General features: G+C 35.9%; 6 protein-coding genes and 1 non-coding gene across 14 annotated transcripts; 3 read left to right on the forward strand and 4 right to left on the reverse strand.

Annotated features, from left to right (window-relative positions):
• Window positions 1–23,577: 23,577 nt before the first annotated feature.
• sol (small optic lobes) lies at window positions 23,578–54,363 on the forward strand. 2 transcript variants are annotated; one of them, XM_053760265.2, is made up of 22 exons: window positions 23,578–23,978; window positions 25,876–26,007; window positions 28,070–28,128; window positions 29,049–30,333; window positions 31,649–31,780; window positions 32,135–32,277; window positions 33,019–33,136; window positions 34,149–34,258; window positions 35,622–35,718; window positions 36,159–36,301; window positions 38,110–38,222; window positions 38,951–39,128; window positions 41,158–41,357; window positions 42,647–42,743; window positions 43,802–43,986; window positions 44,760–45,010; window positions 45,701–45,865; window positions 46,523–46,634; window positions 47,560–47,832; window positions 49,491–49,633; window positions 50,546–50,736; window positions 51,178–54,363. In XM_053760265.2, the coding sequence occupies exons 1-21, from the start codon at window positions 23,737–23,739 to the stop codon at window positions 50,730–50,732; spliced, it is 4,365 nt and encodes a 1,454-aa protein (XP_053616240.1). In that variant the 5' UTR covers window positions 23,578–23,736; the 3' UTR covers window positions 50,733–50,736; window positions 51,178–54,363. The 2 variants fall into 2 exon arrangements, with proteins under 2 accessions (XP_053616240.1, XP_053616241.1); XM_053760266.2 differs by having other exon boundaries at window positions 35,625–35,718.
• On the reverse strand, window positions 42,980–43,053 carry TRNAI-AAU (transfer RNA isoleucine (anticodon AAU)). Its single transcript has one exon. It is a non-coding gene; the product is annotated as a tRNA-Ile (tRNA).
• Window positions 54,364–56,774: 2,411 nt separating the features above from the next.
• Window positions 56,775–62,838, reverse strand: LOC128678622 (prostatic acid phosphatase-like). The gene is made up of 7 exons (XM_053760267.1): window positions 62,449–62,838; window positions 62,008–62,118; window positions 60,988–61,221; window positions 59,661–59,846; window positions 59,142–59,262; window positions 58,165–58,367; window positions 56,775–57,684 (listed from the first exon to the last, which is right to left on the reverse strand). Exons 1-7 carry the CDS (start codon window positions 62,542–62,544, stop codon window positions 57,529–57,531), a joined length of 1,107 nt encoding a protein of 368 aa, XP_053616242.1. The 5' UTR covers window positions 62,545–62,838; the 3' UTR covers window positions 56,775–57,528.
• Window positions 62,839–70,112: 7,274 nt separating this feature from the next.
• LOC128678816 (prostatic acid phosphatase-like) lies at window positions 70,113–80,011 on the reverse strand. 2 transcript variants are annotated; one of them, XM_053760639.2, is made up of 8 exons: window positions 79,887–80,011; window positions 79,100–79,210; window positions 78,310–78,407; window positions 77,579–77,717; window positions 76,968–77,150; window positions 76,329–76,449; window positions 75,250–75,458; window positions 70,113–74,711 (listed from the first exon to the last, which is right to left on the reverse strand). In XM_053760639.2, exons 1-8 carry the CDS (start codon window positions 79,980–79,982, stop codon window positions 74,529–74,531), a joined length of 1,140 nt encoding a protein of 379 aa, XP_053616614.1. In that variant the 5' UTR covers window positions 79,983–80,011; the 3' UTR covers window positions 70,113–74,528. The 2 variants fall into 2 exon arrangements, with proteins under 2 accessions (XP_053616614.1, XP_053616615.1); XM_053760640.2 differs by having other exon boundaries at window positions 79,913–80,009.
• Window positions 80,012–82,041: 2,030 nt separating this feature from the next.
• Window positions 82,042–89,086, reverse strand: LOC128678627 (prostatic acid phosphatase-like). Its single transcript, XM_053760273.2, has 8 exons — window positions 88,971–89,086; window positions 87,510–87,620; window positions 86,789–86,886; window positions 85,977–86,115; window positions 84,808–84,990; window positions 84,425–84,545; window positions 83,287–83,495; window positions 82,042–82,524 (listed from the first exon to the last, which is right to left on the reverse strand). Exons 1-8 carry the CDS (start codon window positions 89,073–89,075, stop codon window positions 82,342–82,344), a joined length of 1,149 nt encoding a protein of 382 aa, XP_053616248.1. The 5' UTR covers window positions 89,076–89,086; the 3' UTR covers window positions 82,042–82,341.
• A 4,941-nt stretch (window positions 89,087–94,027) lies between these two features.
• LOC128678922 (uncharacterized) lies at window positions 94,028–96,002 on the forward strand. The gene is made up of 3 exons (XM_053760834.1): window positions 94,028–94,324; window positions 94,758–95,665; window positions 95,940–96,002. The coding sequence occupies exons 1-3, from the start codon at window positions 94,228–94,230 to the stop codon at window positions 96,000–96,002; spliced, it is 1,068 nt and encodes a 355-aa protein (XP_053616809.1). The 5' UTR covers window positions 94,028–94,227.
• A 2,203-nt stretch (window positions 96,003–98,205) lies between these two features.
• On the forward strand, window positions 98,206–114,931 carry LOC128678786 (prostatic acid phosphatase-like). Of its 6 annotated transcripts, XM_064436612.1 has the most exons (9): window positions 98,277–98,396; window positions 104,793–104,840; window positions 106,804–106,901; window positions 107,539–107,649; window positions 108,639–108,875; window positions 110,571–110,750; window positions 111,357–111,474; window positions 111,942–112,153; window positions 113,519–114,931. In XM_064436612.1, the coding sequence occupies exons 3-9, from the start codon at window positions 106,809–106,811 to the stop codon at window positions 113,690–113,692; spliced, it is 1,125 nt and encodes a 374-aa protein (XP_064292682.1). In that variant the 5' UTR covers window positions 98,277–98,396; window positions 104,793–104,840; window positions 106,804–106,808; the 3' UTR covers window positions 113,693–114,931. The 6 variants fall into 6 exon arrangements, with proteins under 6 accessions (XP_053616565.1, XP_053616564.1, XP_064292682.1 ...); XM_053760590.2 differs by lacking the exon at window positions 104,793–104,840 and having other exon boundaries at window positions 98,206–98,421; XM_053760589.2 differs by lacking the exon at window positions 104,793–104,840 and having other exon boundaries at window positions 98,230–98,396.
• Window positions 114,932–115,652: the final 721 nt, after the last annotated feature.

Raw genomic sequence — 115,652 nt, forward strand, 5'->3', positions numbered from 1 at the left:
ATTGAATTAGGTGCTTCCTAAAGACAGACAGTTATTTCAAACTTATTCTATTATATACACAAATCACACACGACTCAATCCCACTGAACTATTATAACTTTCACTGACAAATTGTTATGTGTGATGCACATACATCAACTCTTATTACTGACATATAAGTTACATTTTCCATTGAATAAGCTTTCAATGGTATTACAGGTATAAAGGCGATCCATCAAAGATTTTCGGTATAAAGTTGCCAGATGTACAAAATGGCTGATCCCGAATGGAATACGATTCTCTTGGACAATTTGTAATAGAAATTACCCCTTTTATGATCCACTGCATCATTTCTTGCCCTACTAATGTAACGTGATGTTTTTAATTTGGATGGATTTTTGTTACCAGCATTTTTCAACAGTTTCACGCATATTTTGTCATGTGTTGTTCACACAACTATCAATATATCCTGCTAATATTATAAATGCGAAAGCTTGTGAGGATGTATGTGTGTATGTATGTTTGTTACTCTTTCACGCGAAATCTACTGGACGGTTTGCTATGAAATTTGGTGCACGGGTAGAATATAACCTGGAATAACACGTAGGGAACTTTTTGTCCCGAAATTCCCGCCCCGGGGCGGAGCTAGTATTATAAATGCGAAAGTTTGTAAGGATGTCTCTTTCATGCAAAATCTACTGGACGGATTGTTATGAAATTTTCTACACGGGTAGAATACGGCCTGTGCGGGGCGCAGCTAGTAAACAAACGGATAAATACAGCACGTTCCTTCCTATATGCTAATTTAGTTTACGCAGCGACCGAATGTGTCGTCAATTGATACTATGTTATTGGAAATTTAGTGCCGATCAGATTAATGATGCGACGACATCTGACGGCGCCGTCAGAGCCTGGCGTCCCGTTACAATATGATAGATGACGACCCCAATTTTGAGAGAAACGCTGAAAATAAAAAAAAATTACAAAATATATTTCCCTTAGCGATGTTCCCTAATAGTTGCGACATTGGAGCTTTCAAGAAAAGAGTCTATCGCTTTCTCAAAAAGTCGGCAACGCACCAGTGACCCATATCGGGTTACCGGTGTCCATGGGCTGCGGTATTTGCTTACCAACAGGCAATGTTGTTGTTTGTCCACTACGCGATGAAAAAAGTTAAGAAAAGTTTTTTTTTTCCATAACGATTTTCGCTCGAGTGAAAAATCACTCGTGTTACAGGTTTTCGGTGAGTGTTTCCTTCTGAAAAAATTACACCCCTTGTAAATAGTATTTTCGTGTAGCTTGTCGAGACGGTAAATAAGTTTATTTATACTTTCTTACTTAACAAAAATATCTAATACATTGAAATATAATAATAGATAGGTACTAACGGCCCGTCCCGACTTCGCTCGGGTAAAACGTAATAAATTATACGCCTAAACCTTCACAAGTGAACAGACATACAGACGCGGCAAAGGACTTTGTTTTATTATATAAGGATTATTATGTCGACGATCTAATATATATTTCAGCTCTTACATATAGAAACATCGAGTTTCTTGGAAAAAGGTACAAACACACGCACAAACCTAATGTCGTGAGGTCCCGCCCCAAAATAGAACCGCTCCTCCTTCCGTGGTTGTCATATGCGGCAACTAAGGAACGCATTGTCATCTTAGCTAATAGTTATCAACAGCATTCCCAAAGAGAATTTACGTCAGGCAGATGTCCGGTTATAAAATCAATGGCGAATGTTCCAAATTTGATCTGTGCTTTCACAAGATAGTGATATCTTATTTGTGGACGTCGACTGTTCTTTGAAACCAAATTGCCGACTACAAAGGAATTAACGTAAGGCTAAATGTGCACATTGTGGATTTTTTTATGTCCGCACTGGCCTTCCTTATATACGGGTAAGGAGTTTGGGCCATGACCCATCCCATGGGCCCAATGCTGATTGGTCAAAATGGATTTTAAACAAGCTAAATTTTAATTATATATACCTTTGTAACAAGGTCCGAAATGTCTGGGAAATAAAAAACGTATGTGTGCGTTCAATACCTGTTGTTTAATGTATATATAATTATGCAACAAATTAATATATATTTAATAATTTTATGGATATAACGCGAAAGTTCGAAACTACATTTTTAAGAAATGAATTAAGGTAATTTGTAAATCTCTACTCTCATAGGATCTAGTCGTGTAAGCATTTCTTTCATCTATATGCGTGTAAGTATATATTTTTTTGTCATTTTACAAAAAAAGAACTTGTGCTTGTAAAGATTGGAAATAATACCTAGACTATAAACTGCGTCGAGATGTGTAAACAGCCTGAATCCCTCCGGCTGAGGGGCTGGAGTGACTAAGTCCTCTCTTTGAAGGCTTAAAGTATCGCCTCTGTGGATTGACCGACTTGAATTAAAGCAGTGTTCAATGTGAGAACACTCAATGTATAATACTCTATTATTATAAAAATGTGAGCGTTTGTATGTTTGAGGCGGGCAATATCTAAAACAATCGAACCGATTTCAAAAATTATTTCACCATTAGAAAGTTACAATATCTAAGATTGCTATAGGCTATATTCAAAATACCCAAGGGAGCGAAGCCCCGGGCAATATCTAGTCTCATGCAAAGTGGCAGATTGGGGTGGGGAGATTGGGTATGAGGTATGATTTGGGAGAGTGGCAGATTGAGTGATGAGGGACAAAAGAAGTCACCACTTGTTTTCATTTTCTCGTATTTAAGGAAGACCGCTGCACCAGCAGTAGGGATACGAATATGGCTATAAGTCATTGAATTTAGTTGATACTCGTACAGATTGGTACTGATACAAGTAGAGAAAATACGCGTAGAATTCAAACCTGAGATCTTTCAACTTACGTGCCCACCATAGGCGCCATTTGCAATTTTAAGGCCAAATATGGAGTTTGAATGCGCTAAATGCAAAAACAAAATAACGAACAAACAAAAATTGATGTGTTCCTGTTGTAAAAAAATCTTTCACATAGATTGTGCGAATGTTTCTTTTGGTCGATTCCGCATTATGACGCAAGAGAACAAATCTAATTGGAAGTGTACTGTATGCATTAACAAGTTGCGTAAAAGAGAATCCTCGACTTCAATTAAATCGCCCATTCCAACAACATCTTCAACACCTACAACATCCATAAATCGCAGCCTGATGAAAGAATATGTCACGGTACGAAATAATCAAAATTGCAGGATTAACCTGGAAACTACTAATTCCTTTGAGTCGTTATCAGATGAGGCCGAGGAAGATCTGGAAAGTCACATCCAAGAATCTTTACAAAACCTGAACAGAAGCTGTCCGGAAAAACTATTGACAGATGTAAACAGACTTGAACTACTAGAAAAGGAAAATAAATTGCTTCAAGAAAAATTAGATATTGCCGACAACGAAATATGTAACATAGTACAGGAAAATGCCTCTCTAAAAAACATAATAAAAAATTACGAGCTAAAAATAAAAAAGCTTACCCACATATGTAGTGACTCGCCGTGTTCAAAGAGGATAATTAATACTTCTTTTAGGGGGAAAAGACAGAGATTAAAACAAAACCAACTAGATTTCACTTTGGACCCACAAAATTTACTTCAGTCGCAAACTACATCTAAACTAGATCAGTCATCACAACTAGAAATCATAGATGGCGCCACCAGTACCAATCTTGAATTACCATTTTCGAACCAAAGACCTAAAATATACATCTTTGGCGGAGAACAAGCTTGTGGTTTAACAAAAAGAATTATGAAGACCAGGAACGGAAAGTGGAACGACATATATGATGTACACGGATTCATCAAACCCAACGCAACTTCGAAACAAATTTTAAGCAGCTGTAATAATTTATCCTCTATCTCTAACACGGACATTATTGTTTTATCTATAGGCACAATGGACAAAAATCCATACATATTGAAATCTGATCTATGTAATATCTTGTCTAGATTTAAGGACAACAAAATTATTTTAATGAGTACACCATATAATGAATATCTTAATATAAAAAAACTTAATTATGAATTAGAATTAATTGCAATGAACTATCCTAACTGTAAATTTTTACATATTGACTACAACTATAAAATCATCTCGCCTCCTAGAATTTATTGCTACTAAAATTAATGTCGAAATTGACTATCCACAATATGTTTGCAATTTTATCACAAATATATCAACGTTGTACAAAAATTATAAATATGGTGCAAATATCACAAACTCAGTAAATAAGGGTTATCATAAGTTCCAATTCCAAAAAAAAATCACTGATTATTTTACAGAAAAAAATGCTCTCTGTACAATAAAGAAAAAATTCAAACAAAAAAACATCCTTGACTATTTTAGTACAGTAAATGATAATGTCAACAAGTCATCAATAATTACACAATCCCAAAACAACACATTTCACACAGGAAAGTTTTTTCGAGAGCAGTAAATTTGATACATTATATAAAAAACAAGACTCGGCGCACTTCCAGTTAACTACTGTTTTTTATCAGAATGTGTGTGGCTTAAATTCAAAAAAAGATCAAATTGAACTTTATATAGAAAACTTAGTGGATAAGCCCAGTTTTGTGTGTATTTGTGAACACTTCTTAGACATTCACTCTGCTCCAATGCTAAGTTTCACAAATTATGACTTAGTAACACTTTTTGTAAGAACGAATAAGACTAGGGGAGGATCACTGATTTTAGCTAGTAAAGGGAGAAGTGTAGAGGAGGTAAACATATGTAAACAACTAAGCAAAACTGAACACTTCGAACTATGTGGTATTAGAGACAAGGATACTAATTTGTATATATTTTGTGTTTATAATAATAATACCAATTTCAATGAGTTTATTGTAAGATTTGAACTATTTTTACAGCGCTTCTTCAGTAAGAAATGTTTAATAACAGGAGATTTTAATGTAGACTTACTGGCAGATAGTGCTAACAGGACAGAATTTTTGAACTTGCTGACTTCTTATAATTTTAGGTATTTAGTTGACGAAATAACATTCACTAGAAATGGATCAGAATCTTGCATAGACAATATTTTGACTAATCTGCCTGAAGTTACTCCTATTTCGACTGAAGTTGACCATAATGGACTCTCAGATGGACATGCGTGTATAGTTGCTAATATAAGTGATAGTGGGAATACTGAGAAATGGCGCGAAAACGTAGCATTCGTTGAAAAAAGGTGTTTTAATAAGGTAAATGAGGCGTATTTCAGACAAGAACTATTGCGTGTAGACTGGACGAAATTAGGAATTAACACTTTCATTCAAACGCTAGTTAACACTTTTAAGAAATGTTTTAGAAAAAAGAAAAGGAAAATCAATCGACTCTAAGGGAGAGTTTTTGAATTCCATAAAAAATTCAAAAATGCATAAAGTGACTAGGGGAGTCCCACAGGGCTCAATTTTGGGACCAATATTGTTTATAATTTTTATCAATGATTTAATAAATTACATGACAACTTTACAATCTGACATTAAACTAGTAATTTTTGCCGATGACACAAATGCAGTAGTTTGGGGTAGTGATATTGACGCTCTTAATAGAAAGATAAATAATATTCTAACATTATTTCAAAATTGGTTTACAGCTAATAACCTAAAACTAAATGCATCCAAAACCAATGTAATGTTATTTAAAACGACGGCTAACAATAGAGATACCCTTGTTGTAAAGTTAGAAAATGTAGTTATTGAACCAGTGACAGCAGTGAAATTCCTCGGTATTCAAATTGACAATTTGTTGAACTGGAAGCCTGAGTTAAAGGCCGTGGAAAATAGCATCAACAGTGCTTGCTGTGCACTGAGAACCTTACGGGATGAACTCACGGTGGATCAACTGAAATCGCTATACTTTGCTCTAGTTGAATCTAGGCTGCGCTATAGTATAAAATATTGGGGTAGAAGCTACGATTACAACATTAATAAAGCTTTTGTAGCGCAAAAGAGAGCCATACGCACCATGGTCCGTATACCACCATGGGAGTCATGCGTGGAACATTTCAAAAGACTTCAAATATTAACCGTTCCCTCCTTATATATTTTTGTGATTTTAACAGACTTTATTAAAAACAGAGCTATTTTTGAGACGGAAGAAGAAATATTATTACGCGAAAGTACTAGGCGAAAGGACTTAACTCTAAAAGTTATACCTGCTCTGCAAATTGTAAAGCACTGTGCGCGTCATCAGACCATAGGTTTATTTAATAAGTTGCCAATTGAACTCAAGTCAGAGAGAAAGCTTTCTAGATTCAAAAATCAACTCAGAACATTGCTGCTAAACAAGTGCTGTTATAATGTAGATGACTTTTAGGTAATTTATTGTCTATCTATCTGTAACTGATATGTATTAAAAATTAAAAAAAAAAAAAAAAAAAAAAAAAAAAAAAAAAAAAAAAAAAAGAAATTGTTATTATAAATTGTATTTTGTAATTCTATTTGTTGGCATTTAAGTGTTAAATTGATTTTATTATACTAAATTATAATTACTAGTTTTAAGTTACAATATTCGAATGCAATGTAAATTGTTTTTATGAATAAATTGAATTGAATTGAATTTCAATACAAATCCCGGTTGTTTCCTTTGTTTTATTAATCTCGTTTCATGTTACTCATATTATAAAGACGAAAGTTTGTGTGTTTGTCACTTTTTCAATATATTTGTCTTGGTCTCCGTTGAAAACTGAAAAATTGACATCTTTGAAGAATATACTTCCTTTAAAGATGTATTGTAGGTAAATAATTAAAGAAATATCGCGACATCGCTCACAGGTGACAGATATTACGCACGTAACAGTCATTTGTTACAATTAAAAAAGCAATATAACCTCAAAAATCAAAATGGCCGCAGGTTTGGGATAAAACATGAATTATCGTTTATGGGACGGGATGATAACGGCTGCTTTATTGGTTTGGGTCACAGGTTATTCACTATATGACCACATGGAGCTTACCAACCTTGTGGTCAAATGGATAAACTTGAAAATAATATTTTTTGCATTCAACATCGAACCACTCAATGTTTTATAGTACAGAGTAAGGACTTTATACAATTGAGGTATTTAAAAAAATGTTTTTTTGAAATAAATAAGACAGAAAAATTATAAGATCTACATTTGTTAATTAATGTCTTTGGAGAAAAGGCCGCGGTGAAGTTTGTTACGCCGCTTCTTCTTCACCTGCGCTTTGGAAGCCGGCAGTAGACGTAGTTTAACTAATTTTTCGACGTCAATAAGTAATGTATATCATCCTATATTGAATAAAAATTTTTGAATGTGAAAATATGAATTTACGAATAAATAATGGTGTGTTCGAATGGCGAATATAAAAACATATTTTTCGATTTGACCACAGTTTTGTCTGGCCCCTTAACTGAATAAGTCTGTGTGAATGACCCATAACGACTGATTTATAGGTATAAGTAGGCACTTTAGACAATACTTCCAGTAGTATAGGTAACTAGTAAATGAATCAAACTATCAATAGTTAAATAAAATAAAATGTTCTAGAGATATATCCTCAGACAGACAAATTTAAATTCAAATCAAATTCAAATCATTTATTCAGATCTTTACAGGCACTTTTTCTCGTCAATTTTTATATTTATAGTTATTTCTCACAAGCTACAAACTACTGGCATTTCGGAATGACCACTGCTGAGAAGAAATGCCGAAAGAAACTCATTTGAACAGTGTTGGTCCCTATCATGCCAGATCGGCTTACCATTATTGTTTCTTACAATGTTTTTTTTTTCTAATAATATATAAAAGTACACAATGTAGGGTACATAGTCAAAAGGTATATATATATATATATATATATCGTGTATTATAATCAGCACTCGGATCGCAATCATAACCTGTTTTATATTATTAGAAAAAAAAACATATATATATATATATATATATATATATATATATATATATATATATATATATATATATATATATATATATATATATATATATATAATATATCGATGTGACACAATTAACTTACATGAAAATATAAGTTATGTTATGAAAATATAATAATATAAGTAATATATGAGAAACGAGATGACCAGTTCCCTCTGGCAGCACCCGTTCACGAGTTGACGCATGGGACAGCCATCGCGTAGCTCAACCATAATAGAGGGAACCTCACGACCCGGCCCACGACGCCACCACCAGATTGACCATTTGAGTGAGCATGACACACTCGATGCCCATGACCACACAATTACAAGTTATTCGTCGAAACAGAAGTAAACGTATTGAAATAATTCTGAAAATTACTCCGTTATTATTTTAAGTATACCATTTTTAAGTATACCCTGTTATTCATAAAGCTAGCATGTTTGTCTCATTCTGTCAATGCCAAATTTTGTAAAGTGCTACAGAGACAAAACATACTTTAACCTATAATATGCTTTATCTATTTTATGAATAACATGGTTAATTTCTAACCTAGAATGCCTAGGTTTAGAATAATAGCTTAGTCACTTTCAATCATAAGTGTATTTTTACATTATTATTTCTTAGAACACTTATATTTGCCTTATTATACAAAAGTCTGCGTTTGGCGCCATTTTCGCGCCATTGATAAACTCGCTCACGGTTTTCCCGCCGATTTAACAATGTCCCTGACGTTTTCTTTTGTCGTTTAATTTGTTTTTTGGCTTTTTTCTTGATCTAAAAAATGAAACGCAATTAGGTCAATCTTTTATTTGATTGGGATGAACGTTGATAGGCGTAAATTATAGCAACGGTTTTTATATACTATAAGTTTATAGTTTATTTTTTAACATATAAAACAGATGGCTGTCCCATGCGTCAACTCGTGAACGGGTGCTCCCAGAGGGAACTGGTCATCTCGTTTCTCATATATTTTTATGTAAGTTAATTGTGTTTCACACCGATATATATATATTATAATCAGCACTCGGATCACAATCATAACCTGTTTTGATATACCTTTTGACTATGTACATTACGTACTTTTATATATTCTCACAAGCTACAAACTACTGTCATTTGACAGTAGTTTGTAGCTTGTGAGAAATAACTCTAAATATAAAAATTGATGAGAAAATGTGCCTGCGACGGTCTAATTTCTGAATAAATGATTTGAATTTGAATTTGAATTTTGAACAATGAATAGAGTCTTCTTTTAAGTATACGTTGAAATTTAGTGATCGATAAAGTCCATTTGGAACCTCTTGATGCGTTCTTCTGGCGCGACTGAGTAACAAATTTACCTAAGTCTAAATTCTCGCATATAGGTAACTAGAATTAGTAGAATGCGTTGTTATGTGGCTTTTACAAATCCCCCCACCCCCCTGCCTACCTGTCAAAACAGTACTTAAATCATCATTAAGCTTAAATCTGTAAGCTCATAAAGCGTGCAATTATGATTAGGTATTGCCCACTATTTGCCTGTAAAGTGGCCGTTTGCAACAGACGTGCTAAGCTTCATTGAGTTTGAACGACAAGAAGTTACATATAAATAAAATAGAGTAACTGTAATTTGACTGAGTCGAGTCCAGTGCCAAGTCGAAGCGAGTATGAGAGGCAAACCCTAAAAGTGTGTCCTAAACGTCGCCAGTAATTATATGTGTGCCAACAGTCATACAAGTGACATTAAGTAGGGGGAGAAGTCCCTGGTAGGAAAGCGGCGCTAGCGCTCCAACACTACAGCTGGGGATGTAACAGGGAAAACTGCAACTGCAACTGCAACTGCAACTGCAACTGCAACTGCAACTGCAACTGTCTTCAGTGACAGTTGATATTATTCTATACTATTTTAAACCCCCGACGCAAAAAGAGTCTGTCGACAGACACACTTGACAGCTAAGTGTGTCTGTCTGTCTGTGTACGTGGCACCTTAGCTCATCAAAGGGTGAACCGATTTGGATGCGGTTTTTTTGCATTTGATAGCTAATTTTGATGCGGTGGTTCTTGGATGTGTTTGATCAAAATCAATTCAGCCGTTCAGAAGTTGTAGCGAAATGAATACTAAAAGCCGGCGGTTTTTTAATTTGTCTAACAAATAAACTTCTTTGTTTATACTAAGATGTTATCTCCAAATGATATCAGTTCTATGTATTTCTGTTTCTGCCCATCCTCCATATAAATTATGACGTGCAACTGTCAAAGACAAAGCCATATTGCGTCAATGTTGATGACATCTGAGACATGTATCACTTGATTGAATCTGTTAGATCGTAGCTCCTAGATTAAGATTATAAATACGAGATTGGATGAGTAATTTTTGGTACTCAATTGTGCAATCTCTGCTGGACGGATTACGGTGAAATTTTGTACACGGTTAGAATACAACCTGGAATAGCACGTAGCATATCGACGTCGTATTTTTTGCGTCCGTTTGCAAATCCAGAAAGCGGGACAAGTCTGTTCCTCGTGGGACAGTAAATTCTGGAGTCAAAAATCGAGACGTATGACGACCTCGGTGGCGCAGTGGTAAAGTGCTTGCCTCTGAACCGAGAGGTCCCGGGTTCGATCCCCGGTCGGGTCATGATGGAAAATGATCTTTTTCTAATTGGCCCGGGTCTTGGATGTTTATCTATATATGTATTTGTTATAAAATATAGTATCGTTGAGTTAGTATCCCATAACACAAGTCTCGAACTTACTTTGGGGCTAGCTCAGTCTGTGTGATTTGTCCCTGTATATTTATTTATTATACTTTACACTACATTACACACATTAGTACATTTACTTTTCAAAAGTACACATTATCCATTTTACAATCGTCTATGAAATAATGTGACGAAAAGTAAACCTCCTTTTTTGAACTCGGTGAAATATACAACGCAAATTGTAAACGTACGGATACGTACTGAAAAATGTTCGTAGGTGGATCAATTAATCTTGATCGTGGGCAGTCCGCTCCAGTTTTTCAATGGGACTAATCTATCTGGAGCTGTGTACGTGAATGCATTGTATGCGACGAGACTAATATTATAGCTATTTTTATGGATTTTACCTGTTATTTCAGCATTTTTGGGGTACTGTACTATGAAAGGTAAGGAACCAACTCTTATATAATCATTTGTGCATCTGTCTGTCCGTTTTCATAGCTAGTTTACATCTAAACTACTGATTGAATTGAAATTACTGAATTTGGGTTCCAGATTTACACATGTATAGTACTACCACATATACCTGGGACGTGGGGATATAGAAATTTGGCTAAAATGGCCAATCCCTATTCGTTGGGATTTATAACGCTAAAAAATATTAAAGAAAAACCCCTTTTCAAAATCCCGACCACAACAATAGATAAGAGTCTATCGCTAGCGCAATATGTCATATTTTAAAAGAGCAAATATAGGGGAATCCCCGCGTATAATGCCGTACCTTAGCCGTCAAAGGTGGCTGGACAGGAAGCCATTTATCATGAGAATTGGCATTTTGCGAAAAATCTTCGAAATATTCACCTAAAATATGCAAAGTTTTCGTATTGAATTCTTGATTTAAAACTCGTTGATATTGGTTATATTTATACTTAATGCACATAATATATGTCGACCTCGGCGGCGCAGTGGTAAAGTGCTCGCCTCTGAACCGAGAGGTCCCGGGTTCGATCCCCGGTCGGGTCATGATGGAAAATTATATTATTTTGATTGGCACGGTTCTTGGATGTTTATCTATATATGTATATGTTATAAAATATAGTATCGTTGAGTTAGTATCCCGTAACACGAGTCTAGAACTTACTTTGGGGCTAGCTCAATCTGTGTGATTTGTCCTAATATATTTGTATTTATTTAATTTAATTTAAAGGTCTATTACAATATTATTTCATGCTTTTTAGGAGCAGGGTTTTTTTTATCTTTAACTTTTATTCAATACCATCATATATGTAACTCTTTATCACAACCCTCCCTTTCCAGCGTCACAGTCGGGTAAACAGTCCACAACAATACAAAATGGCTCGAAGTACTTTCTGAATAGAAGTGGAATGTTGTGCATTAGAGAGATTCTTTAGGGCGGTAACCACAGAGTTATGTTAGGATAGACACCTCATCTTATATAGGTAAATTATTCTTTATTGATATTCTGTGCAAAATGAAAATAGAAGAGACAGCGTAAATTTAAAATGCTAAGTGATAAAAGCGTATTTGTTTGTTAGTCCTTCTTTACTGTCAAAACGGAGCATTGGATTGCAATGGATTGTGCGGGAGAGTGGCTACTTTTGTCAGCGGAGCCGCAGGCAATGGCACGAAATTTATATAATTAATATATAAATTTCATATTATAATTATTTTAGAAACGTGTCACAGACCTATTGTTATATTACCGTCACCGCAACCGTGCTGTATCTCTATCTATGCGTGTTCTCGATTGAATTTACGGCTGTGGCGTCCGATTCCCGGGTCCGCTAAGAAAAGAAACCTTTAATTTTGAAATATTGGCTCTGATTTTAAGACCGAACGTCTGCCTGACGTCAACCGTCTCTTTGGGAATGCGGTTGTTACTTATCAGCTGTCCAGGCTATGTGCCACTTAGTCGCCGTGTACGACATCCACGGGAGGTTACTGAGACGTCGTAGTCTTGGTCGGAATATAACATTATTTACGTGCAGTACCTAGCGTATTAATTGAACGAGCGAGGGAAGTGGGCGAGGTCTACAAATCAACTTGTGGCAAAAATATATTTTTTGTATGTATGTATGTATGTATGTTTATTTGTAACGCGATAACTTTCGAACCGTTGGTCTAATTTTGATTAAATTTTAAAGGTATGTGGGATCTATCAGGCACCAAAATCGGTTAAGTAGTTTTTAAAATATTCACAGTTTTATAAAAACTCATCAAAAATTTATTGTATTCGCGAGGTCTTTTCATTCATAATTTCTCATCTATATGAAATCATATATGTGAAAAATAAATATATGTGAAAAATCTCATAAATAAATATATGTCTCTCATATATGTGAAAAATAAAGATCGCGACGAACCATTAGTAAGTCTATGGATGTGAACGGATTCCCGAAAGTTGAATTTTATTGCCGGTGACAAATTAAAGGTAAATAAAATATTATTTTATTTGGCTCCCCATTCTGAATGTTCCGTACACACGGCTGCGCTGGAGTTACCCTGCGATCTTTGGCGTTCCTTCTTGTTCTTCTTCATTGTCGTATTCTTCATGACTGAGGGTCGTGGTCATTACGTGGAATGAAACAAACACAATGACTTTCTTGGCACTATTTATGGAGTGATTTGCCATTGCCTTCTCCATTTCACACACAAATTGATAATCAACCAGTGTGCAGGTTTCCTCACGATGTTTTCCTTCTGATGCAAACTATACTATACATGAGTCAGATTAGTTTATAAGAACTCATGTGGCACGAGTAGGATTCGAACATGGGACCTTTCGGTCCACAGGCGGGCTTAACGATTACATACCACCACCGCTTTGGCGTTCCTTACAGTAATGTAATAGTACATACGTAACTTTATATTTAAATCTTAGACGCTTGAGTTCCAGCGCAACATGTCTATTTATTTTCCCGTTTCTCGCGAACACAATATCTTCCACTCGAGAGAAACCGAGGACCATACATATGTCATACATGACGGATTTCTGCCGAGAAAATGAAAATATTCTTTCGAGAGATTATGAATGAAAAATAAATGTGAGAATATGGTAGATAATATGATATGATTAGAAAATTGTAAAAAATGCTCTTGATAGGTAAATCTAATGTAATCTAATCATTGTGTTAATTCATTGACTGTAATGCAATGCTGGTGGATCATTATACAAACATTAAAACTATTGGAAAATTCATTATATTTCTAATAATATAAAGGCCTCCGAATAGACATCAAAATAAAAATTTGTCATCTACCTCAATTCTCTCTCCTCATATGAAATATATTTTATCTATATTTTATCATATATAATAATATAATATATATATTATCCAAAAAGTGATGAAGTGTATCCAAAAATACAAACAACAAAAAAATATGTATTCTTGGCAATAGATATTCATTCGTTCTTTCTCCATAAAAATTATTATTATTAATGTGCTACACTCTCACCGGGGTCGCGTTGATCGATTTCCTGTAGAGCGATATCGCTGAAATGTTTTCGATGTAACGCAACTAGCTGATATAGCTATCGCACTCAAGAAAATATCTCATCTGTGTATAGGTAGGCCTAATATTGGCAAACCGCATCGCCAATTATTCCGTCCAACGTGTCAGTGAGAAGCCAGGCGCGATTAGTGTCATGGTAATGAAATTGGTTTACAGGTTACAGGCAATACAGGTGTCCCAGTGAGCTTACTGTGACAGCGGACGGCCGAGAATATGACTCACTGGCTGCGCCCCGGGGCTTCGCTCCCGTGGTAATTTCGGGATAAAAGGTATCCTATTTGTATATTCCAGGTTATTTTCTACCCGTGTACCAAATCTCATAACAATGCGTCCAGTTAGATAATGCGTGCAGAGGTAACAAACAAACGAACGTGCGTGAAGAGGTAATAAACAAACTCTTTCTCACGTTTTGTACATGATTTAGAGACGTTTGCATTTCATTGTTCCATTAAAATCAATTAAAATCGCGAAATGCCAATTTCCACATTTTTTCACAAAATCTCAAATATTAACTCAAATAAACGAGAATCTGCTCAGTAGTGTTACCTTTTGCTTGGAACGCCACAAATAAGCGCAATAAATATCTTTTAAATCGCCTTATCAAACCATGTTTCCATTTTATTTATCAAAAAGAACAAATATCTCTTTTTATACAAAAACAAAAAAAAGTTTCTTTATCATTTACCTTTTTTATATCTATAAACCTATAGTTTAAATGTACCTAGTAGTAAAAATCATACTTTATTCCATTAACAAATAAGTACAAAACGTTTCTTTTTACAAGCTTTTATTTAAATAATAAAAAAAAAAACTAAACAAAAACATTTAACAAATTTTTCATGTTAAAAAATCCTCTCAAATTATGCATTCTAATAAATTTTCATCTCACTAGACAACAGGACCGCCTGAGTTGGTCATAAACTGAATTGGTGATAAACCGAGGGGACACACAGGAGCAGTACTAGAGGCAACAGGGGAATGCAGGTACTGCAGTAATGCAGGACGAATTTATTGCGTCGTAAATGTCCTATTATGATTAGGGAAAGTGGGCGATAAATTTGCAAAGTGCGTTAAGTAAATTGAGAGTACTGTTTTAATTTTTAGGTCAGGTCACCATTTGTAAGTTGGTATATGGCCCCATAAAATGAAATGTCTGTAAATGTCTATGCAGTGTTATATTTTAGCCACTTTTCCGTATTGATGTGGGAAAATATTGAATGTGACAAAATGCCTAATGCGCATTTACTAGCGACTCGTCCCGGTTTTGCTCGGATAAAACACACAAACCTTCCTCCAACCAAGAATGACATTATTTATAAAAACAAACCCGCATCAAAATCCGTTGCGTAGTTTTAAAGATCTAAGCATACATAGGGACAGACAGCGGGAAGCTTTTGTTTTATAATGTGTAGTTAAGGTATTTTATATTGTGTAGTCAAATTTTTACTAATAGAGATATCATCATGCGCCTACCCTCATTCCACTTCATATGTGTGGGAATAAAATTGGTGAAATAGCTATAGCTTACATTTTTTAATTCCTAACATTACTTAAATAAAATAAAATTAAAAAGAAACAAAATGTATTTATCTCACTTTATAACAGCTGCATTTAAAAAGACAATGAAAGTACGACTTCTCTTCTGTCATATCTCCTTGTTTCCCACATCTGAACTACACCTTAATCCCCGGTAAAGGCAGGGGGAATGATAATTATCAGCGATTCGTACTCACTGCTCAGTATGGGTACGAATTTTTGCGATTGCTTCGCTGAAATGTCGTAATGCTAAACAACATTTGCAACTTTTTACGTAATTTTATTTAGTTTCATATCGTATCTGTCTAGCACAGAATACATACATATAATAAAACTGTAAGTAGATTATGTCTGTACATAGGAAATATTAAATAATGGTTAATACGGGGGTCTTTATGGGTCTAATATTAATAGAAGCAAATTTTGAAATTTATCTATGTACGCGTTTAATACCTGTTGTTTATTAAGCCAAAACAATTTCACTTAGATTTTTTATCCCTCTGTCTGCATGTTTATTGGCGGATCACGCAAAAACTACTGGATGAAATCTGATGCGCTTTGGCCCTGGCAGCACCCGTTCACGAGTTGACGCATGGGTCATGTGTGAAGAGGTAGCAAACAAAGTTACTTTCGCATTTATAATATTGATAATGATTATGGTATTTCCAACAGGCTGATAATCAGAATTACTCATGCATAATTTATCACGTTCCGTTTATACTAGTCATAATTAATCTATAAATAAATAAATAAATTTATTAGGACAAATCACACAGATTGAGCTAGCCCCAAAGTAAGTTCGAGACTTGTGTTATGGGATACTAACTCAACGATACTATATTTTATAACAAATACATATATAGATAAACATCCAAGACCCGGGCCAATCAGAAAAAGATCATTTTCCATCATGACCCGACCGGGGATCGAACCCGGGACCTCTCGGTTCAGTGGCAAGAACCTTACCACTGCGCCACCGAGGTCGTCAAAACATTCTTATTCATTCTTCGTCTATACATTTAGGGAATTTACGAAATTATTTGTGTATTCGAAGGAGATTATTCTGTTGTGAAACTGATAAATTAAATTAGGGTTAATGGAAGACATTATAACAGAACCCATACTTTCATATCCATAAATATAATAAAATCGTAAGTAGGCTATGTCGTTCTCTTTCTATCTGTTATGTTTGTTTGCGCATTACGGAAAAACTACTACATGGAATTTAATGCGGTTTCCACAGTTGCATATAGCAGAAGTATTGGAACTTAAAATCGTAAGTGACTAAGAACCAGAGGAATTGACAATAATAAGTTATGAGCGGCGAACGGGCGAAGCCGCGGTTAAAAGCTGGTATGAAAACATGTGTCGAACACACATACAGTTTAGTTTATAAGGGACTTCCTTATCTGACCGGCAAAAATAGATTTATTTACAAGGAAGCCACATAAAAGTGTCCGGGCCGTAAATGATAGCTTTAATGTGGCAAAGCAGCACTGGCATTGTGGATAAAAATGTATTTATGGAACAAGTACCGATGGCCATAGACTAACGGATCAGAAAGGTGAAATTTTTCAAAATAGGCAATCGGACTAGGTACCTTTTATTAACAATTTATTTTACATATTTTAGCATATAGGTATAAGGCATAATTAACTTTAGGTTAAGTTAGTTATGCTTAAAATAGATATGCGTTAACCTTTATGCGTAATAACGTTATGTTTAAAAATAATTATATATATCAGCTAGTAGTTTGTAGCTTTGATAAACATCATTTAATTTAGAATATGACGTGAAAAAATGCCTGTGAAGGCCTAATTTCTGAATAAATGATTTGATTTCTGAATAAATGATTTGATTTTGATGTTGCCCGAGGCTTCGCTCCCGTGGGAATTTTGAGATAAAATATAGCCTATAGCAATCTTGGATAATGTACCTTTCTAATGGTGAAAGAATTTTTGAAATCGGTTCAGTAGTTTCGGAGATTATCCGCGTCAAACATACAAACTCACAAACGCTTACCTCAGATTACATCTACATAGAGACCGGACAAAATCACTTTCTTATCCAAAGTATTTCCCAAGATATAACAAAAAAACCATTTACCATTTTTGGACGACATTTGGACTTGTCAAAATGTAACTTTTTATCATGGAATTAGTAGGTAGGTACTCCGTACAAAGTACTTATTAAATCCATGCTTTTTATAACGTTATCAGCAATCGAGTTGTAAAAAGTTTGTTCAACGACTCAAGCTGAATAATAGCAAAATGTGTTTTATTATAAGTACACTAGCTTGCTCGGGTAAAAACATTAAAAAATCATACATCTAAACCTTCCTCAGGAATCATACTATCTATTGGTGAAAACCGCATGAAAATCAACACGTTTAGCAATAGCAAACTCGATATGAATTAATAGGACAATTCCATATCCTCTTGTAGATGTTGTACGAGACGACTAATGGAACACATAGCCTCAGTAACTGATAGCATTTCAAAACAGAGTTGACGTTTCTGACGTTAGATTAGTAGTCCTATTCTAGGGCGGATCCACACGCCACAGGGCTGTATCTAGTATACCTATTTATTTATTTCATTTTCCTGACACATAACCTACAATTGTTGCAGGAAGCGAGAAGAAGCCAACACTAGACTCTGCTAGAAGCACCATGAAATCTCGACGTAAGGCGACTGAATGTTCGTAGTTCCGCTCAGATGGCTTTAGGGTTGGCAGTTCTCAGATTTCAATTAAATATGTTGATTATTTATAACTGTCGCGGCGTGTCAAACTCAAAACTAAACGCAGGCGGGGAAGGTGCGCGGCGTGCGGGACGAATCCGCCCAGCGACGCGGCCGCAACTAGTTCTCGCAAGAACAGAGCCCATCAAGTCGTCGGCGCATACGCGTCGCGTTTTTGATTAATCTATTTTACATTTCCAAAAGTAGTAAATTTTACTTGTATCAGCATATTACATGCGCTGCGGCGTAACCTAATTATTACACAAATGTCATTCATCGCGTGCACTCATTCAATTATCAGTGAAATTCAAATTCAAACCATTTATTCAGAAATTAGACCTTCACAGGTACATTTTCAGGTCAATTTTTATATTAAATAGTTATTTCTTACAAGTTACAAACTACTGGCATTTCGGAACGACCACTGCTGAGATGAAATCCCGAAAGAAACTCATTTGTACAGTGTTGGTCCCTATCATGCCAGAAGGGCTTACCATTATTGTTTCTTACAATGTTTTTTTCTAATAATATATAAAAGTACATAATGTACATAGTCAAAAAGTATATCAAAACAGGTTATGATTGTGAACAGAGTGCTGATTAAAAATAACATATCAATTAACATCGTAAAAGCATTTAGTTCGTATCAATCATATCAACTTATCATTCAAGGTAGTATGGTTTAGAAAGAGACCGTACAATTCAACTAAATTGTTCTGATAGCTAAATATTATCATTATTTTTTCATAATATTATAATATGTTTTGTAAATTCATGTTTTATAAATAAATATAACCGGTCAAGTGCGAGTTAATCTCGCTTGAAGTTCCGTACAATTCCTAATTCGTACCGTATTTTTTTTTATTTCCTGTTTTTTTTTTTAAATTCTAGGCTCAGTAACTTCAAAGATGGGGAATTGTCGTCTTATTTAATGAATGACGTCGTTACTATTTATTTTATAATAATAACTAAAACTATATTTGAGATCATCATAACGAGCCCTTTCATTTGATATGTGACACAATAAGTTTGCAAAACATTTATTTTTAATTTCCTAATTTATCCCCCCTTACATTAAATACTATTTTACCGAATCTCACTTACTTTTTGATTTGGTTAAGTAGAAGCGGAGGCTGTGACAGACGGACGGACAGGCAGACGGACACACGGGTGATTCTATAAATTACTTTGACGCATGAAAAATAAATTCATCAGAATAAATCAGTGCAAGTGACAACCCTAGGGAACTCCACTTAAGATAGGATTATTTACCACCAAAGTGTTAACTGCTAGTTGGACTGCATTCAAAGTAGTTCCAGCTTGTACAACTGTTTGTGTACAACTAACAGACTGAAGTTGAAGATTGACGTTTTGTTTTCGATTAAAACGAAACTTTGTTATTGCCTTGGTTGTTCAAACTTCGAACTTTGTTAAAAATACGCATTTTTTTAAAATTTTTATTCTATACCATCGGTCTGTCCCGGCTTCGCTAGTGTTAAAACATAATAAATTAAACCTTCCTCAGGAATTACTCTATCTATTGGTGAAATCAAATGAAAATCCGTGTTTTTTTTTTTAGTTTATCGCGAACAAATAGACGCGGTAGAGCACTTTGCTTTATAATATGTAAGCAATAAAGATATCTACACTAGAATGTTCAAAATTTAAAGTTTTTTTTTTTTACTTTAGAACGTCACACACAACTGAGCGTATTTTTGCCACAGTACCCTGCAGCTGCATCAACTTTTACGGAACGATTCAAATGTAGCGCAGTTCAATTTAGGAACCTAAAATTAATCGCATTCGTATTAAAAACTAACTCGATAGTACAAATTATAATAGCTATGCAGATCAGAGTGGATTAAGAGATGATGGTAAGCCCACTGTAATATATATATATAATTACACTGCCTCTCTCATTACAACTATATTTAACTCACAAATCAAAATGTTGCCTCTTGCACACCACACACACAGATAGGTAGTCTTATTCTTAATTCTCTTCTGTTTAATATAACCTTATTCTTTGGTGCAACTCGAGGTACAGCTTATCGCGGCACTTCTAGCGGTTCTTTCAAATAAAATTCCTTTGATCATCTTCAATTAAGTATAACATTTTAAAAATGATTTTAATGCTTTCGTTGTAATTAAAAGCTTCGTTTCCTTGTATTGTGCAAGTGTTTATTCTGGGAAATTGTGCGATTGTTAATTAGGAAAGTGTACTTTTTACTTGAATTAGTTGTTACATTCCGTGAAGTTTAGGGGCAAAAAATTCTTAAAACATATTCATTTCAATGTTTGAAGTGAATTATTTGTATCTTCGAATAATCTTCGAATAATCTTCGAACACTCTTCGAACAATCTTCGAACAATCTTCGAACAATCTTCGAACAATCTTCGAACAATCTTCGAACAATCTTCGAACAATCTTCGAACAATATTCGAACAATCTTCGAATAATCTTTAAATTACAATCAATCATAGTGTTGGTTGTCAATGAGTTGTATTTTCAACTAGCTTTCCCACGGGAACGGTATCTCTTCCCGGGGAAGGATAACCCTATGTCCTTTATCATATTACAAACTACATGTATGCACAATTTCAAGATGGTTTAGTAGATATAGCGTGAAGAGGTAACAAATTTACTTTCGCATTTATAATATTATAGATAGATAGATGCTAATCTTGGACTAGTATTCTAAATTCTGTGTTAACCTATCTTCTGACTTTATTCCCGTGAGTCTAATTAAAACAAATACTATGTTAAATAGCGCTTAAAAGTACCTGGGTTTTTTCATAAGCTTCAAGCTACTCTTTTCTACTTATTATCATCACAAATATACACTTCACAAATTTTCAACTATCATAAAAAAAAAATTGATGAAAATAAAAAAATTACTACTAACTATTACGGCTAAGCCTGGTGACGGCTGCGTCACAGTTAAATGGAAAAAAATTCGTGTCAACAACAAATTCAACAAAAAAAACTTTATGCTTCATTTTGGGGTTTGAAAACCAACCCATTTAACGTTCAACCCTCCCGTCCAAGTGGAGAAAATTGTATATTTTTCACTCAATTATTCCAGTCACAACGTCACAGCAAGACCATTAATTTTTTGGCGGGAAAAATTGTCAAATGCAAGCGGAGAGGCTTGTTCATTTATCGGGGAAAGTTATTTTTATAATGGATCATTAACACAAGCCAAAAAACGTGTGGTTACCACGTGTGAACCACTCCATTTCCTCTCGTAGATATCGTACGAGGCGACTAAGGGACAGCCTTTGCAGCCGATAGGCAATAATATACCCAAGGAGAGTTGAAGACAGCCAGCCGGCCAGTTGTAAAATCACAGTCGAATCTTCAATATTGTATGGTGTTTTAATGGATTTATGAAGTACTCGGAGTACCTACTAATCATGGGTGTTTTCTTTATTATGGTACTAAAATAGTACGTTAGATATCACGTACCTAATACCTACCATAATTACCATAATTTTTCAACCTTTTTTGATAGGCCTACCATATTTTTTTACAGAACGATTCCAATGCAAACCAGTTCAATTTAGGAACCTAAATTGAACTGGTTTGCATTGCACAACCTAAATGAATCGCATTCATACAAAACATCAACTCGATAGTACGAATTTGAGATGCATACCAGTTTAGGTCGCAATCATAATGGTTGCAATGTGAATCGCGTGAGATGATGTGTCTGTCCGCGTTATCATTCGCGTGGGTATTTGTCGGAGTTTGCCGATAGTGTAAAGCAGTCATAAAAAGGTACTATTACGCTGAAACCTGCACAAAATGTCCGACGGGAGCCAGGTGGCAGGGCAGCTTTTAATTTGCAGGTGACAAACGACCAGACCTTGGCATGATGCCAGAACTGCTTTTGTAATATTAATTGTTCGCTGCATTATGAGGTTATTAAGTGTTTTTTAATTATGTCATCTGTTCGTCTTTGTATTGTTGAAACCATAGATAGAAGAATTCATTATATCTATGGTTGACGATAGTTCGTAAGTTGCAAAAATGCATAATATTGCAAAATTGTAATTGATCTTACCAATTTGCTATTGATACTTATGATAATAGCGGAAAGGTGCCCCACATAGAACTTTATCTAGTTCTTCTGTGGTGGCAATGTCAACTGCCTTCAGTTGGTGTTGGAGATAAATTTATTTTTTGTGGGCGATAGTCATAAATTAATGTCGGCGACACATTGTAGGCGAACTTTGACAGATGGACGAATGAACTATCTAGTTTGTATATGTGTTATTTTTACTGCATAATCGAAATCTAAGTTTTACAACTGACGTAAATACAGAGCTTGTTTTGCAATGAAATGAGTTTGAAACTGAACTTATATTTTTATACAAAATTATACATTTTAATATTGACTGTCCAGAAGTCTTGACATAAATCTTAACACGAATTATCGATCGCGCAATCCAACAACTTTCGTAGTTATGTTATCCAGAAATAATATCTCCTTCAACAATCCGCAGTCAGTAATGTGTAGATCTTACAATAAAAAGCATTAGACAATTCCGAATTTCAATATACTAAATAAGTACTAACTATTAAGCTGTTCCCCTAGAATTTGCTTTACAATTGTTTTATTTTCTCCTTATAGGTACTCTGTACAAGCTGCTGTTGTGACATCTTCCTTTGATCAACTTACTTCATTTATTAGTTAATTTATGTGTATTTAACTGAGTACTAATACGTTCTGTTAATGGCTCATTTTAGATGATCATGCTGTGTACACTAAATTTGGGCACTTTACTTGTTCAGTAATGTATAGCGCTGAAGTATAAAAATGCAAAATTGTAATTTGTCTGTATGTGTATCTTAATAAGTAAATAAATAAATAAAATAAATAAATAGAACTTTTTATTTCAAATACATTCGAGATCACTCACGCCGATTGGCGGCGATTGCCGAACAATTTTTAAGTGCTGCCGCCATCTCTTGTATAGTTTTAACACTATTCAAACTAACGCAAGCAACACTAGATGTCAGTGTCAAACATTTGTTTATGCTTCGCACAATAGATGGCGTATGAATAGACATCTTTTAAATTTGTTTGTTTTTGATTTGTAAATTTAATTGTGTATATATTTATTCATAATTTAAAGTTTTTGCCTTTTCCCGTTTAATATAATTTTAAAAAATCATCAAGAGCTGTCATCAAAGCCGGAAACATTTTGATGCCTATACAAAAAAAGTTATACACAAACAACATGGTGGATCAGCTGTTTTCATTTTTCTTACATTGGATTTTGTTTTGATAAAACGGCGTATTGTTATGGTTTCATAGCCATGTGTGAATTAAAATGGGCTCCATCGCATCTGTGCTGCAATGGCATTGTCAGACATGCGGCCAAATCAACCCAACGGAGAGTGTGAAGTGTTTAAAATGCTCAACAAAACGTATATCGAACCATGACAGTGAGCATTCCAAAGGAATTTACAAAGGAGATTCTTCGCCGGAATACAATTCACGTACAGGAAAAAGCGAAGGAACTACTCCTGGTTCAGATCCCATTGTTATACCCACGGAAAATCATTTCAATAGGTAAGTTTTTGTGTTAGTTCCCACCATTCCATTGTTGCTAGTGTCAAGTCTAATATCGATTTTTTCAAAGTTCAATTTAGGTTATTTTTCTATTGTATATGATTGAAAGGTGGACGTAATGGAAGTTCATTAACTAAATTATCATCGGGTGCCCTTTATACTGTAGGTGTGTGTCAGTAATTGCCTGAAATATAGTTTTACCCACACATTGAATATGGGTATGTATGAATTACATAGCATTGTCTGGTATTCTAGTTGCATGTATTTTTCTACCTGGTTTAGTGGTGTGTTAATAAAAGTGTATCATATTGAGACTATTTTCTTAAAGCAAGTATCTTATGAAGTGATTCCACATACATGTTTATTCAGAAAAGTGTAAAAAATCAATACAAATTTGAAGTGAAAAGGGTGTTAAAACTTTTAAAATTTCATGTTTGAAATCAATCAATTAGCACTCACAGAGTTATATTGATGTAAAATTAAATATGAATCTAAAGAATTGATATATAATTTTATTCTATCATTTAACAATTTGATTGATTTGTGTCTAACCTGTCAATCCTGACTGGTATCCGGCTACTGTGTAATTATTGTTTTTGCATTGTATATTGATTCTTCACAATCTTTTTCTTAATTCATTAATTCTTCACAATTATGACTTAAGTCCCTTCCACATGACCCAATTTTACGCCCAATTTGATAAGATTGACAATCAAATTGGGTCATGTGGATGGAATATGAAATTTAAGGTCATTGGGTGATCCATATCGTCCGATTTGGGATTTCTCAGTCAAATAATGAAATTGGTGATATAGTTGTATACATGTGGACGGACGATCAGATTGTACCCAATTCAATCGGCAATCAAATTGGGCAATCAGGTAGTGTCGTGTGGAAGGGTGTGGAAGGCAATTGGTACTTTGTAGTGATTTGTGATTTTTTTTCTGTGTCACATATTTACAGGCTTCCACTTAGTGATATTTTATTCAATTAATAATCGAAATTCATCCAGTGAAATTTGTCGTTACTGACAATAATTTAGCATTCGATACTTAATGCAAAGCAAAGCCACAATGCAAATAAATATATAAGGGATTTTAGGTAATTTTGTATGGATCAGTGCCATTATTATATGTATATTATTGCAGCCTCTCACCAAACAATTTTAAAGAACCTATCTAGGAGAATAATCTACCCCCATTTCTATTCTGTGGATAGACATTTTTAAAAAGTAGCCTATGTATGTTCTTAAACTTTGACTGTATGGCATACCAAATTTCATCAAAATAAGTCCAACGATTTATACTGTGTACGATTTATAACATGACAAACAGACTTTCTTGGTTGACAGCACCGGGTGTTTATCATAATTCATAATTTTCATTTTTGTCAGACATACAAGAGGTCTTATATTAGAATACATACCGCGCCATATATATATAAATATATATAAAATTATCAACCAATCTCATCTATATAGCAGTCATCTATTATATCTAGCTATCATATATCTACTATTTGGTGTTGCAATGCCAAAAAAAGAAATTCTTTATATAAATATATTTTGTACTCTTTAATAAAGACTTCTTTATTAACAAATGTGTTATTGCTAACATAGGTGTTGAACGTAGCAAAATAATATAAAAAGAAGCCTTCCAGTCTCGCTTCTCGTCTCTCTCTCTCTCTCTCTAAGAACGCTCACAAACCACTGGACCTATACTTTCACTAATAGATAGTGTGATTTGTGAGTAACTTTTAGGTGTACAATTTATTTCGGTTGAACCCGAGCGAAGGACGGACATTGCGCTAGTGATTTATATACATAATATGATGTCATTTACACACTAGACACATACACTACACATAGTATGTATAATGTAGTATTGTCTGTTACCAGCGGATGGTCGTGCGTGGGGTCGGCGCCGGACGCGAGCCGCGCGTGGCGCTGCAGCTGCGGACTGCGCAACGTGTCCGCCGCCTGGCGCTGCGCCGCGTGTGACGCGCTAGCGCCGCACGCGCCCGTCTACAGGTACTGTACGTCTGCTGGTACTGTAAACGCAATCCAGCCCCACCACAGCGCTACGACTTACGGTGGTGCGGAGGGATTTAATGTAGACACATGCACTACAGGTACTACATATTATATTTGTTTCTTTTTACAAGCTACAGTTTATCTCCGAATTCGGACAGATACCGACGCGGATGTGGAAACATTACGTAGTTTTAACGAACATTTCCAGGCAGTCAATAAAAGCTGTCATAGAAACTAAACTACGTAATTTGCGTTCATTCGTGCTGGCTCTGTCTGAGTTCGCCAGAACCTGTCTTATACGAGGGCTGCTATTTATATATCCGGAACTGGCCAATAATTCTAGAATATTTAAAAAGTAATTACAACATTTGAAAATAGAACTCTTCGGCTAGAGAATAAATATTTTTCATGTCCCTGTCATTTGTTTTTTTCAATTGGCGCCAATTTTGAAAATAGCTTGTCTTCATTGCCATGGATTTAACTCGTGAACATTTTCGCGCGATGATTTATTATGATTTTCGGCGTGGATTAACTCAAAAACAGTGCATCGAACAACTGATTTTAACTTTTGGAGATGAAGCACCATCGAAAACCACTGTGTATTATTGGTTTAAGGAATTTCAACGTGGACGGTCTATGCTCACGGATGAAATTAAGGAGGGTCGTCCTAAATCGGTAGTGGTACAACAAAATATTGATGCTGTGCGACAATTAGTAATGCAAGATCGTCATGTTACATACCGCGAGATAGAGGCATCTCTGGGCATTAGTATGACGAGTATACACGCGATATTACACGAACATTTAATTGTTAAAAAAAATTGTTCGCGTTGGATTCCCCACAACTTGAGCGTAGATCAAAAACAGGCTCGTGTCGACTGGTGTAAGAAAATGATAAAAAAATACAACCGTGGCACGTCAAAAGCTGTTTATAATATCTACACAGGTGACGAAACCTGGATCTATGCTTATGACCCTGAAACTAAACAGCAGTCAACGGTGTGGGTCTTTCAAGATGAACCGAATCCAACAAAAGTTGTTCGTGCGAGAAGCACTTGAAAGCAAATGGTCGCTTGTTTTTTTGGTATCAATGGACATGTAGCTACAGTGCCACTAGAGAATAGTAGGACGGTTAATTCTGAATGGTACACCACCATTTGTTTGCCAGAAGTCTTTGAAAAAATACGAAAGAACAACCCACAACGCAGAATCATACTTCATCACGACAATGCTAGCTGCCACAAGTCGGCTGAAACAAATAATTTTTTGGAGGGTCAAAAGATTGAATTGACGGGTCATCCGCCGTACAGCCCCGACCTGGCACCCAATGATTTTTATTTATTTCCAAACATTAAAAATAAATTACGTGGTCAACGTTTTTCGAGCCGCGAAGAGGCCGTTGATGCGTTCAAAACACACGTTTTGGACATACCTCAATCAGAATGGAAAAAGTGCTTTGAAAATTGGTTTCATCGTATGCAGAAGTGCATAGATCATCGCGGAGAATACTTCGAGAAACAATAAAACCATATGTAATAATATATGTTTGTTTAATTTTGTTATTCCGGATACATAAATAGCAGCCCTCGTATACATAATTTTGTTGTGCAATCTGGACAGGCACTATCCGAATCAGAAATCGTGCTTTAGATATCAGGTTGGGACGGTGGTGGTACTCCCAATAGGCCATATGACGCGTTGGGAACTAAACGTAGGGCTGTCTCACTGATTTTATGACCGGCCACCTTATTCCACATCCCAACTGTAGAAGGTTTATTTTTTATATTAAATTTAAAACTCATGTGTAATTAAAATGCAAATTGATTGACTACATTTAAACGCTGGTGTCGTCTATATACTATTATATAAAGAGGTAAGCGTTTGTTAGTTTATATGTTTGAGGCGGGTAAACACCGAAACTACCGAACAGATTTCAAAAATTCTTTCACCATTAGAAAGGTACATTATCCAACATTGCTATAGGCTATATTTTATGTCAAAGTTCCCACAGGAGCGAAGCCCCGGGCAATATCTAGTAATATAATATTTCTATTTACAGATTGTCGGACGATGAGGACCAGGCCGCAGGAATGACGGACAAGGACAAGGCAGCTAAGGGTGAGGATCCCAGTCCATTTAATATAAATAAATAAATATAAATATATTAGGACAAATTACACAGATTGAGCTAGCCCCAAAGTAAGTTCTAGACTTGTGTTATGGGATACTAACTCAACGATACTATATTTTATATATAGTATCGTTGAGTTAGTATATATATATATATATATATATATATATATATATATATATATATATATATATATATAGCCCCAAAGTAAGTTCTAGACTTGTGTTATGGGATACTAACTCAACGATACTATATTTTATAACATATACATATATATATATATATATATATATATATATATATATATATATATATATATATATATATATATATATATATATAAGATAATTTTCCATCATGACCCGACCGGGGTTCGTCCCCGGTCGGGTCATGACCGGGACCTCTCGGTTCAGAGGCAAGCATTTTATCACTTAGCCACCGAGATTTCTCATAACAGCCTAAGCACAATGTTGATACATGACTTTTGTTTTGGTCACAAGAGTTAACTAAATAACTTAAACTGTTAATAATTTTGTATGAAAAAGTTATTTAATATGACTATAGATTGCATATCATGTAAATTATTAAAATACACTATTCTAAAATATTTTTATGCAAAGTATGAAAGTAATTATGCCGACGACAAAAGTTGTGCCGACATTATTATGCCAAAGTAAATTTGCAAAACTTAATTATGCAAAGAGAAGTGATCACTCAGGGTGAATGTAATGTTATTATATTTATTTTAGGTGATCTATTAAATCATGCTACACTAGATATACTGTTTTATTTCATTTATATTTATTTGCAATGATGTGTAATGTATTGCACTTTTGTTTTACTGCAATAAATTTTCATACCTATTAGTAAAACTACGCAGATCCTAAAATATTGCTATTCTTTACAGACAACACTATGATAAGATCTAATACATTGGCTGTTCCGTCTTACAAGCCCGCATCAAGTTTCACCGAAGGTCGACCATTAAATCTAGACCTGCAATCCTTAAGGTTATCCCCCACTCAACTCACAGCCAACGCGCACGGTGTGACCAGGTCTTTATCTCACGGGTCCGTTATCAACTCCCAAAACAAGTGGTGGAAAGTCGACGACACCCGATGCACCATAAACAGACCCACAAGTTTAATGGTCTCTGAAAGATACGGATATAACACTCAATACCACCCTAGGGAATCTTTCTTGAGGAGTCTTCACACTGTCACAAGAAAGCCGAAGAAATCTGATAGCAAATCCAATTGGGAGTTGAATTATGTGAAGGAGTATCAAAGGGAACAAAGTAAAGCTTTGCATTTGAAGAAGTGGGCGTGTAGTAAGTGTACTCTAGAGAATAGCGGAATAAGGACTCATTGTGAAGCGTGCTTGTCGCCAAGGATATCTCCGTTAGCGAGAATACCGAATTCAAGAGGGCTCAGTGTCACTACTTTGGGAAGACATGAGACTTTTAATCGAGACGGAGCTACATCTTTGCCCAGTTCTGGAGGTGTTATGATAACTGTACCAGATTGGCCACAAACTGGAAGTGCTATAGGATCGTTCAGAAGGTCGATAAGTGCACAGAACTCCCCGGAAATCAGACCGACATATAGAAGATCTTTCTCTGAACAGACTAACGAAAGAGCGGTAGGAAAAGTCATATCCAGTAGACGTAGTTTGAATGAGTATCAGAAATCTTTGGCTAACTATTGCAGTATATCAAGGTCCGATGAGAGGAAACTACCAATAGTCGACAAGAAGGTCGAGGAAAACCACGTGGAAATCGATAAGGAATGCAGTTGGGACACGAATGCTGAGGGGGTCATATATGCGCTGCCAAATAAGGGCAAATACAAAGATTTAAATTTGCAGCTGCAGGTGAATAATAACGGCACTAGGTATTCGTATGTTTCCGTTCAGGATACGAAAACCGTGATGAGTAACTCCCAAAACGAAGCTTTATATTCCAATGATATAAGTGACGGTGACTACGCCAGAATCGATGAGTTGTTAGGCGCGGAGAACTGTATTTCGCCAGTGACTGATAGTGGTGCGTGTAATATAAGGACTTCACATATAAGTGCTTCGGTGCCGAAGGATCCGAGCACCAAAGTGTTCAATATGTTGCCCTCTATTGGGAAAGTGGCGCACAATCCGCGCGAACCGTCAAAAGTGCCTTCATCACAGCAACAGCCTAAGTAAGTCCTTACATATTATAAAACAAAGTTTTCAGCCGCTCTGTAAGTAGCTGTATGTTCGCGATAAAAAACTACTGCACGGATTTTCATGAGGAAAAACGGTAGAAGGTGTGTCATTATGTTTTACCCGAGCGAACCCCGGGACGGGCCGCTAGTGTAATTATAAAAAAAAAACTTAAGAAACCTAACCAGCCATAGGGATAATAACACAGCCACAAACATCTACTTACTTGTTTCCTGCAGTTTTGACCGCCTCCAGTGCAGGATAACTGTGAGCGATGTGGGGATAGACCGCTCTCAATCAACGCTCCATATGATGGAGATGATGATATATTGGGAGCTAAACCTAGAACTATCTCATTCATTTTATAACCGGCCACTTGACTACAACCCTGTTTGGAAATGCAGTCGTGGCTTGTCGTGGTATATCTATTTTCCTTTCATCAGCACTTGATCACAATCACAATATGTTTCAATATACCTTTTGACCATGTACTTTATTGTGTACTTACATTTTTATATTACTGATAAAAAATTATACATAAATTTATATTTAAAAAATGGTAAGCCCTTCTGGCATAATAGGGACCAACACTGTTTGAATGAGTTTCTTTCGGCATTTCTTCTCAGCAGTGGTCGTTCTGAAATGCTAGTAGTTTGTAGCTTTGGTAAACATCATTTAATTTAGAATATGACATGAAAAAGTGCCTGTGAAGGCCTAATTTCTGAATAAATGATTTGATTTTGATTTTGCTTAATAGCTGTCAACGCTTTATAAAGTCTGCTCTCTGTCTCTAAAGTCAACATAGATGGTCACAGTATCATAAATGATTATATGCTATAGCATCCAGTCATATACTTCCAGTAGTACAGTCCAAAGAAAAGTAGAGACAACTAGTTTGTGTAGCCAAATGAGATACCAACATTTTGTTTAAATTAAATATTTGAGTGTGCTTGATCTAAATGTAGTCTGATAGGAAGCAAAATGAGGTCTAGGTACACACAATCTCATGCTTCTGTTCAGTTGTCAGGCATCCCAGCCGCAAAATCGCAGTAGAATCTACAAAAATTAAATATTTATTTTTTAAACAAACCCCGGGCTTAACAGCTGAGGATGCAATCGCTAATACAGGAGAGATTTTTCACGAATATATGTCGCAGGCATTTAGTATGAATCTGCCGTTTACATACGGCGTTGCCAGTTTAGAAATGCCCGTCGTTGGTAATGTAAAATGGCAAAATATATAATGTCGTGTCATAATGTATTACGCTTAAACATTTGATCGACAAATCAAACCATTATACCACCTTTCAGCCGTGAAAACCGCATGTGGCAATGCAACGAATGTTGGTTCGCATACAACGCGTGGTGGGCGCGCGCGTGCGACGTCTGCCGCAGCGGCAGAACGCCGCGCGCGAACGTCACTATTGCTTCCACCGAAAATAGGTATCACGTTATTATTATGCCTTCCAGCTTTATTCCGTGTCCTCTAGTTATAACTGGCAGAAGGGGCAAACCCAAGAAATGCTGGCTTAATGAGTAATATGCGTGCCAATGGTCTGACAACTAGTGATGTCGACGACCGTGCGAAGTGGACACGAAAGTGTAGGAAAGCGGACACTGGGCTCCGACGCTCTACGGCTGAGGATGGAAAGCATAGTCAAAAAGTTGATATTATTAGTTTGTATATACTTGCATTCCCCGTTTTAGCCACTTGAAGGATTTATTGATAAATGATTTTAATTTTAATAATTCGCGAAATTTCAATACAATGTTACCCTAATCTCCTTTTTATAATAGTTCTAGATCAACAATCATGTCGTGCGAGGCGAGTAGCAGTGATAAGGAGTCGAACCTGAGCCGTCATGAGACCAAGAAGTTGACCGTGCCTATAGCGTCGCTAGACCACGACTTGAACAGTGACGAATTGCTGTTTGCTGTTGGTAAGTCCCACTAATGTAAATGCGAAAGTTTGTGTGGATGTATGTATGTGTTTTGTTACTCTTTCACGCAAAATTTACTGAACGGATTGTTATGAAATTTGGTACACGGGTAGAATATAACCTGGAATGACACATAGGGTAGTTTTTACCTCGAAAATCCCACGGGAGCGAAGCGCCGGGGCGCAGCTAGTTGATATATTTTTTTATTTTTGTTACGAGAGTGTTGAAAAATCGACAATGTTAACAAATCTTAAGACTAGAGTCTAGCGATCCGATGAAATTTACGTCTCCGACTGTCGTCTCCCCTCGTACTGGCGTAAACCGTCTGTTTTCCACTAATTAAATCATGACAAATATTTCTGATTTTGGTGTTAAGCGTTTCAGCATACTCTTTCTCTCTCTCCCTCTCCCTCTCTCCTCTCTCTCTCTCTCTCTCTCTCTCTCTCTCTCTCTCTCTCTCTCTCTCTCTCTCTCTCTCTCCCTCTCTCTCCCTCCCTCTCTCTCTCTCCCTCTCTCTCTCTCTCTCTCACCTGAGCGTGTTCCCGGTTTTATCCTCAGCCGTTGAGCGTTGGGGCCAAGCGTTACGTCGTACTGTATCCTGATTTCTATTTATTATAACACAAATTGCAAAATAAAAACGTTTTCTACATTTTATAGACAAATTTCATATTAAATGTAATTTCGGTTGAATTGATTTTGAGCTTATTACAATGGCGTTGATGTAAATCCTTTGGTTCCCAGATTCGAGCCCCGCCCCGCCGCTGACGTGGTCATGCGTCCGGTGCACCCTGGTGAACGAGGCGGGTGCGGCGACGTGTGCCGCGTGCGCCGGATCCAAACCGTTAGCACACAGTTACTGGTAAATTTGTTTGTGACATCTTTATTGTATAAAGAACACATACTGAAAGTACATACGCAACAAAAATGTGGACTTATATAAGTGGATATGTAGTGTTATTATTGTAAAATACATAGTTTCGATGTTAATCATAAAGACGAAAATTGACCAACAAACCACCTCCCCCCCCACGGATTTCAGAAATTATTCATCTAAAAAAATGTTAAAAACATACTGAATATTATAGTTCATTGCTTGTAGATTACAGGAAAACCTATAAGAACTCTTATAACTTGAATTACTGTGTACTTTTCAACGTTCGTTGTCAACGTTCATTTTGCAATTATTGGTTGGAATTTTCTTCGATTCTGTAAAATAATGGGTATGTTTAAATCATATTGATCATGACGATGTGCAGTTTTTTATCTTCTTTGACACAAACATACATACTATGTATTGTATCCTGTAATAAACGTGTTTTATTTGAAACAAACGTACAGTTAACAGCACATGAAGTTACCTCGAATGAACCTCTATGGCGCGGTAATAGCGGCTACTTTGCAATGAATTTGGGTAGGTACATGTGCTGTTGACTGTACATACATATTCCTGTAACCTGAAATAAATGTTTTTTTTTATCTTGTTCGACACAAACGCACGTACATATAGGCCCTGTAATCTGAAATAAACGTATCTAATTTTACAGTTTTTATCATCTATGACACAAACGTAGGTCAAAAACACGTTTTTTATTTATTTAATTGACGACCTCGGTGGCGCAGTGGTAAAGTGCTTGCCTCTGAACCGAGAGATCCCGGGTTCGATCCCCGGCCGGGTCATGATGGAAAATGATATTTTTCTGATTGGCCCGGGTCTTGGATGTTTATCCATATATATGTATTTGTTATAAAATATAGTATCGTTGAGTTAGTATACCATACCACAAGTCTCGAACATACTATGGGGCTAGCTCAATCTGTGTGATTCGTCGTAATATATTTATTTATTGATGAAATGTTGGGCACAAACCCAGGACGTGCAGTTCGTGCACGCTACAGAACGCAGCGCGCGCGCCGCAGTGCGCCGCGTGCAGGACGCCGCGCGTGCCGCCGCACGCGGACGCTAGCCACGTGCCCGCCTCCCGTGAGTGAGCTAGAAGATCATTGTGTTTTTTTATAAGTTTGACCGCAAATTGCGTCTGTCCGTATGTACGTGTCACCGTAGCTCATCAACGGGTATACCGATTTGGATGCGGTTTTTTTATTTGATGGGTAATTCTTATGCGGTGGTTCTTAGATATGTTTGAGTTTCTTAGAGATGTTTCGAAATCGGTTCAGCCGTTCAAATGTTGTAGCGAAATGAATATTGAAAGTCGGGGGTTTTTTAATTTGTCTAACGAATAAACTTGTTAAACTTTCGCGCTTTGAAGACATAAATACATAAAACGTCGTTGTAACGTCAGCAACATTAAATAAAAAAGTGCGTTGCGTGCTAAATCCCGTTAATATAATTTACTAGCTTTTATCCGCGGCTTCGCCCGCGTGAATTTCACCGTTAATTTTTCCGGAATGAAATGTACGCTATATCCTTATCCACACTTCAAACTAAATGTATGAAAAATTTCATGAAGATTGGTCGAGTAGATAGAGCGTGAAGAGGTAACAAACGAACTTACTTTCGCATTTATAATATTAGTTAGGATGTAGTTATAGTCTAAACCAAACCTGCTTCTGGCCTATCATCAACTTTTACGCAACGATTCAAATGCAACTCAGTTCAATTTAAGAAATTTAAATGAATCGCATTGTTCATACTAAAAAATAAATCAATGGTACGAATTTGCGATGCAGATCAGTTTAGGTCCTGAACTGAATCGCATTATAAGATGATGGTAAGCCATTATGGCGATCACTGTGTGGTGAGCACACGATGTACAGAATAGATAATTATTTTTATTTCATAAACAATTCACACACATTCAAAATCAAATTTAAATATATTTTTTTCAGAAATTAGGCCTTCACAGCCACTTTTTCACGTCATATTCTAAATTAAATTATTACCAAAGCTACAAACTAATGGCGTTCCGGAACGACCACTGCTGAGATGAAACGCCGAAAGAAACTCATTCATACAGTATTGGTGCCAATCATTCCATGCCATTTTTTAATACACACAGTTAAAAAAAACATTTTACACGTGATATTGGAGAATATATTAAATTAGGAGTGTGCGTGAGATAGATAGATATAAATAGAATTTTAATAATAATTACGTAGGGAACAAATGTTTGGCTATGTCGCTCCCGCCTGGCCCTGGCAGAAGGGGAAAACCCAGGAAATGCTGGCTTGATGTCGTCAAGGATGGTCGACCACCGTGCGAAGTGGAGACGAAAGTGTAGAAAAGCGGACACTGGGCTCCGACGCTCAACAACTGAGGAAGAAACCGGGAATACGTTCAGATGAGAGAGACACAAATAATAAAGAATCAATTTGTCATAATATAGCAGGGGGCCGCAGTCCGTCGCCGCGGCGCCCCCCGCGGCCCACGCCCGCGTTGCCGCGGCGCGGATCCAGACACAAGACCCCGCCCCCCGAACATAAGTGAGTGTTTACAAAAAAATAATACTTTAAAATTAGCTAATGAATACATAATTAATTTGTAGGAACTTAGTTTTTTGTTAAAATGTTATAACTGCTTCAATTTTAAAATATATTAGTTATCACATATCAAATTTAACCTGTTAACAAGTTCTTTAATGCAAAAATATAATTTTTCACACAAGCTGTTTTGTCAGATAGATCTATTGCGTTCAATGTGTGACACAAACGTCTGGACTATCAATGACCTGACGGTGCACCCAGGCACGGCACCAGACGTGAGAACACAACGGGTTATTGCACGTACACATATATTTATTTCACACATCGAATACAATAAGATCTCTGTGGCAACAATTAAAGCTTGTGTCAAAAATGATTATTAAAAAAAAAAAAAAAACAACGTAAAAAAAAAAACTAAACTTAAGTTATTTTAATTTCAGACCAGAAACGACAGAATGGTCGTGTACAGAATGCACGTTCGCAAATACGGGTTCGTCGCAATCGTGTGAGATGTGTCAGTCTCCGCGAACTAGATTGCTGCCTGCAGCTCCCGACCAGCCTTCACTAGACGATGATGACTCGCGTATGTGTCCCTTTCTCTTTCTCTTTTCTCTTTCTCTTTCTCTCTCTTTCTCTTTATCTTTCTCTTTCTCTTTCTCTTTCTCTTTCTCTTTCTCTTTCTCTTTCTCTTTCTCTTTCTCTTTCTCTTTCTCTTTCTCTTTCTCTTTCCTCTTTCTCTTTCTCTTTCTCTTTCTCTTTCTCTTTCTCTTTCTCTTTCTCTTTCTCTTTCCTCTTTCTCTTTCTCTTTCCTCTTTCTCTTTCTCTTTCTCTTTCTCTCTTTCTCTTTCTCTTTCTTCTTTCTCTTTCTCTTTCTCTCTTTCTCTTTCTCTTTCTCTTTCTCTTTCTCCTTCTCCTTCTCCTTCTCTTCCTCTTCCTCTTCCTCTTCCTCTTCCTCTTCTCTTTCTCTTTCTCTTTCTCTTTCCTCTTTCTCTTTCTCTTTCTCTTTCTCTTTCTCTTTCTCTTTCTCTTTCTCTTTCTCTTTCTCTTTCTCTTTCTCTTTCTCTTTCTCTTTCTCTTTCTCTTTCTCTTTCTCTTTCTCTTTCTCTTTCTCTTTCTCTTTCTCTTTCTCTTTCTCTTTCTCTTTCTCTTTCTCTTTCTCTTTCTCTTTCTCTTTCTCACTCTCTAACTTTTGCATTATCCGTAGCCTTCGTGTCGATATTAAAAGAAGATGTGAACTTATATGTGAAGGTATATAGAGCAAACAACGCGGATTTTTATTATGATAATCATTTCACGAAACATGTGAAATTGAATCGAATAATTTATTCAGAAATTAGAAATTCACAGGCACTTTTTCACGTTTTTCAATCTTTTTATTAAATTGTAATATCTCACAAGTTACAAATTGTGTATATTCAAGTGTGTTAATAGATCCTTTAATTATTATTTTTATTTTGCAATAAGATTTCCCAAAGTTACAGATAATTCTACCTTGGGAATTCTAGATCATAAATCTTTCCTTTCCGTTAAAAAAAAGCAGCTTGTGTTTGAACGGGGAACGTACTACCAAACGTCATCAAAATCGGTCCAGCACAAAACAAAACAGACTTTCGCATTTATAATATTAGTATGGACTAGCGGGCTTTTCTGACTTCGCTCTGGGAAAACTATCTATATATATACATACATATATATACAGAGTATAAATTAGTGAAAACCATACAAAACTCCGTCCGTTAGTTTATTGCATTCATTTATATACAGGATTGCTGGTATCAAACGCAAAACCCCCTAAAAACTATTTGCGTACATCAAAACAATGCCTATAGTGTTAGGCAAAAGGAAGGACCTAGTATCTGAGACACAGGCTCGGCCTAGTTTAGACACTAGTGCGTTGGACTATGATAATGTACTGGATCTGTTTATATCGTACGTGAAGTTCACCTACTTATTGTAAAATTGTTCTTATTTGGCACGTGAAAACTAGATAGTAATATGAATTGCATGCAGGAATATTATAATAACAATAATTTAAAAAATATATATAACAAGCAACTTTTATTCTACGACTTTTCGTGATTTGTAGTTTTTCATATACAAAAAAAAAAAACCAATCTAATTTGCCATTCTACGCATCTTACTCTATGTAACAGCCAATCAACACGAGACAGTACAGTAGCGTTATGTAGCGGAATCGAACATAGAGTTAACATTTTATAGAAACGGCATTAAAACTAAAAATATATATTTTTGTATTTATTACGTTTAGACAAAAGTCGTAGAACAAAAGATGTTAGTCTCTATGTACCTTATGCGCCTTTGGAAGGTTATGCGTTAGATACCAGTAACCCAGTATAATGTAAGGGCTATTAATATATTAATGTTTAACAGCGGAAGGATCAGACGGGGAAAGACAGGAAAGTACACCAATGGAAATACTAAGGCTTCGGGAAGAGAGCCACGCGTGGACGCAGTGGCAGGAAGTGCTGGCGCAATGTGCCGCGGTAACTTTTATATTTTACTAGATGTTGCCCGGGGCTTCGCTCCCGTGGGAATTTTGAGATAAAATATAACCTATAGCAATCTTGTTTAATGTACCTTTCTAATGGTGATTTTGTTTTTGAAATCGGTTCCGTAATTTCTGAGATTACCCGCACTCGGTGGCGCAGTGGTAATGTTCTAGCCACTGAACCGAGTGGTCCCGGGTTCGATTCCCGGTCGGGTCATGATAGAAAATGATCTTTTTCTGATTGACCCGGGTCTTGGATGTTTATCTATATATGTATTTGTTATAAAATATAGTATCATTGAGTTAGTATCCCATAACACAAGTCTCAAACTTACTTTGGGGCTAGCTCAATCTGTGTGATTTGTCCTAATATATATATTTTTTTATTTATTTATACATTATAAAATTTTAAACACAATGTTGGTTCTAGTGGAAACTTACAACTGAATTTTGAAACAGATATCCTCAACTGATTAAACTTAAATTTTATATAAACGCTTATATTGAATGATAACTCATAATTATGATACTCAAGACCTTATGGTGCACCCAATATCGCCACCCGACGGGAACGCCTCAATGGTTTACTAAACGACATAATGTTTTTACACGCGTTAAATGCATGATTTTTCTGATGAAAATAAATGCTTTTCTCAAAAATTACTAATGAATCGCTTTTTACGTCTCATTTGAATTTTGTAATCGTTCCCCATTCTCCCCCAGACGGGGTCCCCTTACATCGACGAGTCGTTCCCCGCCTGCCCCCGCTCGCTGTACTACAGCGGGGATGAAGCGGGGGCGGCGGCGAGGTGGCTGCGGCCCCATCAGATACACGTAGACGCCGATCACAGGCTGCCTTGGGTCGTGTTCCGGGAACCACGACCGTCTGACATCTCACAAGGTAACTGACCGCTGAATCGCGCTCTAGAGATTTTTTCGCCAGCTTATATAGGTCTCAAGGTTCAAAGTTTCTGATAAGATGTTGATAATCTCCATGTACATATATTTTGAGTTACAAAGACAACAATTTTTCTTACAGAGACACCTTTTTGCTTTGAGAACAGTTTTAACTGACTCGCTTCGGAAAAACGCGTGTTGTCTAGTAAGAACTGGGCATAACTGGTATTCAATTTTGAGCATTAGTTAATTCTAGTTTTAAAAAAGGCATCAAGTAAAAACTAGTTCCAACTAGGGAAAACGCGTTCTATCTAAACACTGGTTTTAACTGTAACATATATAAGACTATCATGGATGTTATTTAAGGGTGCTAAGATGGTCAGCTATCTCGCAAGGTGAATGACCGCTATAACGCGCAATAGAGATTTTTTCACCAGCGCATATAGGTCTTCCCTCGCGTTCTGTCTATAGAAAAATAAATATGACTGCCATTTCATCAGAGCGCCGGTTCTTTTTCACATGCGCTTTGGAAGTCTGTTGTTCAGGGATGGGTCGTCGATGCATTTTCCGTGAACGTGAACGAGACTAGACAGTCTATGAACTGTAGACTGTAGACTGTTCATGAACTGTAGACTGTAGACTGTGTGTAGTAGATTAACTAGTTGAAGTTGACGTCACGTTTTCGTTCAGTGGACGTTAAAATTTAACGGTACGTTGAGTTCTACGAATCACATCAAAACTGGACTGTTTTTCTATGTTACTAAAATTTTAAGTCGCTTGAAGTTAATTCGTTCATCGTTCGTCGCCATGTGAATGGCGACTCGTCTACCAAAGGATATTTATTCAAATGAACTCGTATGTTTTAAGGAATAAAGTTTAGTAGATTAAACAATTATTGGACTACATTAACGGACAGATTGAAACGACGACATGGTGACTGCTTCGTTTAGCCGTCTAATAATTCAACTCGTCGACGCATGGACGGTGGACCGTCAAATTCAAATTCAAATAATTTATTCAGAAATTAGACCTTCACAGGCACTTTTTCTCGTCAATCTTTATATTTATAGTTATTTCTCACAAACTACTGGCATTTCGGAACGACCACTGCTGAGAAGAAATGCCGAAAGAAACTCATTTGAACAGTGTTGGTCCCTATCATGCCAGATCGGCTTACCATTATTGTTTCTTACAATGTTTTTTTCTTTCTAATAATATATAAAAGTACATAATGTACCGTCGAATCGTCGATGCATTGTTAACCGTCTATTGGACTAGTCCGTCCATTCGACGCTCATCCCTAGCCGGTAGTAGTTACTACTACTACCGGACTGAACTGAACAATGGGGCATGACTCTTAAGTCTACTACTGTAGACTTAAGAGTCATGCCCTTGGGGCAATGGGGCAATGGGGCATGACTCTTAAGTCTACTACTGTAGACTTAAGAGTCATGCCCCATTGTTCAGTCGTCCTCCGTCACGTCAGACCAACACATAACAATGTAGACATTGTATGACTTTGTCAGTGTCAATATCGATTGAATAAGAACAAACGAATGAGTATTAGTTTTAAGTACATATTCCATTTGTTTTAGCACAGGAATGCAATTTCTTCAGTGAAACTCTAAAACTCTTCAAAAAAAAGTATATAATTTCAACGTAGATGTTCACAATACAAGAGATGTAGAAAAAGTGATTTTTATAATACTACCGACAAAAATATAGATCTGATGTTTATTACGGATCAATTTTGAGATGCGCAATCAGGTTGCTCTTTAATTTATTCAGGCGCTTGAACACCATTACAAGTTGTATAAATATATTTTTTATTTGTAATTGCATAAAAAATTATTTGTTAACAGTCCGCCGCAAATTTAACCAATAGATGCGTTTGCGTCGGACTTTTTGTGGCGAAACCGGTTATTCCATTGTTATTCAGATTTTGTCGTCAGTCACATACGTAAGGTGATAGCACAAGTGATACACATTATTAAGAAGTTATTCCCATTCCCGTGTGTTATTCCCACAATAAGGAGTGCTCGGCAACTGCTGGCTGCTGTCGGCGCTGGCGGTGCTGGCGGAGCGCTCGGCGCTGGTGCGCGGCGCGGTGGTGCGCGGCGACCCCGCCGTCGGCGCCTACCAGCTGCGGCTCTGCAAGGACGGCCGCTGGCTCACCGTCACCGTCGACGATCTGCTGCCGGCCAACAAGAAGGGACATCTGGTGTACTCCCAGGTGAGTGTCTATCGATATTACTCTGTATTATTGTGTGTGTGTCTCTCTCTCTCTCTCACCAGCTATGTCACAACTAGAACCTCTTGTGGCCACGTCTACTGCGACATAAGTTGCATGAATGGGTCGCTAATCAGCGAAGTCGATCGATATTCTTGTGTTAGCTCCGTCATATAAAAAAAAGATTATGGCGACATCTACTGTGCAAAAACATAACGAAACTTTGCAAACGCAAGCACATAGATGGTCCAAAAGGAAGCGCAGCAAGGACGGCCGCTGGCTCACCGTCACTGTGGACGATCTGCTGCCGGCCAACAAGAAGGGACATCTGGTGTACTCCCAAGTGAATCTCTAAAGATATTATTGTGTCTTTCTCCCTCTTATTAGCTCGGTCATATGAAAAAACGATTGTGGCGACATCTACTGCGACAAAACCCAACGACATATGTTATATAGATAGTTCGCAAATCAGCGGAGTCTCTGCAAGGACGGCCGCTGGCTCACCGTCACCGTGGACGAACTGTAAAGTGGGATGGTAGGCGTTAAAGTGGGATAAACATATTGAAATCACGGCCGAAAAACTTAGTACGGCAGCTTTTGCAGTGAGAAGGATCAGACAGTGTACGAACATAGATACAGCTAGACTTGTGTATTTAATCATAACCTGTTTTGATATACCTTTTGACTATGCACATTATGTACTTTTATATATTATTAGAAAAAAAAAACATTGTAAGAAACAATAATGGTAAGCCGATCTGGCATGATAGGGATCAACACTGTTCAAATGAGTTTCTTTCGGCATTTCTTCTCAGCAGTGGTCGTTCCGAAATGCCAGTAGTTTGTAGCTTGTGAGAAACAATTATAAATATAAACATTGACGAGAAAAAGTGCCTGTGAAGGTCTAATTTCTGAATAAATGATTTGAATTTGAATTTGAGTATCTAAATATATTATAGTTTTCTACTCTCCCTCATTGGTTGAGTATCTAAATATATTATAGTTCTCTATTATACTCTTCATTGGTTGTGACGCGTGACCATCTGTAAAACCATAGCCGACATGATGGTGGAAACAGTGACTGTCTCGCTCAAAATGCTTCGATTTACAATGTCGATGTGAAAATCTAACTTTTTTTTAGCCAATCATATAGTGTTGTTAAATAATTGTAATAATTTATTTGCATACAAAAAGTAAATACCTATTTAGGACTGAAGATAAGTAGGTACTTATAATAGATTTAATGTTAGACACATAGTACACATTATATAGCAAGTTATATGTCGCTACAGGCAAAAAGGAAACAGCTTTGGGTTCCCCTGATTGAGAAGGCTGTGGCCAAGCTTCATGGCTGTTACGAGGCTCTAGTCTCAGGAAGAGCTATTGAAGGTGAGTGGCAATATTGTGATAAGGCTTTTATTTTTGACTAGCAGCTCGTCCCGGCTTCGCTCGGAAAAACATAAATTATACATCTAAGCATTCCTACTACTACTACATATTTTTACTCAAATCAAATTGTTTGCATTGTAAAAGATTCTGAAAAAAATTACTGTCGTTTAAAGTCGTACAAATCATTTTTAAATACCAGAAAAATCAATAATAAAAGTTCCCAAAAAAAGAATACGTGGCCCATGAGGGGATCGAACCCGCGACCTTCGCGTTATTAGCACGACGCTCTAACCAACTGAGCTAATGGGCCGTTGGGACAGTTGACGAAATTATGGAAAACGTACACTATCAATGGACTACGCTTTGTATTTATCAATTAAAACCGATTTGATTAGGGTATTGTAAATTAAAACTATTGTTATCAGCGAAAATATAGGTATGTTATATATTTTGTTACAATTTATGATCGTATTTATACAAGGTAACTGGAAATATGAATGAGATTGTCATATTAATCGATAGTAGCTATTTTTGTATTATAAATTACAACGTACAAAATGTGATTGATTTTAAGCAATTTAAGATTTACGGTACAGTCAACAGCTCATCAATCTACCCAAAATCATTGCAAACTCGCCGCTATTAGAGGTTCATGCAGGAAAAATATATATTAAAACATAAAATAATATTTATAAACTGCAGACTACATTGTTTTGATGCCATTATAAGGATCTATAATTCGACCTCGGTGAGTGGTAATGTGCTTGCCTCTGAACCGAGAGGTCCCGGGTTCGATCCCCGGTCGGGTCATGATGGAAAATGATCTTTTTCTGACTGGTCCGGGTCTTGGATGTTTATCTATATAGTATATGTTATAAAATATAGTATCGTTGAGTTAGTATCCCATAACACGAGTCTAGAACTTACTTAGGGGCTAGCTCAATCTGTGTGATTTGTCCTAAATATTTATTTATTTATAATTTGTCTATTATACGCATTGGTCCGCGATGGTATAGAGGCATTAGATTAGTTGACACATTAGGTTGAATGCCCATCAGGCCTATGCACACTAACGGGGGCGCCCTGCGAGTCAGTGTCGCTGCAGGCGGGCGGGGCCGGGGGCGCCGGGGGCGCGGGGCTCCCCTTGGAGCAGTTGGACCGCGACCTCGTGTGGGCGCAGCTGCTGTCGTCCAGGCAGGCCTGCTTCCTCATGGGAGCTAGCTGCGGCGGCGGGAACATGAAGGCGAGTGGTTTCCTGAATCGCGCAATCGAAGTATATACAGGGTTACTGGTATCTAACGCATAACCTTCCAAAGCTACATAGAGACTGACATCTTTTGTTCTACGACTTTTGTTTTTTTTTTAAACGTAATAAATACAAGACATTAAAACTAAAAATCCTTTTTTTAGTTTTAATGTCGTTTCTATAACCCTATGTTCGATTCCGCTGTATAACGCTACGGTACTGTCTCGTATTGCTTGGCTGTTACATAGAGTTAAGATGCGTAAAATCGCAAATTAGATTGTATTTTTTTACGATATAATAGAATAAAAGTTGCTTGTTTTGATGTACCCAAGTAGTCTTCAGGAGATTTTGCGATTAATACCACTAACCCGTTATAGTATTCATATGTCAATGTATGGTAAGTTTTATTTACTGTATGTAAGGAAGGAAACGACGAATGTGAGGTCACCTGTAGAAAAGCTAGATCGCGATCTAGTGTGGGTTAAATTACTGTCCTCTGTACAGGCCTTAAGGGCTAGTGGTCTGGGGCAGTGGCAGTATAAAAGTGAGTGGTATCCTGAATCGCGCAATCAGTTTTTTCGTGAAAACATATATAGATACGTATAGTCTTCTTTGTCAAGTATGGTAATTTCTATTTACTACAATTTGCGCGGGAAGAGCAGCTGGCACGTTATTATTTTTTTTATTTCTCTCCCAGACCAGCATGAAAGATATTTGAAAAAAAAAAAAAAAACAAAATAATATTAAATTTTCGTTTTCTTCATTATCAGGTCGACGAAGAGGAATACCAACGGTTAGGCCTACGCCCCCGGCACGCGTACTCTGTTCTCGACGTGGTAGAACTTCTAGAAGCTTCCACCCCTACTCGCCTTTTACGGCTACGGAACCCGTGGGGGCACTACACGTGGCGGGGCGCGTGGGCGCACGCGTGTCCGCGGTGGACGGAACACGCCAAGCGTGTTTTACAACATGATGATAGGGATCAAGGAGTGTTTTGGATTAGCTTCGATGATGTTCTCAAGTAAGTTACGTACAAACATATTATCACATATATTTCCCATCAAATATAATTCTTTCTTTTGAAGCGGTGGTGGTGTAATGGTCAAGACCCCTGCTTGTGGATCGAGAGGTCCCAGGATCGAATCCTCCTCGTACCTTTGTATACCAATCTGACTCATGTATAGTAAGTTTTCATCGACCACCACTTGCTTCCGGTGAAGGAAAACATCGTGAGGAAACCTGCACACAGGTTGATTATTAACTCGTGTGTGAAATGGAGAAGGCAATCGCAAACCACTCCATTAATAATGCCAAGAATGTTCTTACGTGTGTTTCATTCCACGTAATGACCCTCAGTCATGAGGAATACGACTACGAAGAATAATACCTATTTCACCGATCAAATAATGCCTGTTTTACCGATTTCTTCTTTCATTTGGAGTGTGTTAATCCTTTATGGGCATGTTAGGGGCCAAAACAATTATTTTTAGATTTTTGTCTGCCTGTCTGTATGTTTGTTCGCGCATCACGCAAAAACTGCTAGATGGAATTGGATGCGATTTTCCTTTCAACCCGGAAAAAGGACTAAGGAAGTCTTTTTAAAAGCTAATTAATAAATTAAAAAAATATATATTTTTGCACTGTTTTAAAGTGCTGTAATTTCGTTAAAATAATTAACATTTCTTTTTTAAATTGAATAACTTGTCCATAGATACTTCGACTGTATAGACATATGTAAAGTGCGTAATGGTTGGCACGAGGTGAGACTAGCTGGTATCCTGCCTCCCATGTCCTCCACCAGACATCTGACGTGTTTGCTGCTCACTGCCACACAACCTACTGAAGTCGACTTCACATTATTCCAGGAGGGTCAAAGGTGAGTGGCTTTATTGTCATGCAATATTGAACTTTATGTCTCAGATATAAGCTTCGTAATCGTGTGATTGGTGGTGTACTGCGAACCCATATTTACTAGACATCATATGCTTACTGCTCACTGTCACACAATCCACTGAAGTCGAGTTTATATTATTTTTCTTCCTGAAGGGTTCAAGGTAAGTTGCTCTAATATCATGCAATAATGAACCTTATGTCTTTATAATAAGGTTCTTAATCATAAAGTTCTTGGTGAACTGATTGATATACAGCCCCCATTAAAGATCTTAACATGCTTACTACCTACTAAAGTGGACTTCACATCAGTTAGGAGGGTCATAGGAAGTAATATAATGCTACAACTGTAATATAATGCTATAACTATAATGCTATACAATATTGAACCCTAAGTCTTAGTCATAAGGTTTCTAATAATAACGATGTAAGAAGATAGTGATGGAAGAACTTTATGATTATGTACCTTATTACTAAGATATAAGTTTCAATATTGCATGGACAAATAATTTATTGGTGTCATTTATTGATGTCAAAAATTTACATACATTAAATAAAATAAATTATAATTAAATAAACTAAATAAATAAATGACTATTATACGTCTATGGCGCAACAAACAAACATACTAATTTTGTTACAGAAACTCCGCGAAAAGTCAGCGGTCTCAATTAGACTTGTGCGTGGTCGTGTTCAGAACTAAGTCTGGACCGAACGCGCAAGTTGGCAAATTAGTCGCACATAGCAAAAGACAGGTAATATTAATTGAGAATTTGATGAGAACTCTCCAATATCCCGCTAACATTATAAAGGCGAAAGTTTGTATGTTTGTTACTTCTTCACGCTTCTTTTTCTTCTCAAAAGGGTCAATGTTTATGAAATCTGTGAATGAGGTAGCTCATACCTTAGATGAACACATAGGGTACTTTAAAAAAAATACTACTGAGTAAGCAACAGGGATGCGGTCCTGATGGGAAGTGGTCACCGCAGCCTATTAACGCGTCTGCAACACCAAAGAGGTTAGTTCGGGTTTGTATTTTATTTCTCACCATCGAATCGATTCGAAGTGAGACGCAGCGAACCAATCACATTGCAGTGTGGTTATCGTTGCGTCACAATGGCGCCACAATGGGATTGGTTCCCTGCGTATCATTTCGAATCGATTCGATGGTGAGAAGTGAAGTGCAAACCCGCACTTCGCCCACAGACCCATGCGACAACTCGTGAACGGGTGATGCCAGAAGGAACTGGTCATCTCGTTTCTCGTATATTTTTTGTGTAATTAATTGTATACATCTATACATATATATATATATATATATATATATATATATATATATATATATATATATATATATATATATATATATTATAGATATATATATATATATATAAATATATATATATATATATATTATTAGAAAAACATTGTAAGAAACAATAATGGTAAGCCGATCTGGCATGATAGGGACCAACACTGTTCAAATGAGTTTCTTTCGGCATTTCTTCTCAGCAGTGGTCGTTCCGAAATGCCAGTAGTTTGTAGCTTGTGAGAAATCACAATTTAATATAAAATTTGACGTGAAAAAGTGCCTGTGAAGGTCTAATTTCTGAATAAATGATTTGTATTTGAATTATCACACGCGCGTCGCCTGTACAAATCTAACGTTCTCATTCCAGGTCCGCGGATTCGTGGGCTGTCACAAGATGTTAGAAAAAGGTTTTTACCTGGTCGTCTGTCTGGCTTTCAACCACTGGCATACTGGCCTAGAACTAGCGCACAGTTCAGCCTGGCCTAGACACGTTTTGGCTGCACATTCGTCGAAACCTTTGAGTGTTGAGAGACCTTCGCTCCACCCACACATATTGGCCGATGCCATTATCGGTCTGACGTTAGCTAGAGGACAAAGACACGAAGGCAGGCAGGGAATGACCGCATATTATTTGACTAAGGTGAGACAGATAATTTTGTAAACACTTTTTTCTTACGAGTCTTATTAATCTACACTTCTGTACTATACTATATCCTTATCCTACCATATTACAAAACAAAGTCCCCTGCTGCGTCTGTCTGTCTGTTCGCGATAAGCTCAAAAACGACGGCACGGATTTTCATGCGGTTTTCACCAAAAGATAGTGTGATTCCTGAGGAAGGTTTAGGTGTATGATTTACCCGAGCGAAGCCGGGATGGGCCACTAGTATTATTTTACAGCAGAGGTAAGCGTTTGTGAGTTACGAAATTATCGAACCGATTTCAAAAATTATTTCGCCATTAGAAAGGTACATTATCCAATATTGCTATAGGCTATGTTTTATTTCAAAATTCCTACGGGAGCGAAGCCCCGGGCAGCATCTAGTATAATCTAATAATAATATATATGTAGGGACAAATCACACAGATTGTGTTAGTAGTAAGTTCGAATCTTGCGTTATGGGATACTAAGTTAACTGTACTATATTCTATAACATATAGTATTGTATTTGTTATAAAATATAGTATCGTTGAGTTAGCATCCCATAATACAAGTCTCGAACTTACTTTGGGGCTAGCTCAATCTGTGTGATTTGTCCTAATATAAAAATAAAAAAAAATAAAAATACATATATAGATAAACATCCAAGAGTTAGGTTAATCTAAAAAAGACTATTTTACGTCTTGACCCGACTGGGGATCGAACCCGGGACCTCCAGTGTAGCAGTCCGGCATGATGACATATTTTTGAATATAAGTTTGAACTAATATTGGACCTACGTGGATTGGGCCACGTTGGTCGTCATTAAGTAAACAATCTTCACAGTGTTTGTCGAATATTGTTGAAAATTAATCAGATATTACTTCAAACGTATATTGAAAAGTAAAACAGGAACTGCAATAACTAACAGTGGGCTGGTAATAGAGGTGAAATTTACGGAAAGTTTCCGTAACTTTGAAAGTTTCCAGGAATGTTTCGAGTAATATTCGCGGATACTTCCATAGTTACGGTAATTTTGGAAGTTTTCACAATCGTTTATTTTGTTTACAATAACATCGACGAGGGTTTTAAATGGTATCAAGCGAATGCATTTCAAATATAAAGAGTACATATTGGCAATAATTGTCGAAGACATAGGTATTGTTTGTAAATTTCAGCAATTTTTCAATGTAATAAAAAAAAATAGTTTTAATGTTTGTATTGTTAGTAACATAAAAAGACCATAAAAGCTACAGCCAATATAATTATACAATGATACAATAAAAATTCCGTGTTCGGTAATGCCTATGCATATAAATATTGTTATTGGGAGTAAAAAGTATTATTTGAAATGACCAAATCCAATGTTGCCGGAATTTTTGCAAGTTTTTATGAAACTTTCCTTAGATTAGGAAAATATTCCTAAAAATTTCCATCTCTAGCTGAAAATGACAATGTTGATTAACTAAACTCCGTTGTTTCTAACAAATATTATTATATGAACAATCTTACCATGCCTTTTTACGATAAGGAATGTAAATTAAAATATACTTTTTCGGATAATTATACTAACCACGAAAATTTTTGTTCGGCAATAATTTCTTATTAGGTTCGAAATGTAATGGCAAACATTCGTCTTGATACATTATTTTATCCAGGGCTGGGCGGGTTTAGTCGTAATGGTCGAAAACAGACACACAGACAAGTGGATCCATGTGAAGTGCGACTGCCAGGAGAGTTACAACGTGGTGTCCACGAGAGGAGAACTCAAGACTATAGATTCTGTGCCTCCGTTGCATCGGTGAGTGATTGTTACTTTTTATCTATTATAGAATAGAATTTAAAGGGACAGATAAATGAATCTTTAATATTGAATAACTCCTTTTCTTATTTAACCAGCTTCCATTTCGGTTTCCGTTCTTTGTGCAGTATTGATATTATTACTTCGGTGAATTTTCGAGTATTTTGACCGCCTTCATTGCAGCCCTTCATAATAAAGAACCTTTTTAAAGTCTTAAAAATAAATATTGGTAAAATTTTTACACTTACCAACACAGATTGTGGGTACTGAATAAATTATTTTTTTTTATTTTTATTTTTATATTAGGACAAATCACACAGATTGAGCTAGCCCCAAAGTAAGATCGAGACTTGTGTTATGGGATGCTAACTCAACGATACTATATTTTATAAGAAATACATATATAGATAAACATATAATATATTATATTTAGTATAATCTATTATATATATATATCGAAAATTCACCGAAATAATTATTTCAATACTGCACAAAGAATGGAAATCTTTGAATCGAATGGAAAGTTCATCCACTTGTGCAATTTGGTAAATTCAAAATCGGTTATTATCCCCTATTCATTTTTAACCCCCGACGCAAAAAGAGGGGTGCTAGAAGTTTAACGTGTCTGTGTATCTGTATGTGGCATCGTATCTTCCAAACGGATGAACCGATTTTTGTTTAGTTTTTTTTTGTGTCATAGATTATTTTATCCCGACTGTTCTTAGCTATGTTTCATGAAAATCCGTTCAGCCGTTCTAAAGTTGTAGCGAAATGAATATCGAAAGTCTGCGGCTTTTTAATTTGTCTAACAAATTAACTTGTGATTCTTCTTCTACTTCGATGATATGATAGTTACTATTTTCCCGCCAACAATTAGACAACACTTAAATGGCTTGAAACCTTTTGTTGTAGACAAGTGATAATAGTCCTGACACAACTGGAAGGTAGCGGCGGTTTCTCAATAGCGCATCGTCTCACGCACCGGCTGGCGGCGGGCGGACGCCTGCAGGACTGGGCGCCGGCGCCGGACTCCGAGCGCCACCGGCCGCCGCTGCCGCGTCGGCTGTACGGCTTGCACGCTCCCAGGCTCATCACGTAGCGAGGTGCCCGTCCGCAGCCACTAACTATATCATACGCTAAAATAAATATAAATATATTAGGACAAATCACACATTGATTGAGCTAGCCCCAAAGTAAGTTCGAGACTTGTGTTACGGGATACTAACTCAACGATACTATATTTTATAACATAATACATATATAGATAAACATCCAATACCCGGGCCAATCAGAAAAAGATCATTTTCCATCATGACCCGACCGGGGATCGAACCCGGGGACCTCTCGGTTCAATGGTAAGAACTTTACCATTGCGCCACCGTGGTCGTCATAATTCTTACATAGTTTTATATTATTTTCGGTATTTTTTTTAGAAAAAAAGATTTAGCATTCAAGCGAACGTTCAAAAGTTTCTACAATACGTTCACATTTAAAAATTACCTATTTTTTATCTTAAAAAAAAAATAAATATTATTTCACTACAGGATTGTCCCATGAACATCTGTAATCGGAAAACTGACGGGAGTGCGCGCGCGCTTCTTCACTGGACGGCAGCTTCTTGGTGGTAAATAATATACACCCAATGATACATACAAAAAGACTATGATATAATGACCTTTTATAATTTACTAAATAATAATACTTTTACGTATTTACTGTACGTTTCGCTATTGTTACTGTTACTGTGAATATTTCGCTTAGGTGATAGGTAGACATAAGCAACATTGTTTTTATTGCACAGATTATTTAAAATTAGTTATTACACAATGACACAAGTGATTTTATTTCATGTAATGATAGGACAATGTGCTTTAACCGTACATGATAAAAAGACGAAAATATCTAAAGGTCCACTTGCATTTTTACGGGATTAATTCAGGATAAATAAAGTTTTAAATAGGCTTTCCTATTATAAAAATCTCCTACTGTCGGTGTCTGTCTGTTCGCGATAAACTCAAAAATTGCAGCACGGATTTTCATGGGGTTTTCAGCAATAGGTTGTTTTGATTCTTGAGGAAGGTTCAGGTGCATAATTTATTATGTTTTTATCCGTGCGAAGCCGGTTCGGGTCGCTAGTATAAAATAAAGGGAATCGGTTTTATGTTTATAGTTATTACTTTTATGTATTTTGCTAGTTTCTTCCCAAACAGTGTGTTGGATATATCAAAGAGCCACGTCCCATTGCTCAAGTCATGCTTTGTTGTTTCCTATCCGTCGATAGATAACGTTGAAATTTAAATGGATCTGTTATACGTGTCACACATGCATTTTGACTTATTTCATAAAATAATACTGAGATGAAAAAATTCCCGCTCGATTCCAGAATTTTTTCATGTCATTGTTATTTTCAACGCAGAAATCGTATGAAGATTTGCGGTACGTCAATGCGTGGTCAAAATCTATCGTAAGCAACGGAGCACGACGGTGCTACAACTTATTGATTCGTCGACTGAGCAATGTGACATGACTCTAACCCGATAAGATTAAGATTTTTGCTTGAAAAAAAAATTCAAATGTTTATTTCCATTCACATGAAACACTATAATTAAATCTCTTTAATCGTTGCGTGTTCACGGTTACATTGGGAGCTGTGACGCTCCGAAGCCCAGGGTACGTGTAAAAAATCGAACAAATAAATTTTGATTTAGCTATACATTTCCAAACTGTCTGACGTCCACTCTGTGGGCGTCATATTGCTGCCTATCAGCTATTTAGGCATGTGTCCCTTAGTCGCCTCGTACGACATTCACGGGAGGATTTGGACACCACACGTCGGAACACGATAATTAAATGTAACTTAATTAAATGAGAACAAAAAGATAGTACCTAAATTGTAATAATAAATTGATCTCTTTTATTAATTACGTGTAATAGAATTAAAATTGTTTTTAAATGATCACATTATCTGTGCAATTTATATCAATAACTCAATTATGTGCATTTACTATATAGTACATAGCTTATAGTTGTGATAAGCGTTAGCGAAAATAGTTTTATCACTATCCTATATATATATATATTAAAAAAAAACAAAAATTGTTAAAGGCAACCGACTATTTAAGGCTGTAATAACAAAAAAAAATATTTCCAATAATTAAGTTTGGAATAATGTAAACCAAATAGAAGTGTCATTGGCCTTTTAATATTGTCACCATCATCGTGACGTAACGCAAAGGACTGAATTAAAAATTCCCGTTTCGATACGACATCGATACCTTTATGAAGCTAGTAGAATTATTGTAGCACACACTTCGCCGAAACGAATATTCCATACGTACAGTGAAACATCGCATCAAGTTACCGTGCATAAACCTTATATATTGAGATATTGGGCAGGTTGGTATGCTGTTGACTGTACGAGTTTTTAGCGAGAGAATTTGTTTTATATAAATGACACCAGTTGACACTTCTATTATCCAAATATTCGTGTAAAAACATAGCAGCCGTGTTAGTACATATAATAATAGTATTTTTGCACGAATGTATAGTACTACCATACTGATAAGTCGATTAGACAATGTGCGATGGCGTAGAATACTATATCCAAGTCACATCAAACAAATAACGACCTTATTGCAAGTACATAAAATTTTATATACAAAGATATTATGACTGGTACTGTCGCGTTAAAAATACTTTTGTTCGAGTACGTTGCAACCAATAGCGGACGAGTTCGGCGCGCTACGATTGGCCGTAACATTTTATTGGCTGAGATGTTTTCGATGTAAAATAATATTTCTGCGCAGTACATCGCTGTGACTTATAAGAGTGGTTGTATTGTACGTTTATGTGTATTGTCTATGTACTTATTCCAACCAGTGATAACAATATATATATATATATATACTCATGAAATTTTTGGCTATATTTAAAATATTGTTGCAATATTTTTAGCTATAATTATTTCTGATGTAATAAGCTTGACGTAATTTATTTTAATGCCAATTATTTACGATATTTCGTATAATATTTAGGCTATGATTTATTATGAACTCGTGTTTAAAAATTGTGGTCGTTTTTTTTTTTTTAATGTTACGACTATTTTAATGAAGGAATGTTATCTTAGCAATGTAATATAATTCACTGATTTAGATTAGTAAGTAGACGTGTGACTCTTTTAATTGTCATGTTTTATTTATGTCATTGGCTTACTCCAACTTGATATTCCGTGTGAATATAGTTTAATTTTAGGTCCTGTTTCACTTGCTGATAAAGAATCTATATAGCCTATATGTAGCATGTGTTGGATAGGCGCAACTGGCAAATTAATAATTAAGGCAGCTTTATCTGGCAGCTATTTTATTTGTCAGATTATAATGTGATATTTTATCAGAAAGAGGTTTAGTATATTATAGTTTCTCCCCGTGCTTCGACATTTTTGGTCAATTTTAGCGGACTTTTATCACCTACGTACAAAAAAAGAACTTAAAGACGAAAATATCTTATCAATTCACCTGAGTTGGACTTAAAATGAATCGACTTAAAAATTATTTTTCGTTCCACGTGGTACCAACCAGACCATCAAAGCGGAGTAAACCATTTTATTTTTCATCACTATGTTTAAAAAGACATGTATAATTGTATTGTGATTGATATCGAATTCTCATTCCATTAATACTCATTAATTAAGTGATTTTAATTGATATTTGTTGGTTAATTTATCGATTCTTGCCATGCAAGTAAAGCAAATGCTTTACAACGATTTATTTATATAGGTTTTATTAGTTATTCGCCTTGGGACCACACGGAGCTGACACAAGTGTGTGTGGTCAAATGGTTGAAAACCTCGAAAAAAAAAATTTTGCACTCACCACTAAACCACGTCATTGTTGGTACAGTCGCCTAAAAATTACGCTGCTATAAATAATTGATCCAAAAATGTATTTTTTTATGATTCTTTTTCCCATTGGTTGACGACTGTACTACCTCTTTTCCCATTGGTCAACGACTGTACTACCTCTTTTCCCATTGGTTGACGACTGTACTACCTCTTTTCCCATTGGTTGACGACTGTACTACCTCTTTTCCCATTTTTTGACGACTGTACTACCTCTTTTCCCATTGGTTGACGACTGTACTACCTCTTTTCCTATTGGTTGACGACTGTACTAAAATTACCTCTCATGAGAATACAAAAATAATCAAGTTTAACCATTTCACCTCACGTATGTGGCCAAGCGTAATGTGTGGTCTAATAGCGAATAACCATTATTTTGGGTATGGCCTACATGAACAAAAAAAAATGTGCAATATTTTTATGTGTATTTTTAGGATTTAAACTGCACAAAACTGCACTCACTAATAATAATGTATGTAGTTAGAGTCGCGTAATATTAGAATTTCCATATTTTAATACAGCAAAAGACTAATTTTTTTTTCAGTTTTACGTAAAACCATTATTACTTTCAGTTTTTGTAATTTCAATGTCAGATTAATTTTTAAATCTTGGGTTTGCTCGTAAGACAGTTACGTGATCAAAATATAAAAAAATATCGATATTAGAAAATAATATGCCTTCATTTAAATAAAATTTAATTAGTAATATTACCGATTCAATTTAATTTCGATCGTATTTTGTAGTCGCAAGATAATAATAAATTTTATACCACATCGTTATAGAATTGGTAACGTTATAGGTTGGTTCTCTAAAGTGTTTCGAGCGCTGCGGCCGCACTGTCATTACGATCCGTCAATTTTCTTGATGAAGCAATCTCCAAAATCAATCATTCATAAAATTGACAATACCACAGTACAGATTAATTATTTTAAAGTCTGACAGTAAAACTAATTCTTGTTTTTGATAAAATTTGAAAAATTGTAATGGCAGCGCGGCCGCAGCGGTCGAAACACCATATAACAGTGTACTTACACAAAAGAACGCTTTATAAACATTATCTAAAGTCCCATAGAAGCTAGTTCTATCTTTCCGCACCACTGATCGTATCAAGTATTTTCAAATACAAAATTATTTGTTCAAATTACTCAAGCCGCTCGCATTTAAATCTAATTGCTTTTATTAGCGAACATTTTTATATACATATATATCAGTTAAACTGAAGGTAAAGGCTATTGTTATAGTTTCCCATTATACCACAATAATCAAATACTTAGTCAAAATCATTTGTGATTTTGCGATAAGAAATATTATAAAAGTAAATTTATAATTATTAACAGAACGTTTTAATGTCGCACACCTGCAAGTTTATTACCTATCTCCTTTATATAGAAAACTTCTGATGGGACGAATTGCATAAGTTTAGACGTTTCACATAGATGTGATATTTCGCTCTTTATTGTGCCATAATTGATGAACTCTGTTCCTTGTTAATAAATTAAATATGGTTAAAACATTGGTAATTTCTAAAATCTCGTAATGATGAGTTTTGCACACTTCTCATCGACTTTTAGAAAGTGATGGCCAATGTAAGTCTACTGCTCTCTCTCACACATTAACCTAGTCACATACCAGTTATATATAACGGATTCTCTCCATCTCTTTCGCTTGTAATATTTGCGACAGACGAACAAAACCTGTCCCCTTTCGACGTTTATCTATCACAGTTATCACAGTACAAGTCAAAAGTTCTATGTGCAATATGTGTTGAATGCGCACAACTAGATCCAACTGGCCGTCTCAAAAATCTTATGTGCGATAGAGATGGAACGATTCCGCTGCGGATCTTCTGTTTCCGTCACTCGTTTGTATGAAACGCTAAGACCGCAGCCTCATTGCACAGTCGTGCTCCGATGCGTCGACGTAACGCGTTGCTTTGATCCGTTGACGAAGCGCAGCACAACAGAGCAATGCGGCCACGCTCTATCGCAGCGATAACATTAACGATTAGCAGAATCTTCACCAAATAGTTTTCTTTTCAATCTGAGTGGTATAAATTACGGAATATTCATAAAATCCAAGGAACAGAGCCCACTGAAATTTAACGTCATGTATTTTGATATCACAGTTTTATTTGTCGACTAATATTGTGTTTTGTAGCTAAATGACGCTTATTTTACGTGTTAGATATACGTGGATACATGTTAAAAGTATTTATAATAAATATAAGCAAATAAAATATCTAAATTTCACAAGCTTCAGTTTTTATTATATCCTTGAAAAGCTTACAGCTATAGTTGTAATGTACTTATTTGAGAATGGAGTGCAACGGTTAACGTTAACTCTAACCTGCGCAGAAAATCATAAAGTAAGTATACCATTTTGTCTACGACGACGGCGGCGCGCGGATCGAAGTTAACGTCATAGTTGACTGGGTGCAATCCACCCAAGTGAATAACGAAATACCCTACGTTGGAACAAAGAATTAGTCTATTTTATACAATACCCTACAATACCCTACATAAAATAGATCTACAAGACGCGATCTTTTCCAACCAACCTTATGCCGGCTCCACACTGTCGTCGAACAGTTGCCAAACTTTAGCGAATTCGATATGCATTGCTGGTTTTTCATCTGAAGAGTAAATAATGAATGATAATTTATTTGCATTAAAAGTAGGTACCAAGTTGTTCTTTATCAAAATCATAAATACATAACTCACTTTTAACCAATCTTGTTAAAAGTGTAGGCATACTAACTGCGCGATGTTGGCGCATTCGCATCGGCGTGTGTCTGATTTCAGCGACAGTGTGAAGCTGGCATTAGGTCTATCCCCAATATCGAAGGAACAAATTAAAAAATATTGAAAACATTTTGATTAACCACCATTTTGTTAAACAGCTAATTCTACAAAATGGCGCACACGGACGGTACATAAGAAAAATTATATTTTCTATTCCGTGGCTGCCAATATATATAAACAACAAATCAAATACTTTTTTAACGAACACACATTTTTCTCCACGAATCATAATCCAAGGTGTGTTTCTTCGTGAGCTCGACAAATTTGTCATAGAAGCAGGGTTCCCCGCAATCTTTTACATCTAAACGTTCAAATGAGAATACGCCACCTGGCGTATCGTATGCGAAAACTGGCTGGAAATTGAAGAAACAATAAATTCACTCATACATAAAATACAAGAATGTGATAATATATAATTTATTTTCTTCTAAATTTATAACTAAGGGAAGGTAACGTTTTTTAAAACATTAAAAATAAAACCAATCTTTTTGGTATCGATATTTGATTATCGATCTAAGTGCTAACTACAGACACATGATATATTTTTTTATACGTTTTTAGTATATTTTGAATAAAAGTTTGAGAAAGTAAACCAAATATTCAAAAAATACCGAACGCATAAGTAGACTGATCGTTCCGAAGGGTAAGAATTAAAAAAAATATATATTTTTATTTACATAATGGCTAGAAAAAAAAATCTGTAGATCACTATATTCTCTCCAGTCTTTAGGCCTTTTCCCTTGATTTATTTTTACGATCTGCGCAGGAGCATGAAATGCTGACACGTTATTAATTCGCTCCCAAACCAGCAAAGAATAACATGGCACACTTACCTCTACAATAAAATCGTCCTTTGCCCTTTTCAGATTCAAAGAGAATACAGATGCGAAAACAGGCATGCCTGATATATCTGTCCTGCTTATTTTCGAAATACCGTAGACATTTTCGTGGTGTGCCGAGTATATTCTCACTGTTGCCGTTTCACTGCCAGATATCACAAGTTTTGCGAATTCGTGAAATTCTCTTAGTAGAACACCTGTAAGTTGAATGTGTTGCTATTTAAATCTCACCATCAAGTCGATTCGCAGTGACACGCAACTAACCAATCACAGTGCGCCTTTGTGACGCAACGACAAACACACCGCTATGTGATTGGTTCGCTGCATCTCACTTAGTATCGATAGCAAACTCTCACTCACTTCACCGACAGAATGTAGGTACCTAATCGACGAGAATTATATACATAAACAAACATTATGATATAGGTACCATTTGGATTGTATTCTCACAACCACGGAGATGGACCACCACGCGATCACAGATATTTATCATCACAGATATTTGTCTGCGGCTCTGGGGGTGTTTTGATCGGTTTCAGTAGTAGGTATTGTGAAAACCCCACCATTTTCTTTCAATAGCCTTTGCTTGATGCGAATTGAAACCAAAATGGTGACTCATACAACCCTTATAGCTATTTGTTAAGTGACGTCCTTGGCGAAAAGGCTGCGGTGAAGTTTGTTGCGCCGCTTCTTCTTCACCTGCGCTTTGGAAGCCGGCAGTAGACTTAGTTGAAGTAATTTTTTGACGTCAATAAGTGATGTGTATCATCATAAATTGAATAAAGAATTTTGAATTTGAATCTGACTTAACCTTGAAAATATATCGCTCCTTTTTTACATCTCTCTTTCTCTCTCCGCGTGTGATCGGAGCTTTAAAAAATAACCTTAAAATTTTGAAGATTCGGCTGTAATTTTACAATCGGCCTGCCTGACTTCATCGAGCTGTATAGGTAATTTAAATAGGTACATACCGCAAAAATATTTCAGTATATCTTTCTGACGGAATATAATGTTGAACGCTTTATCGGCTGCTTCCTTAATCCTTGGGAGAGCCCGTTGGACTTTAGGTGTCAGTTTCAAACCCAAGGACTCCTAAAATCACAGTTTATACGTAGTGACTGGTTGAGAATGTCAAGCGGCAAAGATATCTGTTTAAACTGTTGGCACGCATATCATCCTTAACCACATCAACCCAGCACTTCTTGGGTTCGCCCCTTCTACCAGAACCAGGCAGATACGATATAGCAAGACATTTATTACTTAGGCAATTCGTCGATAACACAGTTATAAGAAAGATGTCCTATATCTGTGGTCGATAAGTATTTTATTTTAGTTTAACCATCTGACCCTAGTTCCTACCTAGACCACACATATATTACTAAAATTAAATAATCCCTTCAAAATGTCATCGAATGCAAATAATGCAGTTGTTTAGTTCTTTATGCTGGAAAATGATTTTCAATCGACAATGGAGTCTCTTTAATACTCACTTGGGCTTCAAATGTGTTATATATTTGGCTTATATACAGTGGTTTTTCTCTTAGATCGAAACCCACGCCAATCTCTTCCGATAACAAAGCCAGTACATCATCAAACGGTTTCATTTCTGAACATTTCCGCGATAGTATATTGTTCATTTTGTGTTCAAGTTCAGGGCAGGACGACGTTGGTCTGTTCTGAAAAATAGAAGAAACGAATATGAATATGATTCTTGTAGATTTTTTTAAAAGAATATATCATAGGATGGTGTGTGGTTCTGCCTTAGATTAGAACCACTCCGTATGCTACTGTGGATGTCGTACGAGGCGAATTCAAATTCAAATTCAAATTCAAAATTCTTTATTCAATTTAGGATGATATACATCACTTATTGACGTCAGAAAAATTACTTAAACTAAGTCTACTGCCGGCTTTTAAGGCGTAGATGATGAAGAAGCGGTGCAACAAACTTCACCGCAGCCTATTCTCCAAGGACGTTAATTAACAAATATAGGTCTTATACGTTTATTAAAAATTAGGAGGACGAATTTACATCATCATTAAAAATGTCAAAATTTGAATGAATAAATAAAATAAAAGTTGTATTTCCAATAAAATTATTGAAAATTGTCACACAAAATATATATATAAATAAAAAGCTAAATGTACAAAACGTACGTAATAATGTCATAAATCAATTACATATGAGGATACTGCACCATGCTTGGGCCAGACATTATTGTCGTTCACATAATCATCAGACTTGTAATATGCCTTTTTACAAAGTACTTCTTTTATATAATTTCTATTTTTTTCAATAATAAGGGACGATATAGGCAGCTGTAATATTGTTATATAGCTCATTCTTATTGTAAAATTATTAACTACTAACTGTTTTTGGTAACGGCAATGTTCGTTTTGATCCAAGAATCTGTCAACCTAAATATATTTCCGATAACAAACCGTGAATAAAATCAGAGATTAAGAACAAAAATACCTGGAGCCCTCCCAGAAGCGGGATAAAATTGTTACCTTGGTAACGTAACAAGCGTAAGTCATCAGACTTACCGAGCGTAACAAGCTTACACAAATAACGCAAGACAGATAAGTAATTAGACTAATTGACAATAGACGCGGTAAAATATAATAATCTTTATTGTGAAAAACACACACGAATATACACATAAAGAAGTACTAGGTAAGTAGGTTAGGTAGTCGTAAAAGTCATGTTAGATGTCTTTAAACGACTAATAAAAATCTGACACCAGCAATTAACACACTCGAAAAGAGGACCCAAGACAGAACGTCATGCGCCTAAGAAAGGACAAGATGACTTACGTAATCTGTTTTTACAGGTACAGTTGTATAGGGAACTGGTGTCCAATTGAGGTCTTCCTTCCACCTCACGACTGGAGGGTAGATGGCGGCCAAAGCGACCAGCATGGTCATCTTGGTTCGGGAGACATCCGTAGACCGGAGATAGATTTCGGATTCATTAAATTTCGGCGCTAAAATACTTTTATATTGGAAATGGATGTATTGACCCAAACGGTATGCTTTCTGCATGCCTTTCTGTAAACATTGAACTTGTTCTCACTATATAATAAAACTGGCGTGCGCATGAGGCGATCAAGGGATATTAAAGGATTGACAGCTGATATACAATAACAACATTGAGAGGTTTGAGAGGCAGGTAAGATTCTATCACTGTTCTCCGACAGCTGTTTCTTTTTTGGTAATATGAATTTCTAAATATGAAATAGGTAGCTATTTAGAGGTAACACACGCTATCGCCACTACGCTGGTAGCTAACGCTGATAGTGCGAAAGAGAGCGTAATGGCTCGAGCTTGATAGATATGTTCTTGATTAAATTTGCTTTTCGGGAGAAAAAGTTTTTTCACTAATTAGATCGTGACATTCTCTTTGATTTTAGTGACAGTCTTTCAGCATACTACTTATATATTCTAGTTGTAGGTAGTAGTTTTGATTTAAAAATAAAGTGTTAACATGACAGTTAACATTGGCTAGCCGTTTATTATATTATACTAGCTTTTGCCCGTGGCTTCATTCGCGTGATTTTCCACGGGAGCAGTTATTTTTTCGGGATGAAAGGTCCTTCTCCATACATCAAACTACATGTATGCAAAATTTCAAGAAGATTGAGTATAATATTAGTTACGAAGTTAAGATTAGGATATGATAACAAATTATTAATTAATTGTTAAGTTTAAAGCAATGTAGAATATTTTGAAGAAGGCAAACCTTATAAACTTATACAAAAAAAAATATTAAAATCGCATAACATTTAGTTACAGAAAAACGATGTCTTGGTTGAGAGGCCGGTGGATGTTCCTCACCTCAGTTAGTTGTCCATAACCATACGGCTCAATAAGTTTTTCCAATTCCTCTGGACTTGTGCTGTAATTCACACTGTAACGTGACGGCGTCCTGTCACCGTGACGATGGACCTAGAAGCAACAAAATATGACTAATTTAACAAAATATGACAGTTTGACGACCTCGGTGGCGCAGTGGTAAAGTGCTTGCCCCTGAACCGAGAGGTCCCGGGTTCGATCCTCGGTCGGGTCATGATGGAAAATGATCTTTTTCGGATTGGCCGGGGTCTTGGATGAAATATATATAAAAAATATGTTATAAAATATATATGTGTGATTTGTTCCTATTTATTTTTATTTTAATATTTTTTAATATCTTCTGTTTCGCTTAAACAAGATCTCACAACAGAGATCACCTTTATCTACGCTTTAAATAGATTAATGAAGGACAAAAATACTTACCATAAAACTAAAAGTCACATCTGACTCATGAGTGGACCCCAACAGAAAATGCCACAAAAAACATATCAACGATATTTCGCATACGACAATGTTCATTATTAATTCAGTTAATTTGCATTAATTTCAATGAATAGTCATGTTAATGAATGTTTACTTTAAACTATACTTGAAATTTAGTTTTCAATGGCCATACATCCAAACTCTCGGTCCGACTACCTAGTTCGACCGGTTGGACGACGAGAATTTTTTTTTTTTTGATAAATTACAGAATAGTATCTATTAGTCCTGTGAAGTTTACCGTTTATTTGAATAATATATTTATAGTCTGACACTTTTAACCTACTGGTGGCTAAATTGTAGACAAATACAAAGTTTGCTCACTACGTTACTAAGTAGTTAAGGAGATTGTAAATTTTCCGTCACGTTTAAAGTAACTAATTTGTAATTAAGAAGTTAATTTCACAAAGGAGGTGGGGCTAAAATGGTCTGACAACTAGGGAAAGTGACCAAAGTAGAAAAGCGGTCCCTGAGCTCCGACGCTCAACGGCTGTGGAAGAAACCGGGAATACGCCCAGATGAGAGTAAGTAGGGCTAAAATGATCTGTGGACCATTACTGGTGTACATAAATAGTGATTCGTGATTGTGGTTCCGCCATAGAATAGAACCACTCTATTTTCTTCAGTGGATGTCGTATGAGGCGACTGTCAGTCCACTCACTTGCCTTGCTGACGATCGATTATTTGCATATAACGAAACTCGAATTAATTCACCAAATACATTCCAAATATTCCGTACGTATGACAATTTTGATGCGTGATCTCATATTGTTGTTATTATATCACTACAATTCATTCATTTTTTTTTATTTGTCATTTTCTAATTCTCTATAACAAAAGCTTCCATTAATTAGAATTCAGAAAATATAATAATCTGATCTGAGTTGAAAATTAGCTGACGATAAACTTGAATATCAACGTAGAATTTTTTATGACCATGACAGACGGAGATAAATGAATGAATGAAAACTGTACGATACTACCATAAATTTAGAAGGGGGCCCGCGAGCGGGTCTTATTAATTCTATGCTGAAAACTAATTAACTAAATAAATAAACTTAACTTATCTTTAGATTAGTATTATGATATCCGATTTTTCTCTTGATTCCCCATTTTATTGTATACTTTTTAAAAGTAAAATATTTCATTCTCAATTGTAATTTTAAATTAACTAACAGCCCGTAACGTCTCACGCGTAAACAACCATAATACATTCACAGATCAACATTACATTGTTCTTAAATCTTTGAATAAATTATACATCTAAACATTCAATCACTCACACGTGGCGTACCCAGTTTTAAGTATCTAAGGGCACACAGACAGCAGGAATTTCTTTCCTTTTATACTATGTAAATACTATTGAGAGAAAAAAATATGACCCTGTTTTTAGAGTATACTTACCTACCGCTGTCCAATTATTGTGCAAACAGTCCATTCTCCTTCACGCAATACGCATTATAATCTGCAACATGCTAATTTAACGTATAACTTTTCCCGATAATGGTCATAGATTTTTCAGCAATTAGTTAAGATTATTGATTAGTTTCACGAATTTCTATTAGGCGTTATATTTTTTTTGTGCCACAATATGACTATTGCTAAATTTGAGAATATCAATTTTTATATATTATTGATATATTAATAAACACTAGATGCGCCCCGGGGCTTCGCTCCCATGGGAATTTCATGATAAAAAGTACACTTATGTGTTATTCTAGGTTATATTTTACCTATGTACCAAATTTCATAACAATCGATAAAGTAGATTTTGCGTGAAAGGGTAACAAACATAGTATACACACACACACATACATCCTCACCAACTTTCGCATTTGTAATATTAGTAGAATATTATTTTAATACATTGTATTTAAAATATGAAGTTCTGACTAATTATTCATAGTCATTTTCACATAGCACTTTCTATAGTAAATATAATGTTCCTGCCTTTAAGGCGATCGATATGTATGAAACGCAGCTTTTTCGTAGCCATTCCAATTTGGTCGGATAACCAGCCGTTATTTGCATGTTTCGTTTTATATTATTATCTATTTACATACGAAACATTTTAAGCTGATATTTTTCACTGACTTATTAGAATATCTGCGCTTGATACCGATTGTTTAAATCTCTAGTGTACAAAGGACCTACTGTCAGGTGGCAGTAGTCGTAAAAGCAATTTCAAACGCCTTTAGGTAACTTTATAAATTCTGACACTACTCTTTTTCTCTTCAAATTCGTATTCCTCATGGCTAAGTCGTGGTCACTGTTCGAAATGAAACACACAAAACGACTTTCTTGGCACTAATTAATGGAGTGGACCACCATTGCCTTCTCCATTGCACACACAAGTTGATAATCTACCGGAGTGCAGGTTTTCTCACGATGTTTTCCTTCAATGGAAGCAAGTGATGGTCGATGAAAACTATTATAAATGAGTCATATTGGTGACAAGCTCACGTGGCACGAGCAGGATTCGAACCTGGGACCTTTAGGTTCGCAGGCGGGCGTTTTAACCAGTACAATATCACCGCTTCATTCTGACACAGTTTTAGTAAAAAAGCCAGTTAATAATAGAAGACAAAGTTACATTTTTGGATGTTGGTTCTATATAAAAATTTCATGCGGGTTGGTTCCCTTTTGCGTCAAAGACAGAGAGCGTATTCAAATATAATGCACGCCTTTGCACGTGTACCGGAAGTAGGCTTCAAGATGGCGTCAACGGGTCATTTCCGGCCGAGATTCCACCTTGAATGTGTCGATCTCTAAACTCACTAGAAGTGATACAGTAATACGTACGTCTATACTGTTTGAGACATCCTTATCCTTACATATAAAACAAAGTCCTGTGCCGCGTCTGTCTGTCTGTTCGCGATAAACTCAAAAACTACTGCAAGGATTTTCATGCGGTTTTCTCGGATAGATAGTGTGATTCCTGAGGAAGGTTTATGTGTATAATTTATTATATTTTACCCGAGCGAAGTCGGGACGGGCGGCTTGTACTTTTATAATCCCATCCCACTAATATTATACAGGCGAAAATTTACGAGTGTGTTTGTCTGTTATTTTTCTTTACGCTCAAACGCTGCGCACGCTGGGCCAATTTTAATGAAATTTGGTATTGAGAAAGCTGATACCTTGGATTAATATATACTTTATATCCCGAAAGTACGCGATTCCCGTAGGGTTTGGTCAAAAAGTCTGATAGACATTGTCGCTTTATAAAGTAGATGATGCATAAAAACTTAATATTTTTTTTTATTGTAATAATAAAACGCGGGGTATTAATAATGTTTCAATGTTAGAACACGCCAATCACATCAATCACGCTAATACACAAAAACTTGAACCGTTAAAAGATAAGTATTTTGTTTAGTTTTAAATTTTGATTGTTGATAATTTTACCCCTGTTTTATTTATCATTTGCGCGTGCACATCATTATCAATTTTCAGAAATATTTCTTTATTTGTCAAGATTATTTAAGTGTGTTGAACAACATGGCTAGAACTCACGTGTGCATTGATCGTTTTTATGAACAATGTATATAATTTCAATAGAGGATATTGAAATTGAACTTATTTTCTGGTGAAGGAAAACATCGTGAGGAAACCTACACACTGGTTGATTATTAACTTCTCAAACTCAAACTCAAATATTCTTTATTTTTCTCTACAATCCTAGTTGTATGATAGACAGATATTTATACATATTGTACGTACATGGTAGATTTTAATAATCAAGATTGTGAGAGACTGGTGTCTGAACTAAGCAGAGCTTGTATCTCAGTACACCAGCCTCTCCCCGCTAGGAGTAAAACAATAGTACAATGTCTAGGAAAAACTAACATTTACAAAAGCAATACTTATTATATTACAATGTGGAGCTTGTACAACCGTTATGAATATTGTTCTGTGTGAAATGGAGAAGGCAATGGCAAACCACTCCATTACTGATCATCATCACATCGAGTGTGTTATTGCTAACACTGGTGCCAGATTTTATTCAAGTCGTCTAAAGGCATCTGACATGACGTAGTCATGAGGTAGTCGCATACACACTAGTGAACTAAACTGTCCACCAGTGTGCAGGTTTCCTCACGATGTTTTCCTTCACCGTAAGCAAGTGGTGGTCTGTGAAAACTACTATATATTAATCAGATTGGTATATAAACTCATATGGCACGAGTAGGATACGAACCTGAGACCTTTCGATCCACAGGCTTAACCATTACATTACACCACCACCGCTTCACTCCATTACTAATGCCAAGAAAGTTGTTGTGTGTGTTAATTCCACGTAATGACCACGACCCTCAGCCATGAGGAATACGACTATGAAGAAGAATTTGCTAATCCCTTTCTCATGAACATATTAATCATTTATTATTTCGTCGCTAATCATCGGAACTCAAAGTTTTGCCACGTATCCCATTTTTTGCGGGACGTCCCGATTTTTAACCTCAAAATTTGGTGTCCCGCTTTTTTGGACAGAGGAAAAACTACCTTTTCATCCAAATAGCTAGTGTCTTTAACTATTGTATTGTTACTTAAAAATTTAGCTAAATTACTAATAATTAAGTTATTTATTATGTCCCGGTATAGACGAATGTATCTTGATATTTTTACTAATGAGCTACCAAAACCCGCTTAGTTTAAAAAAATCTGGCAACGCTAGCCCTGGGTGTTTATTTGTCTGATGCGGGACAGGACGGGACCGGGGTAAGTCCCGGGACTTGGAAACACGAAACATCCCTATATATCCCTTCCTAAATATTCATTTGGTAAATAACTATTAATGTACAGATATTAAAATATTCACTTCCATTTAAAATACATGTCACACATGCTTTATAACTTATTTTTGAAAATAATGAGATGAAAAAATTCTGGAATCCAGCTGGAATCCAGCTGGAATCCGCGCCCCTGTCTACCCGGGACAGTGCTCTTGACCACTGAGCTATCGAGACCACGCCAGTTCGGCTGAATTAATCAAGAGCACTGTCCCGGATCCGGATAGACAGGGGCGCGGGTTCGATTCCCTCTCGATTCCAGCATTTTTTCATCTAATTACTATTTTCGAAAATATTCACTTCCAGTTTTTGTATGTCTGTACTTGCTCATTATGGTCGGGATTTCATCTCGGCAGAGAAATTGTTCGCTTTTATGCTTAGTTACGCAAGTTTTTCATATAGATAACTTGATAAAAAAAATTATAAACACTTCAGTCATGAAAAGGAAATTTATTTAGGTCGTCGTTAATGTAAAAATAGAAATTGTGACGTCACTGCCACATAAAAAAATGGCAACGCTCATCTATGTATAGTATTAGAATATGAACTGAAAAAATGCCTGTGAAGGTCTAATTTCTGAATAATTTATATGATTTTTATTTTTTATTTTGTATACTTATAACTTCCTGCTACTCAAAAAATTCAAATTCAAAATTCTTTATTCAATTTAGGATGATATACATCACTTATTGACGTCAAAAAAATTACTTAAACTAAGTCTACTGCCGGCTTCCAAAGCGCAGGTGAAGAAGAAGAAGACGAATTTACATCATTATTAAAAATGTCAAAATTTGAATAAATAAATAAAATAAAAGTTGTATTTCTAATAAAATTATTGAAAATTGTCACACAAAATATATATATATATATATATATATATATATATATATATATATATATATATATATAAAAAGCTAAATATACAAAGCGTACGTAATAATGTCATAAATCATATAAGTAATTACATATGTTATGAGGATACTGCACCATGCTTGGGCCATACATTATTGTCGTTCACATAATCATCAGACTTGTAATATGTCTTTTTACAAAGTACTTATTTTATATAATTTCTAAATTTTTTGTCCGACAAATCAAGAATCCATTTAGGCAATTTGTTATAAAAACGGATACAGTTCCCAATAAAAGACGTTCCAACTTTGGCCAACCGACGCCCGGGGACAGACAATTTATCTTTATTACGTAAGGCTCTATCAGTGTAATAATCAACTTTTTTAAATAAGTTTAAATTTTTCCGGACATGCATTCATGCACTGCCTTATATAAAAAGGTTGACTTATATAAAAAGCTCTTTGTCGCTTTTTACATTTCTTATAATAAAGTTAAATTGACATAAATTGCGTTACATATTGGACAAGCTTAGAAATCTGAGTGATAAAAATTATATTTGCTTTTTCTCAAAAAGTATTATCATAAACTTTCATGTCACGTTAACCCGGTGTCCTATGTGAGCGACAAAATCGCGGCGAAACGCGGTGCGTCAATATTTAATGTATGTACATACCTATGTAGTGTTTACTTGAGGCCTATTTAATATTGTTTCCATTATGTAATCGAAAATTGATTATTAATAACTATATAGTTAGTTGCCTATTTAATAATTTATTTTATTATTATTTCCCCAGGAAAATTAATATGCATAGAACTTTCAAGGTTTCTCATCTATCCGAGTGTTTTTCTGGTTTATTCCTCAGCCCCAGGTTCAGGGCTATATATTAGCTATCCAGTTGCCCGTCCTCACTTCGCTCGGGTAAAACCATAATAAATTATATAACTAAACCTTCCTCAGTCTATTGGTAAAAATGAAAATCGTACAAAAATTTGGTCCGATAGTTTTCGAGCTTATCACGTTCATACGGACAGGCGCAACAGGGGCCTTTTTTATAATATGTAAGGATGTTCATGACGCGGTTAGGTTGGGACTACCCCGGACGCAAGGAAGCTGTCGGTTTACGGACGATTGAGTTATAATCGAATTGTGTATGCCGAGATATGCCATACCGCACAGCATCACATTGCGTCTGTCTGTGTTCCACGTCATTCAATTAGGGCTCCGGGTAAGGCTCATGGGAGTCGTGATTCAAATAAGACCAGATTTCTTGGCGACGGATGGGACAAACAAATGAGAAGTAGGGGATTTTTGTGTGAAAATTATGTCAAAGAGCGTCTCTTGATAATATTATAGGTCAGGAATGGTGTTTGGGCCGTTGGGCGTATGGGACCAGGAGACATTCAGCGGTCCCAAACGCCCAAGTATCTAAATGGGTTCATTGTCCACACTCATGCAACGACACGATGAGAAAATTATTTTAGTACTAGCTTTTACCCGTGTCTCGCCCTCGACAATTCTAGGGAATAGTTCCTATATGTACTTAAGCATACATATAGTTCGTATATAAATATAGTACTTGGGTAGGATCTCTCTCATCTTCGCATTCTTCCCGGCTGCATTAGGAGCTGTGACGCTGCGATGCCCAGTGTCATCGTAAAAATGACCGTGTAATTTTGAATATTTGTATCTGTGATTTTACAACCGTCCACATAATTCAAAGACATGTAAATTTAATTAAGACCCTCGAGCAACACGTGGCTCTGTCTACCCCGTGAGGAACGAAGACGTGATACTGTATTTGTATTTGCACATTGTTATACATGTATTGAACATTATCAAGTAGCGGGGGCATTTTCGAGAGCGTCCAATTAATCACATGGTTAATAACATATATGTATATAATAAGAAACAAAGTTTATTTATTTACATTCAAACTCATAAAGACAAAAGAACAACTCGCATGTTGACCGGCGGTGAAGTGTGGTTTAGCACTTCACTTCTCACCATCGAATCGATTCGAAATGAGACTCGGCGAACCAATCACATTGCGCCATTGTGACGCAACGACAACCACACTGCAATGTGATTGGTTCGCTGCGTCTCACTTCGAATCGATTCGATGGTGAGAAGTGAAATGCTAACACGCACTTCGCCCACCGGTCACACGTCTGCTTCACCGGTTTGAGTCCATCTCAGCTCTAAATACAGCAAAAAAGGGAACAGCACAGTAATAAAAGTGCAGGGCAATCACTTTAAAAGCACACATTTCCTTTCGTCGGTCGACGACAGTGCGGATAGATATATTAATTAAAAAAAAAAAAACGGGATTACGAATGTCTTCGTGAGTAGGTACTTACTTTAAATTTCACTAAGGGTATGTAACTTTCAATTTATCGGAGATGTTGGCCATTAGTGTTGTTATTATGATGGTTGTAAAAGTCTATCGATAATTTTATCTGTCTATACATTACCTCCGATACAAATTGTGTGATCTCTGTATGGAAATATCTGTATCGAAACGTTACATACTTATTTCACTGCTTATTTCTTTTAGAATTTATTTGTATTCCATGTAATGAGCCGTATTTATGAAAAAAATTGTGCTTGTTTTTTTTATGACTATTAGAGGACCCTTATATTAATTTTAAGAAACACCTGTGAAAATATACAGTCACAATGACAAACACTTTCAAAGATATGACAAAAATAAAATCACACATATTTGGACTCGTCCAATCAGTCCATACGTGTTTTCTAGTCGTTTAGCACGAACAAGTGACGTCACAACGCGCTAAAATGTCCGCAAAGAAAGCTATGTTTGTTCGACAGCTACATTAAATATTTCGTTATGGTGATCACTTTTAAAAAAAGTTGTTATGTTGTCGCCCTCAATGACGTCAACATTTGAAACGAGTGGAAGGGGAACAAGATATAAAAGCGGCGACATCGAGACTGGGGGCATTCTCACTTGAGCAGTCGGACGGAACGGTCGAATAAGAAAAATATTGGTATCTATAAAAATATAATAATATAAGTAAACTCTTAACTTTATAAGTGTGTTAAGTGTTTCAAGACGTGGAGAAATAATTATATTAAAATATATATTGGTCAAATAAAAAGATAAGTAAGTATTGATTGTGCTACTGATATTAATTAAGAGTGAGTTTTGTGATTAGAAATAATTTAGTGTAACTATAAGTATAACGTTGGAATAAATGTGTGTCTGTTAATATATTTGTTGTTATTTCAGTTTGAAGTATGATTTAATAGTTATAAGATTTTCGTTTTCATACTTTTTGAAAATTGATTTTCCAACCACCTTTAAATCTTCGTTTGTTAATCCAGGTGCATTGTTACAGTCTATGAATTACTTATAATCATCCTAATTTTACCTAGATTATACATATTATTTACTATACCCTGACATTGTCAGCTACGCTATGTCACAATCTATATATTTTAATTGAAACAAATGATTGACATCCACTATTTTAGAAATCATCAAATACTTTGTCATCTGGGTTTAATTAAACATGGCAATTGATCCTACTATTAGGATTATAGGATGAAAAACCCAACTTAATGCTATACTTATATAGATAGATAGATAGAATATTTCTAAAACAACACCACAATACACAACCAGACTAAAAACACAGTATTCACATAGAACAATTGAGCAAGTGTACTGTGTTGCAGCAATACAAAAAGGCCCATCTCAGTACACATATCACCCAGAGGGGCGATACACTGATTTTCAGATGAGACCTGAATCAGTGTGCGCACGGTGTGTATGTGTATATTAACAGTGAAGAAGGAGATATATAACTACGATTGATATATTGCTTATACAATAAACATTGACTGTAGCTACATAAACGTACCCAACATAATAAATAAAGAAAAATGAAATACAACATGGTAAATTAGTAAAGGATGCTAAAGCACATAAATATTACATCACAATACATACACTTTACTAAAAATAAAAAAAACAATTAAAAAATAAAGTTTACTCTAGTGGCAACACCCGCTACTGGCGGCGAAGTGTACAGTTGCACAGTATGTAAACGCGAAAGTTTGGATATGAGGTTGTATGGATTTCGATGGAATTTAGAAATCTGTTTAGCAGTTTCAAGATGACACAAACACTTCCTCTTTACAATATTTGTATCGATAGGTGTTGGAACACCAACATTAAAAAGTTTTTATATTTCATTTTTTGGTTACGGCAACATTGTTTGTATCGAATTTCTGTCTATGGTTCGTTCTCCCTCTAATAAACGGTCCCGTTTCTCCGTAGCTCCTGGATTTTTATTTTACCAGCCAAATCTACAGTCCGCTATAATTAATATTTTACAATTTTATTCATGGTGAAGACATACTATGGGTATCGATAGAAGAAATATCGAAGCTTCTCCATCACTACTATTCGATGTCGTTTGAAGTTCAGTTAAATACGTTTTATAGAATTAAAGGCTTATAATTAAACTGATAACGAGGTAACTACATTAAATAAATAAGATTTCAGAGTTAGAAGTTTAACATAATGAAGATACGATTTTATCAAATTATAACAAATTTTGTGTTTCACCATGTGACCACATGAGACCACGTGTGCTGCGCGTCATGTGATCCCCGCCCTAGTCAGGCGGCTGATCAGAAACCTCCACAAAAACTTCAAAATGTTGAAGTATATTTTCCAGGCAACCCCGGCTCCGGGGCATCACAGCCGGGAACCTAATAGTGGTAGATGGCAAAGAAAAATCAATAAAACATTTCAGCATTCCACGTAACATTTTGCCATGTTCAGACGTCACGTATTCAAGGCAAGTTTAATTTCCTAAGGGACAATGTGTCTAGTCAGATATATGCGTCTGTTTATAAGTTTAAAACAAATATTTTTGATACAAAAACGTCATTTTTGCCACAAGATATTTTTGTCGTCGGAGATCTTGTTGAATTCAACATGCGTGACAATATCAAAATCATGTCCATTTAGTAAACCGTTGAGGAGTTCAATCGCCAGGAGCCGATCCTGGTTGCAAAATTTGATCATTCTTAACATAACATTGTCAACCAAACGGTTTACTACACATACATGATGTTATTACACGTGTTGAATGGAATACGATTATTATTCTGATTGTATAAAAAAAAATCATTTTTGTAAAGAAACTAAAATCTCTACAAGGAAATGTAAGAAAAGTCACATAGTCACATTGTCTGCTTTAATTTCGCATTTTTCTAAAACAACTTCACCAAATATAACAAGATTTTATTACCCTCAATCGGAAAAAAGATTTTCAGGCATTTCTACGAAAATTTGTTGTATACATTAACGGATAACGTTCCTATTCTACGTGGGCGGGGACCACATGAAGCGCAGCACACGTGGTCTACATATTCTTAAACTAGCGGCCCGTCCCGGCTTCTCTCAGATTAAATCATAATAAATTCTACACATAAACCTTCCGCAGGAATTACACTATCTATTTAAAAAAACCCGCATCAAATTCCGTTGCGTAGTTTCAAAGATCGAAGCCATACATCGGGACAGACAGCGGAAAGCGACTTCATTTTCTACTATGTAGTGATGCCAGGACTATTGTGATTAAGACACCAATCTTTAAGATTTTTTCTTTTTAAGAACTTTAATTTAGCACTCAAAAATAGTTTTCCTTTTAAATGTGGCTTTTATTTTTTATTATTTTTTATTGCACACCTTAAAAGGTAAATAATAGGTGGACTTAATGTCATATATAAATAGGCAAGTTTTGTTCACCTCATCAAGCATTTGAACCATTTTGCTTTAGGTACTCTGAAGTTTTATTTTGATGCATTTTGATCTAAGCGACATAAAATTCATAAAATATTGCCAATATTGTTAATTAATACTTTTTATTCTTATGAATATACCGTACGAATTTCATCAAAATCTGTAAAGCCATTTATCGTCAGCGAATTTTTTTTTTTTCGAAAAATAAAATCTTTGAACCTCTTTTTTTCGACTTCCACAAAATCTCGCTTAATTCAAATATATTAATTAAATTATTATTATACTTATATTATTAGAAATTATTATTATACTTATTCAAACGTCGATATCATAAGGCATCCTTCTACCAACCAAACCTTTGGACCAAACAGAAAAAGGCAAAATTGTGATGGCATTTTGGCTATCATGTAATTTTTTAAATTATGCTTGATGCAAAGGTATGTTCTAACAAACTTTTGAGCATTATAACAAGTATAAAGTAGAAACTTTAGTACCTATAAAGATAATTTTATACAGTTGTGTATTTAATTCAATTTCGAAAAAAAATATCAAATGTGTCTTCTACCTCACGACTGACGACAATATATTAGTTTTAAATCTACCCAATAGACGCTTCGTCTACTTCTAAGTCCTCGGAAAATCCGCACTCGTCCCTCCATAGACTGATATCTAAGGCATTCCCTTCAGTGAGTTCCACGAAACGGTCGTATTCGCAGAGTAGGTCGCAGCCTTCCACTTGGAGGTAGACCACGTCTTCGCCAGGAGACGGTAGGTACACAGGCTGAAAGTGATAACGAACATGGTAAGTAATGTGTTGATTGAACCGGCAATTACTTGGAGAACAAATGTCCAAGCTTTGACCTTTGACTTTGAGCCAATGGTGTGAAAGCTAAAGATCTGTCTATGTTCTTACGAAATGGAGAAAAGACAATTGGAAAGCTATACTTGAGCTTTGAGATAATATTTTTTCTTCAATTCTGAAGCTTTGAGAAATTTGTCAAAGCATAAATGCTTTTAGATTTTGATTATCCATCCAGATTTTAATTCACTATTCTAGTTATCAAGATTCCAAAGAAAAGTAGAAGAATGGCTTTACGAATACCCAAATATCTGATTGTAACAACTAAATTTTTTACAATTATTGCGACATGGTGAGTCGAAATACTTTGCCGGTTGCCATGCGATAAAAAAACCTATATTACAACATAGCTATATCGATTCATCACGATCGATATCTGGCATCACAGTAGCTTAGGGTCGTGAACTCGTGATTACCTATAGCCGTGACTCATAACTCTTTCATATGGTATATAACTTACCAAAACAACGTAATCCCCAGTGCTCGTGATCTTCCTGAGCTCCAAAGCGTAGGCTGCCGCGTATTTCGGCACCCCTTGCCGGTTCACCTTGGTCACAGCTTCCAGAGAATATACGTTGAAATCGTGAGCTGAATAGATCCTTAACTTGGGAGTATCTTCACCAGACATTGCCAGTTCAGCGTACGTGTAGAACTCTTCGAGTAATACTCCTGGGAAGATGAAAAAACAAACGTTGAGTTTATTCCATCACTAAGTGATGCCCGAGCGAATTTCCCACGAGAGCAGTGTCGTCTGGAGGCTCACCACATGTGCCTAATAAATTTTGACAGGTTTAATGAACGACTCTAATTCCAGCACAGGAACTGCTTAACATACCTTCCAAATGAGGAGTTTAAAATACATTTTTGGTCACCAATCCAAATGCTAAATTTGCTTAACCTCTACCTACTATCCACAGCGACCGAGCTCAAGGAAGCCGAGATTTAATTTTACCGAGTTTTAAAATTACTTGACCCCGAGAAATTTGGCCTCGTTTAGTTTTATTTGCAGGTCATGGATTCGTTTATTATGCTCGGATTTTTTCTGTTTTTATAACTACTAACTACCTATTATACATATACTAAGATTTATTCTGTATCTCTTTATTTATTTCTTATATTTTCTTCTTTAATGCGATCAAAATTACTACACTCTCTTTGTTATCTTAATATTTTCACCCAAAGGTTGTCTGGAAGAAATGTCCACATTTGAATTGAACGGAATAGAATAGTCTTTATAACGAGTTCACACACAAATATACACTTATATAAAGAAAACTAAAGGTACCTATCTAGTGTGCGAAACACAATATGTAATGTAACCGCTCAGTGACTTTGCGCTCATTTGTTTGAATACCTAGTTATAACCTATGTTTTTTTTCTTGTAAATGGTGCAAAAAGACTATATCTACCTCACCCTCTCACTGTATCCTGCAATCATTTTCAGCTTTAATACCGTGATGCACGGAGTTTGCGTTAAAAAACTTTAATATATAACGATTTGGCTGTAATTCACCATATTGGAGAGGCTTGATAGTTTACCTGCTTGTAAATGTATGTACTCGTTTACTCCGAATGTCAGTCCTATACATTCGTCAGCGGCATCTCCTATGTCGTCCAAGATGGCGTCGAGTTTGGGGCCTAGCTCCAATCCCAGACTGAGCTGAAAAATAAGTATTTCTAAATAGACTTAGGGCGAATTTGCAAATATCCAAATGGCACTGCACCTATCTAGATCAACTCCAAATCGGATGTCTCATTATCGCGTCGATTCGAAGCGAGCGAACTAATCACATTGTAGTGTAGTTGTCGTTGCGTCACAATGGAGCAATGTGATTGGTTAGCTGCGTCTCACATTCGATAGTGAGAAGAGAATGCATACCCGCACTTCGCCATCATGAGAACATTTATTTTGAGAAATTCTTCTTATCGAGTATGTGATGTTAGCAACATTGGTATAAAATTTTGTCCAAGTCGCCTAAAGGCATCAAGTATCAATACCAGATAGGCATATCGATAGTATGACCTTTTTCGATTAAACTGGTCGACACCAACCGCATTTGTGCCGGGACCATGTGCTATTGTCGCTGCACGCTACAGAGTTTCTATATAGAAAACTTTTTAAAAAATAAATTTGTGCCCGTGACAGGGCTTACAAATTTTAAGATCAAATTTACCAACTTGACTAACGAAGACGTCATAAATAGGATACACCAGAGCTGGCAGGTTCGTGATATTGATGCCCAGTTCACTGGTCAATATGTTCAGGACGCCACTGAACCGGGCGGTAACTTCTGGAGCTGATGATGTGTACAACGCGTAGTATGCCGTCATGAACTTCGGACAGTTCACCATTGCTGTGTTCTGGAAGTTGAAAGGTTTTGGTATTATTTTCAAGGACAGTGTGAATGAAGAATTAAATACAGAATGAGTTAGCCTCAAAGTTAGTTTGAGACTTGTATTATGGGATGCTAACTCAACTATATTATATATTATAATATATACTTGTATAGATAAATGTGCAAGGCTCTTGACCTGGTTATATGGAAAAGATCATATTGCATCTTGACCTGACTGGGGATCGAACTTGGGTCCGATCGCAATCCGGCATGATATGACCATTAGACCACAGAGGTCGTCGAGAATTAAGCAAGCAAATTTATGTGAAGTAAGGTGAATAAAAACAAAGTGAAAGAATTTCCGAAAATAACAATGGCAAAACGACATTAAATTCTCAACCACGTGCTGAGAATTTTATTTAAGTAATCGAAATGCAATTTAATAATACTAACAAAATCATATTTCACAGGTACAGTTGTGTACGGCACAGGCTCCCACGCGATTTCCGTGTGCCACCTCTCGCCGATGGGGGGGTAGATGGCAGCCAGGGCTGTCAGGATTGTCATCTTTGATCTTGTGACGTCTGTAGACCTGGAACAATACCAAGATTCCTGTGAATACCTATTAATTAGCCATTCGATCGTGGAAAATCGAGATAAAATGCATAATATTAATATCTGGTTGCCGGCTACCGGTAAGAATGGTTAATAATATAATTCATCATCATCATGTAATTTAAGAGGCTCTTGTCGGTGGAATTCTTTCTATTGTTCTCTCTCCAAAGCCAAATTCCTTTATTTCTTGACTAGCGTTTGCCCGCGGCTTCGCCCGCGTTAATTTTCCGGGATGAAAGGTACCCTCTGGTCTTCTTCATACTTCAAACTACACGTATATAAATTTTCGAGAAGGTTGGTTGAGTAGATAGAGCGTGAAGAGGTCACAAACGAACTTACTTTCACATATTATAGTTAGGACAGTTAGGATTTGGATACCACACGACGCCCTTTTTATTTTATTGCCCTGGTGTAACTATCTCTTGGTCTTCCTGAACCCTTTCTTCCTTCCACCTTAACTTCAATTATATATCTGAAGAAGGCATCGTGTCGTATCATTTCATTTTCGCAATGGTCGGTTATTGAATGGATGACTAAAAATCCGTATGTTTAAGCTAAAAGAGACTAACCTGATATAGATTTCGGATCTGTTGTATTTTGGAGACAGGAGCTCGTAGTAGCGACGTCTGATGAATTTTCCCAGTTCATAAGAACGCTTTTTCCCTGCCTGAAACCATTAATCAATCAAATTATCATCATATTTTAAGATGTCACGTGCTTAAATTATAAGAATTGTACGTCTGTATATGCCAAATCGCGTCATTTCGTCAAGAAAGGAGACGGCATAAAAAAGAACGGGATTGCGTAGCATAAAAGTTACTTAGGCACCAGCGGCTATTGTGTGGACCAATGGACTTACTTATTTATTCAATAGGAGTCGTGAGTAGGTGTCTTTCATTGAAATTTGCCTCTAAATTCATTCCTCCATTTTTACAGCCTCATTCGGCGTAGGAGGGAAGAGTGGACGGGAGACAAAACAGTCGAACAAGTTTTTGAGCTCTGGTTAAAACTAAATTTAAGGAACTAACGGCTAAGTTCAGTAATGAATACATACAATAGACGAAGAAGAAAAAGGAATATATGTTAATACAATATGTAATAAAATTTGCATCAAAACGAGCATTGTTGTGTTCCAGTTTGAGGGGTGAGAGAGACGGTGTGATTACAGGTACTGTGGCAAAAGATCCTAGGGCACAAAGTAGGCAACGTGCGCGTGCCCTGGTAAAGCAGGCGTTTATAGGCTGTTGTGACCACTTACAATCAGGTGGATTCCTGTTTGTCTGCTTGGTAGTATAAACAAAATGTGTAATACAGTACATAAGGAAGAAGTGGTATATAAAATAGACGGATATAACTTACTATAGTGAGTTGACCGTAACCGTATTGCGAAGACAATTCTTCGAGCGTCTCAGGGTCTGTTGAGAATGATATTGTTGACTCCAGTGGTGTTCTGTCTCCGTGCCTGTGAACCTGACAGATTCAGTGAGTGAGATACACACTCAGAAAGTCGCCTGCCGCGTCTGTTTGTATCTAAGCATTATTCTTTTAAACCACGTAACGGATTCCGATGCAGTTTTCAATGTTGTTTAAACAATTCATTTACATACAAATAAGCCTATATTAAAATGATTAAATTCGCAATATAATCAAAGCCCTAGGTCAATTATAGGGTACTTTGTTTTCAATAAATTAACCCTTAAAGTGCTGTAATTTTATATATAAAAAGCACACACTGTTCTGCCGTGATTGGAACTGTGGGCAACGGCTGTTAAATAATATGTTGGACGACTTCGGTGACGCAGTGGTAAAGTTCCGAGAGGTCCCGGGTTCGATCCCCGGTCGGGTCATGATGGGAAAATGATATTTTTCTGATTGGCCCGGGTCTTGGATGTTTATCTATTTGTTTGTATGTTGTATTTGTTATAAAATACAGTACCGTTGAGTTAGTATCCCACATGTAACACAAGTCTCGAACTTACTTTGGGGCTAGCTCAATCTGTGTGATTTGTCCTGATATATTTAATTTAATTAATAATTATTTCATTATTGAACATGGGCCTGTGTGAAATAATTATTCTGAATTTTACTCGTATATTAATAAAACAATACTAAAACGACGACGATGATAAAATAGCTGATGTCTTACCAAAAAGCTCATCACTAATTCCGTACCATTTGTGACGTCACTACACAAAACAACACGAGTCCACACCAGTAGCATTAATACATTGCATCTGGACATTGTCTGTGGTGCAATCGACCAAACTTGCAGCGAACGATTCTAGAATGAAATTTCTCTATGACAATGCATTTGGGGTGTTACGACATTGTGCGCACGAGTAAATATATTTCTATGGTGATGGGATCTTAATACGGCCTTCGAAATGAATTGGTGTGCTTGACGTTGGATTTCGTTAAAGTCAAAGGTTTTTATACGTCAAATTTTAATATATTATGTCTCATAAAGCTACAAACCACTCGAATTTCGTAACGAGCACTGTTGAGAAGAAATGTCGAAAGTAGCTAATTTTAACAGTCGTCATTTATTAAATCTCATTTAATAATAAGAAATGGACTCATTTATTTTAAAACTAAATTAATGAAAGAAAATAAACTTGTGTAGTCTAGAAACAATATTTCAAACGGTTGCACGTTTTAACCCACCCGAAATAAAAAGTTGCTGATAACCAGAACAATCCTCCCATTTCAAAATGTCACGTACCTAGTGACATCTTGAAATGGGAGGATTACGTTTAGCAAGTGTTTCAACTTTAGATATTATTTTATAAGTTATAAGTTCATTTTTCGAGAGCAACAACTGGTATTCCATCTACTTCATGACTTTCCTCATTTATGTTCCGTCTGACACGTAAGTACCCAACTGAATTGTATTTTATGTTATTTAATATATACTTAAATACTTTAGTATGTTATCATGCTAGTTTTTCGCCGCGAACTCAAAAACGACTGTACCGTTTCTAATGCCCCACCATCTTAAAAATTCTATTGGCATGTCCAACATACCTTTTAAATTTAATCAAAATCGGACCAACGGTTCGAAAGTTATCGTGTTATAAACAAACACGAAAGTTATCGCGTTACAAGCGAGCGAGGTCTAACATTCTACTTGGGGCAAAAATGCATTTTATGTATGTATGTATGTACATACAAAAAAATGCATTTACTTACGCATTTACACAATTTACTTTTGATTTTGAGTTATATGTATTTAGTATGCCGATACTAAAGCACAAAACACTTACAGTTACACAGCATGTAAAATCCTTCGTATCGTGTCTTGTATCCATATAATATCTTTACTCATGTGGCTAGCCGAGACAATGAAGAAAAATAAGAATCGGATTAGACAATGATGAATTACCACATGACGTAATTTTTTTCGTTTTCATAATGTCCAGTCAGGTAGATTTTAATATCTATAAAATGGTAATGAATTTTAGTTTTAAATATTATGACAAAATTGATTATATATAGACAAATAAAATAACTTGGTTTTTTTTTATAATTTTTATTTAAATTATTAATTAGTTTCCTGGTTTATATGTTTCAACAACAATGTATAACATTGACAATAAATTATATTATGTATACAACGGGGCTGATCATGAAGTATTCTATGGAGTATTTCTCTCGCAAATAAACAAAATCTATTTTATTTATTTTGATAAAATATGTGTGATTGTGACGTGACCCTAAGTAGATAGTTTAATTTAGTTTTGTACTTTTTGAGTAGGAAACAAATCCAAACAGATTTGGATGATGAAATATAGGTGTTACAGAGGCATTAAACGCCTGACAAAAAACCTTTGTCTGTAAAACCTTAAACTGTTGAGGATTATCATCATAATGCATTGTCATGGAAACTGAAGCGACGTGGGAAATTTAATCTCTGTAGGTCAACTGGAAGTGGGAGAAATCTAACTTGCAAGATTTGATTACAGACAAACAAGCATACATCGGGACAAGTTAAACTAAATAAAAGCTTGTAAAATTAATTGATCAGACTACGTATGGCAAGTCAAAAGTTACTAGAGTCATGTTAGGTTTCTTCTCGTGTCGGGTTCAGAGTATTTCCATAACGGTGCAACGTCAAAACGATTGTTACAACACTATTTATATGGGACGGAATTTTAGAATAACATTTTTGACGAAGCATGTTACGGACATTTGATATGTTTAATATTGACGGAATGTTCCCCGGGATTTTAATTGCGATGTGGTGAGGAAGAGAAGTGTATTGCGTGTTTTATGTACTATTTTTTGGGTTTAAAATAAAATTTTACAACAACATTTGTTGCAGAGCAAATGAGAATATTGTGACAAAACTAAAGTTTAAACAACCACAAAATTTAGCTTAAGCTTGCTATGGTAATACATATATCTATTTATATAAAATTTTGCTTTACTGACTGACTGACAGAGAACGCACAGTCGAAACTACTGGGCGTAGAAGGTAGAAATTTGGCGTGTTGGTTCCTAGGACAATGTAGGGGAACGCCAAGACGGGATTTCCTGAAATTCCCACGGGACGAAGTTGTGGGCAAAAGCTAATATATATTGTATGTAACAGGGTAAAAATTCTAATCCTCTGAAGACCCATCAACCACCAGGTCTTCGGTGAAGCCGCACTCGTCCCTCCAGGAGTCGATGTCCCTGGAGTTCCCTTCAGTCAGAGCCACGAACTGGTCGTAGTCACAGAGCACGTCGCAGCCTTCCACTTGCAGGTAGACCACTTCCTCGCGAGGAGACGGTAGATACACGGGCTGGATGTGAGGATGATAGTGTTAATACTTCGAGTTTTTAATGAGTTCAAGTTCATAAAATATATATAGAAGAAAATGGCGAAAAGTAACAAAGAAAGACAGAGTTTCTTATAATGTTGTAAGCGTTTAAATAAAATCACTCTTTATTTCCTCAAAAGCAAATATATAATCCAACCATACCAAAAATATATCTTTTTTTTTAAGTATTAAAATTAAACAGTACATAATACCCTATCGTTCGTTTGTTTTGCAAAGGGCCGTGACTTTCTCATAAAATATATTATAATCTGACAGATAAAACAGCTAGATAAATATCTAACTTTTTATGAGGGTTAAAAATGTCTGTATGCACATCGTTCACATCGAACGACTACGCTAAATTATTGGGTAAACTCATTTTGTAACCAAGGTAGACTGTATCCAACTCTTTCTCATCTTAGCTTCCAGATTACAGTCTCGTCTGTGACGCTACCTATTGAAAATAGGGCCCACTGAAAATATTCCTTAAACATTTTAAGATTTGGCTGTGATTTTACAGCTAACAGCTTAATTGGGGATGCTATGGTTGTCTTTTAGTTGTCAAAGTTTTATCCCTTGATCACCTACGATCCATCCACTATTCTGGTTTTCTAGTTAGTGGTCTTACAAGCTTCTAGATATCACTTTAAATACTGACTTTAAAATTATGATATACTTTAAAGTCTTTTGAAGTAGCGAAGATTGAAGTAGAAAGTAAGTAATTGAAGAATTGAAAGTACTCACCAGAACAACGTATTTCCCAGTGCTGGTGACCTTCCTGAGTTCCAAGGTATACGCTGACGCGTACTTGGGCACCCCTTGCCGGTTCACCTTGGTGACGGCTTCGAACGAGTACACGTTGAAATCGTGGGCCGAGTAGAGCCTCAGCCTGGGAGTGTCCTCACCAGAGATGGCCAGGTCAGCGTACGTGTAGAATTCTTTGAGAAGCACTCCTGGAATGTAAAATCATCATACGGTTTTTTCTCTCTTTAATTTTCTGTGGTAGAATAAATAAATATATTAGGACAAATCACACAGATTGAGCTAGCCCCAAAGTAAGTTTGAGACTTGTGTTATGGGATACTAACTCAACGATACTATATTTTATAACAAATACATATATAGATATACATCTAAGACCCGGGCCAATCAGAAAAAGATTGTTTTCCATCTTGACCCGATCGGGGATCGAGCCCTGGACCTCTCGGTTCAGTGGCAAGAACTTTACCATTGCGCCATCGAGGTGGTCATATGAACCTAGATAAAGGCTTTAAATTGGTGAAGGTTTAAAGGTCATGTTTATCCTGCTTTTCATGTAAGGTTTCTTAAACCACTTATACACATAAATACATGTGACCACGCCTTGCTTTGCTTGGTGATGGTGGTAGACGTGAAAATCTCTAGTCTCTTGCCATTGTTCTGACAAATCTCACTTGCTTAAGGTTGGTCCCAATATCTCCAATAAGAAGATCCGAACAATGGTTGATTTAACCTATTCTTTCACACCATCACATGCTTTTGGTAAAGGAAATATTGTAAGAAAACCTTTCATTATCTAGTATGAGGCTAGAAGAAACCTACTTAATTATAATTAAGTACCAGAAAAAAAATAATCGGGTAATAATGATTGGATAACCTAAGCACAAAGCTTTTATCGCAGTTCTGATAGACATAAACCGTGATATGAGCAGGACACGCCCGGAACTACAGCTTAGTGACCACAAGTACAATACTCGTATTACCACGCGCTGGGAATCAAACCCAGAACCTTCAGATAACGGAAGGATACTTTCAACAAAGTACAAAGACAAGATCCCAGACTAAATGAAGAAAATAAGGATAAAAGCAGTTTGTGTTATGTATAAAATAGTTGATTGGATACCTGCTTGTAAGGGAATATATTCGTCAAGTCCAAAAATCAATGCGATGGATTCACTAGCAGCTTCTTCTATTAATCCAAAAATGTCTTCAAGTTCCGGGGTTAATTTCAATCCAAGATTGCGCTGTAATGAGTAAGCCAAAATTTAATCAAACTAAAAATATTCTAACTCTTGAGTATAGTATATATATGAAAAAATAAATGAACGTATGAAATGTTTGTTCACTTGAAACATACTACAATGTCAAAAATTAGGTAGAATATTAAAAGTTAGCCACTGTCAAAGCAATCCGAAACATATCCGGATAAATCTGATTCTGTAATCGTTACACGTGAAGAAGAAGACGAAAAATGTTCTTAGTCTGTAAGTAGATATTTAATAGTACCTGGCTGGTGTAGACATCATAAATTGGGAACACTAAAGCTGGCCTGTTGGTAATGTCGAAGCCGAGCTGGTTGGATAGAGCTATAAGTACATTGCTCATTTTAGCTGAGACTTCTGGGACCGAAGTGAACAACTGCGATTGGTATGCTGCATCGAAGACCGGGCAGTTGTTTAAAGCCATGTTCTGAAAGTTTGACTCATTTACCTATGGATTATGGTTGTATACAGCTATAGTCGTATCAATTGAAAAAAATAATTTTAAATCTGATAGACCCTTGTCTATCAGACTTAAATTATTTTTTTAAATTCCCGCTCGATTCCCGATTTTTTTCATCTCATTATTATTTTCAACAAGTTTAGTTTGTTAGACATGTTAAAAAACCCCCGACTTTCAATATTCATTCCGCTACAACTTATGAACGGCTGAACCGATTTTGATCAAACATATATGAGAACCACCGTATAAAAATTAGCTATCAAATAAAAAAATCGCATCCAAATCGGTTCGCCCGTTGATGAGCTATGGTGCCACGTACACAGACAGACAGTCACACTTAGCTGTTAAACTAATAACACTCTTCTTCTTGCATCGGGGATTAAAATATTTTACTTCTATTCAAATTAAAAACAATTAGGGGTCCTAATAGGCGCTGTAACGAGAGAAAGAACATTATATGTAACTAGCTGCGCCCCGAGGCTTCACTCCCGTTTGAATTACGGCAATTATAAAGAATCCCATGTGTTATTTCAGGTTATATTCTACCCGCATACCAAATTTCAATTCGTCCAATTAGATTTTGCGTGAAAGAGTAACAAACATACACAAATTCACATACACACAAACATTCGCATTTATAATAGAATTATTAATTTAGTATAATTTTTTTATTTAAATTAATTTAGTATTTGTTATTTAGTTTTAATTTTTAATTTTACTTATAGTACCGACTTTATATTAAACTACTTTGTGTAAATACTTTTATTCTTTTAGTCCATTAGATTAAGTTCTGTTCTTATGTAATGAATAAAAAAATAATTATTGATAATTTATTATATTATTAATAATTTACGAATACGTAGATTTTGTTTTTTTCCTCGATACAATTCTAGTACTATTATAAATAAAATTTTATATATCTGAGACAGTGCTCTTAACCATATTGTACTTACAAAATCATACTTCACAGGCACAGTGGTATACGGTACGGGTTCCCAAGCAAGCTTGGGGTTCCACGTTTCACCAGCTGGGGGGTAGATAGCAGCCAGAGCAGTTAGAATGGTCATCTTAGTTCTGGTTATGTCTGTTGATCTGAAATGTAGACAGGAATCGGGATAAAGTCCTCCCATTGAAACGTTATATAGCGCGGCCTAATAAATATTACACCTAAACCTTCCTTAGAATTCTCACTATCTATCGGTGAAAGCCGCATGAAAATCCGTACAGTCGTTTTTGAGTTTATCGCAAACAGGCGCGGCTGAGGAATTTGTTTTATACAATGAAAGGATATGTGCTATAGGCCGCCTTTTGGTTATATAATTATTTACCTATTTTTTATTATTTCATTTTAATTTTTCAGAAAATTAGGACTTTACAAATAAAAACATGATAATAGCGGAATTAGAAACACTAAACCACTAAACAAGTTTTCACAAATATGTATAAATAGACCAGATTTTGCCCTCGGCTTGGACCGCGTGAATTTCCAACGGGAACATTTATTTTTCCTGGATGAAAGATACCCTATGTCCTTCGCTATACTTAAATCTACGTATGTGCAAAATTGCAACCTGATTGATTGAGAAGATAGAAAGCGAGAATGAACAAACTTACTTTCGCAATTATAATATTATAGTTACGCTAAATTTAAGTTGTACAATACAATAATGAGGAAAAAAACATAATAAGTATCAATCAAGGAGAAGACAGAAGAAGTAACTAAAAAGATAGAGAGAGAGAGAGAGAGAATGATGTTGTAACCAACCTGATATAAACTTCGGATCTGTTGTAGTGTGGCGATAAAAGTTCATTGTAGCGTTGCCTGATATGCTGGCCTAGTCTATAGGCAGATCTTTTGCCAGGCTGAAATAAAGAAAAGAATTATCAAGAGTTTACCCAGAGCACACTTCAAAACGGAATTCTTCTAAACAGAAGTAAATCATCTGGCTCGTACTAATTATGCTTAGCATGCATAGATAAAGGACAGAATTAAAAAGTATTGTTGTTTTATCATTGGACACAGTTGCCACAATCTACTAAACGAAATACGGTGCCCACTAAAGTCCGTCTAGTAAATTGTGACTACATATTGTACAAAAGAAATTAAGTTCTTTGTGCAGTGCAGCATAATTTGTCCAAGCTAGATTTAAAAAAAAAATGCTTTTACTTAACAGAAATTGATAGAAATATGATAGTGGCGCTTGGGATTATCTACGGAAAAGTACGACTATAGTTTAAGTGAGAGTTGCATCAGTCAATTTTAACCTGCGCATTGCTGATGTTTAGACAAAATGGCATACTTTTTTTGTGCACGCCAAAGTTGACGGTGCAACCGACTGTAAGTTTAAGTTTTTGAGTTGATGTTGACTATATTCAAGACGAGTGAGAATCGGTCGGGACTTGGGACGCCATTAGTGCCTAACCCTATGTCAAGCAGTAGACTGATGATGGTGAGAAATTCAACGGTAAAAATTGAAATATCTTACAAGTGTAAGCTGTCCGTAACCGTAGGGTGCTGTCAATGCTTCCAAAGCTTCAACGTCGGTCGAGTATGATACAGTCGACTCCACAGGGGTCCTATCTCCATGTCTGTGTATCTGAAAATTGTGTTCAAATTCAAATTCAAATTCAAAATTCTTTATTCAATTCAGGATGATATACATCACTTATTGACGTCAAAAATTACTTAAACTAAGTCTACTGCCGGCTTCCAAAGCGCAGGTGAAGAAGAAGCGGCGCAACAAACTTCACCGCAGCCTTTTCTCCAAGGACGTCAATTAACAAATATAGGTCTTATACATATATTAAAAATTAGGAGGACGAATTTACATCATTATTATTATTACATCATTATTATTGTGTACTTACATTGTTATATTACTGATAAAAAATTATACATAAATTTATATTTAAAAAATGGTAAGCCCTTCTGGCATAATAGGGACCAACACTGTTTGAATGAGTTTCTTTCAACACAATTTTGAAGCAGATGCCTACAACCATAGATAAAAGCAATATATCCTGAAAATTTGTACACATATTTAGATTCAAATTCAAATTCAAAATTCAAATTCAAAACATTTATTCAGAAATTAGACCTTCACAGGCACTTTTTCTCGTCAATCTTTTTTATTTATAGTTATTTCCCACAAACTACAAACTACTGGAATTTCGGAACGACCACTGCTGAGAAGAAATGCCGAAAGAAACTCATTTGAACAGTGTTGGTCAAATGAGTTTCTTTCGGCATTTCTTTGTGAAGGTCTAAGTCTTAGTTTGGGTGATAATGCATTATTATGATAGCATGACCTGATGATGCACCCAGATTTTGATAAGATGTGGGAACTCCTCAATGGACATGATTTGATCCATCAAATTGAGTGCATGAGATCTCTCAGAATAAATAAAAAAATATATGTATAGATAAATCACACAGAGTTAGCCCCAAAGTTAGTGCAAGACTTGTGATACGGGATACATTAACCAAGCATACAAGGTCAATCTGAAAAAGATCACTTTCCATGTTGACCTGACCGGGGATCGAACTCGGGACCTCCAGTGCAGCAGTCCGGCATGATGACCATTATGCGCGTCTTAACTAATAAGTTATTCCTACTTCTTTTTTAACACTCCAGTCAGATTTGATTCAAGTCGCCTAAAGGCATATGACATGCCTTATACGACTATCTACCGACATCTAGTGGCAAGTAGACTTATATATACACTAGTGAACATAAAGTGAGCAGGTTTCCTCACGATGTGTTCCTTCACGGAAGCAAGTGGTGGTCTATAAAAACTACTATACATGAATCAGATTGGTATGCGACCTCATGTGGAACGAGTAGGATTCGAACCTGGGACCTATCGATTTCAAGCGGACGGTGGTCTTAACCACAGGACCACAACCGCTTCGTTAGGACATTGGTTTAACATAGCAAAATTCTTACCAAGAAGCTCATAATTAGTTCGGTGCCCTCGGTGACGTCATCACGATGAAGACCAGCGTTGGTCTGACTCCAGATCACTAGCAGTATAAGAATTGACTTCAACATTGTTGCCTTCACCTTCTACCGCTAATGATGGTGAAGAACTTTTGTCAAATGTTTATATATCTTCTTTTATCTCTTAGAGATAGCAATTTTACTATTATTAATCATGGATAATTTATAACTTTTACGTATAAATGGATTATTGATGGCTGTAATATTTTTTTATGTTTAATTAATTGTTTTTCATATAATTAATCTTTATTTACCATGTAATAATTTAAAAAAATAAAATGAATATATATGTCAAACTTGAATACAAAAAACAGCTATATTTGGCAGCTGTATTAGGTCTTTTTGTATAATGTACATTATGTTACTGTAAAAACACGAACTACCGTAAATCCCAAGATATTCCAGTAAAACCTAAGATTTACCAACTCTTAATGGTAAAAGTGCGAACAATTTTGTGATTCGAACTTTTACCCACCATTCACATGGTAAATCTTAAGATTTACATCGAAGGCACGGTAAATGTTGAGAAAATAATTTTACTTTTGTTATTTTTTACTATTTAAGAAGTATTTTAAAGGTTATACCTTACCTTTAAAGTATATTAAATTTAAAAGTGAAAAACATTTATAAATAAAAATACTTACCAAATGAAAATAATTTAAAATAGGTACGGATTTGACTAATTACTTAGTTAATTAATTACTCTCATAATTATAATACCTACATAAAAATATGTAAGGTTTTGACTGAAAAATAAATGATTAATAAGAATGAATCATTGTTTTATTCCCAAAACCAACATTTACCAGCCGTCAGTAGCAAAACCTAGCATATACTAAATTCCAATGGCAAAAGCCCAAAATTAAAAATCCTTACATTTACCAACCCATACCGGTAAATCCTAAGATTTTCTGAAAAAACCTAAGATTTACCTGTATACGGACTTTTACAGTAACAAATATGTTGTTTAAATAATTATTCTACTAATAATTACTCTAAATACCACATTATTTAAATTAAATAACACTCTCTGTATTACTCAAACAAAGGTAGACTTTTAGAAATAATGTTTTTAGCGTTAGGTCGGCTATTGTACTTTTATAAATTGTATATTTAAGCAAAAAATCTTTTTTTTAATATCCTGTATTTTGTGTCCCACTGCTGGGTAAAGGCCTACCCTTCTGTCTTCCAAAGGTCTCTATCCTGAGCCATTTGTTGCCAACCACGATACCTGTCCTAAATCATCCCGCCATCTACTCGTAGTTCGTGGTCTACGAAGCGCAGGCGTCGAGGCCTGCGCTTTTCGGGAACCCAATTTGTGGTGATCTATGCCCATCTCCCTGGCGGCATTCGGCAAACATGCCCCGCCCAATTCCACTTGAGCCTTGCTGTCTTGGCGCCCACGTCAATGATCCGGGTTTTGGCGGGTAAATCTGTGTTTCTCACCCTATCAATTCTGCGAACACTTAGTATGCTGTGTTCCATTGCCCGTTGGCAGACCTTAAAAAATAAAAGCAATAAATCTTAAAGAAATAAAATTAGCAACTGTAAATTTGGACAATTTACCGCATCAATAATCACATATAAGTGATTCATGATTTATATTTTTTTGGTCGCGCTCTATATTGCCAATTTGCGGAATTTACCTTTGTCTCTTGATGAAATTTCATGATTCAACTGTTTTAAATTTGATATTTGTTGCTAAATTTTAACCAGTAGTTTGGGACATTCTTGTAAAATTGGAAAATTTTCAACATTAAATGGTCATATATTATTTTATCCCGTGGACTTTAAAGTTTCCTCGTTTCCCAGATTCAAAGGACCATCGACCCGGATATTTTATGTTAATTTTAACCTAATATCTGTACACATTCCTGAAAAAAGGGTCTAGACAGACGGACAACGAAGTGATCCTAAATTTACATTCTTTTTGAGGTAAAAAATACAATGATACAATGATAGTGTAATTAAATAAAGCAAAACAGGTTTTCATGAGTTTTCTAAATTATTTTAATTTAAATCTGGATATAGTGTTTGGATCAAAATCACATTATGTAAGAAAAACAAAATCGAGTAAATATTACAATGAGTAAACCCGCGAAAGAATGCTTGTATGTAAGTAGTTCTTTTTTACGTCTCATGAACTATGAATGGTTAACGTATGTGGGAAGCATGAAAGAAATAAAATTAATCCTTTTATCGTATCTAATCCTAGAAAATTACGATTGTTGAAAACGGAGCCAAGTTTTATAAAACTTGTACATAATAAATTACTCGCCTAAGTCTTCCTCTCGAATCACACGTTCGGTAAATTATGAGTTTATCGCGCTCACAGACAAACATACAGACAGATACGACAAGGGAACTTCTTTTTATACAATATGTAAGGATTATTTTTGCTGAAAAATGTAATACTTATTGTAGTTCTTAAAGCTTCTCCTACACTGTTGTTTCTCTTCATACAGACCTCGGTGGGCAGGTAGTAAAGTGCTTGCCCCTGTACCGAGAGGTCCCGGGTTCGATTCCCGGTCGGGTTATGATGGCAAATAATGTTTTGGCCCCGGTCATGGATGTTTAATTATATATTATGTATTTTTTTATAAAATATAGTATCGTTGAGTTAGTATCCCATAACACAAGACTCGAACTTACTTTAGGGCTAGCTCAATCAGTGTGATTTATCCTAATATATTATTAATTGTCTTAATATTTATTTCATAGTCATATTTCCTCATCGCTGAAGATCGTGGCCATTACATGGAATGAAACACACACAACAACTTTCTTGGCATTATTATTGGAGTGGCTTGCCATTGCCTTCTCCATTGCACACACAAGTTAATAATCAACCGGTGTGCAGGTTTCCTCAGTATGTTTTCCTTCGCCGAAAGCAAGTGGTGGTCTGTGAAAACTACTATATTATGAGTCAGTTTGGTTTACAAACACATGTGGCACGAGTAGGAGCATGAGACCTTTCGATCCACAGGAGAAGATGCCCGATCTTAACCTTTACACCGCCGCCGCTTCATTGGGAAATAAATAGCTACGTACCTAAAATTAAAGTAAATCGCAATAGCTATAATATATATTATATTGATGCCAAATCACTCGGCCACAATTTTAGAACTTGGCTGTAAACTCAACCATAAACCATCTTGATAACATTTTTTGTGAATGTGAAAAGACCGACAGAACTTGCATTATCATTATATATTATGGTATTAGAAATGAAGGCGTGTTTATTAGGTTAATGTTATCACTTCACTTGGAATTGTCACGGGGGCGTGATGTGTTTATATAACACTTTGTTAATATGGACTGTCTGTAAAGTAGCTGATTGTAAATTCATTTGTTTCTTTAAGGTTTTTCACTTAAGGTCTATAAAACCTAGCCTAGGCTTTTATTTTATATCGGCTCCACAATGTCGTGAAACAGTTTGCCAAACTTTGACGGATTCGGTATACATTGCTGGTTTTTAATTGCTGTAAATAAAATCTTTCATACTAACTACGCGATGTTCACGCATTCGCGTCGGCGTTTGGCGACAGTGTGGAGCTCGCATTAAATCCTTTTACACTATTATAATTTTTATTCGCGTTATCGAAAACCACTTAGCGAGAAAGTATTTATGGATATTATAATTGTTAACTTTTTCCTTACATGGGACATATTGCATGTCAGGAAAATCTTCCGAACGGAGCTCGATCGCAGTACAGACAATAATTTTGTGTCTATCCAAAATGTACACTGCAACCGTATTTATTATTCTTCTTCTTCTTCATTTTCTTTTGGAAATAAGAATAATATTTTATTCGTACGTCCTCATAATGTTTTACGTCATAAATACAGCGTAACATAATTTTCGTCCACAATCAGAGACCAAAATTATTCAATAAAATTGCGGCTCCGTTGTTTTCTATATAGGTTTTGACATTGACGAGCGGTGACGTACGTCTAAACTTCATACAATTTCTACGTTGTTCTGCGTTGATCCGTCTAGCAACGGAAGACGACGCGACGGAGCGTAACGTACATGGGTACGGTAAAAACCTATATAGAAAACAACCGCAATTTTTTTGAATAATTTTGGGTCATCTCTGATTGTGTAATTGTGGACGAAAATTATATTACGCTGTATTTATGACGTAAAACATTATGAGGACGTGCCTATAGAGGCATATATATATGTAGGGCATATATATGTAGGGCATATATGTGTAGGGCATATATATGTAGGGCATATATGTGTAGGGCATATATATGTAGGGCATATATGTGTAGGGCATATATGTGTAGGGCATATATGTGTAGGGCATATATATGTAGGGCATATATGTGTAGGGCATATATATGTAGGGCATATATGTGTAGGGCATATATGTGTAGGGCATATATGTGTAGGGCATATATGTGTAGGGCATATATGTGTAGGGCATATATGTGTAGGGCATATATGTGTAGGGCATATATGTGTAGGGCATATATGTGTAGGGCATATATGTGTAGGGCATATATGTGTAGGGCATATATGTGTAGGGCATATATGTGTAGGGCATATATGTGTAGGGCATATATGTGTAGGGCATATATGTGTAGGGCATATATGTGTAGGGCATATATATGTAGGGCATATATGTGTAGGGCATATATGTGTAGGGCATATATGTGTAGGGCATATATATGTAGGGCATATATGTGTAGGGCATATATATGTAGGGCATATATGTGTAGGGCATATATGTGTAGGGCATATATGTGTAGGGCATATATGTGTAGGGCATATATGTGTAGGGCATATATGTGTAGGGCATATATGTGTAGGGCATATATGTGTAGGGCATATATGTGTAGGGCATATATGTGTAGGGCATATATGTGTAGGGCATATATGTGTAGGGCATATATGTGTAGGGCATATATGTGTAGGGCATATATGTGTAGGGCATATATGTGTAGGGCATATATGTGTAGGGCATATATGTGTATCGAACAATATCGTTTCTTCACATTGTGAGCGACGAACACAATCGATTCCGGCACATTCGGTACTGTTCTACCACGACGGTTTACGATCGCAGTGCGAAACTACCCGGGTCGCTAGTATTCGCCGCGATGTGAATGAGTGAGGGCGTGCCTTTAGGCTAGGTTAAGTTTTAGTTCGATTATATTAATTTAATAGTATTTTCTAAGTAAACATATAAACATGAATACGCGTGGTAGACACCTAGTTAATTTGGTAAAGGGAACCGAGCAACAGCAGCAATTTGAATCATTAAATGTAACAAATGACAAGCGCCCCGGTAAGTACCTACTTATTTCAAAATATTATTTTTACTCAATTATTACTAGTTTTTACTCAATTAGTGTGTATTGTACATTAACAACGTAAAATAATAAGTGATTAGTTAGTTTAAAGTGATATGCACTTTGCTTTTTTATTAACCTTTAGCTAAAATTAAGATTGAAAAGATAAACTATCGAAAGTGGTAGATTCGATAGTGTACACTTATAATTGTTTACCGAGAAATATTGAAAGTGGTAGTTTCGATAGTTTACTAATACAACTTAAATCTCAGTACTATCGAAAGTGGCACTTTCAATAGTGTTTTACGAAACACATTTATCGAATCTACCAATTTCTTTACTGTTCTTCGCTGCAAACTTATTTGAATAGTACATTCGATTTTTTATTATTATATTTAGTGTTAAAAAGAGTTTTTTTATTCATTATAGAATCTCCGGTACCTTATGAAGAGTACACCGAAGAAGAAAGTAGAGTTTTAAATAATATTTATGACGACATATTTCCCAATTCACCTCCAAGACATGGTGAGATTAGTTATAGTCTAGACGAGAAGTCGTGCGAAATATTTCCTATATCATCTCCAAGGCTTGGTGAGATTACTTTTAGTATTGACGAGAAGTCCTGCAATGTTCTGACCGACTGTGTAAGTCAGGTTACACCTATACCATTAGCCTCCTCTGAAGAAACCTTGAATCTCGTAACTAAACCAGATGACATGTCAAATACCAACCAAAAACATACACCAATGCCGTCACCTTCTTCAGGACAAGACTTCAGCTGCGAATCACCATACCATGCCCTAAACAATGAAATACAAAACATAGACGAGGTCCTAACAACTCCGCAAACAGCTAATGACTCTTTAAATATTCCAAGTATTAGTTCCTTGATTTCAGCATCTGACATTGAGAATCCTGATACTCCTAGTTCATCCATTATGCGCAAACGAAACAAAAGCTGCAAAACTGATCCTGGTCGTAAACGAAAACGACACGTAAATGATTGGATTGATGTTCGTAGGAAGTTGTTAACAAATACCGGGAAACAGTACGTTTCAAAAAGGGGTAAGGTCATTCCATCAAAATCTATAAAACCTCCGTGTGCTCCAACCTGCAAACTAAAATGTTCAAGTCATTTTACAGACGATACACGAAAGCTAATATTTGATGAGTTTTGGGCAATGGCAGATCATGCTAGGCAATGGGAATTTATAAACAAATTTACTAAAAGGATTGATAAAAATAGAATGACCACGGAGGGTCCATCAAGAAGAAAATACACTACAAAGTATTACTTACCTTTAGCAACAAATGATTTAATCTATGAGGCTAAACAGGTATGTTCAAAAATGTTTTCTGGAACTCTTTCCATTACTGATCAAACAATACGAACAGCACACAGTAAATTAGATACCTGCGGTGTTACTTCCAGTGACAATAGAGGCAAACACTTAAACCATCCGAGAAAAGTAAACGAAGAAATGATACGTAGTGTTGTTGATCACGTGAAATCATTTCAACCCGTGGAATCGCATTATACAAGAAAAAATACTAGTAAATTGTACTTAGACAATTCACTCAGTTTCCACAAAATGTTTGAATTCTACAAAGAATGGTCAGAACTCCACAAATATAGTAATACTGCTGAAACTGAAAGACAATATAGAGAAATAGTTAACGAACATATGAACATTGCATTCTTCATCCCAAAAAAAGATTTATGTGACAAGTGTCATTCATTTTCTAATATTGAAAACCCCAATGAAGAACAGGTATTGGCTCATAACAATCATATTGCAAGCAAAGAAACAGCAAGAAAATTTAAAGCTAAAGATAAAGAAGAGGCTATAGTAAGTGAATCAAAAATTGTGTGTGCTACATACGATTTTCAAAAATTACTTAACTGCCCTGCTGGCGATGTATCTCTATTTTATTACAAACGAAAGTTATCATTGATGCATTTCACAGTTTTTGACACTGGCGTTAAAGAAGCTTCTTGCTATTTGTGGCCTCAAAATGTAGGTAAACGAGGAGCAAACGAAGTTGGCAGCTGTTTGTTGGACTTCATAGAGAAAAAAGTAGCTAATGGTGCAGAAGACGTAAGGTTCTGGTCCGATAATTGTACAGGACAAAACAGAAATAGAGTAGTGTATAGTCTTTACATGTACGCTAGTCACAACTACAATATTAATATAACCCATAGATTTCTAGAGTCTGGTCATACCCAGCAAGAAGCAGATAGCGTCCATGCTCTTATTGAACGATCTGCGAAGGGTAAAATAATTTATACACCCGATCAGTGGTACGCTTTAGTTAGATGGACAAAAATTAATGACAAACCATATCAAGTCGTAGAGGTGTCCCAAGACATGTTGTATAATTTAAAAGAACTTTTGCAAAATAGAAATTTTAAGAAAAACACTTTGAATCAAGAAGTTAAGTGGAACAACATTAAAGAAATCTGCATAGAGAAAACGGAACCAAATATAATTTTGTATAAATATGATTTGAAATCTGATTATATGAAGTTGAATACTTTAGTGCAGACTCGTCGCAACAAGAAAATCATTGTTGCAACTAATGATGCGTTAAAACCACTGTATTCAGGTAGTTTACCTATTCCTGAAGCCAAATACAATGATTTAATTTATCTATGCGAAGCAGGACATATTCCTAAGCAATATCATTCATTTTTCAAAAATCTTAAGAGGACCCAAATTGAAAACTTTGATTTAGGGAGCGATGAGGATGAGACAATTCATTAAAAATGAACAAAATACTTGTTATAATAATTTCTATTGAAAAAATATTTTTTATTTTATTTTGGCAGAAGTAGGTTTTGATTGATATATCCAAAGAAGTTGATTTTCATTTTTTTATTTAGTTGTTCTAGCCAAGTTAGAACTTATTTACTTTGTTATGAACAAATTAAGGGTATTTTGTTTGTTTGTGTAAAGACTGAAGTAGTCGTGTTATCTTATTTTTTTAAAATATGTTACCTTCATTTAGGACTACAACCTGTTACACAAGTTAATAGACTTTCTATTAGATGAGTATAACTCTTGCAAGATCTCATAAGTTAATTGTTTTATTAAAATTATAAGTATTAAAAGCGTTTAATACCTACAACATGTTTTATTTCAGTTCCACTTATTTTTTAGAAATCGGTCAATGAAATAATAATTGTACAATAAGTACTTACACATTGGATATAAACCGAATCGAATGCTTTTGCTAACAAATCCTCAAAGTATAATATCGGAATTGGCAGATTCGACAATGAAAATTCATTTTATATCATTGAATACTATTGAATCTGCCACTTTCGACAAAATTCTGTTTAGTATTGACGACGTAAAACATCGAATATGAAAATTTTCAGAAAATATAGAAAATAATTTAATCGTGATCACTTAATAGTAAAATGTACAAAATTAACTATCAAATCAAATAATAGTTTCCATGGTAATTTTAAAATTCAATGCTTTACACCAAAATATAACTTTGAACTGCTCTACTGTAAAGTATTGCTTTTTCAATTTCGATAGTGTTCGTAGTGGTAGTCGATATATGTGTAGGGCATACCTATGTAGTTGCGTTTGCGCAGGACCTTTTGGCCATAGACTAGAATATATCGGGCATACACACATCTTTCACAATCTGTACAAAGACGGGAAGGTGTAATAATAACAAAGAGATTTTGACACGATTAACATACACACAAATTAAATAGACAGAGACAAGAGAAATAATAATTATGAAAAGAGAATTAATCATCAATAATTAATCATCTCTTTGGAATTAATACTCATTGTTTTCAAAAACTATTACTACATAAAATTTAAACTCATATTAAAATGTGAGTACAATACTTATTGATATACAATTTGATACAGAAACGGTCGCGATTCAAATACATTATAGATAAAATTTAACCTTTATTCTTTGAACAGTTCATTTTACACTCGCGTGTGTTTCAATTTCGAAGAACATGGTGTGCGATTGATTTTTTTTTTGTGTGTGAAAGTTGAATGTCAGTGGTTGCGTCTCAAGTTTTACTTTGAAGAAGTAAGTTTTAGAACTGGGAAGTTAGGTAGGTACTTAATATTCTACGACGTATATATATACGTATATACATACTTAAGCTATTTGTTAAAATTAAAAATTAAAACTAAAGTAATAAATATTAAATTAATTTAAATAAAAAATTGACACTAAATCGCCGTCGTCGTGCGGTAAAGTTCCCAGAAGGCTGGCGACTTTGTATGGCCAAACTCAAACGTACAATAGTCTTACGTAAAATAGTCACCAGTAAGTTTTTAATTATTATCCATCTGTATAAATGATAGCTCGTTGTTCTGTTAATTGTTATTGCTTTTCGGAGCTGGTCAAATAGATATACCGAGATTACTGCGTAGCACTTTTTATTGGCACGAAAGACGAAGGAGGAAGCGAGAAAATTTTTAACTGTGACCGTTAATGTTGCTATAAATAATCTAAAATTTATTGTTGGGATTTCCAACACCTTATAGCGGAGTCTCGCGTACATTGCATTTTCTCCCGCGTTTTTTGCGGTTCAAAATCAAAATCAATCAAAATCAAATCATTTACTCGGAAATTAGACCTTCACAGGCACTTTTTCACGTCATAATCTAAATTAAATGATGTTTACCAAAGCTAAAAACTATTAGCATTTCGGAACGACCACTGCTGAGAAGAAATGCCGAAAGTAACTCATTCAAACAGTGTTGGTCCCTATTATGCCAGAAGGGCTTACAATCTTTTAAATATAAATTATTGTAAAATTATTGTGGAATTTTATTGACGCGTAGTTATATAAAAGGAACTTTTTTTAAATATAAATTTATGTATAATTATTGTGGTATGACACATAGTTATATAAAAGGAACTTTCTCCCGCGTTTTCTGAGGTTGTGGAATGACGAATAGTTTTCCCTAGAGATTACAATGAGTTTTTCAAAAAGGTCATCAAGACTCGTTCAGGGCTCGTGTTTGACCATTATCGCGATAATTTTTATACCCTATACCTGTTTGCCTTCTTAGTATAAAAATATTAATACGAAAATTATAACGCAAAAAGGATTATATACCTCTACATATTCTTCATAGTCATATTCCTCCGAATTAAACATACGCAACAACTTTCTTGGCATTCGTAATGGAGTGGTTTGTCATTGCCTTCTCCATTTCACACACAAGTTAATAATCAACCAGTGTGCAGGTTTCCTCACGATGTTTTCCTTCACCGGAAGCAAGTGGTGGTCGATGAAAACTACTATACATGAGTCAAATTGGTATCAACGAACTCATGTGGCACGAGTAGGATTCGAACCTGGGACCTTTCGATCCACAGGCGGGCGTTACACCACCACCGCTTCAATTCTACGTAATTAATTGTTATTAAGCTAACAATACAAGCAAAGTACTTGTTCTTTGAGATCTAGGCAAAGATTATATTTAAAACAAAATTCTCTGCCGCGTACGTCTGTCTGTTGGCGATGAACTCAAAAACGATTGCGTGGATTTTCCTGCGGTTCTCACCAATAGATAGTGTGATTAGGAAGGTTTATGTATTTATCCGAGCAAAGCTGGGGCGGCCTGCAAGTAGATGATAAATAAATATATAAGGGCAAATTACACAGATTGAGCTAGCCCCAAAGTAAGTAACTCAACGATACTATATTTTATAACATATACATATATATATATATATATATATATATATATATATATATATATATATATATATATATATATATCAAGACCCGGGTCAATCAGAAAAATATCATTTTCCATCATGACCCGATCGGGGATCGAACCCGCTCTCGGTTCAGAGGCAAGCACTTTACCACTGCGCCACCGAGATCGTCATCGTATGACATAATAATAATTACTCATTTCAATAGATTATAAGGTACCGTGTTTATTATCTCAGTATCTATTATAAATAATTCGGGTGTACGTACATAGTTATCGGCAAAATTTATTATATTTGTGATAACAAACAATATCGGTGAATTACGGCTTATATTTTATAACATGGCTTAGGGAACTATCTTATTGGCAATGTGTGTCGTTAAATTTCACGTAGGTACTATAGTTATATGGCTACTATTAAGTTATATAAATACTAGCTGCGGTACGGGTCTTCGCTCCCGTGGGAATTTCCGGATAAACAGTACCCTATATGTTATTCTAGGTATTTTTCTACCCGTGTTCCAAATTTCATAACAATAGGTTCAGTAGATAAAGTGTGAAGAGTAAAACAAACAAACTTACTTTCGCATTTATAGTATCAGTTGGGATGGGATGGGATTTGCATTCAGTCTTGTAATAAAACGAACTATTTTTATTAGGTGCTAGCTTTTACTCGCGGCTTCGCCCGCGTGAATATCCCACGGAAACAGTTATTTTTCCGGGATGAAAGGTACCCTATGTCCTTCTCCATACTTCAAACTACATGTATGCAAAATTTCATAAAGATTGGTCGAGCAGATAGAGCGTGAAGAGGTAACAAACTAAACTTACTTTCGCATTTATAATATTAAGTAGTTAGGATAGGATTAAAATGTAGGTACTGTTTTGTCTGTTTATATTTTTTCTACTAAATAATACATACTTGCTTCGGATTCGACTCATCGATTTAATGACCGGTCACCTGATTTACATTAATATTTTTTGGGGATGCTTTTGTTGACTGTCAACTGTCAAGATTTGCTGATACCTACATAAGAACAAGTAAAAAGATTGTGTGGTTGGTAGGTAGGTAACAATATTAGTATCTACACATGATCTACACTCTAGTTTTCTAAATTCTGTGGCAATATAGTAGTGAGCATTACTTTTACATTTTTGGATATGTGGGTATTTAAATTTTCAAATAATTTAAATGACAATATTACATAACAATCAATTATTAAGAATTGAACAGTGAGGGAATTTAAGAGTAATGTGTAACAGTGCCATCTGTCTGCTGCGATAAAACAAATTATTTTAATGACTTACGAAAACCATTTACTGAGGAAAGTTTACGTAGAGGTGGAGGTAAATTATTCCATATTTTAGCAGCAGCGTGTTTAATTTGTTCAAATTGTCAACCAGTGTGCAGGTTTCCTCACGATGTTTTCCCTCACCGGAAGCAAGTGGTGGTCTATGAAAACTAGTATACATGAGTGAGATTGGTATCGAAACTCATGTGGCATGAGTAGGATTCGAACCTGAGACCTGAGGCCGACAGTCTAAACCACTCGATATCCACCGTATCAAATATATAATATTAATAGTAGAAAATATTAATATGATGCTTATACAGGGTTACTGGTATCAAACGCAAAATCTCCTAACTACTTGGGTACATTCATAGATAAAAGATATATATGGGTACATCAAAACAAGCAACTTTTATTCTACGACATTTCGTGATTCGTAGTTTTTTTATCCATATAAAAAAAATACAAACTAATTTGCGATTCTACATTTTAACTCAATGTAACAGCCAAGCAACACGAGACAGTACAGTAGCGTTATGTAGTGGAATCGAACACAGAGTGAACATTTTATAGAAACGACATTAAACAAAAGAAAAGGAAAATTTTTGTATTTGTTAAGTTTAGACAAAAATCGTAGAACAAAAGATGTTATTCTCTATGTAATTTATGCGCCTTTGGAAGGTTATGCGTTAGATACCGGTAACCCAGTATAACAATACAAATGTTATAATTTATTTTTTCGTTATATGAGGCACTGCTCAATTTGCAATACCCGTAGAAGGTAACTAAGCAAATAAGTTATAATTTTAAGACCACTAAGTTGTCCCTTAGTCGCCTTCCACGATATCATAATATAAGTATGGACGTATGTCTACATAGGTTATTTTTATACCTACACGTGTGCTTCAGCCAAAAAATCGTCGCATGCGCAAGCCTTGAAAATTTAACTTCAACATTAAAATTTCCATCACATTTTCATGATGCATACCAAATTTTGTTCGAGTAATTCGGAAACCACGAGGCGAGCTAAATTCGACCGGGAGACGTGAAATCGAATGTGATAATATAAGTAATTCCTAATGGTAAAAAAATAATTTATTTGCAAAAACACGTGTGAATTGATACCTACATAAAATGTTAAAGGGTGGTTCGCAGAGCGTTTCCATTCGACTGCTGCGGCCGCGCTGTCATTACGATCCGTAAATTTTCTTGAGCAAGGAATCATTTCCAAAATCAATCATTCATAAAATTAACATTACTATACGGTACAGAATAGTCTAGTACTAATTATTGTCAGTGTTTAAATTTGAAAAACTGTAATGACAGCGCGACCGCAGTGGTTGAATGAAACGCTCTGAGAAACACTCCATCATGCCTTACCATAGATCAAGGTAGTTTTTTTCGAGTTTATTATATCTAACGCTGGTGGTCAGATTTGTATTCAATGAGCCTAAAGGCATCTGACATGACTTACGACTACCTACCGACATCTAGTGGCAGGTAGTCGCATACATACTAGTGAACTCATACTTAATCAGTGTGCAGGTTTCCTGATGATGTTTTCCTTCACCGGAAACAAGTTGTGGTCTATGAAAACTACTATGTATGAGTCAGATTGGTATTGTTGAAATATAGAACGCACCCTATTCTGACAATAGATAATCAAACGTCAAGTCATGTTTTTTCCCGCCTTCTGCGTCTCTCTTCCCGCGCTGCTCTGTTTGTATCGTGCTACTTTATTATTAGAAAAATCACTAATAAACTAAACTTAATTAATTGTCAGTTTTTTTATTAGGTATACAAACTGATACCGCACGAGCAGGGTTCGACCTGAATCTGGGACCTTTCGAATACAAGCGGACGGTTTTAACCACTGGGCCACCGCGTCTATTGCAAAAAATAATCAATATGATTAAAGTCCCGCAACAATATCCATGATTTCTATATCGATTTGATAAATACTTATATCACAAAAGAGGTAGTATTACAAAAGAAAATTCGAGACTTTATAAAGGCTAAGTGAAAACTTTATAAAGAACAAATAGCATTAAGTTTAGTCTAGAGTTTGTAACGAGATGCGCCGATATAAGAGACACGTTTATGGGTTGGCTTTATGCAATGAAATGTAGCGCTTAATTAATAATTAATATTACTATATAATAAAATAAATAAATAATATATAAAAATTCATTAGGACTTATGAAGTTTTAGTTAAGTTATTAAATAAATAAATATATTAGGACAAATCACACAGATTGAGCAAGCCCCAAACTAAGTTCGATACTTGTGTTATGGGATACTAACTCAACGATACTATATTTTATGACATATACATATATAGATAAATATCCAAGACCGGGGCCAATCAGAAAAAGCTAATTTTCCATCATGAACCGACTGGGGATCGAACCCGGGACCTCTCGGTTCAGTGGCAAGAACTTTACCACTGCGCCACCGAGGTCGTCAAATGGCCGGACAGCTGTTCCTTATGTAATTTTCTGGAAAAAATGTGGCAATATAATTCTCGGTTATATATTGTATTAATTCATAAGGCCAGAACAGGACGCAATATCCAGGGTAACCGGAGATTTTCGCACAGTGGGTAGCCACCTCATTTATTTCGTTGTCAGCGTTCACCGTTGACACGTGCGTCACATCTTTATTATATAACTAGCTGCACAACGCGGTGTTACCTGTGTTATTCTATAAATACTTTTATAGCAGGGTGACTGAATTCAATGAGGAGGATGAAGAAAACCGATGATCTTTAAATGTTCTTTATTCCTTCACCAATGTTGTATAAACAATCTGTACTTATGTGATAGATACTATACTAATTTAATAGCCGACCGACGTCCAGGAAATCCCAATGGAATGTCCCTAAACGCACGGAAGTAGATTTTTAATATTAGGAGATATGGCCTAGTGTCGCCTAGGATATGTAGTTTAGACGGTAGGTCCAAAAGTTCCGTAGGAGACAGTTGGACGCTAGCGTATCTGAAGACCGTTTATCATGTATTCGGTTGAGCCTATATCCTGCGACGTAAACGTAACCATAGCGCGTTCGAATCTGATACTAGCGCCATCTAGTGACAAGTGTGAGAGAAGACGTCTTGCTACACTTTAAGTTTTTACTATATAAGTTTTTATGGACAGTAACACTATCTTATTTTGTACTTTTGTGGAGAAAATAAATACATATACATATATTATAATTATATTATTATATACTCTATAAAGCGCCATCGACTATTAGACATTTCGAGATAAAAAGTACCTATATGTTACCTTATGTGTACCCTGTATGTTAATCCAAGGTATCAACTATCTAAATACAAAATTTCATAAAAATTGGCCTGGCCGTTTGAGCGTGAAGAAGTAACAAACCAACTTTCGCCTTTGCAATATTCCTGATGTGCTCAAAATGTGTCGAATAATTACAAACTTTTCTATAGGTTCCTGCGGGACTTCTCGATAAGAGGACGAGAATGTGTGGCGATATGGTAAATTGACTATTATCTATAAATTAACATTGTACAAGTCGTTTTTTGTAACCTAGGTTCATAATAGTTTTATTACTAAATGTCGTGAATAAAGAAAGATAGTTTTATTACTAGAAGTCGTGAATAAAATAAGTATTAATTACAAAATAGATAGAGTAAGTATAATATAGACAGTGATATCGATTGGAGCAAATGAAACATGAAGCTGGAAAAAAGGGTTGGAGGTTATAGGCACGGCGGTGACCACTTACCATCAGGTGGGCCAAATGTGTGGTTTGGTAGTATAAAAAAGATGATTATTCAAAATATTAGGGTTATCTAGGTTAGGGTATATCTAGGGTTCTGTGCAACGTATCGCGATGAAATCTATACCAGATTTTAAGTTAGATCATCGGCTATACAACTGTGAAAACCGTATCGAATTCCATTTAGTAGTTTTTGCGTGATGTGCCAACAAACATACAGACAGATTGACGGACAAAAATAAAAATATATATATATATTGGCTGGAAACTAAAAGAATTGTTTTCGTCCTATAAAGATTTGTACTTTTAAGCTTGAAGCCATCTTGATCTGTCAAAAATACTAACTCTAATGCAAAAGAAAATTTTGTTGAAAAGTACTTGATAAGATTAACATTGTTTTCCACGTGTGTATACAGGGTCAGTCACACCTGTTGATTTTAACGTTACATTTAACATGCGCGGAAATACGTAAAGTGCGGCATTTTGTCTAAATACTGCGGCGCGCTGTTTAAAGTTAACGTCAACAATGACTAGTGCAACCCATTATAAGTACGTACTTTTATTCTATTAATAAAAAATAGTTTTAGTTTAACAATCGTATATAAGTAATTGTACGTGGAATTATCAACAGCTCTGTTAAAGGTTTTTACTCTTTTAATATATACTAATATTATAAATGTGAAAGTGTGATTGTTTGTTATTTTGTCATCTCAAAACGGAGTATTCGATTGAGGTGATGTTTTGTGTAATGTTAGAGCCAGGCCCCATTGCTACGTTCCGTAGTGACGCTCCGTTGTTTTCCATAGGTTTTGACGCTGACGTGCGCTCACGTTCCTCGAATCGTAATAAAATTTGTTCATTATCTTATCCAATCAAATCATTTGACGGCCTCGGTGGCGCAGTGGTAAAGAGCTTGCCTCTGAACCGAGAGGTCCCGGGTTCGATCCCAGGTCGGGTCATGGCGGAAAATGATCTTTTTCTGATTGGCCCAGGTCTCGGATGTTTATCTATATATGTATTTGTTATAAAACATAGTACTCGTATCGTTGAGTTAGTATCCCATAACACAAGTCTCGAACTTACTTTGGGGCTAGCTCAATCTGTGTGATTAATGTCCTAATATAATAATTATTATTTTATTCAGAAACTAGACCTTCACAGGCAATTTTTCAAGTCAAATTTTATATCAATTAGTAATTTCTCACAAGCTACAAACTACTGGCATTTCGGAACGACCACTGCTGAGAAGAAATGCCGAAAGAAACTCATTTGAACAGTGTTGGTCCCTATCATGCCAGATCGGCTTACCATTATGGTTTCTTACAATTTTTTTTTTCAAAACAACGGAGCACGATTGGACAATGGGACCGCGCTCATAGTTTGAGAGCTGGAGAGTGATAAAGGCAATTTTAAAGAATAGCCTCTCCACGTATACGTACGTCTCCAGTAATCTCCACGCTCGTCCGCTGTCTTCCTGGGTTCGATTTCCAGTGGTATATTTGTGACTGCGATCATAAATATTTGTCTCTGGTTCTTATGTTGTGTTCGTCTCTGTATTTATGTCCGTCGGAACCACGGTGCAAGCTTAGCGCTTAGTGTGGGTTAAGTGTCGTCCATTTATTAAAAAAAAAACCACACGTATTTATAATATTAGTATGGATATGGATTGTCCAAAGGACTGTAAAGATATAATCTTGTTGTTTCTTTCTTATTTACAGACAAAATGATATATTGGAGCAGTATAGTCATATGTCACATCGTGGCATCAGTTTCAGCAGTCTTTCTTGAGGATACTGACTTGGTGATGGCTTTCATAGTAAGATTTTTTGGTTGTCTATTTTTATGCATATAATTTTATGTCATATAATTTAACATGGCATACTTTTATTTATCATAATAATAGTTACGCACAATATTAATTTGGAACAATTTTTTTACGCATACCTACCATAAGTATAACAATGTTTAAGCATAAAATTCTAAAGTATATTGGCGGCTTATGGATCGGTGGCCCAAGGGCCACCCCGCCGCTACACTATAGCTTTATGCAAATCATGGTAAAACACATTAGCCTAAACTATAATTATGCTTATTGAAAAGGTATGCCAAAACATTATGTCAAAAAATATCTGCCTAAATTTAATTTAGCATAAGCTAAATTAAATTTGAAACAATAAAAAATTTATGCGAAAAAAAGGGATCCCGATTTTTTTTGTCGCCACTAATTTTAGCCCATATTATTAATTGTTTATATAGTCAATAGTGAGAAGTGAAATTTAAATCCGCACTCCGCCGTTGATAGTTTAAGGTCACAAGTGTGTATGCGATTATTTGCCATTTGATGTCGGTAGGTATTAGTCGTAAAAGTTATGCCCTAGTTTAACGACCTGTATATTTACATAGAAGATGTATTTGAGGTATAGAAAGTGACTGTCGAATCCTGCGACTTACAGGTACATCGTCATGGAGACAGGACGCCTACAAAATCGTCGGTGAAATACGGAACAGATCCTCAAGCTCTCATAGAATTGACAAAGCCATATGGATATGGCCAGCTCACTGAAGTATGTTTTATCACTTTATCGTACGTCAAGTGCATAAATTTAAATTAATACAAGAAAGACAAGTGTGGATCTCTTACAGTCAACTGGCGAATCGTTGAGTGGACATGGTGCTTCTTGGGCGTCTGAGACCGCGGTCCCAATTTCTTGCGGTCCCAGTCGCCCAACCCCTGGTTGTACAATTCGTGTACCATAACTGTCAGGGGGAAGGATTCACCATCATTTATATTTTCAATTATATCTTTTGTTTGTAGATCACACATAACATGTTTTTATATACTTTTTGACCATGTACCTACTCAATGTACGGTTTGGCAAGGAAGTAAACAAAATGGAGTTCTGACAATCTAAATTTTTTTGTCATTGCAATACCTAATAGAATGGTCAAGATGGATAACTATCCAGTGTTGCCAGCCAACAGGAGACACCGCCTTCGTTTAATTTTAATGTCTTCACTTTCTTTACGTACTGTATAACATTTTACATAATTAGAAATATTATACAATTAGAAGAAAACATGTGAAAAACACTAAAGAACCGAATCAGTCACAGGTCGAGCTGAGTGGCGAGGCCGAACGCCGAACCACTCCTGCACACTTTATACATGGATGATATCCTAATTTTCGGTAACCCCTTTTTCACCACAAAATCTCAACTCGACAACCGAACCAGTCACAGGCCGAGCTGAGCACTTTATACATGGATGACATGCCAACTTTAGGTAACCCCATTGTCCCGGAATAATCCGACTCGACAAAAAACATTGTGACTAAAACTACAGCCGTACGACAACCTCGGTGGTGCGCGCACCTCGAGCCCCCACGCAACCTCTAGTAAACTCCACTTGTATGAGGGGGTTTAACACTATTTAAATGAGTTTCTCGCCGCACTTCTTCTCAAGAATGGTCATAGTTTAAAATTTGACGAGAAAAAGCGTCTGTGAAAGTCTAATTTCTGAGTAAATGCTTTGATTCAGACCTTAAATTTTGCAGAAAGGGAAACGCCGCGCCTATGATCTTGGTCAACATCTGAGATTTAGATACGATGATCTGCTGGGAAGACAGTACAATGCCTCCGACGTCTACTTACGTTCTACCGACCTCACCAGAACTAAGATGACCATGTTGACAGCTTTAGCAGCTATTTATCCCCCTGGACGTATCAACTGGAGCGATGATATTAATTGGACCCCTGTCCCATATACTACAGTGCCAGTGAAGTATGATTATGTAAGTGAAATTTACTTTTAAATACATGTTAAATTATCTTTTAAGACGGCGTGAATTTCTCTGACTTTCACCCCCATTATAGTCTAGTAGATTGAAAGTTACGACTTCTCAAACGACGGATATCGATATAAATTTTTCACTGATAGGTAATTTTTTTTGAGGAATATATTGTGAAGTTATGCATATCTATATCTTATCGTAAAATTTGAAGAAAGAAGACGTAGAATAATAGTAAATAATTATAAATAAATATAAATATATCAGGACGAATCACACAGATTGAGCTAGCCCCAAAGTAAGTTCGAGACTTGTGTTATGGGATACTAACTCAACGATACTAGATTTTATAACAAATACATATATAGATAAACATCCAAGACCCGGGACAATCAGAAAAAGATCATTTTCCACCATGACCCGACCGGGGATCGAATCCGAGACCTCTCGGTTCAGTGGCAAGAACTTTACCACTGCGCCACCGAGGTCGTCAAATAGCAATAAATATTGGGTAGAATCTGAAAATATGCATGTTTTCCTATTTTTAACAGATTTCCCAAAAAGGTCATCATTTACCTAATATTTTCCTTATTGATCTACTGTGTACATACCCTCATAGTAAGAAACCTGTATTGAGTTAAATGTAACAAGATGACATCAAATAGATATATATATATATTCCATTTTTGCCTTTTGAATCACCACTGCGCCACCGAGGTCGTCAAGAAGTCATTTCGTAATGTCATTTTCTTTTCAAGGTACTTAGCTTAGAATATGATAATGCTTTGGTACAACATGAACGTGCTGCGTTTAATTAGCAGAATATATGTGGGATCGGGGAACAGTCAAACAATTGAATTCTTGAAACCTTGCATTTTCACCACAGAAATCGTTTAGGTACAGCTTGTTTTTCGCAAATCTCAATCGTAACGTCTTAGCTAAAAATCTCCTCGTCGCCATACGTCTTCTCTCTCGCTCTAACATACGTCCACTCACTCTCAGCGTTCGAATACACATACTAAACTCTTTCATTCTTTCATCATACATTCGGATACATACCATTCCCACATATATTACTCTACTTATATTTCTTTAACCGTCATCTATATTATAAAACAAAGTCCTCTGCAGCATCTGTCTGTTCGCGATAAACTCAAAAACATGCAGTTTCCCCAATTTATGTATTCGACGACCGTGGCGCAGTGGTAAAGTTATTTTAATGTATTTGTCATAAAATATAGTATCGTTGAGTTCCCCATAACACAAGTCTACTTTGGGGCTAGCTCAATCTGTGTAATTTGTCCTTATATATTTATTTATCTATTTTAATATATAGTATGATTGCCGAGGAAGGCTTAAATGTATAATTTATTATGTTTTTACGCTACCGAAGCCTGTATGGGCCACTAGTATAAAATAAAAAGTTTTATAATCAATATTTCAGACAGAGTTTGGCCATACATGACAGAGGAAATGTCGCCAGCCTTCTGGGAACTTTACCGCACGACGATGGCGATTTAGTGTCAATTTTTTATTTAAATTAATTTAGTATTTATTATTTTAGTTTTAATTTTAAGTTATAATAATTATGTTGTAAATACTTTTATTATTTTAGTATATATTTTACATTAAAAAAGTAACTATGTAATATACTTTTTAATAAATTTAACAATAAAGACAATAACATAAATATTTCAGAACATAGCCTATTTGAACTGCCCAGCCTTCATAAACGCTTCGGATGTCATTTTCGGCAGTTTTTATCCAGAATTTGAGAGGTACAATGAAGCACTGTTGGCTGAGTCGGTTGCGACGGGTCAGGATATCGTCAACCACCCCATTCGTGCTTATGACGTCAGCGATATTTTGGATGTCCAGGTCTGTTGGTCTTTCACATCCTAGGCTGTGACGCTTCGAAGCCTGATAATAGTCTACGTTATATTATGGGTCTTTGTGACCTACAATAAATTGGTTTTATTTTGTTTATTGTCCACATGGATGGTCAATTTTTTTTTCTTGCCTTTAAATTTTGGTCTGTATGGAAAACGGAGCGTAGGACATCCGGCAGCTAGATTGGTCGACAATATAAAGGAAATTTCTGGCAACAACGGGGTAAGAATGGCCCAGGACAGAGATAGTTGGCGTGGACGCATAGAGACATAATATATATATACCCAGCAGTGGGTCACGAAGGGCTGCAGATGATGATAGTGGTCTGGGAGTGAAAAAAGAAATATGCACAGGCGATGGGTTACCAACTTGCATGTCTGGTAGCCCATCATACAGTTAAACGAGGCTTTTGAGTTTCGCAACTCTTGGCACTGTCTATCCCGTAAGGTACAAAGACGTGATACGGTGTTTCATTTCCGTTCTACTCCTGGAAATTTCAAAGATTCGTCTGTGATTTTTACGACCGTCAAATTTTTGGGGAAACTGTTGTCGTCTATCAGATGTCAAGGTCTTTCAAGATGCATTTTTTTGCAGAGAAGTTTTGGTATACCCATACCGACGTACTTAGAGGATTTGATGCCTCAAATCCAAGCAGCAGCCGCAAGAGCTATGGACTATATTTTCGAAGGAGAAAATGCTAATTTGGAAGCAGGTAATTTATATCTAACTAGCTGCTTCCCGGGGCTTCGCTCCCGTGGGAAATTCAGGAAAAAAGTTACCCTATGTGTTATTCCAGGTTATATTCTACTAGTGTACCAAATGTCATAACAATCGGTCCAGTAGATAATGCGTGAAGAGGTAACAAATAAACAAACTTATTTTCGCATTTATAATATTAGTTGTGATATCATGCTTTCTACGCCCAGCCCAGCAGTTTCAGGTTTTCGTTGTCTGTCTGTCAGCTACGGAAGTGGTAGACGTGTTCTCGAGTGGAGACCGCGCCTGGGTAAGCTAAGAGTAGCACACCCACTGGCTAGATGTCGTGATGGCTGCGAAATGTTTGCAGGGTACGACTGGATGCGAAAAACTCAGAACCGATAAAAGTGGCGCACCTTGAGATAGGCATATGTCCAGCAGTGGACCGCTGCAGTCTGATGATAATGATTGAAAATCTTTCAGGTGTACTTTTACAAGAATTCTTCAAATATGCCAACCTAGCCATTTCTGGAAACCAAACGGAAAGAATAAGAATATATTCGGCACATGATTACAATGTGTACGCTTTTCAAATCGTGACTCAAGCGACACCAAGGCAGGGCGTCCCGAAATACGCTTCAGCTTATGCCTTGGAATTGAGGAGATTCAAAAATACAGGACAGTTTATAGTATTAGTAAGTATTTTTCTTTCACATTAAGAGTATATCCATTGATCCACGTTGACGTGCGTTGACGGATCAACACAGAACAACGGGGAAATTGTAACTACGAAGTTTCAACGTATGTCAACGCACAATGTCAATATCAAAACTTATAGACAGAAACAGACCGAACACAGACACGAATGGATAAATATTGCTTAGTTTCTATGAGACCTTTTATTTAAAGCAATGAAAACCCAGCAACAAACAGCGAATCCGCGCAAAATTCTTGCGAACTGTACCGCGATAATGTATGCATACAAATTAAGCACGAAACACTCGAATGTTTTAGTTGATAAAGTTTAAGTATTGCCATAAATTTTGTAATCAAAGAAAAACCTTTGTGTTACGCCCTCACGAAAAAGAGACGTGATTATTTTAATGTACCTTTAAAATCCAATATTGCTGTGTCATAATGCGTAGCCTGTTTCTGATTGGGATTAGTATTATAAATGATTATATTTCCTTACTATGTGTATAATTTACAACTTCATGCATTAAGTTATCAGACATATAATAAATATAAACATATAGTATAAAGCTTGTAAGTTTGTAAGTATGTATCGATGCATTTCTCAAATGTTTCTCATTTAGATATACACAGCTATATTTTTCTGCTACATCACGTATTAGTGCTAGTAAAAAGTCGTACGAGGCGAATAAGGGATACACCGATAGCATTAGCATTCCCAAAGAGTTGGACTGGAGTTGTTTTTAGAGAGAGTTGACTTCAGACGGAGAGCCAATTGTAAAATTATAGTCGAATCTCCCAAATTTAATGGCATTTTTTTACGCTAACTCTTGACGACCTCGGTGGCGCAGTGGTAAAGTTCTTGCCACTGATCCGAGAGGTCCCGGGTTCAATCCCCGGTCGGGTCATGATGGAAAATGATCTTTTACTGATTGGCCCGGGTCTTGGATGTTTATATGTATATGTTATAAAATATAGTATCGTTGAGTTAGTATCCAATAACACAAGTCTCGAACTTACTTTGGGGGTAGCTCAATCTGTGTGATTTGTCCTAATATATTTATTATTTATTTATTATTATTTATTATTAACTCTGGGCTTTGCGGCGTCACAGCTTCGAAAGCAACTAGGAATGCGTGAGGATGAGAGAGATCACTCATATTAGCGCTAACTTGATGTCGGCACTGATCGGTAACTAGGGCTTCCGACGACCAAGTATAATAGTAGAAGAAGAAGTAGATGTAGCAAGCTTCGATTTTCAATTGCTGAGGAAAGAAGGAGAGGTTCTTTTAGGTGATTCCTCAGCCGTTAAGTGTCGGAGCCGCCCAGATTACTATAAACACTTAACCCAAACATAATTTTTCCAGCCCGTGTACCTTCCACAACCAGGTGAACAAGTAATCTACCAACAAATCAAGGGGTGCGGCCCACTGTGTGACTATAATAAATTCGTACAACTGAACTGGTCTCACGGTATGAACTATTGTACGTGGCAACACCGCTGCGGATTTTACAAGGATTTTCAAGTTAAGGAAGAATGATATCTGTTCATATTAAATGAACCTTGTAACCGGTTTCTTGTAAATTATTTTATTTATTTACTGTTTTGAAATTCATGTGCCAATTTGTGGAAGGCGCTTTTATTGAAAATTGTAATAGGATTATGAGCTAAGTTGCTTCAGAATGACATTATAATGGTCTTAATGCAATTTCTGCAGATAAAAGGGTTTGGGTTATATAGTGGTATCATTTTTTTTTACTTTCGCGGTTACTCCAACCTGTGTTATTTAAACACTATAAAGGGGATGTTCAGTTTTACAATAAACATTAGTCTAATATTAATAAAAAAGAGATCCATCACGTCGCCGCGAGGAAGGGGTCCAAGAAGGCTTCCAGGAAGAAAATGGCAATTCTGTGTGCAAGGAAACTGCCTGCCCTTGGATCGTCCGTCACGACGCGGTGGCGTGGTGAATTCTCAGTTACGAAGGTTTTGGCACCGGTTTTCATGGACCAGAAACGTGTGGGCCCATGGTCTCGACAATAAAAGGCACAAAAGTACCAGTGCTACTGGTGCCCCTCGCACGAACTAACCTGCAGCGGGAGGCTCCGCTGACGCGCGACTTGCGCACACTAAATGTTGTGGCCAATGACACTGAGTGACACTAATTTTAATTTGTTATAGGTTGTAAGGTTTTCTCTGTAAGCTACACTATCGAATTGGGTTAGCCCGTAAAGATAGATGTAAGTTGTGAATAAATGAATAAAAAAATGTATGTCCGTACTTCCTGTCGCCTTCATTATAGAAGATTGCACAAGAGGACCTAAATTTGTGTGAAGTGAAGATATAATCGGAGTTGATTTTATTCATTAACTTGCAACAATATTTATTCATATAAACAAAAAAAATAACAGTCATGCGTCAGGCATTTAAAAAATAAATAATTGAAAAAATCAAGCCAGCTCCTATATTACTTAGTACAATACTATTAAGATATGCTTTATTCTGTTGATGAAAACAGGAATAAAATTAAACCCTGGCCTCTGAAAAAAAAATTACGCTACCGGTCAATGTGTACGGACATAAGGACACTAATATTACTCAAACTATTTATATTTGTCTTGATATTCAGTTAATGAAATACGAAAATGACTGTCAAAATGATCTTGCCAAACTTAAATCACTACAAGGATGGTAGGTAAGTTAAAATGTGTATACCACTGTCAAAATATCGACGTAATATATAATATTTTAGGACAATAAAATTTATTATTTTCAAAAATGTTCTCTTATTCTTTTTTCGACCGGTTAGTTGAATGGAAAAATAAAAACAGAAGAAAAAACTCTGTTACAGGATTTTATGCCAGCATTTTCTTCAATAGCAGTAATTTCTAAGCCGGAATTAATAAAAAAAAAACAGGAACAAATCACACGAACTGTATGTGTGTATGTATTAGTAGGATACTAACCCAATGATCTTGGGATCTTATAAACACAGGCATACATAGATGAACGTCAAAGAACTAGTTCAATCTGAAAAAGACATGGAATTACTAAATCCATGGAAAAAGATAATTTCTCTAGATTGTTTTGTCTCTTTCTACCAATGGCAATACTTTTGTTTAAAGTAAGTTTTAACATTGTTATGATTTACCGGGTTCAACCGGTAAGGTCAATAAGAGATTTCTCTTATAAAATAGTATATTTGACGACCTGTGGCGACCTCAGTGGCGCAGAGGCGACCGAGGGCGGGAATAAGTTTATTAAAGCATAAGATAAAGTATTTTTAACTCCCGACTACAAAAGGAGAGGAGTTAAAGTTTAACGTGTATCTATATGACGACCTCGGTGGCGCAGTGGTAAAGTGCTTGCCTCTGAACCGAGAGGTCCCGGGTTCGATCCCCGGTCGGGTCATAATGGAAAATAATCTTTTTCTGATTGGCCCGGGTCTTGGCTGTATATGTATTTGTTATAAAATATAGTATCGTTGAGTTAGTATCCTA

This window comes from Plodia interpunctella, chromosome 20 (genome assembly GCF_027563975.2).
Source record: "Plodia interpunctella isolate USDA-ARS_2022_Savannah chromosome 20, ilPloInte3.2, whole genome shotgun sequence".
NCBI classification, from domain to species: Eukaryota; Metazoa; Arthropoda; class Insecta; order Lepidoptera; family Pyralidae; genus Plodia; species Plodia interpunctella.

What these genes read in the sequence shown, in the direction of transcription:
- sol (XM_053760265.2), top strand. Translation starts at nt 23,737, where the DNA reads ATGGGCTCCATCGCATCTGTGCTGCAATGGCATTGTCAGACATGCGGC. An exon ending in ACGGAAAATCATTTCAATAG is followed by an intron (nt 23,979 to 25,875) that starts GTAAGTTTTTGT and finishes GTCTGTTACCAG; the next exon opens with CGGATGGTCGTGCGTGGGGT. An exon ending in TCATCACAGCAACAGCCTAA is followed by an intron (nt 30,334 to 31,648) that starts GTAAGTCCTTAC and finishes ACCACCTTTCAG; the next exon opens with CCGTGAAAACCGCATGTGGC.
- LOC128678622 (XM_053760267.1), bottom strand. Translation starts at nt 62,544, where the DNA reads ATGAACATTGTCGTATGCGAAATATCGTTGATATGTTTTTTGTGGCAT. An exon ending in ATGTGACTTTTAGTTTTATG is followed by an intron (nt 62,119 to 62,448) that starts GTAAGTATTTTT and finishes TGTTGCTTCTAG; the next exon opens with GTCCATCGTCACGGTGACAG. An exon ending in ATAACACATTTGAAGCCCAA is followed by an intron (nt 59,263 to 59,660) that starts GTGAGTATTAAA and finishes CTGTGATTTTAG; the next exon opens with GAGTCCTTGGGTTTGAAACT.
- LOC128678816 (XM_053760639.2), bottom strand. Translation starts at nt 79,982, where the DNA reads ATGTCCAGATGCAATGTATTAATGCTACTGGTGTGGACTCGTGTTGTT. An exon ending in GTTACGGTCAACTCACTATA is followed by an intron (nt 78,408 to 79,099) that starts GTAAGTTATATC and finishes TAATGGTTTCAG; the next exon opens with GCAGGGAAAAAGCGTTCTTA. An exon ending in ATGACGTCTTCGTTAGTCAA is followed by an intron (nt 76,450 to 76,967) that starts GTTGGTAAATTT and finishes CTTATTTTTCAG; the next exon opens with CTCAGTCTGGGATTGGAGCT.
- LOC128678627 (XM_053760273.2), bottom strand. Translation starts at nt 89,075, where the DNA reads ATGTTGAAGTCAATTCTTATACTGCTAGTGATCTGGAGTCAGACCAAC. An exon ending in AACTAATTATGAGCTTCTTG is followed by an intron (nt 87,621 to 88,970) that starts GTAAGAATTTTG and finishes CACAATTTTCAG; the next exon opens with ATACACAGACATGGAGATAG. An exon ending in ATGATGTCTACACCAGCCAG is followed by an intron (nt 84,546 to 84,807) that starts GTACTATTAAAT and finishes TACTCATTACAG; the next exon opens with CGCAATCTTGGATTGAAATT.
- LOC128678922 (XM_053760834.1), top strand. Translation starts at nt 94,228, where the DNA reads ATGAATACGCGTGGTAGACACCTAGTTAATTTGGTAAAGGGAACCGAG. An exon ending in AACAAATGACAAGCGCCCCG is followed by an intron (nt 94,325 to 94,757) that starts GTAAGTACCTAC and finishes TATTCATTATAG; the next exon opens with AATCTCCGGTACCTTATGAA. An exon ending in TAATCTATGAGGCTAAACAG is followed by an intron (nt 95,666 to 95,939) that starts GTATGTTCAAAA and finishes AATTCTACAAAG; the next exon opens with AATGGTCAGAACTCCACAAA.
- LOC128678786 (XM_053760587.1), top strand. Translation starts at nt 105,822, where the DNA reads ATGTTTTGTGTAATGTTAGAGCCAGGCCCCATTGCTACGTTCCGTAGT. An exon ending in GATATGGCCAGCTCACTGAA is followed by an intron (nt 107,650 to 108,638) that starts GTATGTTTTATC and finishes TAAATTTTGCAG; the next exon opens with AAAGGGAAACGCCGCGCCTA. An exon ending in CAGGACAGTTTATAGTATTA is followed by an intron (nt 112,154 to 113,518) that starts GTAAGTATTTTT and finishes TAATTTTTCCAG; the next exon opens with CCCGTGTACCTTCCACAACC.